This window comes from Myiozetetes cayanensis, unplaced genomic scaffold (assembly GCF_022539395.1).
Source record: "Myiozetetes cayanensis isolate MyiCay16 unplaced genomic scaffold, myiCay2020 scf6-25, whole genome shotgun sequence".
In the NCBI taxonomy this organism is placed as follows: Eukaryota; Metazoa; Chordata; class Aves; order Passeriformes; family Tyrannidae; genus Myiozetetes; species Myiozetetes cayanensis.
Window position 1 is genome coordinate 1,839,854 of NW_026087853.1, and position 142,618 is coordinate 1,982,471.

General features: G+C 46.5%; 1 protein-coding gene across 2 annotated transcripts; it reads left to right on the forward strand.

Moving 5' to 3' along the window:
- Positions 1 to 16,634: 16,634 nt before the first annotated feature.
- PELI2 (pellino E3 ubiquitin protein ligase family member 2) lies at positions 16,635 to 81,547 on the forward strand. Of its 2 annotated transcripts, XM_050336551.1 has the most exons (7): positions 16,635 to 16,785; positions 41,188 to 41,317; positions 50,646 to 50,744; positions 72,293 to 72,394; positions 77,579 to 77,776; positions 78,073 to 78,261; positions 80,877 to 81,547. In XM_050336551.1, the coding sequence occupies exons 1-7, from the start codon at positions 16,709 to 16,711 to the stop codon at positions 81,441 to 81,443; spliced, it is 1,362 nt and encodes a 453-aa protein (XP_050192508.1). In that variant the 5' UTR covers positions 16,635 to 16,708; the 3' UTR covers positions 81,444 to 81,547. The 2 variants fall into 2 exon arrangements, with proteins under 2 accessions (XP_050192508.1, XP_050192509.1); XM_050336552.1 differs by lacking the exon at positions 50,646 to 50,744.
- The last annotated feature ends 61,071 nt before the right edge of the window (positions 81,548 to 142,618 follow it).

The following is a 142,618-nucleotide window of genomic DNA, read 5'->3' on the forward strand; positions in this document are numbered from 1 at the left end:
ATCAAATGGAGAATGACCTTTGCTATCCATTAGGATGAAATAAAAAGCTTTGGGCTTTAACTTTGTTAAAATGCACACGGCTGTCTTTTCAGATCCCGGAACCGGCGCGTTGCCGAGATTAATCAAATTGTGCATTTTGCAAGCGCTTAAACAGTATTGTTATATAATTCGATCTCTGCGTGGTTTCAGGACAGCAGGCAGAATAATTACACTGCAAAATCATCCTGCTGTGGTCAACGGCTGAGGAGGCAGAAGGGGTTTGGAGCCAAGTGCCAACCTAATGTTCTTAAATCACGTCGCTTGGGTTCGGCTTCCTTTCGGTGAGGATTAAATGCACGGGTCTGTAAAGCTTTGTGTGTGCTTGGGAGAGCTCAGCTGAAGGACATGGGTTCACCTCACTCTCTGTCTGCTGTAAATCTCCCCTTGGGAAGGGGGTGTGGGGGTGGGATTTTCTTGTGTTTCACTCTGAAAAATGCCGGTGTGCCAAAGGAATGTGGCCATGCTGAAAAGAGGGAGAAGAGGGGCATTGCTGTGCTGACACTGGCCATCAGAGAGGGGGCCCACAGAGGGAAGCAGGGACATAGGTCCGTTCTCATAGGTCCCTTTGAGTCATCTACCATCACAAATTCAGCTGGGAGAGAAGGGATTGCCCAGCCCACCATATCCAAAGTGTCGCAGTCAGTGGCTCAGTGTGCAAATGGAGATCGTTTGGGGGTGTCCTCAAGGGACAATACTGGGACTGATTGGAACTTCATGGTCTTCAAAGGTCCCTCGCAACTCAAACCATTCTTGATTCTAAGCCCTCACAAATCCTCCTGAGCTCCTTGGGCACCATTGCATGTGGCCTGCACCCCACGGCTGCCTGTGCATGTCTGGGAGCACTTCCCCTCCTTTCTCCCCACGTGCTCTCCCTGCTTTTTTTCTCATCACAGTGAAGCCCATGCCCATCCTGGTGGTCCTGTGGGCTGATAATTTGGGACCATCTGTGTCAAGGGCAGCTCTTGGTGGTCTCACACTAAAGACAAACCTATTTTTCTGCACAACCTCTCCAGTATTTTTATTTTCTCGGCAATTCATAGGGTATGGACACTTCTGCCAAGAAATGAAGGCAAGGCAATCGGATGGTGGCTGATACCTTCTTGTCTTCACTGAGGAACTGCACCTAACTCTGAATCCCTGGATTTTCAGCCATTGTGCTCCCTAGGAAGTTGGATCCTGCCATACAGTCAAGTCCTGTTTCCAGCTGACTTGAGCAAAATTAGTAAATGCTTGGAATAAACAAAACAAACCCCAGAAGTCCACACAGCTTTGTGAAGGAAGTCTGGTAGAATCAGTCTGAGGTCTCACCTTACAGGCTTCTCCATGTGGTGGAAGTAAAAACTACGATTCAGTCTCTGGTTATAAAAACTATCATGTTTATAGGTTGTAACCCAACCTGTATATATTACAGTGTCAATCTGAGTAGATGCTTTATGTAAGCCTATAAATACATTTTTTTTTCCTTGCTTAAATTATCTGCTTATTTACAAACAGAAATGAAATCCAGTTTAGAGGATATGATGTAACAAGGCCCTGTACTGGAATAAGGACAAGCTCTGGGTTCCAGCTGGTGTAGCTCAGCTGGCAGATAAGGCCATAACACTTTTGCATATAGACAAGCCTGGAAGCAAAGACATCCATACTTGTAGCTTCAATGCAAAAGGCAAGAAAAAGCAATGACAAGGAGTGCTGGAGCCCTGTAAATGAACTGAGCACCACTGGCTGCTCTGACAGTAGTTGAACAAAGAGGGGCTGATACCTCAGTGGAAATCAATCTGTTAATGGACAGGTTCCTGTGTCTGTTCCTGGAGTTAATGAGAGTCTCTGAGAGGATCTAAAACGATTAGCTGGAAGTGCATCCTTGTTTGAGCAGCGTCTTTGGGAAGTGTCTCTTTAACCGCAGTTACAGGAACTTCCAGTCTGACGCTGACATCGGAAAAATCACCTCCAAAGTGGACTCCATCCTGGATTTTTGTTATAACATATACGGAGAAATTTCTTCATGGAAAGTGTTGTTAAACATTGGAACTGGCTGCCCGTGGAGATGGTGGAGTCACCACCCCTGGAGATGTTTGGGAACGTGAGCACTCAGTGCTCTGGTCTGGTTGACAAGGTGGTGATGAGTCACAGGTTGGACCCGACGATCTTGGAGGTCTTTTCCAACCTCAGTGGTCCTGTGGGTCTGTGATATAGGATGTGGTGTTTATTTCTGGGTGCTTGTAACTAGCAGGTTTGCGTCACTCAGTGACAAATCCATATGTAAAAGCCATTTCCAGCGTGGACCGTGAATACCTGGAGGAGCTGCGTGGCACCGGATCCACGTCCTGCTCGGACCCTGCCCTCCCCTGGGAATGTCTCTGCTCTGAGAAACTGAGCTAGGAGGCTTGAACCAGGAACAAGTGACTAAATATTAACTCAGAAAAAACAAAGACCCCATTTAGATGTAAATGGAAAAGGAGCTGGGGGAAGGAGAAAGAAGGAAGGAAACAGAAACACATAAAATAAGAGTCTACAAGCAGAATTATTTCGTTGCAGAATCCGTTTTCCAGACTTCCCCGGGTGAGTTATCGGCAACACTCCACATATTTGTGCAGCCCAACAGCTGTGAGGCACAAGTACATTCTCCAGTAGCAAATAATTCCCTTTCCTGATAACATCTTCAACAGGGCTTGGCTGCCAGGGCAAGGATTTCACTCTGAAGGTGGGGGGAATTCAGTGTGCTTCTTGTCAGGCAGTTCAAATTCAAAGCAAAAGCAATAGGTACACCCAGGGGGGGAAGATGTCCGAGGCACTGAAGTTTTCCCATGGGATACAGGCACATGGGTGGCTGGGGGACCTGTCAGCACCAGCCTTTAACCTTTCTACATTGTCTGTGTTCAAACAGCAAAAATGACAACCAACAGGTGATGGGAGTGTTTTGGTGCTTGGCAGGATGGTGACAAGGGACCAGCTCCAGACCCAGATTATTCTCCTGTGAGGGTGGTGGGACAATGGCAAAGTTTGCCCAGAGAAGCTGTGGCTGCCCCACCCCTGGAAGTGTCCAAGGCCAGGTTGGACAGGGCTTGGAGCAACCTGAGATAGTGGAAAGTGTCTCTGCCCATTGCAGAGGGTGGGACTGGATGATCTTTGTGGTCTCTTCCAACCCAAACCAGCCTGTGATTTTGGGTTAGAGCAATGGGAAGGTTTAGCAGGGAAACCCTGTGACTTTACCAGAGCAGTTCCTCCTTTGCCAATAACACGGGATGCACCTTGCTGTGAATTGTCAACACCTCAGCATTTGCAAAACAGGGTCTGTCAGCCCTCTCTGCAAGAGCAGTAATTGCTTATATGTGGTGAGGCTGCATAGCCCAACAGACAGACCTACCTCAGCCCCTCTGTGACCATCCTGTCTTTGAAAGACAGGTTGTCCATCAGTGCCACCCATCTCCCTGACTTTGGATGGGGAGCTGTCAGCCCTGGGCCTGAGTTTGCAGCTCCAAGAAAGGTAGCAGCAAGATGGAGATCAGATCTGGAAAGGCAGAGTTCGTTTGCCTCCCTGACCAGCAGAATGAGCCCCAGGATGTGCAAAATTAGGTTAAAACAATGTAATATCCATTGGTTCAGCTTTTTTTCCCCCTTCTTCTGTTGGTGTCACTGACAGGAACTGTACAAGACCAAGTGGAGAACTCAGAGAGAAGAGTAACTGCGCTCTCAAGGTCAGTGGTTTTTCTGAGCTCCAGCAGGATAACAAGGAGCAAAAGTCAAACTACAAAACCCTGAGCCCACGTGGCAAATTTACAGCACTAACAGGGGTTCCTCCACTGCTGCTCACATCAGTCACAGTGTTGGCATCAAGGCATCAAACCCTGCAGGGACGTGCTTGCCCACATTGGCTTGGTTGCAGATGTGAGGGGTTACCTGTGTCCTACCCTCATCCAGCAGAAACAACTGCTTTCTTTCTCTTTTATTTTTTCTACTTGCTGGGAAAATGGGGGAAAATCCAAGGGACTGTCATCCAGGTATATGGGATTGAGCAACTGCTCCACACTGGAGGCTCCACCACAAGAAAAAATGGTACAAAAACTCTACTGAGGGCTCCCAGCAAGCCTTGTTTATTCCTGCCTTGGATTTTCCTACGGATGTAGAGCACGTTATCCTTGGAGACACAACCCAGAGCTGTGCTTGCAAGCTGAAATCTTGGGCCCCACACGTTTCCTGGGCATCACATCAGCGGTGAACACTCGCAGCACGTTGTCCTTCACAGGGACACAGCTCCAGGGGCTTCACTGCTTGCGAGGGTCTCTCGCTCCACGGCGGGGGAAAAACGTGATTTTCCTCTGTTGCTTTGTTATTTCTTTTTCTTGAAAGGCTTTACAGGCTGGGATTTGGAAGGTTTCCCAGTATTTGCAAATAAAACCGTGAGTCTGTCTGTGGAGCGTTGGAAGAGGAATCTCAGGAACGTGGGAGCGTTCTCCCTGGAGCCGCTCTGGAGTTTCTCCTCTTTGTTGCTTCAAAATATTCCTAAGGAGGTGGTTGTTCTGCACATCTCCAGGTGCTGGAAACAGAGGAAACGTGGGACCTTACAGCAAGTTTGTTTGGCAGAAAACACAGGCAAAAAAAAAAATAAAAGCAGGATTAGGCCCTGCTGTTACAGAACCAAAAGTAATAAATATCGAGCTCAGATTCTGCACGAGTGAGGACAAGGTTGGAACAGGTCACCCAGAGAAGCTGTGTCTGCCCAATCCCTGGAAGTGTTCAAGGGGCTTGGAGCGACCTGGGCTAGTGGAAGGTGTCCCTGCCCATAGCAGGGGGTTGGAATGAGAGGGGCTTTAAGGTCCCTTCCAACCCAAACCGTTTCGTGATTCTACGACAAAATACCAGCAGTGGTCCCCGTGTCAGTGACTGCAGTTTGTAAAAGACCTCAGTGCATCCTTGTGCTCCATTTTTCACGCCCCCAACAGCTTCCAAGCTCTGATGGGACTTGAGTTAGCCAAGAAATATTCAAGGAGCTGAGATAAAAGTTGTCTCCCAGGCTGTCTGTATTAAAACGGAGGATGTTCCTTGCTCCGTTGTTTTCCATCTACATGAAGAATATGATGACTAATCATAGAAATTTATGGAACAGAAGCTTACAGGCATTTTATCCCCTATTTTGTGAGTTAGGAGTTACAGGCAGTTCAGGAATGGGATGAACCCTGAAAAGAAGAACTTTTATCTTCTTAACCAAGGAGTGGAACCACAGAGTACCACTGGTGGGATAATCTGCTTCCTCCAGGCTGCTGCCATAAAAATGTCAAAAACTTGAAGGCATTTGAGTAAAAATAGAAAACAACATCCTGGATGATGGGGGAAGTCTTTGTGTCCAGTGGGAAGCCAGGGAAGGCAGGAAGTTGCCAGTCAAAGCCCAGCACTGTGAGGCAGCCCAGCTTGCATAGGGACATGTGGGCTGGGGTGGGAAGGGAAGGAAGAAGCCCCGTGGGAAGTCAAAAATCCAATCTGGCTCTTATTCTGGGGTGAAAATGGGGTTGTTTCTGCTTGTTCTTGCTGCTTTGGTGTGCACATGGGACCAAAATGGGTGCCAGGGCTTTGACTGGCTCTTGGGGCTGGTGGGGTGGAGGTGGGGGATGAAACATCATCTGCTGCCCACGGCAGTGACAATGTGAGTGGAAAACCCTGGGATTTACTGCACATGGGCCATCCCAGCAAACAGGAGCTCCTGAAAATGCCTTTGGAGCAGCAGTGGACAGGATGGAGATGTGGAGTCATGGAGAGCTGAGCAGTGGCCTCTTTCCAGGGCTTGGTGCTGAAATATCATCTCGGTATAATCGAGTGAAGAAGACGCAGCCTGTCCTCTAACAGCAAATTAAACACAACGTTGTGGGTTTGGTGGTGTGCTGCCAAGGGCCAATGCAGCTCCATATTAATGGCTTATGACAGGATTATTCTCCCTGTTTTTGGCAGGAAGGAGCTCTTTGGCCTTAATCCTGCTTGTGGCTGAGGGAAGAAGCCCAGAGCATCCCATGTATTTACCCACGTTGTAACTTTTCACTCCCAAATATTGCTTAAATCCCAAATTTTCAGAGAGGAGCTGAGCAGAATGACCCTGCATGAACCCAAAAATGCTCTGGGAGATAGGAAGAGGTGAATACACATCCCAGCATGAAGCTCAGTCTTTTCCCATGAACATGAATTACCCTGTGTGACCGTGGGCATCCATCCTCCCAATAAAAAATAATATATAAGCATTACAATAAATATAAAAATACATAATATTTTATATCTATATAAATATAATATGTAAAAAATTATAAGTGTCAGGTTGTTAGATCAAGAGCTCCTTAAAATTTTTTAATACCAGTAGTGAACTCTGTATTTAAATGCCTGAAAGGGGTTAAAACACCCAAACCAATAGGGTTGGAAAAAGAAAAGCAATAGGGATTTGAAGCAGTAGGTTTAGGAGGGCAAAGTGATCAGCACCCAACCAGGTCAAAACCTCTTTGGGGGGGCATCTGGATGAAGGCTCCCACAGCACTAATCCTTTTTAAAAATCACAGACTCCAGCCAGGGATCTCAGTGGTCACAGAGAACACATTTAAATGAAAATCTCTAAATTACACATCCAGCATCCCACCCTTCCCTTCACCTGCAGTGATGAGGGACTGGCCAGAGAGGCTTCAAGGGCTTGATTTTGGGAAAAGCTGAGTTGTCAGTGCTGGCAACGGAGCTTCGTTGAACTGAACTGGCAGCATCCCTGGAAATAAAAGCAAGATTTTCCTCCAAGAAAGAACTTTCAAAATTTGTCCTTAATTGTCAGATTTTTGACTGGGTATGTCCAGAGTTGCTGGTGTGGGCAGCAGGGCTGGGTTGTTGGACTGGTCAGCGCTGGGGTTGAGGGGAGGAGGAACAAAGATACGTGTGTGCAAACCACCAAAACCTCCAGGGAAAACGAGGACAGGCTTGAATTTTTATAAGGAGGTCAGCACAGCCATCGCTTTGTGCTTCCCACGGACCTGAGGACAATGTCCCTTCTCACTGTTACACATTTGCAAAGAGGAGGAGGGGAAAAAAACAAGAGTCAAACTTTGTCTCCTTTGCCTTGACCGTGTCAGCCAAGCCCTGTGGGCACAGAGGGGGTGACAGGGTGGCTGGGGTGGAGGTGACACCCTGCAGCACCAAGCTGCCATTGCTGCATCCATCAGCAAGGCACAGGGACGATGAGAATTTTGGGAGCTAGAAACTGGAAGCTGTGTGGAGTAACCAGGTGTCAGAGCATGAATAAACAACTACAGGGAGGGAAAAAAAAGAAACCTAAAGCCCCCAAGATGCTTGAGCCTGCTTTAAAGTTCTCATGTGGCGTGAAACAGAGACATCTGCACTTTTTCTGTGTCCCCTTATCTCCCCCAAAACAGAGGAGCATTTACACAACATTTCTGAGGGGATCCAGGCAAAGACACGCTGAAATATTTAAATGGAGCACCACGCTCAGCCAATGACCTTTGCATAATTAGCAGCTCTTTCTCTTTCTGATCATGGAAATGGCCCGTGGCTTCTGCCTTTGTGTTGCTTGCTATGGCCTCCATATGCTCCATTTGCATCCTGAAATCATCGATCGGCTGCGGGAGTCTCAAATGTAAAGATTTATAAGCGGCCACGGCAGGGTTAGGGGTCCCAGGTGGGGGTTTGAGGTCACTGGGGCCTTGGCTGCTGCAGATGGGACAAGCAGAGGGTTTAGCTGTGTAGGGCCTCGCTAATGAGTTGCAAGTTGGGCCAGTTCTTGAACGAGGAGGTTTCCCATGGCTCTGCTCCCATCTGCTCCTGAAAATCAGGCGAACAAAACACAGGATAACTTCCCGCTCTCACGCAGGGCTGTCACAGCCTGTTCTTCCTCATAAAGATGTCAGTGTGGTCCTGCCATGGGCTTCGACACGTGCATGGAAACCACTGGGTTTAACAGCCCAGGGAGAAGAACACGGGATGGGTCTCTTTGGGATGTTTGTTGTGCGATCAAGCTTGGCAGGGGGGTGTGAATGTGGTCACTGGACCACCCTTGCTCTGCTTTCACCCTGTGGAGAACTGGAGCTGTAAGAGCTTACACTTCACCTATGGAGTCAACGAGGGTGAGGAGGCACAGGTTGCCCAGAGAATTTGTGGCTGCCCCATCCCTGGGAGTGTCCAAGGCCAGGTTGGACGGGGCTTGGAGCAACCTGGGCTAGTGGAAGGTGTCCCTGCCCATGGCAGGGGGTTGGAACTGGATAGGCTTTAAGGTCCTTTCCAGTCCAAATCATTCGGTGATCCTGTGATTTTGCCACCAGCTCTGCAGCTCCAGATGTGGATTTATAAGGTTGCTTTTGCTTTCCTGGCTGCTTTGATTTGACTAAAACATCTGAACAGAGGAGTCCTTCATTCCAGAAGGCAGATGACAATTTTTATTAGTAAGCGGTTTCCTGTCCTTTCTATTCCTTCCATAATGCATTTTCTGCTGCTGGAGTTGGATGTACACCATATATATGATACCTAACCCTTAGCAATGAATTCATGTTGATTTTCTTTCAGCTCAAAGGCTTTCCTCATTCATCTTCTCCCTCTTAATGGCAACAGCAGGTATGTGCGTGCTCTTTGTGTTCAAAAAAAATGCCTCACAACCTTTTCATGGGTTCTTCTTGTGTTTCCACATAAAATCTCGCCTCCTTTAACATAACTCAGCAGCGTGAGTGCCTTTTCCCTGTCCTAAAAAGCAGAGAGCTCTCAACTTCTTCCAAGATAACTCAGCTCCTTTGTTAAGGAAAGACATTATCTGATGAGGTACAAGGCTTCTCCATCCCCTAACGATTCCAGCAGCAATCAGGGGCCCACCAGAACTGTGTTTCTCAGCCATTACCTTATTGCTGTAACACGCAGTTTGAGCCGTCCATCTGCTGAAGGGCCCATCATAATGACAACGGGACGGGAATCGCAGCCGATCCCGACAATAGAGAGCCTTTCAGCTCGCAGAGATAACGACCAACTAATTACCCAGAGCGAGCGGGCGGAGGAGAAGCGACCATCTAAAACCGTCTGCGAAGCGAAAGCTCCCACGGCCGGCAGGAAGGCAGCACCCGGGATTTCGGGATTTCGGGAGCCGCCGCCGTTGCACGTTCATTCAGCAGGATGTCACAGGATGTCGTGCCTCTTGCTACATCCTGCTGACATCTGTGCACGGATGGTGGTCGCTGTTTTTTTGTTGTGGCTTTTACCCGCCCCCCACCGACCCTCAACCTCTCCTCCCCTTATTTTTTTCCTCTCTCTCAAATTTCAAGGTTTCAGGGGCAGCAACAGCCTTTTTTTTTTTTTTTTTTTTTTCCTGAGTTTATCCATATTCTGGCTGAAGGCAGCCTGGAAAGCTGCCAGGAGCACCTGGCAATGCATTTAGTAAATTATAGCAGTGAAAAGAATGTCAAATGCTAGGAGGTGGTTATAAGGCTTTACTGGTGTGTATACACTTTGGAGGCCAAATGGTGCTTTTAACATATCCAGACATGACCTGGCACCTCCTCACCCTAAGAAGAGGAGCAAACTGATGAATTGCCGGGTCTTGCTGCCCCTGAAGTCTGAACTCACAAGTTGTTATTAACCACAGACCAGAATCACAGAAGAGAACCATAGAGTACTTTGAGTTTGGAGGGACAATTAAAGGTCATCTGTCCAACACCCCTGCAATAAGCACGGACATTTTCAACTAGATCAGGTTGCTCAGAGCCCTGTCCAACCTGGCCTTGAATGTTTTCAGTGATGGGTCATCTACCACCTCTCTGGTCAAACTGTTCCGTGTTCCACCACCTTCATTGTAATAAACCTCTTAAAAGAGAACACAAGGTCACACCGAAATCACACAGTCCTTGGCAAAACAGTGTTTTCCTTCTCTTCCAAAATCATATGTATCAGTGCTTGCAGAGATTGCAAAAGGCAGTGATGAGGAATCTGGGGAGACAAGGTGATGGGCCTCCACTGAGTTTTGGCCATGGAGCTGAATCCTGCTTGGGAGCAGCGCAGGCTGGGTCATGCTGGAGATGTGGAGGAGGTTTCTGTAACCCCCTGATTATCTGCTGCCTGAATGGGAGCCAGGGGACCACCTCTCATTTCTAATACGCAGTAATTTCTGAAATGCATTTCAATCTGTGTAGTGGAAAGATGCGAAAGTGACGTTTGGATTTAAGTGGCTTTGTGGATGTTCACGCTTTGCTGGTGGGGGAAATACTTTGGCGCCTGCAAACTGGGGATGTTTTGGGACTGAGGTTCACGCTGCTCAAGCGGTGGGACTCCCATCATCCTGAAATTCCTCGAGCATTCCCTGACAAGCGGATTCCTTTGTTAATAAATATTGGTTGAGTGATACCAGCAGCTAGAGGAGGCTTTCAGGGATCAGAGCAATACGGTGTTGAGCACTTGCCATGGGAGCCTTTCACACCAGAGCCAGGCTGAGACCATGGACCTGGGCTTTTCCAGGGGCTCCAGAGCTTGAAAATCAGAGCTCCTTTCATATCCTGCAATGGTTTGGGTGTTTTCATTATGTTTGGACTGCGGGAAGTCTGGCTGATTTATGGGATGGCTGGATATCTCTTTGTGGATGGGGACCCAGCCATCTGCTCTCGGAGCTGCTCTCCTGGGGGATGGGGACCATCATTGCCATGGATAGTTCCTGTAGCGGGATAATGTGTTCCAAGCCTGGGGAATCAGTCTCACCAGCTTTGTCTGCTGGAATAAAGGTCACAGCAACAGGACTTCCCCCAAATTAGCTGTAAGTAAATTACTGAAATTGTTCCCATCCTCTGCCTCCCACCACTGTGTTAGAGTTAACTTTCAAATGGAGACAAAATTTATTAGGAAAAAGGGATGAGCCTTGGGGAGAGAAATTCCACTCCTAGATGACCAAGTGGGGCAGGAGAGAGGAATTTGCAAAGAGGAATATGGTGATTTGAGAGGGGACTTGGCTCTGGTCTGCAGGACCCTGGCAGGGGTTGGAACTGTGGATGGACCTGGATCCTCCTGGGAAGAGTGCAGTGAAGGCAACACTGAGATCTGGGATGCCAGCACTTCTGATTTTGGCAGACACATAGAAAAGGTGTTTGTTCCCCCTTAGCTATCACAAGTCCTTCAGGAATCAAGCTGTGAAGTGAGTGCACAGTGCTGGTGTTCCAGGGAAGGTGGGTGAGATATGGGGTACAGAAAAAGGGATACAGACCATGCACCTGGGATAACCCAGGTTGCTGGAAAAGGCACATGGAAACAGCCTTGGCACATTTTACTTGTGTTTTAGACTTAGGTTGTTCTCTGAGCTGATCTTTGAAGAGAAGGACCTGTAGTGCCTCTAAAACCTCAGGATGCCTTTCTGGAAGGATAATGGCTCAATTAGAGCCAGCCATTAGACAGATATGGCTAAGGTCATCTTGTATGTACTTGGACGTTTCCTTGCTGGGCCCTTGCAGTCAGCTTAAAATTTTTGGCTTGTCAGCAAACTTTGCCATTAGAATTCAGCAGCCTGGCCAGGGCTCCACGACACCACAAAACCCTGGCAACAGCCTCTCCCCGCTGTGAAAATGAGAACTTACCTCTAGCCTTTGGTTTCTGTTGCACTCAGCTGCTAATCCATGAAGGCCTTTCTTTATCTCATGCCACTTTTATCTCTTTGACAGCTCTCGCAGTGGCAAAGCTTTCCTGAACCCCAGGAATGTGATACACGTGCAATCACCTTCTCCAACATATTCACTGACTGCTTCAGGGGTGTGAATGTGTTATAAACTTTGACTTCTTTCTGCAAAAGCCTCCTACTGCCCTTTTCCCTGCTGTATCAGATCTTCCCACTGCATCCCAGGTATCCATATTTACCTGAACTCGATTGTATTTTCCTCTCAGACCTAAACTCTTAAAGTTTAAGCTCTTAGCCTTGTTCCTTCAGTGGCAAGTTTGTTATTTCTCATCCTGCAGACAAATACAATCCTTCATAAAATTATACAAATATAGAATACTGTATTTACACAAATACAATGTTTTGTAAAATATAATTATACAGATTCAATTATTCCTAGAATTATATTTGAATCTCTTTCCAAGGCTTGGGCCAGTGACATCTCACCATGGAAATGTGCTCCTCTCTCTATTTACTTGTTTATTCCAAAATCTTTGTTGCTGACACTCGTATTTAAGAAGCTTATCAGACTCATTGCAGAGTCTGATAACCCTAATGAGGCCTTTGCTGTGGGAATCTCCATCTCCAGCTCATGTGAAGCTCATTTACTTGACCCACCAGCATTTTATTTCACCCAAAACTTCCTCCTCACTTTCACTCTTTGCTGGTCCCAGTGAGTCCCTGGTTGACTTTCTGTCTCTTCTATGTTTTTATGTGCTTTTTTTTTAAGCCTCTGGCAAACTGCTCTGCAATATCTTTTCCACTTGCCTTATTGTGGTTTTATATTTGCCAGTGTTTATGCTATATTCTGTTTTCCTCAATTTTGACAGCTATCTTTTTTGTTCCTAATAGCCTTCCTCACTCTGCTACCTAACTTCTTTGCTTTTAAAAGATCCTTTAGGGTCTTTATTAAGGAGTGTTACGTGGTAAGCTGGAGTCTGTACCATATCTTTAAGCTGCTGCTGGGGTATTTGGATGTATTTTATCCTTTTAGCTCTTCCACTTATTTTTTAAATGCAATTCTCCTCTCTAAATTTTAGATGTTACTGGGAATCAAGACAATTATATGCCACAGTGGAGAGTTAGATGATAGGAGGTTCAAATGATGCCCAAATGGTGTAAGAAAAAGCAAACCTCTTTTAGCCTGATCTGTTTTAGGCACTGAAGTTCTGAAACACAGGACTGAGAGGATCCCCCACACATGTCGTTATGAGCAATCCCATTTTATTTTTCCTGCAGTTTATTTATCAAATCTAATTTTAAAACACCTTTTCTTTTTAAAACACAGCTCTTTATTCTGCTGTTTCCACCTGATGGTTGCTGGAGAGCCTCACTCACCTGCCAGCTGGAGACTTTCCAGCCAGAAAGGTTTGCACCCACCCAGGTCATACCTGCTTAATCCTAACCTTGGAGCTGAGACAGTTTTTCTCCTTTCCTGGGGTTTATTCCCCCCCTGGAGTACCAAATCCAGGCTGCTGCAACCTCAGAGATCAACTTTCCAACCATCCACAGCGATGGCTGAACACAAACCTGATCCCACTCCTGGAAACCTTTCTTTGAATGTCAACAGTACAGGGCTGGGAATGGAAACCTTTATCCTTATTTATGTGCTGATCGACATGAGTTTCACGTGCAGTGGAAGCTGCAGGTGTGATTCAGGGGCTATTTAGACTCAAAGAATCCCAGAATGGTTTGGATTGGAAGGGACCTTAAAGACCATCCCATTCCAACCCCCTGCCATGGGCAGGGACACCTTCCACTAGCCCAGGTTGCTCCAAGCCCCGTCCAACCTGGCCTTGGACACTTCCAGGGATGGGGCAGCCACAGCTTCTTTGGGCAACCTGTGCCAGGGCCTCACCACCCTCATAAGGAAGATTTTTTCCCAATATCCAATCTCAACCTGCCCTCTTTTAGTGTAAAAACCTCTTTCAATGAGTTCTCTGCATTTTAAACCCATTCCCTAAGCCCCGATTCATAAAAGCACTGAAGTACACCCGGAGTCCAGCACATCTGGAAGCACTTTGCTGAATTAGAGCCTTATTAATCTTCCTGCATTTAAAATAACTTTTTTATAACATTTTAAAAATAAATGGGCATGTACTGTTTCTTCATGTTTGAGATTTTTTTTTCCCCCCAAACATTGATTTTAATGCTCGTCTGGCTTGGCTGGATACCCCTCCATCCAGCCAGGCAGCTGCTCCTGCTAAACCTGGGAGCAAACTCCCTCTCACAGCACTGATGCTGCTGGGAAGGTGATCCAAGTTATCTGTGATTCTCACTTCCAGTGGAAAACTACCAAACCTCCCTTTGCAGCCCTCAAAAGCCACGCTGAGCCATCCTGAATCCGAAAACACGAGACATTTTGAGCTGAAAAAAACCAGTGGAATGCAGCTGTGGGGATATTTCTCAATTATTTCAATGGGTTTGGGGAAAAATGCCAGCCAAGTGTTGCTCCCAGCAGTTGCAAAAGGAATGTTTGGAGCTGGAGGGAATAGCAGTGCTGGGATTTGGGGCTGTGGTCTGTGTGGGTCAGGGAGCTGTGCAGCGTTCAGCAGAGCTGCTCTCTCCTCCTGGCTCTGCCTCATTAGCCTAAAATTAAAAAAAAAGTTAAAAATTAAACAATTAAAAGTGTGTCTCCAGTGCTGGGAGCAATTGGTCCCATTGGAATTGAAATGAGAAAAGCTACAGTTTGGGAGGAAAAGACCAGCAGTCCTTAAAACACCTTGTAAGGCTCATCTTCCCTCTTCACTTGCCAGCCTAAAACACCCCGTGGGGAGGTGCAGAATGAAGGGATTGGGCATGAACAAATGAAGCACATTTCCAAGGAAAAAAATAATGGATCAGCCCAGGCTCAGGGGTTATTGCACAGTCTCCCACTACAGGTACATGTCAGGTGTGTGACTCCTCATCCCAGCGCAGCTCATCCACCTCCTGTGAATAAATCAGATGTAAATATTCCCCTGTGAATCCTGCTGGGCTCTTTCCCCTGCACATTTATTTTCCAGCAATGCAAAGAAGAGCATCTTCAGTATTTAATTTTTTTTTTCCAGCATTGCAAAGGAGCACATTTTCTGAATTTATTAGTGTTATGTTTCAGCAATGCAAACCAGTGCATTTGCTGTATTTAATAATTTCTGCATTTCTGTGTTCAATGACAGCTGAAAAAAACCAGGTTTGGCCAAAGGGTGCAGAACCTCGTGGTTATGAACTTTGTGTGTAAAATTTTGTGCAACTTTCCCTTGCTCTACAAAAAGCTCAGTGTTAGAGATTGAAAAAGTGGGAGAAAGAAGCAAAATCAGATCTTGCAGGTCCTTCCTCACCCCTCCATCCCCACATGGGGCAGATGTTCCAAGTCCAGCCAGGTTTGACTTATGGAAGCCCAGCTGAGCCGTTTGGGAGCAATTTTTGGAAGTGTTGGAAGTTTGTTTATGCCACGTGAAAGCCAAGCTACTGTGAAGGTCTTGCTTTCAGGGAAGAAATGGAGAAGCTGAAGATACAGCCGGGAGGTTTGTTTTTCACCTTGTTTTTGGGGATGTATTTGTTTTCTCTGACAGTGACTTGCAGCCCGGCTTTGTTTTCTATTTTGTTAGAGCAATAAAGAAGATAAATCTGCAATAATTCAGCTCCCTGTCTTTAATAAAATCTTGTCTTCTTCACACAGCCCCTGGGAAGATCTCCACTGTGTGGCCCTGCGAGATTGGTTGGGTTTTTCCATTTCACCTCTTCACCAGAACGACAGAAAAATAACATTACTGGGGAAAATTAATAGCTAAATACAATTTCCAGTGCAGGGAAAGCTTTCAGCAGAAGGAACAGGACTCGATCCTGGGTCAGACTCTGCCAGCCCAGAGGCTGCTCCCTGGGAAAGGCCAGGAGCAGCGTGGTGGATGCTGAGATTACTTTTGTCTTTGTTAGTGGCTTGGAGACCCCCAATATTTGGCTAATGAGGATTTCCATCCTCGACTTTGATCAATGCCAAGCCAATCTTTGTTGGTTTGGGGCTTTAGTTGGGCACAGAGGATAAAGGAGGAGAGAAGGCAGTGGTGGGGGAGACGCTGGTGGGGGGGAAATCCTTGGAAGTCATGGAATGGTTTGGGTTGGAAAGGACCTTCAAGACCATTAATGAACAAAGGGGGGGGCATTTCTGTACCCTCAGAAGAGGACAATGGGCAGAAGGGATTGGAAGGTGGGCTCCTGCCACCTCCAGGAATGGGAGACGGGGGGGAGGGCATTCCCAGCCACAAGTGCAGAAGCTGATGGTGCCCCATTGCTGGACACCAAGTGGAAGGCGCAGGAGGTGGGTGGTGGTCCGAGCCCCCTCCCGCTGGGGCAGGAGGTGACCCAGGAGCTCCCCGGGGGAACCCAGAGCACCACAGATCTCCAAAGGCGCGGGGAGGCGATGCAGAACCCGCGGCGCAGACAAAAAGCCACCCAGCCCCGCAGGTGACCTAAACCTGGGTCAGGCGGCGGTGCTGGAGACACCGCTGCGACCTGGACACGCCCAGGTGATCTGGAACCTCACAGGTGACCCGGAACACACCGTGAGGTGACCTAGAACCCCCTCCCTCAGAAGCGATCGGAGCCCCCCGGTCCCTCCGGCCCCGCGGGGTGCGCGGCCCCTTTAAGAGCGGCCGGGCCCCCTTTACTCTATGTTTACATAACACGGCCGGGCCGTACCACTGCTCGCCGTGCCCGGGGGAGGGGGGGGTGGTGCTCGGGAAGGGGGCGGTGCTCCGCGTGGTTCGCTCCGCCCCCTCCACCGGCCATTAAAATGCGCGGGGAGGGCGGGGCCACCCGCGGCGCTCCCCCCTCGGCTCCCCCGGCGCGGCGGGTTGGTCCGTGCCCGCGCTGGCCCCGCCCCCGTTCCCCCCCCACCGGCGGTGTAGTGGCCGTTGCCGGCGGCCGCGGGCGCAGAGCGGAGCGGAGCCCGCTCGGGACGCGCCCCGCGGCGGCGGCGGCTGGGACGGGACTGGCGGGGGTTGGGGGGGGAAAGGCGGCCGTCGGTGCGACCGCAGCGGCGGCGGCCCCATGTTTTCGCCCAGCCAGGAGGAGCTGTGCGCGCTGAACAAGGAGCCCGTCAAGTACGGGGAGCTGGTGGTGCTGGGGTGAGCGCCGGGCAGGGGAGCCGGGGTTGCGCGGGGCCGAGGGGGGGGTGGGTGAAGGGCTTCCCCCCGCTCTCTCCTACCGATGTCTCCCCCGCTCTTTCCCCTCGGTGTCTCGGCGCTCGGAGGTGGAAGCGGGGAGGGGGTGGGAGACGAGGGGGCGATTCCCGCCTTCCCACCGCCCGCTGAGCGCGCGGAGCCGCCGTTGGGGGGCGAGGGGGGCCCGGGGTGTGAATGGAGCGATCAAAGCCGGCCGGGGCGGGGGGGGGTCCCGGTGCCTGAGGGAGCAGGGGAGGGATGAAGTGTGTGTATGTGTGGGGGTCCCGGTGCCAGAGGGGAGCGGGGAGGGATAGCGGGGGGCTCCCGATGCCCGAGGGGGTGTCCCGGTGCCCGAGGGGACCGCGCGGCGCGGCCGTTGCCGGTCCCGGCGCCCGAGGGCGGAACGGGCCGAGCGGGGACCGGCGGGGGGGTAGCGGGGGGGAGATGTCGCGGCGGGTCTGGGGAAGAAGAAACTTGGTGCGGGGCTCCGCGTTATGACACGCAGATACACCCACCACCCCGTCCCTCCGGCGGCGCCGCCGCCGTGTGAGCCCGCCCGGCTCCGGGAGACGGCGTCCTCCTTGCAGATGGCAGGGGGAGATGACTCGGGAATGAGGAGGAGAGGCGCGGGGGGACAGGAGGAGGAGGAGGGTGAAGTGCTTCTATTCAGATTCGTAGTGGAAATGTTTATTTTCTCGGCTTGATGTGGATCTTAAAGTAATCCGCTTGGCATTACGCTGCTGCCCTGCTGTTGGAGCTCGCTGAGCGCCGCGGAGGCAGATGAGGGAGAAGCGTCTAAGCCGCGCTTGCTGAGAGCCCTTCTGAACCCTTAGGAGAGATGCTTAATTCTGATACTTTAACGCGTGGAAACGTATGGTTAATGGAATAATTTTTTAGCCGTAAACACGGAGCAGAGAGGTTTCGAGCCAGCCGTGGAAGCAGAACAGCCTCAGCATCCTTCCCCCCCCCCGCTCCCCAGAATCTGGTACATGTTTGCTGCAAGGTCGTGGGAAACCCTGTTCTGGTTTCTTAGGGGTTTTTTGTTTTGTTTTGGTCGAGTCGTTTTCAGAGAGAGCTGCGTTCACCCCTGCGGAAGAACTGTTTGAAAAAAGCAGCCCAGGATGGGTGCTCGTATCCAACAGTGCACCTTTTTTCCTTAAGGGATGCTAAATGTTTCCTGTCACGAGACTGGGTCAAGATGCAGTTACTGGGGAATAAAACACGGCTGCTCCCGTGAACGTGGCGTAGCTGGTACTGGAAATGCTTGAATTTAAGTCCCTTGATTCGTGAGAAATAACCATATCGCCCTAAATTTAATAAGGAAATGTTCTTACTGTTTCAGCTGTGGAAATGGAGTGGTGAGCTCAGCTGTGCAACACTGTCTCTGACGATAAAGTCATAGTATAGTGCTGAATCTTTAATTAAATTAGAGTGCATAAGTTGATGTTGTGCTGCAGAGGCTCTTTGTGCACAGCTGGAAGCATTTTCCTTTCTGTTGCTCTACTATTTTTAGCAGCAGCTGAAAGTACAGAAGTACGAAATGTTTTGGCTCTGATCTTAACCTGGCAAAGTCTGGTGTGCTCTGCCTTTAATATGGGAACCCATTGATCTCTGCTTATCGGTTCTGCTGGGGTCTTGATCTTCGCTGTGTGTGTTGAAACACGCCAGCGAAATTCAAATAAACTTCATATGGCTGAGTTTAGGTCGTGTTTTGAGTTTCAGCTGTTCTGTAGAACTGCTGAGGTCACATCTCCTGAGGTGTAACATGTACTGGAAAAGCAAACAGAGCCTCCTGTCCCTGCAGTGCAGTCGGGAACAAGAAGTCTGGGAGCGGGGAGCTGAGTCTCTCTGGTCACTGCGCTGAAACAATGGGGCATTTGCTGTCACTGCTCACACAATGTGCTTGGGAGCTGGGATGTGGGAATAGGGAGACATGATGGAAGCAGTCCAGGAAATTCCCTGACTTCAGGAACTCTATTTTTTTTTTTTTTTTTCATTTTTGAACCTCAGACTGGGGATTTATGATCCATTTGCCACTTCAGGAGTTGATTAGTGCGTGTCCTATCGGAGATGTCCTGAATGTTGTTTCTACTGCCATAAATAATGCAAACACGACTCCTCTTTCTTTGGTGACTCAACATTTGTGACCAGGAACTCTTGGAACAGCTTAAGCATCTGTTCAGTGTGCTAAAAACCCCTCTTAATACCTGTTTTTGTATTAAAGTCTTGTAATCTGGAGCTTGATTTAAATAAGACAATGTTAAGTCTGCTCTCCTCCCCGTAGTGAAACCGAGACCTGGGGACTGGCAGAGGCGAAGCAGCTCCTGTTACAACTGCCTGATTAAAATTGATAGCGCAGCCTCGCAGCTAGATTTGAAAAGAGGAGGGGGAAAAAAAAAAAAAAGCTGTTTTGAGACACTGTGTGGGTTGTTGTTTTTTTGAAAAAAAAAAAAAAAGGGGGCTTGATTGTGATGTTGATGAATAACTTGTGTCTTGAGCTGCGAGACTTTTGAATTAGGTGGTGAAAAGGGTGATGAACAAAGGAATTGGCACACCTGGCAAGCTGCTGAGAGTCCTGTTTCTAAGATGACAAAACTTTCCCTTTATCTTTTGCTCTTGCTCTGTCTCGGCAGTATTAAAGCGAGGTTGTTGACCTTTAAATCGAGGGGGAAGGCGTGGGGTTTTTTTGGCAGTGGGTGGTTCTCCCACCCCGGGACACGCTGCTGTGTTGTCTCGCAATAGTTGTGATTGCTCGTCTGCACCTTAATGTGAGCCCAAGTGAAGCCCAGGGCGTTTCACATCGGTCGTCGCTGCAAACACGTTCCTAACAACCTTCTCCCAGCAGCCTGTTACGTGTCTGCCCTACCAGTGATGTGGCACTGCGTGTTTGGTCAAGGTTTTGCCGAGTTTTTACATAATCAGTGTTGTAGTGAATAGACACAGTTTATGTAAATCGAGCCAGACAGGTCAAGATGGCTGGTAAAGAAGAGATCATCTGACTTGATTGTGAATCTGCTTGTAGTACAGCTGCTCGTAGCATCATCTGCTCACAAAAGGCTCTGGATTTCTTGGTGAAGCAGAAACATTCATATTTTAATTTTTTTTTTTTTGAGGGGGAAAAAAAAAAAAAAGGCAGCTTTGTTTGGGGTCCTGTCAAAGTAATGTCTCATCATGTATTTCTTGGAACGTGTGGCTGGAGGGAGCTGAGGAGATGCTGAATGCAGTAACAAGTACCCAGTGCATTGTTTGTCAGTAGCTTTTGTTTGACTCGTCTGGTATCTCGTTGATGTCTTGAGGTGTGCCCCTTTGTCCCCAACTCTGATCTGTGCCCTGATGACTTTTTTCCAAGTGTCCTTCAGGCCTGGCTTTGTTCTGTGTGCAGGAGCCGGTGCCTGGTGCGGGGGTGCTGTCACTGAAGGCAGGTGTCAGTGGCTTGGTGCCCTTAAATCCCCCTTCCTTTGGGGCTGGGTGGTGTCCACGGGCAGCTGTGACCTCGCAGAAAACTCACTTGATTAAAAATACGTAAGTTGAAGGAGGAACACCAAAGACACGAGATTGCCAATGGCTGGGTTCTCCAGCAGTGAAAGATTTTGTAGCTGACATTGGATGTTTTGACTTGTTCTATTGCAGCCAGTTCTGAGGGGTTTGATGGGGTTTCTAATAGCTGTGTGCACATGAATGGAATATTCCTTACTAATCAAAAATTTCTGTTTGCTACTCATTAACCTGGTGCATCCTCAGCTGAGGAGCCCTCTGTCTTACAGGCTTAATGGGTTTTGCAATATCTAATACATTTTTTTATCTAACTAGACAAAATTCTAAGGGCTGTCCCTTAGTGTTGTTGTCGCTTTGAAATTGCTGTCAACATTTTCTATGTAAATTTTCCATTGTCAACTATTAAAATAAATGAATTGGCTAAGGCCTTAGACCCTAAGGAGAGCTAGTATGAATTAGGTGAGTTTTGTTTAATGTGGACTTTTGAGAAAGCAGAATTAAAGGATGGGGCTTGGAGCCATCTGGTCTAGTGGAAGGTGTCCCTGCCCACGGCAGGGGAGTTGGAACTGGATGCTCTTTAAGGTCCCTTCCAACCCAAACCATTCCAGGGATTATGTGAACGTTCTCACCTGTGTTTACAATGATAAATTCTGTGGTAATTTTTGGGAAGCTGTTCTGATGGATGGACCACTTTATACATGAAGCAGCTTTAGATTTGAAACAGTCATTCTGTGTTAATCTGAAAGGACCTGCATTATTAAATTCCTCTTTCTCACAGTGGCTTTTTCTGACTGATCGAAGTTGCTCCTTCACCATTGCCTCCCTGACAGTGTAAATAAAGTTTCTGAAGTGTTTTCTGTTCATAAACATGTTTCTATTTTTTTTCAACTTACCTGTTTGGCTCTTCAGGTAACTAATGTTGATCTTTTACTGTACAGTTCAGGAAGAAGCTGATGCAGCTTTCCAGTGCTGTTGACAAATGCAGACATAACGTGGTGTCTCTGCTTGTCCTTGGCAGACCTTTGCTTCTGTTTATGGACTGAAGGCAGAGGGATCCTGGCTATGAAATTAAACTGGGGTCTTAGTTTGCACATGGATGGATTTGTTGCCTGATATCAAGCTGAAGCTTTGTTTAACAATTCTGTAATTTCCTGCACTAAATGGTGAAGCTGCTTGGGTGACTCAGGCTCTGCTTTTAAGCCTTATTTAAAAATGTACTTTAGTTTCATTTGAAGGAGCAACTGTGGAGATAATGAGAGGCACCTGTTAAATACCTTCAAGGTCAGGATTCTTTCGGAGAATCACTGGCTCCAGCAGTTGCTGCTGTTTTGGAGAAATGGATTTTTTTTTTTTTATTGGCAGTGGCTTTTTGGAGACCTTTATGCCTTCGTGCTCAGTTTGTGTTGGGTCTCACAAGCTGCACATTGAGACTGTGTGATCAGGGTCAGTTCAGAACTTGCAAGTAGCTTAATCAAACACCAGAAGTATTGTGTCTGAGTAGAACATTAACTGCAGTGTAGAGAAACATAGTAGAAAGGATTATATTTGAGGGAAGATTTGTGGATTTTTCAGTGAAAGCTCGTGCATGGCTGGATAGAGCAAAGGTTTTACTTCACTTAAGCTGAGAAAGAAAACACACTCGAGTTGGTTTTCTGCAACTCTCCTATTCCTTGGAGTACTTTTGACTTTCTCTGAGTGCAGATTTGTATCCAGCTGTAGGCTTTATTCACAGCATCTCAGTACCCATGTAAAATCAAGAGAGCAGAAACGTCAGACTCCAGAAGCTAAAAATCTATATTTGTTGAAGCATATCAGAGCATCAAACATCTGCATGTTTAATGTTTGTTCTGAAAAGGAAACTGAGTGCCTTCTGGAAGTTAAACTAATCCCCTTGGTGTGTACAGGCAGGAGGTCACATGTGTGGAAAGGGAAGACTAAGAGGATTTTTTTCTTAATATATGGAAAACAGACAGTTTACTCTGAGTAAACACATCTGAGAAATGTCAGACTTTGTTGCCTTTGATGCAGTTCTTGTGTAGAACCAAGTAGCTGCTCCCTTCCCATCGTGGCAGAATCAGGGATTCATCCTTTTCCATTTTCAGCTGAAATTTGTAAATGGGTAAATACTGTGGAAGTCCACTTGGCTCTACTTTAAAATATGCATATAAACCTAGAAACGACTTTCTAGGCTGCTAAGATTTGTTTGGTTTTTTTTTTTTGTTATTGAAAGCAGTATCTTCCTTAAGCTATTTCACTCTCCTTCTTAACAACAAGCTGTTTTACAACTGTGATTACAAGGTTGCTTGGGAACAGATTTTCCCTAAGAAGTCAGGAACTTTTTATTACCCAGTTCAAACCAAATTATGGCTGGTTTATTCCCATTTATTATGGAGCTAATGCTGCTCTCTGACCTGCTCAGTGGTGATAACAGGTGTCAACTCGATACTTGGAGAAGATCAACCTTCTCCTGTACTCTCAGCTAATGGGGAGGTGTGTGAGTGTGGTACAGCCCTGAGCCCTGGGTGCCTGGCTGGAGGTAGGGTTTGTTCACAAGTTCAGAGTGCCAGCTGAGGAGTTTTACAGCTGTTTGCAAGATACTCCAGATGTGCCTGTAGGCACCTGCTGTTCAGGGAGGTTTGTCTTGTGCCATATTTCCTGTTGGTGTTGTCTGCACATGCTTTGGTTCTGAGTTTGTCCTGGCTGGCTGTGGCTCTTATGGCTATGAAACTTCCCAGAGACGACTCCTCTAGGTTTTTAGTTGCAGTCCTGCTTTTTGTTTAGGAGAAATGCCCCTCATGATGTGATCTAGAGTTGTGTCTGGTTATTCTGCACTGTCATACTTGTGGCTTATTTGTCCTGTGCTCAGCAAGGCAAGTGAAGCAGAGGAGGATTTGGTCTGAGCTCCCAGCAGGGATCTCTAGCTGGTTTCCAGTGTACTTTGTGCTGTCAAATCCTTTTTCACTTGTACTGTTTGATACCCTAAATCTCATTTGTGTTGAGGATGCTTTTCCTTTTATCAACAGAAATCCTCGTGTTTATTCTCGCTCTGTCCCAAGGTCACCACTGAAAACCTCACACGTGACTTGTGTTTGAACCTTGAGGGACAGGGATGGCAATGCTGGCATGGAGAGCATGCCTATTTCCAGAGACTTCTGAGGCAAAGCTGCTCATTTGTTTGCTTTATAAAGGCATCACTAAGTGGTGTCCTTGCATTTTTCACCTGTCCCCTGCATATTCTAATACCGTGTTGAAGGGGTCCCCCTTTTTCTTTAGGTGTCTTTTTTTTTTTTTTTTGCTTCTAGACAAGATGCAGTTCAGAGTTTTATGCCTCTTGGCATCATATTTTTTTCTTAGCCATCTCCTGGTGTAGCTTTATGCAGGTCAGTCCTGGGGCTTAAGATCATGGTGACATTCACATACTTTGGGGGACCAGTTTGTGACTTGTGTGACAAACTGTAAGTAACAGCTGGGATTAGACTGTTTTAATCCTATTACTGGGTAGCCTGGAATAGTCTCGGTCCTCGTGTTAAGCAAAGAGTACAGTGAGGAGCAGTGGGGGTTCCAAAGCAGCAGATTAGTGTGCTCTGAGGGCAGGGCAGGAGCTGGGACAGGGCTGCCCCAGCCCTTCAGCTGTGCTGCAGCATCCTGCATCCTCCCTACATGGCCAGACAGTCCTCTCAGGAAACTCTGCACAATGAAGCTACAGCGGTTGTAATATAAACATTCAGGCTTTGAAGACGTTTTCTTGAGGGGCTGCCTGGCAGGAGGACACAGGGTTTTAGTGTGATTGGGTTGTGAGTGACGTGTGAAGGAGGTGACACTGCACTTGCATTGTCTACACTTGAGACAATGCTTCTACAATTACATTTTCTGATTAGTATAACCTCTGCTCCTGAAAATAGCAAGAATCAGCTGTCTTGCAATGAAGTTCTGTGCGGTTCTTCATATCCCAGCGTTGGAAGCCCTGGGAGGTCACTGGGAAGATCGAGTGCAGCTGGGTGGTACAGCAGCTCTTGGCAGAAAGAGCAATTCAGCTAAAAGCTTTCCTCTGTTTCACAACAGAAATGTCATCTGGCTGAAACATATTATGAACAGCAGTTGTGAAAATGGATACAGACAACACCTCCAGTGCTGAAGAGTTCCCTGTATTAGAAGCAAAGTGGTTTGGAGATGAGCTCTGTTTGATGAGGTGTGATAGGAAGGTGCTGATGGCTGAAGGATCTATCAGGCATTGCTGGTCTCTCAATTGCAGTTTGTTCTTCCTGCAGGGAGGGAAGCAGGCAGGCTCTGGTTTGTGCTTCTGGAGGTAATTTGCTTTAGGTGGGTTTTTTCCTGATTTAACAGTATGATTTTTTAATACTGGGCTCAGGCACAGTGACCCCACTGTAGGTACAGCTTGGGTGCTTTAAGGAGGGTGAAGTAGGTGTGGACTGTTCCTAATCGGTGTGTAAGAAGGCTTCCTGTGCTAGGGAATGAGGAATGTGCCCTCACTAAGTGTTTGTCAATAAAGACCTAATGTTTTTGTGTCATATTTATTGCTTACATTAACTGTGATGTAGCTACATTGCTGTGCAGCAACTAATTGTATTTAACAGAGATGCCAGTGAGACACATACTGATGTAAAATGTCAGTTTGCTGTGCTGCAAATTGTCCCAAGGAATGGGGGCAGGCAGGAAAAGTTAGAAACAGCTGGCCCACAGTAGGTTAAAAGGAGAAATCCAAGAAGCTTTATGGTTGTCTTCTTGAGTATTGTAATATTAACTGATCCCTGTTGTTGCAAAATTCTCTTTTTACCCTCTTTACATTCAAGGAATTGAGGACAAAGTGGTGTTGGCAGAGTCTTTCTCTCTGATAAATATTTTTTTTCCCAACTTTTTGAAACACTTATTGAACTGTAGTGATTTGCTTGGTAGGCTTTCGATTACTCTTCACCCACAAATGTTCACTGCCTTTTAGAATCCAGTAAGTTCATAAACTGCCATGAAACGATTTTATTCTTCAAACTGGCTGGCTTTAGTGATGCCTCAACCAATAGGTAGGCTTCAAACTTAGGAGGTGTATTCTCTTAGGACATGGGAATGTCATGGGTGAAGGCAAAGTGGTGCTGACTGTGAAGACAATCAGTCGCTGTATGAAAGTAAACAGATTGAAGCTGTAAAAGCTTAAATCTCTGCTTGGGTACTACAAACAAACTGGAGACCAAATGTGCAAACCCTCCAGCACGTGCCCCGAGGAGGAGTGAAAGCGCTGTTTAGTCTGGACACAGAAGTTAATGGGCTGAAACTTTGATATAAGCACAGCTGTATTTCTTCATGTGCAACAGCATGACTTTAGTTTGATTGTTGGTGTCTGATTTAGGGATGGTGGAGCCACAGCCTTTGAAACAGGAGCAGTGTGTGTGTGTCCTCCTTTCACAGGAAAGGCTGAGCTGTTGACAGATACCAAGAGCTCCGTGGTTCCTGCTTTCAGGCACATCCTGTGGCAGGGTCAGTGCCTCACAGACTGACTGTGGGTTTTTATGGAACGTTGATTAATAAACCAAAGTGTTACTGTACTTCCAACTTGCCTTCCTGGTCCACGTTTGCCCTCTGAGAGCAAATACTGTGCAGTTCAATACTTGGATTAAAAATCATTTTGGTGTTTTAGAGAAATCTCTCAGACTGGATGGGATTCATTACCTTGTGCCTATCCTAACCTTTCTGCTAACAGATGTGTGATACCCACTCGGAGTTGCTTTCTGAATCTTAAAATTTGCTGGAGTAGTTTCCCAGTGCATCAGGAAGTGAGTTTTCATTCGTGATTTTAGATTTTTAGTGTGTAACCTTCTATCCTGGGCTGTGGGCACCAAGTCCCATTCCAGAACCACCAGTGTGTGGTGGAAGAGGTTGCAGTGCTTTGCTGCAGGACTGCAGTGGAGACAGAGGAATTCCTCCCTCCTAAGAGTGTTCCTCCTAAGAGTTTCTTAAATTCTCACAAAATACTCTCTTAACTAACCTTTTTTGGTAGTGAATTCCTGCGCCAGTTTAAAGACTGTGATAGAGCTTTCCCAAAAGCTCTGGGTATGTTCCTTCTTTGGCCCATGAAAGATAAATAAGCTGTGTTTTCAGTATTTTCACGGTCTGCTTGCTGTCAGAGCAGAAGAGCTTTAACTTTTGACTTGTGTTTTGTGCTTTACTTTCAGTGTTTGAGCACAAAATGCTGCAGTTCCATTGCTGGCTCAGCTGGGCCTTATCTCTTGGGTTGCACAATCCCACTTCCAGCTGCAGTACTGGAGTGCCATACATTCAGTTTTATGGCAAGTTTTGAGTTTTCCAGCATGCAGAGACTGGTGTAATACAGCAAAAAAAACCTTTCCATGTAAGGATGCAGGAGGACTACAAAAAAATACAGTTCTCTCTCTAAGCAGAACTGGGGTTTAAGTGATTAGCAGGATCTAAGTCAAGCTCAGTGCACCCTCCTAGTTTATTATGTGCAATGTGACTTTCAAATCAGGAATTGGCCTCTGGTTCAGATATTGCAGGTTTGCACCTTAAACTCCTTGGAGGAGCCTGGTTTATGTTATGGCTTTGCCTACTGGAAGTCTCTCAGCACAGAGAGAGCAGTTGTAAAATAATACTCTGCTAAAGGGTAGGCAGATCTCTGAGGCAAAAGTGATTTGCTCTTTCACCTCTGGGCATGAAGGCAGGAAGGAAGGAACTGGATTTGGGGTTGGCTGTGTTCCAGCTGCAGGCTCCATTCAGACCCAAGCCAGAAGGAGTATGAGCTGATTTGTAAGTTTTGGGCAGAGATGACAGTTGAGAAAAACCAGCTGTCTCAGTTTTGTGAGCTGATGAAATCAGTTATGGATATGTCAGGTCATAAAAGCGGGGTGCTTTGTGCTGTGCAGAGGTTTGAGAAATGCGTTGGAGATCAGTTTGTCATGCATAAGCCAAGAGAGCAAAACACTTAGATGGGTTAAACTAAGAGAGATAAGAATGTATGATGCTCTCTAATATCCAGAAAATAAGTGTATTCATTTGTAAAAACAAGAGCTCCTTCATCAAAACCAGATGTACAAAGGGATTTTCTCCACCCTCCTGCTGCCATTACTTGTGCATGAATTAAGTGGAGCCTCTGTAAGTGACTGTAAACAGCCTTTGGTTTACTTAAATAAAGGTAACTTCCCACTTATAGTCATTATTAAGTCTAAAGACCTGGTTGGGGATAATGCATCTTATTTTCCTTTTCTTCCTCCTTCTACTCCTAGGCTTTATATATACTGTTGCCTGTTTTTGGAGAAAGATGGGGTTTATTTGATGTCCATCCAGGCCTATTCAGAGCATGACAGCTGTTGTCAAAATTTTAAAAAAAGAGTGATATATCGAGCAGAATTTGACAGGACCTTTTAGCTTCCTTTTATTTTTCAGTTTGTTTTATCCTCCTTCGGTTTGGAAGAACAAAAGTCCATTCAAAGATTATTCAGATGGGCAGCTTGTCTTGGCATAAATAAATAAAAAAATAGAGAATTAAAATCTAGAGAAGGTCTAAACAAGTGTTTCAAGCTGGTCATGGCAACTGCTGGTAGCCTCTGGAACTGGTGGGATTAACTGGTGTGGGATAAACCGTTTAAGGATCCGATGCTTCTCTGGGGCTGCAAAGAGCAGAGGCTGGGGCAGAACCAGGTGGCCAGTGTTGGGGTGAGGACCCAAACGGCTGCAGTGGAGGCAGGTGTGAGGTAGTTGCTGCTCCAGGCTGTCTGGCAGTTGTCCTGCAGGAGGACACCACATCCTCACCCCTCTTGGCGCTCTTGGCTCCCTATCCCAAGGCATTTTCCATCTGCCTCTGAGGAACACGCCGTGATTTCCTGGGAGATGCAGTGACAGGTGAGGTTGTTCTCCGTAACTGGGAATGAAGCGTCACTGAGCTGGTTTTGTTGCAGAGCCTCCCAATGCTGTTTGAGCTGTGAGGTGAATGAGCCCCCACCTCCTTAGACGTGGGGGAATCCCCGTGACTGTGATTCTCACCTCGGAGAAAAAGCTTCACTTGGAGCTGTCACCGCAGTAGACAAAGAAGGAATCCAACTGTAAGACATGCACCCAGAGGAAATCATGCTTTGCTGGTTCCCTGGCTTATGAAACTCCTTGTTTTTTGATTGTTCTCCTTGTCACTGCTGTTGCTTCCCCTCCACTGCCTGCAGGAGTAACAACAACGGTGGGATGTCAGCTTTGAGTGATGGGAACGGACACAACCGTTCTGCCGCCCCAGATAACTGAAGGGGTGGGTGTAGCAGAGTGTTGTAATGCCCAGCAGCAGCCTGGGCCCCACCATAGGGTCTGTCACAGGTGTTTGTGAAGCAGAAAACTTCAGTAGAGCAGATGTTCCTGATGTTGTGTGTACAAGTCAGCGCAGTGTCTTGGGATGAGAGCTGCTGTGCTTGGGATTGGGCTCCTGGAGAAGCCCCAACTGCCCTTCCTGCAATGCAGGGCAAGGGTCTGGTGGTGATCAGTGCTTTTGCTTTGGATCAGTTCCTCTCTGCTGTTTTAGTGCAAGAAGATGTCCCTGAAGAATAGCTCCAAGTGTCTGCTTTTCTTGGAAAACTGGCGTTTTGGAGTCATTCTGAACCACAACCTGAAACTTTTTATTGGGAATAGCAAACAATGTCCCGTGTAGTTCAGCAGCCTTGTACTTTTGCCTCGTGAATGAGCTCGCTGAAGAACTAGGAATAGTGTTCTGTGTTACTCAAAATTAAACTTTCTGGATGTGGAAAGTCTCCCTGTCCAAGTGGTTGTAAAATAGCCTGGTGGAGGATTTTTTGTCCTTGGCCAAAAGGAGAAGTTTGGGATTTGTCCAGACATGAATGCCTCTCCCATGGACTTCAGGCTTGTTCCTTTATAAAGGACAGTTCCAGAAGGTTTAGTCTGAGTTTTACAGACAAAGGTACTGAAACAAACTGATGGGGTGTGAGTGTTTCTGAACTTTCATTCTTATCTCCTGCTCCCCCTCAAGGTGGAAGAGCCTGAGAGGTTTCTACACAACAGAAGCAAATGCTGCAGCTCTTTCCTCTGCTTTTGATAGGGCTGTAGGAGGAAGGTAAAACACTTGTGGGGGACTCTTAGAGATATTCCTATGGATATAATGCCAAACTACTGACAGAGTAGCAAGGGAATGTGCTGCTTATATTCTGAAATGCATGTCCAGAACCTTTAGGGAGAGGGAAGACAGGTAAGAATTTGGGTATCTGCAAAACCCTCAGAAAAAGGAGACATTACGTCTGTGCTTGCACATCCTCCTGCACTGCAGTGGGATGCAAAATTCCTTAGCATCCTACTAGTGCTGAAAACAGTGCAGCATGGCCAAGGTGCCCTTATGGAGAGTGATGTCAGATATAAAAACTCGAGGGCAGAAGGGAATCTCTGGAGCCAGGCAGCTGCAATCAATTATTTGATTTCTGTGCCTCTGAACTGGCTCCTCCAGTCATGGTTTGCTGGGCAGTGCACTTCCAATTTCAGTCTCAGGCTCATGAGCTTTATTTCTACAGCTGAATTTCCATTTGGCTTGCAAATGCTACTTCTAAGTCCTGCAGTGCTGTTTGAAATTACAGCCTGTACTTTGGGAAATGTTGCTTTAAACAGATCCTCTGTTTTCTTGGTCTGCTTTGCCCCATAGGGCATCCTTGCCTTTAAAATCAAAGGAATCCAGACAAATAGAGGGAAACATATGGAGTGGCTTGGTTTTTTTTTTCGAAAGTTAGTGAACAAAAATAGTAATAGTATGCTGACAGGCTTTGTGGGTGTTGGCAAAGAAAAAGAGCTGTATTTCCAAAGGAAAAAAAAAATTGAGGGAGAACTAACTGTGGTTTTAAACTTGTTTTCTGTTCTCCAAAGCATTGTCCCACTCGGGCACGTTATTTCACATCTGTCGGAACGAAGCTCCAGTTCTCAGAGCTGTAACCAGAAGCGGGCAGGCTGGAGTAGCCCTGCAAAGAAGCAAAAATTTTGGTCTTCCGAGAAACTCAGCTGCTGGGGAGCCTTCAGTGCGACTTCAGTGGTGGCACCTGTGTGTGGACACGGGCCCTGTGTCGATGTCTTGCACAAAACCACCTCTTGCTGCATCACTGAAGGTGTGCAGACAACAGCAGTGCGAGGTCTCCTGTCCTGGCACTGCTGCAAGAAGCTGTGTAGGGAGATTCTGCTGGAGATCAGCGTCTCTGAGCTTTCAGAAATTAAAAAAACCCCAAACCATTAGGAACTCAGCACTTCTTTGACTTTGATTCATTCTTAGTATGTGCATGCAGATACCTCATAATTCCTAAATATCCGTGGTGGTGTTCTGAGGCCTCTAAAGGATCGATGTTTGATGTAACGTTTTGGGAAGCCCTCTTAAGGGAGGGAAAATCCTCAGAATTCTGTGTGTGGAAGGGTGAAGGCTGAAAGACTTTCTGTCACAGAGCTGTGTAGATCAGAATTCATTTTGCTGATCAGCAGTAAACACTTCACAGCCTTGCAAAAAAATCTTTTCCTGGCTAGAGATGTCTGATTAACTTTGTTATGGATTATGATAAAAGCAAACACCCAAGGTTGCTGTGAATTAGGGAGCTGTCAGAGTGTTTTTAGTCTGAAGAAGATACATTGAAGTCTAGTTCTCTGCACTGCTGCACTGTTAATTTCTGGGTTATTAAAACTTCTTAAAAAAACCCCCACAGCTTCAGCAGTGCTGTGATGACTCTGTCCTTGCGGTACGTGCACTGATCCAGGAGGTTTCAGGTAGTTCTTTAAAACTGGGTATGAAGAATAATTTATCCTGGGTGGGTTTTAGGGCACAGAACACTCTTGTTACCCAAGAGCAGGTGTTGCTTGGCTCCCTTGCAGGCTGCTGTAGGTGTAATTCTGTGTTGTCTTGTGGTGCTGTGCAGTTCTTCCAGGCTGGTTTGTGCTCTTTGTCTCACTGCTTTGATTTCTGCACCTACCTCAGACAGTGCCTGTTCTTTCCTTTTTTTTTTTTCCTTTATATTGTTTGGAGAATAACAACTAAAAGCAGGAACCTCTGACAGTAACTCACCCTCAGTAATTCCTGGTGAATGTAACCACAGAAGGATTCTCAGCCAGGCTGGTCCAGCAGGGTGGTAGTGCAAGAGCCCCCTAAAATAACCTGCACATGGAAACTTTAAGCTCTGGATCTTGCTGAGTGCAGAAGGCAGGAAGGTAATTCTTGGTGTTTTCTCTTTGTTTACCCACTCTGACTGTGTTTGGAGCAGGGAATGCAGGAAATGCTCTTCCCTGTGACTGCTGGTGCCATGGAGCAGTGGATGATAATGCAGCACCAGTGGTATGGAGGAAGCTGCTGTGTTTGTAGCACTTGCAAGAATTGCTGCCTTTCAAAGAAGGAAACCTTTATTTTCTCTTTCTGAGGCAAACATTTGAGATCCTGGTGAACCCTTGGGGTTGAACGGGGAGCTGTGCATTTCTGAGGGTGTCTTTTCCCTGGGAAACTCAAAGGAATGTTTAAATTGTTAGGGCTTGACTCAGATGCTGCAGGTCAGGATGCAGTAGTTGTGCCTCACTCTCTCTCTATGCAGTTACACTGCTGGTGAGATCACCCATATTCACAAAATGGATGCAAATTTTAGGTCTTCCTCTGTGCTAAATGATACAGAAACCAAGCTAAGAAGATTCTTGTCATGCTTGAGTGTTTGAAGAAGCTGTAAGTAACAGACATCCTGGAACTTCTTGTCTGTGGAATCACAAAAATGACATTGCAACTGCTTGTATTTGAAGGAGAACTGAAGTTATAAGAAAGCCATCACCTTTTCTTATGAAAATGTGGACTGTCAAAATAGTCCTTTGATAGTGTTTTAGGGAAAGCATTTGATTTCTTGGGAAATGACTTGTTGGGGATTGTGCTTGTATTTTCAACGGCCCCTTTGAGTGAAATGTAGTTTCTCCCATAATGTTTAATGTAGTGAGGTTTCAGATGTAACATGGTGTTATTGCTATTCATTCCTCAGGCTAAAACTTGGAACAGCTTCCTTCTGCACCTTCCAGCGTGTATGGAGCACAAAATAGGTTGGGAGCACACTTAGTGTATCAGGGAAGGTGGTTTTGAGGTCCCTCGTCCCCTGGTGTGCTATGAAGTGTAATTTATTTTAATTTTGAAACTTGCAGCCTTTTTTTTTTTTTTTTTTGATCTGGCCTTAAGGATCAGGTTGTAAATTGTTTCCAAACAAAGCTGTGTGGTTCCTGAGCCTCTGGTGTTTGGGATCAACACTCTTCCTCCTTCACTTCTTTCTCTTGTGTGTGGAAAGCCAGCTGTGCACAGTACTTGCCTTTGAAAGGGATTTTGTGTTTGTCTGACTTGATTTGAATGCAGTAAAAGCAGGATCTCACTTTCTACTGTCTGTATTTAATTTAACCAAATGCTGTATCAAACAATTCCAGTGGCATTTGGCTGGATTATAGATCCTTCTCAGATGAGTAGCATTTCCTCCCTACTATGAGAGGTTTAGGGTTGGAAAGAGGATTCTCTAAACATGGTGCTTTGCCCACCTCTTGTGCTCTTTCAGCTGGAATAAAAGGCAGGCTTTTGAAATGAACTTGATTAGTTTATACCCTGTATTTTACTGTGCACTAACATTGCTGGTTTTATGCAGTGGTGAATGGTTTTAGCTGACAGCTTTAGAGATGGGCTTAAAGCACTGAATAAAATTGCCTCCTTGTTAAATGAATGCTGGGGGGAGCAGTAAAATGTTGGAAATAAGGATTGTTAAGGAAGTCATTACGTGAAAGAGCAGGTTCCCTTACCCTTTGCTTTCTAAAAGGAAAACCTCTTGCATTCTAGAGCTCTGCTGGCATATTGCTTATATTGGAATTGGTATAATAGTATCTTAAATGTGGTTTTTTTTTTTTTTTTGTTGAAGTTGCTACCTTTCTTTTCCCTTACCAATACCATGGTTTGGGATGACTTCTAAGAAATCTTGTGTTGTGAGGCTGTGGCCACCCCTTCCTCTGGCTGTAGTGTTTAACTGGGCTGCCTGCAGAGGTTTGCAGCTATTAAGTTGTTTGGAAGTGCCATGTAATTTGACTGCTGTAATGCAAACTTATCCTGATGCTCTAGGAGTCTGCATCAGCATGGGTCCTGTAGGTTCTTCTGGAATACCAGCTCTTGTTTAGGTTCTTCTGGAACACCAACCTTTAATCAAACTCTTGTGCTGCTCACGCAGCTGCCTTTGGTTTCAAGAGAGCAGAAGTAACAAACTGTTTTCTGACAAAATAATCCGGGGCAAGTAACAAACCACTTGCTAAGAAAAATCAAAGGGATTTATAAGAAGCTTCTACAGAAAGTCCCTCCCATCCCAGAAGGAATACCAGCTGCTTTATAATCCTGACTGGATCTCTGTCTTGTGTTACAGGTAGTTGGAGTAATGGAGCCCTGGCTCCTGTGCCCCTCACTTGGAGACTGTTCCCTTCTACTTCTCTGTTTTCTTACTCTGTAATTTCCTATCCCTCGCATCAGTGAGGGGGAGAATATCAAGATACCAGAGAGATTTGGGAATTTTGGAGGAAACTGGATGTGTAGCGTAAATAAAGCTGATTAAAAGCGGTTCTCGCACAATCCTTTTGGTATTTACAAGCCAAATAGCATCCTTTCGCTTTTTTGTGTAGGGTGAAGTTAACTTACATCAGGTGCATGTTTTCTTGAAGTGTCTGTATTGCATAAACTGAACATGCATGAGGATCAGTCAGCTGCATTTTCTATAAATATTCTCTCTCAAACAAACTTGATTTTTTTTTTTATTACTCTAATGTTACAGTTGTTTCAACAGCAGTGCAGTGCTGCTGGTGGTGGAGGGAATGTGGGGAGTGGAACAGTTCAAAAGGCAGGCTGGGAATTACCCTGGTCTGTACCAGATCCTTTCATCACTTGACAGGTGGAGGTGGAGGGCACAGCAGCCAGAAATAGGCTTTTTCCCCACAAACCAAAAGGGCAACCACTTCTGTCCCAGAACACCAGGGAGAAATTAAGGTCACCTTAGAGAAGCCCAGCTCCTGCACATGTGACTGCTTGTGGTGTTGTCGGTAGATAAGGTTGTCCTTAATTTATACACCCTGTGTAAAGTAGGTTCCAGCTTATCTGATCTGCTGTAGGTGCCTCTGAAAGATTTGTATGTTGTTTTTTTTTTCGGGGTGTGCATAACCTTTTCGAATCCCACTTGTGATTCTGATCAGGAAGCACCACCTGCATGTGAACACAAACCAGGTTTTGGGCAAAGTGACTGCTGGTTTCCTGGTGGGAGCAGAGCAACTTTGGAAGGGTAGCTGAAAAAAAAAAATTAAAAATAACCCCTAATCATGAGCCAGTGATGCAAATCAGCCTTCTCTGAGAAATCTGGGGTTATGGGGTCAGACTGCATTTCACTGAACCCCTGCAGCCTCTTTGAAGGCTCTAGGACTGCACAGGTAGCAGTAAATTAGGCAGGCAGTGCTAAAATTTGGGAAGAGAAGGCTTGTGGTGAACACACAGCACTGATCGCTATGCCCATGAGTATTCCAAAAGTACTGGAGAAGGGAGTGCTTCCCAAAGTGCTTTATGATAGTGAAATGACTTAAGAGATGCAAATTGTAAGAACAAACACTTACCTCAAAAGCAAAATAAAACAAAACCCCCAAAACTGATCATAGGCACAATTAATGACTCCAACGTACCTTTCTCAGGGATAATCAAGTTCACAGATGCAAAAACATTGCTCTTAACTGGGGGAAAGAGATGAGATTCTTTGGGACTTTGGAACTTGCTGGTTTGGATTTTCTGGCTCTGCAGGAAGACTGGCTTTGTTAAGCCGTACAACTGGTAGCGATTAGGAAGTGTTTGTACCTCTGGAGATGTCTGAGCCAGCAGAGTCTGAGGTGGGACTGTCTTTCATCCAGGACTTCCTCCAAGGTTGCAGAAACCAAAGGTCTTGGCTCAGTGGCTTTTGCTGATGAAAGGATGGAAGCCCTTTTCTTACCCACGAGTTGCTCACTGCTGTAGTAATTGTAGTAACAAAACCTCTGCTTAATGCTACTTTACTTCGCTGCTGTAGCTACTTAAAATGTTTTCCTTCAGAAGGAAAGAGAAATCAGGTGGGAATTAAATCTTGTAGCACACGAGCCTGCTGTGAAAAGGAAGAGGGAGCAGGTTGTTTCAGCTCTTAGGTGGATTTGGCAGGAAGTGCAGGAGATTTGCTTTGACCTGAATCTCCCTTGCTGTGTGCAGGGGAGGAAGTTTTTACTCTAAAGGTGATGGGGAGCCCTGGATCTTCCAGACTAACTGAGACGGAAGTGTCATGGATGGACTGGATCGAGCCTTTTGAGTTGGGGATGGATGAGGTTGTGCCCAACTCTTTGTGTCACTCTGTGGTCAGGAAGCAACTCTCTTTTGCCAGAGGTCTGTGTGATACAGTGGGGAAAGGGCACCTTGGGAAAACAGAAAGGGAACCTTTGGTCAATCCAGGCTCTTTGAGTACCAGGGAATGACAACAAGGATAACAGAATGCTCCTTCCAACCTCCAACAAAATTCAACCTTAAAAGTCTTTGTTGTAACCTGTTGTAGTCATCTGTAGAACTCCCATTTTTCAAGGAGCAGTCTTATGTTCGCTGCCAAAAATTCCTGACAGGAACAGGACTAGCAATACCTCTGGTGGTGGTGGAGGTGCCTCTGAGACAGACACTGATGCCTGTAATCAGCGGGAGACAAGCTTGGACTGAAATTCATACTGAGTTAATGCCTCTGACTCTGATCCACAGGAACAGGGAATAGAGTTCAAAGGAGGCAGTGAACCAGTAGTATCCTGGTGGTACAGAACTACTACTTAGCTTTGCTTTTCCTATTTGGCAGCTCTTCCCCCATGAGATTAAGTTTGAGAATAACTTCACTGTTCTGTTTCACTGGAATTCTCAGATAACTGGCAGGCAGCAACTGCTTGTTTTCTGAAGCTCTGGTGCAGAAAAATGTGTTTGAAATAATTCTCGTTTTTTTCTAAAAGAGTAAGAAAATCCATAACCATTCAAGTTATTTTGCTGAAATAGTCCATCAGTTCTGGATACAAAGTGAATTGTTCAGTGTGATACAAGGGGAGAGGGTGTGTGTGAAGAGCATGAAGTACTGGCAGTGATACTGCACAGGAGGAAACACAAGGTCACTTATTTTGTTGTCAGTGTTGCATATGTTGAAAGCTTTCTGTGTTTTGCTGTAAACTATAAACATGTGGTTTTTCCCTTTTAATGTGTGTCCAAAGAAGGAAGGGCTGGATGCTTCAGCAGAAAAGGGTTTTCCAGTTAGTCAGGACTTGAGTGTACAGCCTTGAAAAGCTGTGGAGCTGGGGATTGCAAAGGTGATTAATGTGTCTTTAGCCTTCTAATGTTGTAGATGCCACGAGGGCTGGAGACTCTCAGTTCTTCCAAGGGAATCTCTCCTGCCCTCTGTGCTGTTTTCCCATGTTGCTGATAAAAGTGGTTCTGTGGCTTTATATGGCTTAAAACTAAATTTAAAGCACAATTCTAGTTTTGCTTGCCCTTCAGGTGAACCAGAGAGAGAAGCAGCAGGGATAAACTTAGAGATGAAAGGTGAGGCTGCTGCTTTGGGCAGTGGGGTTGGACCAGGCTGGGTCAGGGGTGGTAAAAACAAACACACTGTAAGCACAAACTGCATTCTGGTGTGTATGGAGTGTGTACTGCAGCATTATACCAAATATAGGCATCAGAATGTACTTAAAAGGGAAGATTCCCTCAAGTCTGAATTCACTTCTGCAGTTTTATTATTTAGTAAGCAAAGATGTGCTGTTTGACTCATCAGAGCCGTGGTAACAACTGGACTGTGGCCGTCACCTCCTCCCAGTGAAGTCTGAGATGGGATGGTTTGCATCTAAAAAGGTGAAGGTGTGCAGTAGATCTGCTAGTGGTGGACAAGGAAAGCAAAGTAAAATTACTCCTTTTTGTCCAGGGGCTGCCTTACCTGTGAAAATTAGGAGTTGTTCAGCTTGTGGCCTTCTAGGAGGCAGGTTGCATAGTATGGAAGATATTTTAGTTTTATAATAGTTTTATGATATTTTGTGGAAAAGATTAGCTCCATGCAGCACTTTGTCTGTCAGGTAGTAGGTATTCACCTCAATTTTTAGGGTAACTTCCCTAAGTTGAAGTTGAACTTTTCAAGGTGTGGGTCAAGATTTAGAGCTCTTGTCCTGAATAACAGAGGTCTTGTTTACTCTTTATCACTGTCTAGGCCAGATTCCTTTTTGAAAAGAAACCCCAAAATAAACATAAACCAAAAGAGCTTGTGTAACAAGCCATCTGACAAACAGTTCAAAGCTTGATCTCTGAAGTAGTCAAGTAATTCCAGTAGTAGTAGTACAAGACTTGTGGAAAATAGGAACTTGCCACAGTGGACCGTGGGAGAGAACATGTGTGGTCTTGCTCTCCAGACAGCCATGAATCCATGTGGAGGAGAGGCTTTCCTTACATATCCCAGCCATGGGAAAAGCTTAATTGGAGTTTGCAGTTCATTATGTACCGAAGTCCTCAAGTGTTTGATGTAAATCTGTAGGAAACTGGCTTTGGTAATGAGGGTGCCCACGGCCTCTGCCAGCACCACTCCCTTATTTGCAAGGAATAGTGCTGTCAACTGGGATGATTATTCCAGGAGCCTTCATAGTGCAGGTTGTCCTGGAATTGCTGTCACGGAGAGGTATTTGGAAGAAGTACAGGACTGTTCCTTCCACATGTGTGTTGGTCAGATGAACTTCTGGAGAACTTCAGCGTGCCTGTGTGAGAGCGGGATGGCCTCAGGAAATGTTGTTCTGTCTCTGTGAGATTTCATTTCTTTTCCTGGTCTGTTTTATTAGTTGGAGACAACATTTGTTCTGGGCTTTTTGGTGGGCCAGAGGAGAGTTCCACCTGCAGGTTTTCTAGAGCAAGAGGCAGCACTGGCCTTCTTGTGAAGCAAAAAGTTGGTGTGCTCCTGTGCTGGTCCCTAAGCTGCTCCTGGAGTTATGGGAAGGGTGCAGGGAGAAGGGAATGGGCTCATGCTTGCTGACAGGAGTTGTGAGAGGAAGCTCCTGTCGGCTGTGGGGAAGCTTGGAGTGTCTGGGGAATTTGTGGCCTCAATCCTTGTCCCTTCTCTTTCTGAGCAATTCCCTCCTGTTGGTGCTCTGAAGGAGGCAGTTGTTGCTGCTCAGTAGAAGAGCTGAGGGAGGTGAAGGAGAGGAGAGGGCTGGAGGCTGCTTTGCCTGTGGTTCCTTGTGCCTGTGCTTAGGAAAGCTGACTCAGCAAAGGTGTGGGTAGCCATGCTTGTATTGCTGCCGGATCCAGTGGGACAGCTCCTTTTGGAAAAGCAGGGATGGGCCAAGACGATGGGGCTGTGCCTCAGGAGCGGGGCAGGTCCTGCCCTGGCTGGGAAGATCCTGTGGCGTTACTGCTGGATCACTGGGCATGGAGGTCATTTAAGAAGTGGGAAGCAAAGGTGTGGCCCCAGTGCCACATGGGGAAGGTTGGTTTGTGGAGAGCAAGCTGAGAGTCCTGGCCTAGGAAAAATGCAGGAATGTGCCAGCTGTGGAAAGAGGCAAGTCCTCTAACACCCTTTTTTTTTTTCTTCCCCCCTCCTCTAAAACATGTGTGCCTACTAATTGTCCCAGCTCTTTCTGCCACTGTCAGATCAAAATAAAACCTGCAGGTCTATAATTAAAGCATAACAAGTCATAAAACCACCACTCAGTTCCTCTTGCCCTTTTGTGGAAAGGAAATTTAGAAATTGGCAGGAGGAGAGAACCCTCCTGAAAATTTGTCATTGTGCTAATCAGGATGAATGAATTCAGCTTTCGCTTTGCTTGGATTTCTTTCCTATTTAAGGTTTCCAAAAGGTCTTTTAACCTTGAGCAGCTTCTTTCTTTCTCTCTTTTAAAAAGTAACGAAATCCCACAGAGACTGAAATGAAATGGAGTAGCCTTTCCTAGTTGAAATTGTTTTGTGAATGTGAGAATAAAACCCCACTTGCCTGGTTTTAACTGGAACTACTTTAATTCAGTATCACTTAACAGTCACACAAATATTAAAAAAAAACCCCAATAATTACAGAATGTAAAGCTAGCAGTGGTAATACATAGTCATTACACATTATTTCCGAGGGAATTTTTGCTTTCTTAGGTTTTCAGATACTTATAGAAGGAATGTTGTCTTCAGGCAAGTTAAAACTTGCTGGCATATTCCTGGTGATACAGTGCCTTTGAAAGAAAACATGTGTGTATATCCAGGGAGATTGAAGTTGGAGAATCAAATAACTCCTATTTTAAGTGCTGGTATTTAAGCTGCCTGTGGATCATATCGATGTATCTTCGTAGGGGTTGGGCTCTTGTGATGAGGATCTGCTGTGCCACTCTGATCTGGTGGAGGGTTAATGACAAGTTACCAAGGTACAAGTAGGCCTGACATGAAATAATAGTGATTTTACTCCTGTTGTTTTGCTGCTGTGTCAGGGACTCCCCTTTAATATTCCACAAAGATTCCATAGTCTCCCTGTAAAAGTGGGAATGAGAAGTTCAATTTCAGCCCAGCTGAAAGTCTCTAAACTTTCTATGTGGCTTTAGCATCATGAAATAAATGTTTATTTTGAAAAGGTCTGGGTTTTATGTTCTGGACTACTTAGATTTGAGATAATTTTTTGATCTCACCTCTGTTCTTGCCTGTGCTCGAGCATTCAGCAGTCCTGCGTTTGGGATCCCTGCATGTGAAGTTGGGAGTTGTTTCCCGGTGTGCCAGCAGGTGATCCTTGCCTGGGGTGAGCACTGAGCCTTCTCCAGAGCCTCAGCAGTGACACCCCTTGCTTTCATCCACTCCCTGTTTTCCATTTGTTTGCAGAAGGACAGAAACTCTCTGAGTGCCTTCTCTTGTTACACAAACCGCTTAGTTACATATTCAGGATGTTGTGATAAGAAAATAAAAGATTCCCTGTTTCTGCCTTGCTGCCTTTTGCTTCTTCTTTCCATATTCCTCCCTGAGAGCTGTTCCCAGACCGGCTGGGAGTTGGCAGGAATGTCACAGGTGACAGTGCTGTGGGGGGACGAATCAACCTGACCTAAATCTTGGGGTGAGGTGGAGGTGAATTCCGTGCTTATGCATTGCAAAGAAGTTTCCAGTTGATCCCTTCCCTGGGGAAGGAGCTGTGTCCCCTTGAGGCTTAAGACTTCTCTGAATAATTAATCCTCTGGGTCTCTGTCCTCAGGGAGAGATGAAAGAACTGTGGAAGGCTACTGTGTTACACCTGATAAAGGAAGTCATTAGTGAGGCTTCAGATAGTCACATAAATTAAAAACACTTGCATCCTCTTTCCTTAATAATAGATGAAGCCTTTAGGATTAGAGTTAAAAAAAGGGGGGGGGGGAGAACAACTAGAAAAGCTCTTTTTGTGTGTGAGTAAAATTCCTTTTCACACAGTTTTACTTGCCCCTAAATTACTTTATTTTTCCAGATTTGCCCCTATTCCTGTATGAGATGTCTGAAGAGGGTAAAAATGTTGTAAAACTCCCCTTATTCTGAATTGGTGAAGATGTGCAGGGTGTTATCCCAAATTCCTTTGATTTTAGAGGCAAAGAAGTATTTCTGTGGCTGAACAGCTCGGTAGTTCATTTGTAGTTAATTACCTTTTTAATGAGAACAACATTTCAACCACTGGTAGGTAAAGAATGTTCGAAAGCTGATAATTCAGGAAACAAACCTTAGCAGGGCTGTGATTTGTTTTGTTTTGCCTGTGCATTTGATGATACCAGAATTGCCACTCTCTCCTTTTCTGTGGCCAAATGTCCATTCTCTCCTTTTCCGTGTTCCAGGCTGGTGGTGGTTTATGCTCAGCTGTTGTGGTTTATCTGCAGGTACAATGGATCCCTCCCTAATGGTGACAGAGGACGCAGGAAAAGCAGATTTGCCCTTTACAAGCGACCCAAGGCCAATGGAGTTAGACCCAGCACTGTCCATGTCATCTCTACTCCTCAAGCATCCAAGGTATGGCACAGGGGGACAAATCCTGGTTTTCTGATGATCCTGAGTGGAGATCCTCATGTGTTGCCTTGCTGCCAGTTGGTTCTGTGGTAGTAGGATACATCTCTTTTAATGAAGAGGCTGCAGTGGATTTTCTTTCTGAGGGTATATGGCTTTAATTTTAATCCAGTTACCGGTTTAAAATAGTCTGTAAACTCAGGTGTGAGATAATCTGACCTTCCTGCCCCTGTTCAGAAAGCTGTCTCTGCTTTTGTGATCAAAACAGAAAAAGTATTTTAATTTCTTTCTCGCTGGAGTGATATCTCTTTCCTGCTCAGGAGGATCACTGACATGCCATAAAAAATGTCATGATCCCTTTGGGCCTTTCATTTTTGTTGCTGATAATGATACTGTGGAAGTTTTTACTTGAAGTTTAGTGTGGGTGAAAGAAGAAAAGCAGTAAATATATAAACATAGTAATACATTAATGTATAGTGCTGTCCAGGTCAGAGTTCTGGTGGTGGAATATATTTCAAGCTTCAGAAAGTCATGGCTCTTCACACTGCTCAGAAATGGGTTGTCTAACTTGGACCAAGAGAAGCATGTTGTTTAATACATAGTGTGGGATTATGTTTTCTAATGCACAGTACACACCTAAACTTATCAAAATACACCATATCAGAGCTTGTTTTCTTTGCAGAATCCTTTGTCTAGGGCCTGCCTAGTGCAGATAAATGAGGAGTCTTTTGGATTAAAAGTTTCTGTGAATATTTTTCAGTGAAAGCTTGTGTGAGTTAATAAACTCAACCTTCAAAATAGACCTGTAGTATAATGTTTATTTATGTGTTGGCAATTGCAGTCTGCTGCTTAAAATGTAACAAATGGGGGAAAAAAAAAGTGTTTTACAGAGTGGCTGGAAATATACCCATGTTCTCACCGGATAATGTGAAGCATTTAGACTCCAGATAGTGTTTCAGCATTTGAGTTGCAAAATATTTAAACACCTGGCAGACAGCACAAGGAATCTGGTTAATGTTCATCTGTGGTGTTGTTGCAGTGCAGATAAAATATGTGTGCTGTGCAAATTAGTGCCCTTATAAAGATAGCGCAGGGGCTGGGACATGAAAGGCCATCCTCCCAGGGTTTGGATTCAGGTAGATATGTCAAGCTGAATGGATTCTTCTGCACTTTCTCTGAACCCTTATAAAAGAGCTTTTGTGTGTTTATCCTGCTGTCTGGGGCAAGGCTGGTGGGTGTGTGCCAGAACAGGGATGCAGAGGATCTCAGGAGAGCTCTTTCCATGCACAGAGAGGATTTTTTTTTTTTAAGATGCTGTCAAAGGCTTTTCTCACATCTTAGGCACCAGAGCCTAAATCATTTTACTGGGAATGGTTTCTGCACCCAACTTTTGTCAGTGATTGCAGAAACACAGGCTGATAAAGAGGGAGCTGCTTGGTTCTTATAAAATAGCAACTTGATCTCAAAAGTTTAGTCCTGCTTTCTGTCTTTCAGTCTAACTGGTATTTAAGGAAGGTAAAACAGTGGGAACTCGTGCTGCACAGGATATTAATGAGTTTTCTCCCTTAATATCCTTCCTCCCAACTCTTCATATACCAGTTTCCTGTTTTGCTCTGCTTGTCTGTCACGGCAAACTGAATCTGGAGTGAAAAGGCACGTGTTATGTTTAGAGCACTGGTGCTTCTGAAGTGGTGGATTTAGCAGAGGTGGGGGAGGCACTGGCTCTCTCCATTGGTTCTGCCTCTGATGTGGATACTGGAATAAGGTGCAGGGCTGGTTTTGTGCTAATTGTGTAAATGCAGCAGCTCAGGAGCTGTATTTGTCACCAGTTCTAAGCCTGAAAACTGCAGTAGATGGCAGGAGGCTGCTTGTCATGTCCCATTGTCCCCGCTGTGCAGGTGTCAAGGACAGCTGGGGTAGCAATGGCTTGGGTAGTAAATTTAGCTGAGCTAATTGCATGTGAATCAGGGCCTTTTGTTTCTTCCACTGAGAGCTTGTTGTTTGGTTTTTTTTTTTTTTGCCACTCTGACTTCTGAGGTGCTGGAGAAAACTTAGGATTGTTTGGATTTGTGTCTGTGTTTGGGGGGAAAGCACTGCATGGGGTAATAAGTCTCAAGTTTTTTCAGAGGGTTGTTAAAATACAGATACACCTCTTCAACTTTATTCACTTTGCTTTAAAACCTATTTTATTAACTCTATGCTTAGGCAGCAGTCAGGAAATTTTCTGGCATCCTCTGACTGTTTAAGACAGACTTTTTCCAGCATTGTCAAAGTTAGGTTTGCTGTAAGAAAGGAAGCTTAAAACTCTTATGCTGTCTTGAGTTTCTTTGTGTACTTGTCAGGGGTGGGGAGTGAGGGACTGTGAGTCTTCATTAACTGGGTATGAATCCAAGATTTTAATAATCTCCTTTGCTGAACTAGAGCGTTTGTTTCAAAATCATCATGTCACAGGGTCAGTGGCACTAACACTGAGGTTACTGGTTTTCCTGGACACTCTAATCATGTAATCCCCTATGACTTCAGGTCTGTGTGCATTTAGATTTCCCTGTTGGTTTCTAATGCTTTGGAATTACTTCCATGGATGTAGAGTTTACAGAAATGAAGGAGCTTTATGTGCATTTGAATTACTTGAAGTATGGCATTAGGAAGCATGAATTGTTGAATGCAGAATTCCCTAGGATTACTCTGGAAGCATGACTGCAACAGTGTGTGTGGGATTTGAGACCTTCCAAAGTATTAAGTCAGTGGGCAGGGGAATGTAACTATCAAGCACTGGAAGTACTCCTGTCTAACAAGGAAATATTGTGCTTTGGTACCTGAGTGATTCCATTCTTAATAATGACCCCATAGAAGGTTGCAAATGCCTTTTGAATTGCTGCAGACTACAAAAAAACCCCCACCTTTAATACCTTTTTATGGTGGTGTGTCTTGGTATTTATTATGTCTGTCTGTCTCAGGATCAAAGTATTCCTTTGGTAACCTGTGGTGGATAAAGTCAACCTATTTTCCCCCCTATGAAATTACTATTTCAGGCTGCCTGGGGAAGATCTTTCCAACTCCAAGTCCAGTTACCTGCCGAGTTGGCTTCTGCTTTGTGCTATCACAACAGCAGCTTGTGCAGTCACTGCCTGGGTTCCTGCAGCTCGAATCAAGTTTCCTGCTGCTGCTGGAAGAGAACAAAATGCAGCCATACCAAATAATTGTTAGGTCGGGGACAGAGCTGCAATTTGTGCTTTGAGTGACGAGAGAAAATGAAAGTATAGGATTCTTGTGATCAGATACTGCATCTGCTTTGACATCCTTTGAATGGGTTGTAAAAGGACCAGAGATCCTTTTGGCACTGACAGCTTTTCAGTGTTGGTTGTGAGTGAGAGCTGCAGAGCTCAGCTGTCAGTGCCTTCCCTCCTTCCTGCTGGGCTTATTTATGGTCTAATCAGTTCGTGGAGCACTAATTTGTTCTGAAGTAACTCTAATGGCACAGGTATCTCCAGAGTCCTGGGCTGTGCAGCAGCAGCTTTTTCTTGGCTCATCACACAGAGCCTGCTTGAGTCATAGTTTCCTGGGTGTATTGTCCTTTTCTTTGTTAAATGAGCATCACCTTAACTTGCTCACTCCCTGTTCCTGTGCCCTTCAGTAGCAGGGAATGGTCAGACAGAAGGATTGGACCAATTTCACCAGGAAGGCTTCTTATAAATAACAGCCCTTACTTGGTTTGAAGCTCTCCTTCCTGAGCTTTTGGGACCTATTGAGCAGAATGCATGTCAAAGGTTTTGGAAAATCATTTCATAGTGTTTTCTAACAAAACCCAGATGTTTAGTGAAGGAAGGGGAATTAAAAAGTTGCTGAGGACTACAACAATTATTTTTTTATGACTCGATGTTGCTTTTTGTTTTCACATTCTCCCTGCAGAGGGTAAAAAAAAAAAAAAGGATCAAAAAAAATGCTTTCCTTGTAAACTCTCTTTAAACTACATCTGCTCTAAATCAATATTTTAGAGCTGGTTCTGCTTGAACGTGGGTGCCCTTTGAAAGCAGAGGAAAGTGCAGTGATCACCAGAACTGATGTTAAACTTGGGAATGTTGCATTTCCCCAAACGCTTCCGCTTGGGTTTCCACAGGGATTCCAGGCTGTGCAGTGTCTCAGTTTGCAGCTTCCCTGACTGTGTCAGGAATAACCCTGGGAGGGGGGGAAGTTGGGCTTGTGATAATGGAGAGCTGTGGAAAGGAGGGGCTGGATCTCAGCTGAGCTTTTTAAGTGCTGCAGTGTGAGGTCAGACACTGCAAACCTTGCTGCCCATTGTGGAATGTCTTCAGTTGTTTGTGCCGCTGGAAGAGCAACAAGTAGGATTTGTACTGGAGATGGTTTCACTGGAATATAAAATTTTCACAGCTTGAGCTTACTGTGGCATGACTTGGTTAAAATTCTCTAGCTCCAGTTTGACTGGTTCCTGCATCTTCCTCACTGTTTGCCAAGAATTTGGGGTGGAAACTTTGGACCACCACAGAAGTGGTGAAGCTCTGTCCTGTCTCACATTTATTCTAATTGGGCTGTTAATTGGCTGGGATGGATCTGGTCTTAGAAGTGCATTTCTCCTGAGAGCTGGGCTGCTCTTGGCTTCCTAAAAGTGGTGAAAACACCCAAAGCTGGTTTTGGATCAAATGAAGCCACATGGGCTGAACATCTGCCTGCGTGGTGGAACTTGCTGTTGGGGATAACTCATCCCTGCACGTTGGGATTTTACCAAGGGAGGTTCTCTCCAGAACATTAAAAAGTGATCTCCTGTGGTGTTCCAGGTGTTTGTGCTGGAGCAGAGTTAGGAGCAGCCTGAGGAATACAGGGATTTGTATACAACTATTGGAATCTGGGGCTGTCAGCATCTATAATACAGGAATTCCTCTTCTGTGTATGGGTTGTTCCGTGCTCAGAAGAAAACTTAGCAAGAGGAACATGCAGCTGATGATGGATATACTTTTCCTGCTCTCTCAAACTAATGTCCAAATGAAATGGTCTTAAATGGATGGAATGTTGTGTTTTGGAAAAATCAAGCAGCATGTACTCAGTCACAGCAGCTCTGCTGGAACAGAGGAGCTGGAACTGAATCAAAGAGGAGATGAGACTCCTCTGCTCCAAGGCTTTGTTGAGAGGGGCAATTATTTTGAAAGCACAGAAAGCAATTCGAGTTTCAGGGGCCAACAGTAACTTTTCGAAGAAACAAACAGCTGCTGCTCCTGTTTTACAGATTGGAAAATACTTGTTTTCCAGAGTGCCTTGAGATTTTGTTGATGGAAAGAAGAAGATCTAAATATATTTCTCTTTCTGGGAGTTTCTTATGACTGCATCTGTAAAATGAGTAATGTTAATCTGTTCTCCAAGTGAAGGACTCGAGGGGTGACTCTTGGGACACCAGGAGATTCCTTTTCCCACTGTCTGTGGGTCTCTTGTCTGAAACATGTTTATGCTTTCTCTGAGATGCAGGATTACTTTGTTTTGGGATCCTGCTCAACACCAAACACTCCACAAATATTTTGGGAGAAAACAGGGAGCACTTTATCCTGATAATCCCTTCTGAAGGGATCTATCTCCAGCAAACTGCTTATGGTGAGGCTTCATTTGCTGAATGCTCCAACCTCTTCTTCTGGCAGTCATAAAGCAGTTCAGAGTTCTTTAGCACTATGGGTTTGCTCCTACAAGATGATATTTTTTTTTTTTAATCATCTCCTGAGCTGTCCTTCCATGAGAACAAAGGAGTCTGACCACTGGGCTTTCATCAGGTGACCTCCCACGTGAGGTTGTGTGTGTTGTGTGTACAGACTTGCCTTTAAATTCTGCCTGCCACTTGTCCACAGTGATTCTGCCAGTCCTTCAGGAAGTTCTGGACTCTGCAGATACCTGGTGTGAGATGATGTGTGTGGTAATGTATGCTTTGGCCTTCTCGTTTCAGCAGCAGCAGATGCCTATCACTGGGACTTCAGGAAGCTCATTAAAGGCCCAGCACTGCCAAGTTGCTCTGTTGTTCAGTTCTCTGCCCTCTTCCAGCTCAGTGTGAGCTCTGAGATCTTCCTACACTGGGTTTACCAAAGCCAGGGAATGATGGATCTCCTCTGCTTTGTGGTACCAGGGGGAGCACTCCCTGTCAAGACAAAAAACTGTGGGACTTGGTGCACTGAGGTCAGGTTTGCACATTCCCTGGAACTCTCACTCTGGGGACTGCTGGCCTGGCATTGCACTGAGACAAGACCAGCATCTTACAGTGATGTCTCACACTGGGATCATCCAGAAGTGGTGTGGATGTTGACAGCTACCACTTTTGTGGCTCTAGAGATTTTTCCTGAGGACCTGTCCTGTTTATGAAGTTTAAGACACTGAGAGATGCTTTTCTTTCTCTTTTGCCCTAACCCAGGGTAAGAAAAGAGGGGGGAGCAAGTACAGGTTTGATTTCTGTGTATTTGGTTTTTGCTCATGGGTCTCATGTGACCAAAGAAACTTTGGTTTCAGTCCCTGTAGCTGCACAAGGTTTTCGCCTCCCAGACTTTGCACTGATCGAAGGCTTAGATGACAAAGCACCCCCTGTTTGCTGCTTGAGCAGCTCTTGTGTCTAAAACAGCACTGCTCAGCTTGCTGAGGGGTGTTCTTGAGCAGAGGAACCTGAAAAGAACTTAGAACTTTCCTGGTGAGATAAAGGACATTTTATACTTGCCCTGCAGCAAGACAGATTTCTGGGGTTTGTTACTAATCTCAAATCTCAGTTAAGTTTAACTGCAGAGGTGCTTTCTTCTGGAGGATCAGACTTCTGAGAGCCAGGACTTTCTGGGATCAGAGCATCCACATTTACACCCTGGATGATCAGGGAATTTCTGAACCTGTCGCAGCTTGTTTATTCTCCAGCTCTTTGGGAAATGATCTGTGGAAGGTTTTCTTTGGGTAGGGGTTAGAGCTTCTGAGGATTAGAGCTTGTTCCTTTCCCCAGGCAGTGCTTTCCTCAGCAGCTGCTGCTGTGAAGCTTCATTTCAGCTGAATGAGGTTATTCCACCTTTTCTCTCCCTGTCTTTATAAGGTGTGTTCATTCTTGAATGAGTTGTTGTCTTCTCATATTGACACAACTGAATTTGTAGGACCAGTAAATCTCCATCTCTACCAAAAAGTGGCCAAAGGTTTGGTGAACTTCTGAAGATGTGCCTTTGTTTGGGTGGACCTGTGCTGGTCACACAGATAACAACCAACCTCTCTCTCTTTGAAGCTCTTGCCTTCACAATATTTGGCTGTTCATCTGTTTAACATAAACCAGAATTCTAGAAGAGGTAATTAAAGAAATCATGGGGTTGAGAGAAGGTGAGGGAGAGATACTTGTTTATGCTTAAGATTTTAGAGTGTTTTGAGTGTTATTAAAGCAAAACTTATTATCTGTGCTGCATGAATGCAAAAAAAAAAACTGTGTGATTGATCAAATAAAGCTTCGATTGTGGGCTGATTTCTCTGGTTTGCACTTTTGAGATACTGTACTTTATATAGAGAAACCTCACAAGTTTTGAATTTTCTACAAAAGTTTTGAGGAAATCCTGAATAGGACAGTGACAGCAAACCCCCCAAAACTGGAAGGAGGCCTGAAAGGAACTTTGGGGAGGCTTTGGATTCATTTTGACTTCTGACCTTCGTGTAATGACATTTACCATCACAAACTTCAGACAACGGGCTACTGTGTAAAGCAGAAATTTTTCCTCCTCCCTGTTTTCTTAGAGAAAGAAATTTTTTTCTTCTCCTCTGTTAGCATTTGGTTTTCCACAGTGCTGTGTCTCTCCTTCAGCCCACCAAAGAATCTGCCACCGCTGAAGGTCAGGGATGAGGCAGTGCCTTGGTGGTCCAGGTGGGAGGCAGGAGGAACAAAGCTGACCTCGCCTCAGCTGCTCCTCCTCTGTTCCCAAGGAAAAGCTGGCCTTGGAAAGCTGGATTGTGAAACTTGTAATAGCACAGAAAGTGTTCTTCCCTCAGCTCAGCCCTCCCCCTCAAAGCTCTCTCAAATCTTCCTGTTGGGTGTTTTGTCACAGGGATTGACTCTGTTGCTGCCTGAGTGTAATAAATAAACTGTGCAAGTCAAAACAAAGTGTTTGCAATTCTGTGCAGGAGACAGCCCTTGCTAAATATCTTAAAATATAGCTCTGTTATGCTCTTGACTGTTACTGGGAAGGTTTAACTCTCTTTTGCTTGGTTAAAAATACCTCAGTTATTTAATGTTGCCTCGTAGTATCTTTGTCCTATACCCAGACACTGCTGGGGTTGAGTGACTGTGTCACTGTGATGGGTACAAAAACAAGGCTCTTTCTGAAGAACTTTATTTTTATTTTCCTGGAAATAATAGAAAAATATTTTATAAAGGCAAGAAGCTGCATATCTATTAAACTCCTTTAGATTGTGTGTGAATTTACTCAGGGTCTCACACAGACTGAAACAGTCAGGACGTTGAGTTCAGGTAGCCCCATTCATTGCTTTAAATCAAAACTTTGCCAGATGGTGTTTTTGTCAGATGTCTATGTAATATACATATTTAGATGATGCAGTGTAGGTTTTCCAGATATTTTTATTAAATGGTTTTATGGGTTTTGCCATGGAAGTACTTCAGGAGTTGGGGGGGGAAGCAAGCATTCCAGTCATTATTTAAGAATATTGGAATTTTTTGAGAGAATTTGTAGCTTTAGATGTGAAATTTGTTACAATAAACTTTGGGTACAGAGTTAATTCAGTAAGTTTAAACAGGGATATATGTTATATGCCTTTGTTCCAATATTGGGTGTTGGACAAGCACTAATTCTCTACAGTCCATTGTTTAAACCCTTTGGCAGAGTCAGTGCTGTAGGATTATTCCCGCTTACACCCATACCTGCAGAATTCCTGCTGTCCCGTCTGTTGTTCCTGTTTTCTCATTTTATAAATTCTTTGTATGGAACACAGTCTAATGCTTTGGAAAGTCAGCATTTGTGTGGTGGGGAAGCACTGGCATTGCAGTGCTTGATTCCATCACCTTCAGGAGGGATTCCCTTTCCTGCAATCTCTTCCTCTCTCCAGATGGAAGTGTACTTGCTCAGATGTGAAGGGAAGGCCCTGATTTTTCTCTTGACTGCTCAGGAATTCTGTGCAGAAACCCCTCTGATTAAAATTTAGCCAGAATGATAAATAAAAATCTGTATATGCATAGCAAAGACAGGTGACAAGAGGGAACACCATCATACAGTGTGACTGTGTGAAAGCACTGAGGCTTTTCCAGGATGAAGCAATAATTGATTTTTTCACTTAGTGCCATTACCACATTTAGTCTTAAAAACACTAAACCACTTTGAAACAGGAGTGTGGAGGCACCCTCTCAGGTCAAAAGCTTGGATGGCTGGAGACACAGCTCTGGGAAGAAGATTTTGGAATGCAAGAAGAAGCATTTCTGACTCAGGTAGGATTGAGGGCTGGGCAAGTGCTGGGAGGGGGTGGCTCTGCCTCTGCTGCTCCATGGAAACTGTTGTCATTTCTGTTGGAGTGTTTGCCATGTGGATGGTGGAACAGTAACGGGAATAGGATGATCTCTGATTCCCAAGTAGTCTTGCTCCCAGCTGTGACAGTCCTGCCTAGAATTGCTCTGGATAAGGCACTTGGTGTAGGATAAAACCCCCTAACAGTGCTCAGAAGTAGATACTGTAGAGACAGCTCATCCCTTGGGCAGCCCAGCTCTTCCAGCAGCTCCTCGTGGAGAAAGGAGCGTCAGGGCCATGAAGGCTGGGCTTGAGACTGAAAAGTGGTAGCTGTGTGGACACATTTGCTCCATGTGAGAAGATGCTGAAGCCTTGGCTGTGCAGGCTTGGGCTCTGCAGAGTCAGTGGAGTCTCAACTCCAGCTGAGCAGCACGTGCTGGTTTAGAGCAAGGGCTGTGTCCAGTAGGTCATTCCCATTTTGGTATCTTAATTGCTGGTTTAGCCCTGGCTGAAGGTCTCTCCAGAAGGACCTTTAGCAAGTTTGTGTACAGAGGATATTTGACATCTTGGGAGACTCATGGAATCTGTTGTCCTTCAGTAATTTTTCTGCCAAACCCTCGAGTGTCTGCAGAGTCTTTTTTTTTTTTTTTTTCTGTACTCCTGCCAGGATTGGGACATTTCTTGTTTTGAAGTCAAGGAAGTTGTGTTCAAGGAAATGTCATGCCCAGAATCATTTGTTAATTGTGCACAGGCTGTCTTTAAAGCAGTGCTTTCTTGGCTTTCACTTGCCAGCTGGTGAATTGTGTTGTTAGCACCAGCAAAGGTCCATAAATCACGGATACCTCAATTGTATCTAATCAGCCTGTTCAGTGTTCCAGGATTGTTTCAGCCTCCCATTTCTCAGGCTTGATTAACAGGAAGGAGAGAGCACTTAGGACACTTTTTACAGGTACATAATGTCTCTTCTTTATCACTTGTGTGATTTTTTTGTTTTCCTGTTGAGTATCAATGTGTATTTGAAGGACAGTGAAGATAAAAAGTAGGTTTCCTTTAAAATGGAAATCTTTCTTATTCGAATATTATGTTCTCAGTCTTATCAGTCTGGGCAAAGTCTGCACATTAATTTGCCAGGATGGTTTGCTGCTTCTGGGCTTTCTTTTTGTCCTTTTTTTTTTCCTTTTTTTTTTTTTTTTCCATTCATTGATCCAGATACCACGTTCCTCTCGTTACAGTTGCAACCCTTCCTCATAAAGCATCTCATTACTTTTAACTCTGTTTATTTAGTGCCTGCTGACTACAGCTGGTATGATGATGGAATGCCTTTTTCATAGAGACCACTGGAAGTCTTGGAGTGGGATAACATTCACCTTTGATGGAATTGGCTAAGATAACTTTATCAACAACCAGAAACTGTGTTCAAAGTGGCAAGGCCAAAAATGTGCCAAATCTTTTGGCATTGTTTTAATCTAATTTATGATTGACTTGCTGTACTATTAATAGTTTCTATTAATAGTTTCTTTTAATGACTGTGTGTTTTGCTTCACATCAGGGGGAAAACACTTTGCCTTTAAAATAGGGGTTGTGGTTGTATTAAAGTGCTTTTGGCAGAAACTGAGATCGATACCTGTGTGGGGCAGGTTGGCTCCTTGTCAGGTGCAGGTTGGTCAGCTGTGTGTGCAAACAGAGAGGAGGTTTGCTCTCCGATGTGGTGGTTGGGTGAATTGCTGCAAAACTGGCTTGGGACTTAGCTCTGGTTTCCTCAAAACTTTAAAGCATCAAAGATTTGAGCTGAAGGGATTGCACTGAACTCTTAAATGATTGTCATACAGGAGGAGGATGTGATACACTTGTGGAAGGACATGTTGTATGAACCTTTTACAAGAAGACAACACAAAATGTGGAAATAAACTGATACAGAAGCTTGTGCTTTGTCTTCCTCTCCTTATGCATCATCTCTTGTGGATCTTACGAGTGCAGACATAATACAGAGCATAAAGAAGGGGGAATTTGATGTAATAAGTTGGTTTGAAATGATAAAGTCTTTTTGCTGTTATTTTCCTACCCATCACACCTCCCCCCTCCCATCCAGTGCCCACCTTGTGCTGCTCCTCAACCCACTGTTTTTGTCACTGGGAAAAGTGAGGGACACCAGGATTCTTGAGTTGATTTTTCTTCTTCCAGTTGGCCTATCAGTGAGATGCCTTTGAGCTTTTTAGGAAAACACTGCTGAACATGTTCTTTTTGGAAAGAAAAAAATGTTAAAACTGTACTCATGGGGTTTTAAAAGAGAATTTTCCTTCTCGTTTTGCATTTAATATATAAAACATGTATGCACTGTGCTCAGCACTCAGTGCTGGTGTGTAGAGCCCTGCTCCTGCTGGAATACACAAAGTAAAAATAGTCCAGGATGCACAGGAATTGTGAGGGGTTTTGTGTCCCAGTTTTCACTTGTGACAATAACACTTGCACTGGTGTTGATCCATCACTCCATGTTGGTAGCATTTGATTTTTTTTTCCCCTTCCTTCTCTCCTGAGCTGGCCAAATGAGAAACTTGGTTTTGCCACAGCAAGTTTCTTTGGTGCCTGAACACCAGTTGTGACGGTGCAGCAGCAGAAGGGGAGGGGGTTGTGTTGATGGAATATTCCATATAACATTAGACCTGGAGAAGATTTTTAATCACCTAAAATGTGGGACTACAGATTGTTCTCTTAATCGTTTGTTTTGAATGCCTGTGTTCATGGAAGTAGTTCAGAGCCCTGATGGTTCTGGCTTAAATCCTGAAGTCTTCACTGACTCCTAGTTGTGGATCTTCATGAATAAGTAGTTCTCAACTCTGTAAAGAAGGAAATTGTAGTGTTTTGTTGCGTTGCTGTTTCTGTGAAGGGGAATCCTGGAGTAATAAACATGATTCTGTAATTAGAATATTAGTTACAGTAGATTAGCCCTTCGTTTTAGTGAAAATCAGTGCTTTATCTGCTTTGCCAAGTGAGATGAACAGAGACAAGCACTAAAAATTACATGTTACAGTTCACTTCAAGCTCTTCTGCTGTCTATTTTCCTTGGTACTGAGGCCTTTTGGTACTGAAAGGAAAAATGCAGGATACATGCTGTTCTTTCAGAGCTGTTCTTTCAGGGCTGTGGTTTCCTCGAAACTGTTATTACTTTCCTTGGAAGCTTGTCTGGGCTGAAGGTGTCAGTCATGTATCTGAACACTGGTTTGTGTGATGAAATGAGCTTTTCCAGAATTTCACCTCGTCTTTCCCTGTAGTGTTTTTGCACTGGAGAAGCTTCATAGTAACAGCTCAGCTTTTTTTTTTTTAATTTTTTTTTTTCCCTGCAGGAGGAATGTCTGCCTTTTGTTCTTACAACTCTGTCTCCTTGTTCTTCCCTCAATGCCTTCCCCGTAAAGAAAGCGCCGCGTGGTGGTTTTTGTTGTTTTTCCTTTTGTTTGTTTGTTTTGAACCGAAAACAGAAATCTCGAATTAATTTGCGAAGCGGTGTTTGAACTCCCTCACAGAAGTTGCTGGGGTTGATGTGCGGGGAGACAAAGCTGCAATTATCTCCATCTTTGTCCTCCCGAGGGGCTTCATTACGGCGGCTCCTCTCTCCCCGCTGCCGTGTCCCGGCAAGGTGAAGTTCAGGATTCAGCAGACACAACAAATTATTATTTTCTCTGTGTGCGCTGTTTCATCCCTGCTGATGGAACATTTAACTGCCTTTTTTTTTTTTTAATTCTTTTTTTTTGGCTGTTGTTGTAGCAACAGGAGAGAGAGTCCGTGCAGCTCTGACAGACCTTGTGGTGTTCAAACCGACTTGTTTGATAGTGATGTGGCAAAAGTATCACTTTCCCCCCACTATCAGCCAAAGACAGGGACACTTCCAGCTCCCAAAACAGCTTTATTTCTGATACTGCTTAATGTCATTTGACAGGCACTTAATAATACTTTAACTCTTAAAGCCTCCTGCTCTAACAATTCCATGATGGATTTTAAGCAGGCTCTCCTCAAGTTTTAGGTTTGCTGATCCAACCCTGAGGGCACGTAAGTAATGCTTCAGACCCTGCAGACTCTTAAACTTTGTGGTAACATTTTCCTCCTCGAGGTAGTGCTTTGTCTTTTCCTAACACTTAAACCTCATTTTATTTGACAGTTCTAGCTCTCAAATCTGAAGTTTGAGCTGAAGATACATTTGGTTGTAGACACAAAAACTTATGTTCATACTTTCCCTTTATAAGATTATCACAGTTGAGCACCTCATATTTTGAGACTTTAATTTTTTTTTAAAAACAAATACATGTTCTTTTTTCTGCTTATGTATTTCAGTAGGACATAGTTCTTTTTCCACAGTGAATATATTGATATCTTTGCCAGCACTTAAGTGTTGAGTTCAAGTCAGGGGAGCTGAATGCACTTGGAGCTCCTTCTGAAGGGAATATCTGTAATATTTTGAAAAGAATGTACTCAAGTAGCTACCTGCAATTCACAGTGCTCTGTGCCTGGAAGGTGAGCCTTGACCATTGTTCAATATTTATTTTTAGAAATGAGGTGATATGGAGAGGTCCATTCAAAATGTTTCACTTTAAAGAGGGTACTCCAAGTATAGATTTGGCACCTTGTAAATCCTGACTTTTTCATGCCGTCCCATAAGGGAGGAAGGGCTAAAAAATGTGTGCCAGTGAGAATTAAATGTTCTGGTGTTGTGCATTGCTTGGTTCCATTTCAGTGGAAGATGGGATTATATATGAAGGATGACCCCACCATTTTGCATGTGGGATTATCATCTGGGTTGAGAGGAACAGTCTGTGGTGGGTGTGTTGAGAGAAACTCATTTAGCAGGTTCTTGTCCTGAAGCAATTCCTTGTTTGGCTGGGTAATAACGTAAGGAATCTCCAAGTCACCACTTGAGAAGAAATGTTCTCTGACACTTCTCTGTGACTTGCTGAGTGTAAATGAGATGTTGGTTTATAAAAGACACTTTCAGCAAGCACATGGGGAAGCAGTGAGGAGGAACATGAAATTCTGCCCCTCCTGTTCCTGAGGAAGGGGTCGGGAGCCAGAAGTGCCAGGAGTTCCTGCTTCCCTTTGGGTTGGATTAGGCCCCTTTTCTGCTATTAAAGTAACGAGGCCATCCTTGTGTTTGCTGGAACATGAGGGAGCCAGGCTGTTTTCCCTTCCCAAAGGGAGGTGGGCACAGGAAAGCCTGCACAGCACCTCTCCAGTGGCTTTTCCTCCCTCTCCACAGGGATCTGGGAGAAAAGCAGAGCAATGTGTGTGTCTGTTCACTGCAGGGTTAGAAGGTGAGTCCTGCTTTGTTGAGTATTTACTAAGAGGAACGTTTTCTAAATGAGTATTTCCAAGAATCCTGAGTGGCTGAAGAGAGAGGGAGAGAGAGCACACGCTGGCTTGGGAATTGATGGCTGGAGAGAGAGCGGTGGGAGAATTCCTGAAGAGCTCCAAGAGCCTGGAAAGGCAAACTGGATGATGAGGGACCGGGGCTGAGTTTCTGTGACTCCTGTGCAGGGTGGGAATACGGTGCTGGTGAACACAATTCTGTGGATAATGTCCTTCTGTCAGTAATCTACTGATTTATACAGGGTCTCAGCATGGAATTTGTCTGATTGTGTGCAGTGGGTGTGGATACAGTTAATCCTAAACACCTTATCCTGGTTCATCTGCCCGGTGATAAGTCTGGCTGGGCTGTTACTATGGTGAATGTGAGGAATCTTCCTGGTTTTAGCTGAGAGGGATCAAATAGCTGCTGGTGTCCCACAGTATTGTGGGATGCTGGGAAGTGGATGAGGGTGGCAAGAACAGCTGATGGATAATAACTCGTGCTCTGTATTTTCCTTACTATTTATTTTTTAGTTAATTATATCCTGGTATGAGAAGTCAAAAAGAGAGAAATGGAAAGGAGCTTTATGTGATGTTATCTTAACTGTTATCAGCTGGCTATTAATTAATTTAAGTCCCAGTAAATTATTTGTGAAATCTGAATTCCTGAGCTGATTACTAATGGGATTCTATAGTGGTAAGCAATTTTCCAGCATTAAATGCATCATGTGGAAGCAAATTTGAAAAAAACAAACAAACAAAACCCAAAGAAAACCCCAAATAACAAACCCCACAAACTTCATTTGAGAAAACTGGAAGCAGTTCAACTGTCAGAAGGGCAAATAAAATGCAACAGCTGCATGGGGTTGTCTTGGTGATAAGGGGTTTTTAAAAGAGGCACGTTAGTTATAATTAACTACAACCAAAATACCAGCAAAGCTGAATAGTTGGAGAGTTTCAGCAGGGTCTGTAGCTATTGCAGCAGGGATTGTGTCTCAGAAATCAAAGTTTTCTTCAATCAGTAAGAGAGTTACAGATTTCCTGCCTTGGATGAGGAGGGAATGGTGGAATTGCACAGTCTGTGTTGATGAGCTGCATTATACAGCACTCTGCAGCTCTGCTGTCGAGTGTCCAGGAGGATTTTGAAAAGCTGGAGAGGATTCAAACAGGAGTCACAAAACTGATTTGAAGGAGGGAATGGAGAGAACTCTGCCTTGTAGAGCAGCAAATGAAAACTGGCAGCTGAAATGAGCTATTCCATGAGTTATTCACCACAGATAGTCAAAAACTGCCACTTCTGCGGCAGAAAACGGCTCAGGAATTTGCTTCTGAACTGCAGCAACTGCCCAGAAATTTTCATTTCTTGCTGTATGAAAGATGAAGCTCTTTGAACAAGCCTGGTTTGCTTTTAGTTTAATATATTTACACTTAATATATTGATGGTGTCAAATTAGCATGAAGCAGACTGAAGTACCTTAGCCAAGGGTGATGGACTTAAATCCGTGTGGGAGACAATGGGATGACTTTGAGAGATCCCTGGTATGGGGGAGATTTGACCTGATGAAGTAACTCAGAGTTCGAAGTATCTTCATTATTTCTCTAAGTGCTCCTTTGGAGAAAATATTATAATAAAGTGTACAAAAGTAGGTGGTTATTGTGAAACAGGTGCCGACTGTTGTGTTTCAGATCAGTGTTTGGAGAAGGATGGAACGTTTTTGTGTGGTGCAGTAACCAGTGAATGCAGTGAAAGGGGATGTGTAGGGTAGTGGATGCTTTATAAAATCAAATTAGGGCTGTTTGGGAGTAAATGCCAAAATGGAGTCTTTTTTTTTTTTTTTTTTTTTTTTTCTGGGTGTAGAAAATGACAGTGCTTACAGTGAGAGGATAATATCTGTGTTTGTATGTGGGTAGAAAGCCTGGGGAGTGTCAGTCTGGGAAGATTAAAGGAAGATAACATCTTTTATAGCCCGTGTGTGATTTGTAGCTCCAGCTCCGCCTGCAGAGCCCTCAGATTGCAGGGAAGGAGGTGGAAGCCTTTTTCCTTCCTGGATCCAGGGAAAAACCCTCTCAGCTGTCAGGGCTTTGTGTTCCTGGTGCCTCGTTAGACAAAGCAGGTGCTGTGGATCCACCTGCAACAGAGCAGAGATTTAAGGGATTATTTGCTGTTCTTACAGAGGCTCAGCAACAAAATCCAACACCAAAAAAAAAAAACCACCCTCAAACTGAAGTTTGTGTTCTCTCTGGGGAATTGTAAATTTGGATTGATGCCGTGTGAAGTGTAAAAACGTAGTTTGTAATCAGCCACAGATTCTGGGGTTTGTAGCTTCTGCCATAATTTTAAATCCTTGTTATCCACGTTCCCTGACCCAGCTTAACAGTCCGAGGGCAAATCTCTTGAGTGGAAATAATTTTCCATCAGTTGCCACCTACAGAAATGGAAAGGTCAAGATGAGATGGCTGTGATAAAAGGTGTTCTAAATTACATATTATGTGCCAGAGCCATATTAGCAATAATGGTAGAGGTGGATAGAGCAGGATAGGTTAATGTAGCTGAAAAAACCCCTTTTAGTTGTGAGGTATTTTCTACCTGTTACTTCACTTGTTAATGAATAAATGCCATTATCCCAGAGGTTTAATAAGGCATTGGAGGGTCAGGGCAAAAATTAATGTTTTGATAGGACAAGACATACTAAGTGGTTGGAAGTGATGCTGTAGGTGGGGAGTGCACTGAGTTATTGAGACACTCAAACCCTTCCTCACACGTTTACAGAACTAAATAGAGGTTCCTCTGCAGTTTTTCTGACAGCAATTCTCTAAGTAGAGCCAACTATTGGTGTACAGTCTGTAAGTAAAAAAAGTTATGTTGGCTCTGTGCTCTGCATTTCTTCTGCATTGCTCTGTTATTTAGTTCTTGGTTTTAATCAGTGTATTTGAACCAGCTTGTTGGGTGGTTGTTGCAAGAACTGGTAAGTTTTGGGTTTTTTTTCAGTTATAATTATTTTAAATGTGAATTTGAATACACTCTTCAGTTATATTGACTTTGAGGAGATTATCTTTTTGGATTTCCATTTATTATATTTGCTCTGAAAATATGTAGGCTCTTTGTTTGGTTTTTTTTTTTTTAATCTGCCATTTGATCTGGATTGCCATTTTCATCTGTTGTCATTAATTAGGCTTCCTGCTGCGTTTTTTGTAGCTTTACTCTTCATACCTTGTGAAAGAATCAATTGGTGTCAGTGCAGGTTCCCACTATAACTATTCTTAAATTACTTTCTTGGCTCAGCAGAGTGGTGGCAGAGTTGCTGCAATTTCATCTTCGCAGTCACTGCTGTTTGTTTATTTTTTTAAAAATAAGAAAGCCTATTCATGATTTTTCTCCTGCCTGCATGAGATGATCTGATAACTTATTTGTAGACAGTGTTTGCTCCAAGGAGCCACTGGAGCTGCTTCTTAATTCACTCACCTGTGGTTGACTTCACTTGCCATTTGCACATCCAGTGTCTTGGGGATTCCTTTGGATACCATCCAGATATTCCAAAAGTGTGCAGGAATTCGACTAACATTTGACCCAGAGCCATGTGATTTCAATATTTTTAATTATATATATATATATTTATGCGTGTGTGTGTATATATATTTTGAAAGTTGAAATGGGAATTTTTGGTGGAGGGGTTGCAGAAGGGACACTTTTGTTCTCTGACTCTGAAACGTGTCAAATGTTGCTTTTAAAGCTCTCAGGAACATATATGTAAATTCATGATTTTTTTCTTAAATACAAGCAATAATATTGAACACACTCATCATCTTTATTTATCATCTCCATTATGTGCAGCCTGACAGTGCTGTGTGTTAAACACTCTTCAGTGTCATGAAACTGAGTTTCAGAGCTCTGCCAGGAGAAAAATCAACTCTGCAAAGATTTTCCTCCTTGTTAAAACCCCATTTAAACAGCTGGTTTAAGAAGTCAAGTAGTTTTAAGGCACCAAATTAAAAACATGATTTAAATCAGTTAATACCGGGAAACACAAGTAATTTTGATGTAAAGAACTTCCACCCAGGCCTGCTGAGGGGGGAAAAAAAGGCCCTTGAAGTGCTTTTTGCTGTGTGTAATTTCACAAGCTGCCTGTGTTCCCCACATAAGTGTGGGCTGCTTTATCCTGGGAAGCACTAGGGTATTCCATAACCCTAATTAAAACTGTGCCTTATTTACACCCTGTGGGCCTGCTCAGTGCATTGTGTCCCTGTTTAGTGCTGCTTCTCAGTTTGTTTCATTCAATGTAAAACCCCAAATCCCATCCATCACTGGGAACTAGTCTGCGTTTTTCATAGAAATGGTGACATCATATCCCATAATTTCGCTGTTACAACTCCAGTCTTGGGCTATGTGTTTTTATTTTTCAAAGTGTCTTTTTGACTGTGCGTTCAGACAATTCGAGTTTTGTTTCTAAAGGGCCACATGGAAAAAAATGCGTTAATATGGGGTGGAGTTGTGCTTTCTTTCTGTCTGAGAGAGGCTCTTTGGGGGAGGGAGGGCAGCAGGTCCTGTCAGTGGTAAAATCATGTGTGAAGTGCAGAGCTCCTGATGAGCCCCGTTCTCTTATCTATCATTACATATGAAGGGAAAGCAAGTTGCCTGTAAAGCTTGCCTTTAAATTTTAATAAACTGCAGAAAAGATAAAGTGGCGACTCCTGGGTATGGATGCACCAGCACAGCCTGGCAGGACCAAACTCCGGGATTATACCTTTTTTTTTTTTTTTTTTTTAAACGAGTTCTTTGTGGCTTGAATTTAAATTTTAGGGAAATAAATTGTCCTTCCTCTCCTCTGTCCGTCCGAATCAATCTGACTGAAAGACGACAGAAGATTTGAATTTGAGAACACAATGAAAATAACAGGAACGGGGACCAATAGAGGCGACTAATCCTCTAATTACTTTCTCTGAACACTGGGAATTGGGCTGCAGAATATCCCTCAGCACAATCTGGAGTAAGCTAAATTTATTCCATTCCAAAGCTATAAAGGGGAGGGAATTTGCTACCAGCTCGGAATAGTAATGGGCTCTGGTGGGCTTTATCTGATGGGAGGGAAGCAGATGTGGCTCCTCTGTCGAATGCCCGTCCCCGGGCTCGGATTTTCCCGGGTGTTAATTGCCCCGAGCTCACCCTTTTCACACGCTGGGCTTTGAAATGTAACTCTAAAGGGTTTCCCTGGTTCTGGGAATGAGGAGGTGCAGCACTCCGGGCACGGGGGCTGAGGATGTGGCACATTTACAACAGCGACTGTTTGGGTTGGGCTGAGCTATAAAAGTGTTGTTTGGCTCCGCTCTGATCCCTGTTCAGTGGCAGACATGACCTGTGTTTTGGCTCAAGTGCACTCAGACAGTTCTTTTGTACTTGCTTTGTGCTGTCGATACTGAAATTTCCCCCAGGCCTTTATTCCACGCCGAAATTTGGTAAATACACAAAGATGCAGAAGTCAAATAGGTGGCTCTCAGCTGAACCTCCCTGTTCTAGTGTCGAATGTGTTTTGTGAGCCTGGATGGCAGAAGTTTTGGAGTGACACCCAGGGACAAACCGTTGTGATAAATAAGACCTAAATGTGATTGTAAACACTTTGTTTATCAGGTGACTGTGAAGTGGCATTTAAACTTGTTGCTTTCTCACTGTCCTTCTTAATTTCCAAGGTGGAATTGCAGTACTGGTTACTACGTGTTCCCAAAGCCATGCCCTCTCCTGAGGGAAGAGATGGTCTTTTTTTATTATTTTTTCCTTGGATAATTGGGATTAAAAAATTGGGAATTGGGACCAGCCTTGTTTTCAGTTCTGCACAGATGCTGAGTTTACAGTCACTTATGTTTTGAAATGAGCTTGGCAACTGCACTTGTAGAGAAGCTCCCACTTGTTAGCAAGTTGATTTTTCAGCTCCTGGGCAGCAGTGTAAATCAGGATTGCATTCTGACTGCTGTTTAGGGTATTATCTTGTTGACTTAAATCACTTAAGTACCTCAGTTAAACACAGTTCAAACAGAGTGCGTGTGTATTTTTAAATGTACTAAATTGTGTGTAAGGAACGTGAGAAAGCCCTGAGCTGTAAACGGGAAGATTCTTGGTGATCTGTATCGAAAAGAAGTGGGAAGTTAGAAATACTTTGTTTATTGCATACTCAGAGGGCTGTAAAGAAACCCAAAGTGATCATTTTCCACAGCAAAATGTGTGGTATTAACTTCTGCCATTTCTGTCACTGGAGTATTAAGGGTACTGAGAGGTCAGATCTATCCCTTTCTTCCTTGTAGGAGGCAGATCCTACACACATCTCCCTCTGTACCTTCTGCCCCCAAATCCTTTGTAGTGAGGATGCTGAAAGGTGGATTTAACTTGCTTTTCCTGAGAGCTGCTGTCAGTCATGTTTGTCCAGCTTGGTTCAAGTACCAGTTGAACTATTCTGCAATTTATTCTGCATTTATTTTTGTTGGAAGTCCCCACTAAGGAGATTTGCTCCAAAGTCCAGTTTTCAGTGACTCGGTGCAGTTCCTTTAGGAATCCCACACCAGTAGAAAAGAACCTGATTGCTTTTTTCTGTCTAAGAGTACCTTCTACCAGGACAGTATTCTGTGTTGTGATGTGTAGAAAGGAGCTTCTGCTCCTTGCTGGGTTTTATAAAAAACAACTGCTTTCCAGAAGCAGTGAATGGCTTTTTGGCAAGAGGAAGTTCCCTTTTTTTTTTTTCCTCCTGAGAGAGTTTTGTGCAGCTGCTTTAACAGGTCTGTTAAGGTAACTGTCTGGAGAGCCTTTGGCTGCCTTAATGTAAAATTGACTTGTGTCAGATGCAGTTTATGGCTTCTGGGAGCTGTGGGATGATCTGCAGCCTCTCCTGGTGTTATTATGTGCTCTCCTTTGGCAGGCAGGCCCAGATTGGTGCTCAGGGGTGCTTTGATTCACAGGAGCATTCACTGCTGATGAGCAGAGTGTACAAATCTTTCAGGCTGTGGATTGATAGAAGCCCTTGAGGGGACTTTATCACTATATTTTTTTTTGGTCTGGTTTTCAGTTAAGGATTCTAATTTGTGGGTATTTTGTGTGCTTGGCATATCTAAACACATAAGCGTAGCCAGGCATCTGCTGCTTTTGTTCCTGATGTGTATAAATGAATTGTAGACTGTTGGCACCAGAATGCTCAGTTACAAACACTGTTGCATCCTCCTCTAATTACTGATATTTTTGTGGGTGTGTCAAGAGTTTTGGGGGATGTGATCCAGCTGCAGTGACAAAATCATGTTTATGCCTTCGTGTTTAAATCTATAGGCTTGTAGTCTTCCAGGAGGAATCCTTACCCTTAGTGAATAATGCTAGGAGTTTTGGGGTCAGAAGTTTTTGTTTTCCAGAAGGTCACACGTCAGGGAAGGTCTCACTGGCCTCCAAAGAAGTATCTTGGTCATTTAGTTGCAATTTGTGTGGACAGGTACCTGGAAATGTAACCTGTAACACAATGGGGGGATCCAGAGCAGTTGTGATCAAGTGTAGGAGCAAAGTGCAGGCACTGTTTTGTCCAGAGGAGCATTCTGGATTTTTTGGGACAGATGGTTTTATGCTTTGGGTAGTTGGTGTACCTGACACTCCGCTGGTGCCTCTGAGCTGTCTGTAGCTCTGGTCTGCTCAGGGGAGAAGATTTAGCAAGCTGAGTAAAGGAGATAAAACACAGATGATTTCAAAGATGGGTGAAAGATCACTTGTAGTATAATGTTACTGAACATGGACAGGAGAAAATGGAAGGAGGGAAGAAAGAGTTTAAGGGTTAGAAAAGCAAGAAGATGATACTGGGAGGAAAATGATTCACAGGTTGGTGAGGCAGAGTGTTGGTTCACAACCACACCAAAAGTTTGTGATTTACAAAGCGGCTCCTGAGCTGCTGCATCATGGAAAGATGCATCTTATATGAACTGGTGTCTACTTTGAGCTGCTTTTACTTATTAATGGGAACAATTTGGGTTTTTTAGCAGAGCTGGCCAGCAGTCCTAGGTATGAGATAGGACTCTGGACTGTGGCTGCAACGAGGATTTTGGCCCCCTAAACTTCAACCTGTGCAATTTAACCAACACCCTCTATGTGTTCTGAAGGTGTTTTGAATCCTCATTTTTGTCTGAGGAGTAGCCTGCTCCACATTTTTCTCTGGAAAGTGTCTGTCAGCCCTGACCTGGCTTTACAGGATCTTACCTAGAAAAACTTTTAGAATTTTGCCTCTTTACTTGTTGCAGTCCCCAAACCTGAGAACAGCCTGTTCTGATGCTGCTTCTGAAGAACACACCTGTGGTGTTGGCTGGATGTCTAAAACTGCACACCCAGGCAGGTTCAGCAAATGGAGACAATGGTTTAACATCTGCCCGTTGAGCTGACAAATGGTGAATTGCTCCAGTGGTGGCACAGCCCCACATGTGCACTCAGAGCAGAGCAGATGGCTCTGATGTGCTCCAGACAAATGTGCTGTCCCTTCTGCCCCTTCCAGCCTCCCAGCTCAGCAGCAAAGGGTGCATGGAGCAAACTTGGGAGTGCTCTGACAACCATTAAAACTTGGGAGTGTGAATAAACCAGACTATGCTGAATTTGTTTCTGTATGGGCACTGAGCCTTGAATTTTGGGGGTGATGTATCTGCATTCATTAAGTTGGAGAGGGGTGGGTGACCTGCAGATTCCATGTATCAACTCTATTGTGATAGGGATCGCAGACAGTGCATAGTTTTAAAGTGACAAAATTTAATTTCTTTGTGGTGGCACATTTCTCTCCTCACCTGCAGTCACCTTGCTCTTTTTTGACCATTTTCTAGCACTCAGTTGTCAAGAGAATATTGACTGACAGTGATTGATGAGAATAAGAAAAATACCTGAAATATTAGAGACGGGCAAGGTGTTAAAAATGATATTCCAAAATGATATTCCAGTTGTAATGTAGACAGTGTTTGTAAGGGAAGGAAGGAAGAACGGGCTTGTATGGAGCTGTGCAGGAGAAAAATGCAGAATTAAAGAGCTGAGCCAGTGATTCTGGTTGGTACAGATATTTCAGCCTCTCCTGGAGAAACACAAAACCCATAAGGTTTCCATAATAATAATCTATTATTTTCATTGCAAAAGGCTAGAGAAAGACAACATGTAACAGCTGTATTATCAATGTAAATTGAGTGAAATGCAGTGTTAGAGAAGCAGTGATTCTGGACAATCACTGTTGGGTTCAAGTTGAGACAGAGCAAAACTGCAAATGTCTTTCAGTGAATGTTCTGTGAATTGACATTTGTCTTGATTTGCTGGGAAGCTTCCCAAGTGGACACACTTTTCTGATGTGGGTGAAATATCAGTGTCTCCTGATCATGAGCTTCTGTTGTGTTTTCTTTATGGTAACTCGACTGTCTGCTGGCTCTGGCAGCCAGTCTGTCCAAAAATCCAGTGGGAATGTGATGTGTTCTTTGCTTTTAAAGGCTTCCTTCCTTGCTGGCTAAAGCTCCCTTTTAAGTTGCAAGATCTTTTGTCTGACATCCCTGAGTGTTTCTTGTGTTCTGTCTTTGTAAAAGAAATCGAAGGCCGGCAGCCAAGTCCGAGAGCATTTAACTCATGAAGGCTCTGCTGTCATTAATTTTGGACACGTCAGCGTGGTGTGGGTCAGCCCGACTGCCAACAAAGAGAACTAAAGTGTTCCCATAAATCACTTGATTGTCCTAATCCAACCTAATTAACTAAACTAAAACTCCCATTCTGACGGAGCAGCCCTTCCTGTGAGACATCTGCCTCTTTCTTAATGGGTTTTAGCCTTTATTTCTGCACAAGAGTTGGGAGCCATAATAACATTAAGTCCCTCTCCTGATCTTTGGGGAGTTTGCCTGGCACAAGGGAATGGTTTAATTTTAAATTTCCAAATGCAGAGATTTCTTTTTTTTCCCCCTCCCTCTTCTTTCCTTGGAAACACGTGTTGCAAGCCAGAAGGAAGCCATAAAATCTCTATTTCTAGAAGTGGATTAGACTTGTTCCCTGCAAGCCTTGTAAGCAGCAGCCTGGAGGCTGTGAGAATTTTGGGATGTGCTTCCCCGGTTCATTGACACGCTCCTTCCACGGGAGGTTTGACTTAATAGTGTTAAGTTGATGTAATCGTGCCGTGAGCTCCTGACCTGCTCTTGAACTCTGGGGCTGGGGATGACTCAGGGAAATGAGCCACGTTGTTGGCATGCAGGAGTTTGCTGGATACACCAGGAGATGCTCCTGGATAGGGAACATCTGGCTGAGGGCAGAGGTGAAGTCTGTGTAGGAGGTAAAGTGGACATTCTCATTAAACAGCCACCTCTGCTGTCAGGGTTAGGAGAGAGGGGACTCTGGTGCCACTCAATCACACATCCAGTCTGCTGAAGATTTATTGTTTTATTTATTTTTATTCCCTCCTTTTTCTATACTTATGCTAAAAAAAAAACACCCCAACCAACCACTAGGAAATACTGTTTTAAAATATAACCATTGTAAATTCTTACTCCCTTTATCTACAGGGTGTTTTTATATGTGGGGTGAGGTTATTCTGTTTTCTCCCTTCTTGGAATGATGATAAAACCGACGGCACCCACCTTCCCTCCAGCACAGAGCACAGATTTGGGGTGGGCTGTGATATTCCAGGGTTTTGCAAGTGTTGCTGCTGGGGAAGCAGCCTGTGTTTGATCTCTTGTTTGATCTTGGCTCCTCGGAGACCGGACAGATTTGTAAGTTGTAGCCTTTGGCTGCTGCTTTGATTGCGAGGGCAAAGGGCTGCAACGAGGTTTTGTTCTCAAAAACGCGGAGAAAGGAGCAAGAATGAAAAAGTGTGTGTGTGTGAGGAGGCAGGGGAAAACCAGGGCCAAGTGTGATTCCAGCCAGCAAGGAAGGATAGAACTGCAAACTTGAAAACTAGCAAACTGTCTCTGGTAACATGTGGCAGTTTGGATGCAAAATCACCAGGACTCAGATCTGGAGGCAGTGGGGGAGCTGCGTGGGGTTTGCTTTGGACAAGGGTGAGTGGAGGAATCTCCCTGCTGGGCTTAACTGTCCTTCAACTGGAAAACCTCATGGAGATGGATGGACTGCTGTGCAAACATCATCTCTGTCTTGGAAAGGTGCTGGGGAGATCTGTCCCTTGAAAATATGGCACCTCAGGATTCCCTGTTCCTCTTCTTTGGCTTCTTTAAATCCCTCAGTGCTGGTGTGGACATGGAGTCGCTACTGGTGGAATTATTCTGGACAAATCTCTTTATTTGTTCCTTCTCTTCCTGCACAGGGTTTTTGTCAGTTCATCTCCACTTTCCTATCCGTTTCCTCCAAAGGGAGTTGCTTGAATTCAACAGCTTGAGACAGTTCACCACATAGAACAATCTGTTGTTTTATAGCTGAATTAATCCAGCAACTGAATTAATCCAGCCTGTATCTCCCCACCAGCATTCCTAAAAGACAAGAGGTGACATGTGCTTTGGATTTGCTTGCCAGGCTCAGGCTATATACGTATATTAGTGAGGTTTTTCCAGAATTTGGGAACTAATTTAGGGTAGTTTTGATTTTATTTTTTTCCCGCCTGTGTTTTATGTATAATTTTCATAAAACTTTTAAGAACCTAAAAGACAGGAGCAAACTGATCTCAAATTCAGCTCCAAAGGGCCATGGCAGAACTTGATGATGAAAACGGTGTCTACATTCGATATCGTACGGATGGGAGCCTGTTCAACCTAAGGCGACTGAAGGCCCACACTAAGACCTTAAATTATCTTATCCGTGAGCTGCTTTACGCTGATGATGCCGCCCTTGTTGCTCACACAGAAGTAGCTCTGCAGCGTCTAACATCCTGCTTTGCAGAGGCTGCTGAGCTCTTTGGACTGGAAGTCAGCTTGAAGAAGACAGAAGTTTTATATCAGCCTGCACCTCAGGAAGTCTCCCATCATCCCCATATCACCATTGGTGAAACAGAACTCAAATCAGTCCAGCAGTTTAGTTACCTGGGTAGCATCATCTCAGATGGTAACATTGATGCAGAAATAGACAGCAGGTTAGCCAAGGAATACAGAGCTTTCGGTAAACTCCATAAAAGAGTGTGGCAAAACAAACACCTGAAGAAAAGTACAAAGATCAGCGTTTACAGAGCTGTTGTACTGTCTACTCTTCTATATGGGTCCGAATCATGGGTCATTTACCGGCACCACTTGCGTCTCTTAGAACGCTTCCATCAGCGCTGCCTCCATACAATCCTAAACATCCACTGGACTGACTATGTGACCAACACGTCTGTCCTTGAACAGGCAGCAATCACGAGCATTGAGGCCATGCTGCTGAGAACACAGCTGTGCTGGGCAGGGCACGTCTCCATGATGCAGGATTGCTGCCTCCCTAAGATTGTGCTCTATGGGGAACTTGCCACTGGTGCCGCAAGAGAGGAGCCCCAAAGAGGAGATACAAGGACTCCCTGAAACAATCCCTCATCCTTGGCCATATTGATCATCACCATTGGTCTACCCTGGCCTCCAATCGGGAGGCCTGGAGACACACCATCTATAACGCTGCTGCTGCTTTTGAGAACACACGCAGGATCACTCTCGAGGAGAAAAGACAACGCAGAAAGAATCGCGTCTCGTCGATATCACCTGGGGAGTCTTTCTGCTGTGCCTTCTGCAACCGGACTTGTCTGTCTCGCATTGGCCTTTTTAGCCATCAGCGCTCTTGTAGCAAGCGTGGGTAGAGCCCTTCTCAAATCTTCGTTCGCGAAGCCTAGCCATGATGATGATGATGATGATGTCGTCCAGCCTGGAACTCTGAAGTTTTCTCCTAAAACTTGTGATGCTGCTCTAGGTCCTGAAGGGTCAGGACTTCTCACGACTTCAGTGACCACAGCAGGGCAATCACATGACAAGATCAGAGGGTGTTTTGGGAGGGAAATCCTGCTGCCAGATTAAAAAAAATAAAAGGTCTGAAAATTTGACTGCTAAAAGCAGTTAAAAAGGCAAACCCACTATTTTGGTTGCTACAAACCAATTTTCAGGGGGTTGGTGCAATCAGTCTCCAGACTCTTTTGGGACTTGCAGTAGTGTGGCTCTGTTGTAGTTCAAGCTGTCAAAAATCCTTCAGGATTTTCCTGTGTCTGCATTTCACTCAGTACTGTTTTATTAGGATATTAAACTTTCACTTGTGCTTTGTGTAGTTCCTGATATACTGTTATTTTTTTTAATTTTTTTTTACTGATAAGTGGCCAATTGCTTTGAGACCAGCACTTAAACTGCCTGTCAAGTGTCTTTGAATTGGGGCTGAGCAGACTGTGAGAGCACACAAATTGAAACATTTCTCATCATGTTCTTGGGGTGGTTTTGTTTTTTCCCTCCTAAAAATGATTACACAATTCCAGGAAACTAAATGTAGCATTTCTCCCTGAAACTAACTGGGTTTAAATAGTGGAAAACAAAGAGGAGAGGAAGTAGATGAGAGAAAAAAAAGTCAAGAGGGGAAAGGAGCACACAGAGAAAAGATTGTCCTACCCTGGAATTTCAGAGGACATGCTGACCCTGGTCACTATTATTAACATATCTAAGTTTCAAGCTCTGCAGGCTTAGGACGTGACCTTACTAAGGAATTCTGGAAGCTTTAATATTTCCCTCTGTGTTTATTTCCATCAGGCCTTAAAACTTTGAGTTTTGGGTCTCACCAAAGCTTCCATTTGATCCAGGAGCTTGTCTGACAAGCTTAGGGCACACATCCCTGCCTGGGAATTTTGTCCTTCATTGTATCCCAGCTGCAACAGAGTTCTGTGGGAATGAAGGAAATCTTGTGTGTGAAAGCCCTTCCTTCCTGACACTTGAAATGGTGATAGCTGGTAATACAAATATAAATTGATTATTGCTACGTGAAGCCGAAAACTCGAGGTATAAGGGTCTCCTGTTTATCACTTTATTTCTTTTATATTCTAAGAACACCTGAGGGCTTGAGATCCCCTTGTCAGTTGTCAAACATGCATAGAGAATAAAAACTTTCCATACCCATTCCAGACCTACAGTTTGAGTGTCCCAGCGGGTCACAGCAACTGTGACTCCATCCAAATTGCATCTTGATGCTGTTTGTTCTCGCAGCATGCTGTGTGTGCCAGCATAATGGTCATTGCAAAACACTATAAATAGGCTGGGAAATTCAGGAATCTGCATATCACTGATTGCCAAATACGTTTGCATCACTTTTCAGCTGTTACAAGACTTGGAAGAAAACCAGGGAAACCATGTCTTGAACGTTTTAAGAGATTTACTGCAGAAAAGAAATACTGGGAAGGGACTGGGAAAGGTTGTCTTGCCTAATCACAGAATGGTTTGGGTGGGAAGGAACCTTAAATATTGTGCAGCTCCAACAGGGACACCTTCCACTAGACCAGGTTGCTCCAAGCTCTGTCCAAGCTGGCCTTGAACACTCATGCTGTCTCCATAGCAGAGCTGCTCCAGCCCTCTCATCATCTTTGTGGCCTCCTCTGGACTCGCTCCAGCAGTTCCATGTCCTCCTGATGTCAGGGCTCCAGAGCTGGAGGTGGCACTGCAGGAGGGGTCTGACCAGGGTGGAGTAGAGGGACACAGTCCCCTCCTCTCCTGCTGCCCACGCTGTGGAATGAGCCCAGGACACACTTGGCTTTCTGGGCTGCCAGTTCACATTTCTGGGTCACACTGATCTTGTTGTTCAACAGACACCCCCAGTCCTTCTCCTCGGGGCTGCTCCCAATCTGTTCTCCCCCTAAGCCTGTGTTTGTGCCTGGGATTGCCCTGATCCAGGTTCAGGTGACCTTGGCCTTGCTGAACTTCACGAGGCTTGTGTGGTTCCACCTCTACCATCCCTTCCCTCACCACGCAGCTTGGAGTCACCAGCAAACTGGCTGTGACTCCATCAATCCCACACTCCCTGTCTCCCACAAAGATGTTAAATCCTTTCGCTCCAGGTGTTATCACCTAAGCCCAAATCTTTAGCAAGTGTTGGAGCTACTGAGAGCTTTCAGCGGGAGGTGTCTTGTAAAAGCATCTCTGGTGGTGTAAATGCAGGAGGTTTGCAAGAAAACAATCCTCCCCATTATGTGTTTTCAATAATTCTGTCTCAAATTACCCTTGCTAACCCTTGGTAGGCTTTTAGTATGCACATAGATGTTTTTAATACCTCCAGCATTCAGAAGGATTTTTAATGATTTGTTCAATAATTGATGTGGCTTTGGCATAATTTAGGCTTTTGTGAGAGATGGCAGACAGATGAGTGGAATATATTCAGTTGTTTAGTTTAATCATCCCTGCCTGTGAATTCTTTAGGTGAAAAGCAGTATGAAGGAATGGAGCAAGTGAGAACCTCTTGGAGAAAATTATCCCCTCAGCTGAAAACTGGAGAAAGCCTTAATTAACCTATTAATTCACTGCTTAAGTGTCTGGAAAGTGTTTTCTGAGCAGTAACACTCATTACCTTTCAGAGTTATATGCAGTTATATGGACCTTGTATTTACATCTATATCCCTGTTAGCCAATGGATTTAGTTTCTCAGCTCTTTTCCCTTAATCTTGGTAAGATACAGCAGAAAACAGGAGTTGTTCTGTTCTGGTCTTGTTTTAAATATTGAAATACTATTTAGTCTTCGATGCTAAATCCATATCTATAACCAGTTTACTTTGACAGGTAGTAAGGAGTAATGTTCCTTTAATGAGGAAAAAACCCATTGCAAGTGCTTGTTCTTTTTGTCACCATTTATATAAAATTGTTAGGCTGTTTCTGATATAACTAGAAATTTATTTAATGGTAATGATATCCCTGAAATCCTGGCACTTTTAACTGGGTATCAGTTGCGTTGCTCACTTGCTTTAAAAACAAACCAACCAAAACTCCCTAAACCCTGAGTCTGTCCTAGGGTACAAATGGATATAAAGGTTAGGAACTGAACATAATTTCAGAGGGAGAAGCTGTTTGGAGTCTAAACTCTAAAAATGGTAAGTATTGGGTGCTTCTGAACTAGAAACAAACAAGTGCAGCTTGGGCTTTTCCATTAAAAAACAAACCCAAAAGATCCCATTGTGTTTGTTTACCCAGCCTTGTAATAACATGTCACGATACACTGCTCTTCCTGATCACAGCAAAGGTGTTTATACAGCAAAATGAATTTGATTACACTATTTTGGTGTGTAATAGACATCTTTTTTGTTGTTGTTGTTGTTTTATTCACCAGGCAATCAGCTCGAAAGGTCAGCACAGCATCTCTTTCACCTTGTCCAGGAATCAGACGGTTATAGTGGAATATACTCACGATAAGGACACAGACATGTTCCAGGTAAGACTCTGCAAGACACGGATTGTGGTTTTAAAAACACAGTTCTGGATATTCTCTGTGATCTGGGGGATTTCCATGGTCTAACCCACTTGCTTTAATGTGGGAGCACTTGGAAATGTTGCTTTGTTCTGCTCTTCTCAAACCCACACCAGCATCTCTTAATATCCTTACGGACTTACTGCTCTCACTGAACTCTGCCTAGAAATGTGGACCTGTTTGGATTCGTGAATAAGCACAAAAATACACCCACCACCCTCCAGTTAGTCAAGTAGCTGGAGTGAAAAGGAGGTGGACAGGAGTAGGACATGGAGTGAGAAGGAGGAAGGTAAAATAATGTGGGAGCTGTGCCCTAAAGGAGACAAAGCAGTGATGGAGTGATAAACTGTTCCTGAGGGGTGTGCAAATGTCTCAGGTGGTATAGAGGGCTGTGCTGAGTTTCCCTGAGCTACCATCTCTTACCCAGCACGTGTTCACTCTCCCCTGTTTGCATTTGGGGTTTTCTGAAACATTTAACATCTGGTAACCTGAGTTATTTCCTTGTGCAGTGATTATTTTTATATATAATAAGAGAGCAGAAATCCTGTACAAATTTAGACTTTCAAACTTGGGGAAACGCAAGAACACGCACAACCTTTTCCATTCTGGACTGATCAGATCTGTCTTGTCTGTGACCTCTAATTAGGGCATCTCCCCAGGAATCATTATCCCTTCTCCTCCAGCTTTTCATATTTAGGAGGGTCAGCCCTTGAGTGCTGTTGACAGAAGAGGAAATAGCTCTGTCGAGTTGTCTTTGCCTCTCGTGGCTTCTGTGTTTTGCTCTATATTAAATTTTCCTGGTGTGACTGGAACTGTTAGGTCCAAATAGGAATTGTTTAAAACCCAGTCTCGTTCATTTGCTGCAGGATGAAGGATCACACACTCAGGGTGAACTGAAATAGCTTTTTGCTGTGTTTCCTAGTAAAAGAAAAATGTTCCCCATCCTTCTGGGTTACTGTGTGATACTTGTTTGTTTCTTGAGTAGCTCCAATGAAGTTTTTTCCTGTGTGTGAATTTTAAAAAGCCATTTTTGAAAGCTGGAATTTTTACACTAAAATAATTAATAAAGAGTTGCACAATAGCTGCTTTTCTGGGTGTGTTGTGTGTAGACAGCTCTCTTCTTGTTTGCGTAATGCCCTGGTGGTGGTTACAGCTTTTATTGAGGGGGATAAGTCACAGATATTGATAAAGGGTTAAGGCTTCTATATTGTTAAGATTCCTCTTTTCAGTGCAGCCTGTTTCTTCTGTCTTGAGATGTGTAGATGGTCAGGTTGTAACTTCCATGTGCTGTGTCCTGGCTCATGTTTCCGCTCCCTGTTTCCCGAGGATTACACTCCATGCATTGGCCTGGAGAAGCTGGTGAGACTGGGAACAGGAATTCTCTGGTAGGCCGTGGCAATGACTGGTTGCTGAAGTGATGCCAGACAGCAGCTTGGAGAGGTTTCCATTATAAAAACAAGCCATTAGATTTTAATTATTCCCAGTAATCTGATTGTGGGCAGTTGGAGAGAAGTTACTCGAGGAGTGTTTTGTGCAGCCCTGTGGGATGTGATGACAAGTTACTTGTCTGTTGATCCACAGAACGAAGTTTTATTGTTGATCAAGCATCACTTGGACAGGCAATCCTTGGAATTCCCTGTTTTCTTTCCAAATGTGTGTTTTCCTGGATAGAGTAGCACACTAAGGATGCGGAGGTTGAAGAAGAAGGATAATGCCTGGACCACAGGATTATCCTGAGCATGGAGGCCCCACTTTGATGCTGTTAATATGTATTATCTTGGGCAAATCACTTGGCTTTTTTCAAATCTCCACTTCTTCCCCCTGTGGAATGGGATGGTTGCACTGCAGGAGTTCCCCAGAGTAACCACAGGAAGGAACATGAGAAGCTTTGCATGGAGGTTTTAACATTTTAGTCAGGGAGATCCAAAATAGGGAAGAGGGATGCCAAAAGGTCAGGTCCCATTTCTAACCTGTGTGGACTGAATCCAGAGGGTTAAAGCTGCTTTCCTGTGAAAATAAGGGAGGTTCAGTTCACAAAAAAGCTGTCACTTTTTCCTTCATCCACTTTAATTAAGGAGTCTGTTGTCAGTCCTTTTCTTTGAAGGGAAATGGGAGAAGTGGTGTGTTGGTGACTTGTAGTCTGCAGTTTTACCAGAAACAAACAAGAATATTTTGAAGATTATAAACTCAGAACAGCTTGTTTTATGCTTTCCAATCTTCAAACCAGGAAGAAGCACGAGTAGGTGCTTATCTAAAGTGGATACATGGATTTTTCCATACATGGAAAATATGGGACACTATGCAAGGGACAGGAAGGAAATTCAGAAGACCCTGAAGAGCAGTGTTCAGGCTGTCTAAATACCATTTTTCTTGACGTTTTTCCCTAATGAAAGGAAAATGACCATATTTTTGATGGGATGAGAATGGGTTGATTATAGCAGGAACCAAAATGTGTAGCTTCTACCCTAAGTAACTCACCCAAGGAGCGGATGCATTCAATATGAAACGTGGATTTCTTGCTGAAGAACAGCCCTTGAGAAGATGCATGGTCCAGTTCTCCCTCTCCTCACAGTGGAATTCTGTTGGACACCAAGAATGTGCAGCTGTTAAATTATCTGCTGGCAGGTTTTCTGCTTCTGCCTTGTCTCAGGAGGGAGTGTTTTTAATAGAACTGCTGTGATTGGCAGTAGACACGAGCAAACTGATTGACTGCCTGGCTCCTACACAGCCTTCAACCATCACCTGCAGTGGGGACAACAGGCTCTGTCTTAGGCATCACTTGGAAGGTTTATGGGTTGTTGTTGGAAGCAGCTTTGTGAAATAATGTGTGATATGACACAGTTAAGAAGAAGGAGTCCCAAAATACAGCCTGAAATGGGTAGAAAGGAGAAAAAGTCTTCTGTGCTGCAGAAGGAAAATGAGTAATGAAGTGTGTAAAAAGTAGCTCTGAATAATGGAGTTAAGTGTGTAGTGACTGTGGTCTGACTGCAACAACAGATGAGCTCAAGTTTTTGGTGGATAATTTTAAAAACATCAAGTTCTTCATTTATTCCCATGGGAGTTTCTTGTCAGATCATCTCAAAACCAAATTCTTGATTGGATACAGAGCATGAAGAAATTGCCAGGTTTTGAAGGCCACTTCTTAAAATGTGAAGTTCTGATGTTGAAAAGTAGCACAATACATGACTGATCCTCTAGAAGGCTTTCTCCACAGGAAAAGAAAAAGGGAAGGAAACCAAATATTTGAAATATTCGATGTCTCATAGACATGCTTGTGAAACGGATGAGATCAGTAAAGTACTTACTGTATTTATATAACATATCACTTGTCATTTCAGAGATTTTAAAAACCACATAAAAGCTTTCTTTTATAGATTTTAATGGTTACATCCAAACATATTTGTATTTCATGCTACCAATTAGTGTGATGTGAGGAAGACTGGAAGCAAGCACTTGTGTGTTTTGTCATCCTTTAAGGAAGAGTGAGGCAGGTTTTTCTCTAATTGCATCTAAAAGCTTTGAGAGAATGATCTATTTCAGAGCCTGCAACAGGCAGGAACTTGTTATGAACAAATTAATTTCATGTTTGTCGTTGATTATCCTTCAAGAAACTCCACACAGAGAATAGTCAAAAGTTATTCATAAGGTTTCTGGTGCTGACTCTTAACAGGAATTGCACTGGATGAGAAATAGAAGCCTGTTAGAAATAGTACTTTAAAAAGAAGAAGAATATTGCTTTGTGAATTTTAGCTTCAAGTTGTCAAGTTCGATATATCAAAAAAGTCCCATATTAAACAGTTTCTAAACTCTGTCTCTGGGGTGTTCTGGGAGTGAAAAATTGAAATGTACACTTTTGATTAGGCCTTTTTGAGTGTTTCCTCTGCAGCAAACTCTTCACAATTTCTGCTTGGGCTGAGACCTGGGAGGTGGAGAAAATAACTGGATGTGTCACATCAGATGGGAATTTTGACATGTGTTGGAGTGTAACCCTGCAAAGTAGAGCTTGAAGCAGAAGAGGAGTACAGGAGAGATCCCTGTACTATTTCTGTCAGTTCAGTTGGGCCAAGAGTTAGGTATTAATAATATTACTTTCCTCAACTCCTGAATAATGTTCCTTGGCAGCAGATTTAGTTTGCAGAGATGTTTGTTAATGATGGAACCACACATACCTCCCCATATTGCTTTGAAGAGCAGGAACTAAGCAAATGTAACTTCTTGGGGGACAGTGAGATCCTGTGCAGTGAGGAGGCCATTTTATATGAAAGTAGGTGCCTGATATTGAAGGTAGTTTCATGTGAAGAATATTCCTAATTCTGTTTGATCCCAAGGTGTCTACAAAATTAATATTCTGTTCCTCTCCTTGTTCCTCAGCTCCTCTTCCCAGTTATGCTCAAAATTGGTGTAACACTAATTTGCCTGTAGAAACATTGATAAAGCCTCACTGTATGTTTGGTTGGCAGTCAAGATTCCCTCTGTCCATGTGTCATGAAGTGTTCCAGATGCCTGGATGGTCCCAGTTTTAGAATTAAATCTCCTAGATGGCAAAATAGAAAAATATTCTTGTCCGCTGATCAAGTGTGTTTCCTTTCTGCTGGAGGAAGTTTATTAATTCTGTTAATCATGTGGTGGGTTTTTGCCTGAAAACTCTTCTTTCTGGGACTGCCAGTTCTGAAAACGTGAAGGTGGGTATCTTTTTGTTATGATGTGGCTAAAAAAAGTCCTTTATTTTCATGGCAAATTTAACTTGGAACTGGAAACGTAAATAAAACTTGTCAATCCGAGCCAGGGTTTCCTCAACTGACAGAATATAAGTCATTTGCTGTGGTTGGATGAGGAAGTACAAGGTGATAATACTTTTTTTGTTGACAATACTTTTATCAAAGCAATCAGCTCTGTTGATTTGTTTCAAGCAAACATGAACATCAGTTGTGGTAGGTGAAAATTTGCCATTCCGTGTCAGTGAGGTATTTCTGCCTGTGACAAATACAGGTTAGTCTCTGATTGCATCTTGCCATCCAAAAAATTGAGTAGACAGTAGTTTACTGATGCCATCAGTATTAACTTGGCAGAACTGTGTCCTCAGTGCTTCACATTTCCATGGGTGTTTCTATTTATATTTTTATCTTAATTTTTTTTTTCTTTTTGCAGGTTGGGAGGTCCACAGAGAGCCCCATAGACTTTGTAGTAACAGATACTATTTCTGGAAGTCAAAATAACGATGAAACCCAGATCACCCAGAGCACCATATCCCGCTTTGCCTGCAGGATAGTTTGTGACAGGAGCCCACCTTACACAGCGAGGATCTTTGCAGCTGGCTTTGACTCGTCTAAAAACATATTTCTTGGTGTAAGTACTACTAATAATTGGTATGAGCAAGCTCTGGGTTTTATTCTCTGCTATTTTCAAACCCCAAAACCTCCTTGTACTGGTTGATAACTTACACTGTCATTAGGCTTTTATTACCCCAAAGTACCAGCTGCAGTGTTAAGTAAGAACTGCAGTTTTATGTGCCTGAGTTATGAGCAGCAGAGACTCGTGGTCATGATTGTCTTGAGCAGTGGAGCTCCACTTCAGTAACTGCTGGTGGGTTTTCTTCAGGTGTGTTTTGATTTCTTTTGATGTGTTTTGATTGCCACACGCAGGAAAAAGCAGCAAAGTGGAAAAATCCCGATGGCCACATGGACGGACTGACAACCAACGGGGTGCTGGTGATGCATCCCAAAGGAGGCTTCACGGAGGAGTCCAAGCCCGGAGTGTGGCGGGAGATCTCGGTCTGTGGGGATGTGTACACGCTCCGGGAGACCAGGTCTGCCCAGCAGAGGGGGAAACTGGTGAGTTGGAAGTGGCTGGTGATTGGAACAAAACAAGGGATGCTTGTTTTCCTGGCACTCCGTGGAGGCAGTTGTAGGGTGACTGCAGAGTAATGATGTTGTCCCTGGGTGGTGTGCACCGGGAGCATTTAAATGTCCATGTGTCACAGCAGGTTCTGCACTGCTCTCCTGTTCCTGATGTACAGGAGAACACTCTAAATTCTGTGCTGAAGCCACTTTCCCAAGTGAAACAGCACAGAGAGTAAAGGCTAAATAAACTCTGCTCTTGGATCTCCATCTCTGCAACGTTCTCCTGGGATCTGGGGCTGTCTGGAAGTTACTGCACGGGGAGCTGTCTTTTGCAGTGCTGTCTGAAGGGTCCACTTGCATGCAGAAGCAGTTTGGGTAACACACCTTCTGTTTGATTTACCTGCCACTAGGAAGATAAGAGAAGGCCTGAAAGTATACTCCTGTTTTATCCTGTGAAGCAGGATGGGCTTTACCTTTGCCAGAAGTGAGAGATTTCAGCTGCCAGAAACCTGTGACATTCATAACCAGGAGAGAGGTTCCATAAAAGCATGAGTGCACTTTTCAGTACAAGATGGGAGGGAATTCCCATAGCTTTTGTTCTTTCCTCTTCCCAAGATCTGTAGAGCCTACAAAGGCAAACGCATTTTATTTTTTCCTTCGGGGGCAGAAGGAAAAAGGCATAAGAAATGACAGCAATCAAACACCACCATATAGACAGGGGGAATATCCTCCTCTTCTTCATGCCAAAGTTACATCTGTGTTACTACCCCAAGTTCCCGTCGGCCCGATGGTGTTGGAGGGATCCCACACGCTCCCACTGAACTTCCTTTCCAGCTCTGCCCTTGGCTTTGCAGAAAACTGACTGCTCAGGGAGTTATGGAAATGGAGTTGGACTGTTCTGCTTTCAGCAGACACCCTGCAGGACATAAATTGCTTTGTCACTTTTAACAGTGGCAGGCGAACGTTGCCCGGGGACGGGGACAGATGATGTGGCAATTGCACCCTTTGTACGTGGTTAGCAGAACACCTTTTTTAGAGCTGCTGAAGAAAGGCACAGCGAAACAAATGAATTCCCTTCCCTGCATCCAGAATGACTCGAATTCTCATTTAAATAAAATTACATGGCACGCTGGTATTGATGTGATCAGTACTCGTTGATTGGGTTCATAAAACCAAACACAGGCTTGTATAATGAATTGAACACGTTGCGTATGAGGGAGCTTTTCTTGCTTTGCTGTTTGTGAAGGAATTATCTGAAAAGAGCATCAAATCAAGGCTTCTCTCTCATCTCCACTTGGGCCCACTGAATTTTTCTGCTGGAAGTATTTTGCACTGGTGACCTCTTATCTGTGGCCTGCACTGTGCCACGGAGGTGTTTTGTGCAAGGATGATCCACAGTTAATCTGTGAATTTAAACTGGATTAAAATGTAAATGCCAAATTGGTTGTCATTCATAGTATTCTGAGGCAGACACGATGGTTTCATGTGACCTACTTAATGTATTTGTTTGCATTTGGGTGTTTGTTTTGCATTAGTGGTATTTTCTGCATACTTTGTTTGTATAAAGCCAGGCAGTAGGTCTGTTTTCCCCTTTAATTTCATAAAGAACTTTTTTAATGTATATTCATCATTACTGAACTGATAACAGAAGCACAACCTACTTATATGTTGGTGACATTAAAATCAGGAATATTTCAGTGAAGTACAATAACAAAATGTGTTTTTGTCATAATCCCTTGAAAATGTTTCAAATACCTGCTTTTAATCAGACAAGAGAAGCCTTTGGGCAGTGCACACTGGGGCTGTATTTGCATGGAATACCTGAACTGTCCTGGATAGCAGTTTTTAGTCCAAAAAGGATTTTTTACTGAGTGAGCAGCCTCTGTGTCATTCTCTGTGGGCAAAGAATTCCAGGAGAGAACCTGCTAATGCAGCCCTTAGGGAATGGCAAGTCTCCTCCTCAGTCTATCATGACTTACTGAACTGTGACAAAGGCACACAGAGAATCAATATTAGAGAGGAAAAGTGCATGCTCAGGGATGGTGGGGGGATATCCTTTCCCAAGGAATTGCAGGCAGGAAGACTCTGTATGATAATTAGTGTTGCAGTTGGAGATGCTGAACCTCCTGTACAAGCACAGAATAAGAAACCAATGCTTATTAGGGCAAGAGGGCACAGCCTTAAGCTGTGCCAGGGAAAGTTTAGGTTAGACATCAGGACAACATTTCTTAGAGAGAGGGAGTTGTCAGACATTGGAATGGGCTGCCCAGGGAGGTGGTGGATTCACCGTCCCTGGAGGTGTTTAAGAAGAGACTGGCTGTGGCATCAGTGCCATGGTCTGGGTGAGAAGGTGGTGTTGGATCATGGTTGGACTTGATGATCTCAGAGGTCTTTTCCAACCTAGTTGATTTTGTGGTTCTGTTCTTATAGTCTTAAATACAGATTAAGATTTGAGGTGGATTCAGGCAGAGGAGGGGCCACGAGGCAACAATAAGACAAAATGAAGTAACTTGGTGACGCTTTGGCGAGCAAGACGCGTTTGCAGAACTAAGTTGGTTGTCTGTACCTCAGGCTGAACTTCACCTCCCTTTGTGTCCCACCGCCAGGTAGAAAACGAGACCAACATCCTCCAGGACGGCTCCCTGATCGACCTGTGCGGGGCCACCCTGCTGTGGCGAACAGCGGACGGACTGCTGCACACCCCGACGCAGAAGCACATCGAGGCCCTGCGGCAGGAGATCAACGCCGCCAGGCCGCAGTGCCCCGTGGGCTTGAACACTCTGGCCTTTCCCAGCATCAACAGGAAGGATGTGGTGGAGGAGAAGCAGCCCTGGGCCTACCTCAGCTGCGGCCACGTGCACGGCTACCACAACTGGGGCCACCGCAGCGACACGGAAGCCAACGAGCGGGAGTGCCCCATGTGCAGAACCGTTGGCCCCTACGTGCCGCTCTGGCTGGGCTGCGAGGCCGGTTTTTACGTGGATGCAGGGCCCCCCACCCACGCCTTCACCCCCTGCGGACACGTGTGCTCGGAGAAATCCGCCAAGTACTGGTCCCAGATCCCGCTGCCTCACGGGACTCACGCGTTCCACGCCGCCTGCCCGTTCTGCGCCACGCAGCTCTCCGGGGAGCACAACTGCGTCAAGCTCATCTTTCAGGGCCCCATCGACTGATGCCGCCGGGCAGTGACCCCCAATAAAAGTTTTCTTTAACGATTTACTGTGAAGATTTTTGCCACTAACTTCTAGATTTTACCCCTTTTTTTTATAATGTTATTGATTGATAGGGGGGGTGGGCGGGGCAGGGCTGGAGGGGCTGGGGTGGAATTGGGATACATTGATACCTGGAACTCGACAGATATCAGTGGTTGTTGCATGCTCAAAAGCAGCATATTCATGAAGTCTTCTCGGTCAAATTGTAGTATATTTGTAATCTTTTTATTAGTACCCTGGATCAGAAAAAAAAAAGGTGTCTTAAATGATTTTTTTAAGCGAAGATTTTTTAATGGAAAGGTTTTCTCTTCTAAACTTTGACAAGCCTTTAAAACCTATTTTTCAAATCTAGAAGGAACGTACAGAATGTAACTTGTCTTTAATTTGCAATATAATTTAACTTGAATAGTTTCTCAAGGAGCTAATACAGAATGTGTGGACAACCAGAGGTGAATGTTCACTAGAGATAATTGGGTATGTAAGAGAAAAATTAGTTGCCTAAAGTGTAGAGCATAAAAGCTATTAAAATATCTATTATGGTATAACACAGCTGGCCAAAAAGGCATCAAAGATTACTTGAAACTGAGGAAATCCTGTTTGTATTGATTTCCTTTCAGTGTAATAGATCTCCACTGGCCATTAGGTGTGGGAGATGGCTGATTTTTTTCTGTCCTTTTTTTTTTTTTTTCCTGCATCTGGTAAAACCACTTTACTCTTTTGAATACTTAAGTTTTAAACCAATGTTTTCTGTGTCTGTGTAGTCTGGCCTTTTTATTTCTGCTTAACTTAGCTTGGCACATCCAGCACCCTGGGGGTGTGTGGAGGTCGTGAAACCACAGAAGGGTTGGAGTTGGAAGGGACCTCCAAAATCATCCAGTTCCACCCCCTGCCATGGGCACGGACACCTTCCACTAGACCAGCTTGCTCCAAGCCTCATCCAACTGGGAACACTTCCAGGGATGCAGCCAGGCTTTACTGCAGGGATGAAGGGGGTGGTGCCACACGAGCTTTAGGTACAGCTTACACAGAACTGATTGACATAAACTTGAATTCAGGAGAGCACTTAGAGTTTAAATGTAAACCCACTGACTGGGACTGTTTTCAAGTTTCTCAAGTGCTTCAGTGCATCGTGGCTACGTGGTGTTACGTTTAAAATAAAAAAAGCAATTTCAAATAAGTGATTTTTTTTTTTTAAGCTCACTGTAAAGCATTTTGGCTGGAAGGGGAGCATCATTTCCAGTTCAGCTGAGAATTTTTGTTCACTTCTCAACTTGCTGCCATCTGTCACCTTTTTTTTTTTTTTTTTTTCTTCAGATTGAGTTGTGTTTGTATCTTTCCCCCCCCCTCCAAATGTTTGCAAATCAAACAACATTCAAATGTAATCAAATATATTCACTGGGGTGGTACATCTGAAGTGGATCACTTGAAATTCCTGACTTTTTAAGAGAGCTGATAAATGTTTACTATGGAAGTAATTAAATCAGAATTTCATATGAGATGTACCCTGCCCACTGTTAGGCTCATTTCATGCAGAGTAACAATTCTTTGATTTGTGTTTGGTTGTTTTTTTTTTTTCCTTATGCTTTCTGTATTCTTGGTATCTGAGGTATCAATCTATCCAGGTTAAACAAAAAAAAAAAGAGAATTTGGGAAAAATTTATAACATCTCTAGGTGAAAATTGATCATTCAAGCTCAGTTCTGTTTAATCAAGTATAGCTTTTTGCTATGTTTGTGCCCTTTGTATAAATATATAATTTATATGATTTTAATATATTCTGTATATATATACTTGAATTGGCCTGTTCATATTTTGGTTGTAAAATTGTTTTATAGTTAACCTTATAAACATTTTACATGTCCCTTGCCAGTGGTGATGGGATGGACTTTGTCTGCTGCTGTTTTTAATATGATTTTGCTGTATACCTGGTCAGCATTTTAATAATTTGAAAAGAGCTTTACTTTTCTTTTTACGCTTCTACTGTTTAAAAAACAAACAAACAATTCTGCAGCATTTTTTTTCCTAGAAATCCCAAACTGTACGATTTTGGGGTTTTTTTTGTCCCACTCAGTCACTGGAAATAGGATGAATCCTGTTAACCTAAAACTATGTGCTTCTTCCTAGTGCCTTTTCAATGAGATCCTCTTGTGGTTCCCTGTATTCCGAGTCCTTGCTCCCACAGGATGACCTTGTGGCTGAACTTCACCAGGAGCAGCCGCCCAACCACGTTGGGAAGGAAACAAACGCCTCTGGCCTCCAATTCCTGGTCCCAGACGTGAAGGTGCCTCTTCCTTGTTCTCTCCAGCCCAGCTTCCTCAGGTCCCACCTTCCCCCTGTTTAGCAGATACCTCATCTGGGAGAGGCAGCCTCGTCTCCACCTCCTCCTGCTGGACTCGGGAATGCTTCACCTCGTTCCTCACAGGAGACCCTCTGGAAAACACGCTTTCAGGAATGGCTCCTGGGTGGATTAAGGCTGGGAGCTGCGTGCTCCAGAGGTCTGGAGCTGCAACGCTTCCCAGGTCTGCCTGGCATGCTGAGCTGAGCGGGACTTGCTCGTGTTTTGCCTCCCTCTGAGCCTGAATGGATTGTAAACACTCTGGCTCCCAGGATCCCACCTCTGCTATCCAGCTGCTTTCCTCCTTTCCTTGGCTGTTGAAGTTTGGCTGCTGCTTCAGGGCTCCACGGAGCTGTGCCCTGTGGGAAGTGAATGCCCAGTGTTGGAGGGATCCTCCCTGGGAGCACTGGCACGCCATCAGTGTGTTTGGCTTGTGTGGAGCAGAGCACTGGATGGATAATGGTTTGTATCCATGGGAAGGGGCTGTTGGGAACGACTTAAACAGGAGTTTTTGCTTTTGGCTGTCGGCAGTTCTGTGTAACACAAGGCATGCTGCAGGGAGGAGATCTTTCAGAATTCCATAGTGGAACAGGTTGGAAGGGACCACAGTGGGTCATCTGGTCCCGCCGATCTGCTCAAGCAGGGTCATCCCAGAGCACATGGCACAGGATTGTGTCCAGATGGTTCTGGAATTTCTCCAGTGAGGGAGACTCCAAACCCTCTCTGGGCAGCCTGTTCCAGTGCTTGGGAAATGAGTTCTTCCTCGTGTTCAGGTGGAACTTCCCGTGCATCAGTTTGTACCTGTTCCTTCTTGTCCCACTGCTGTGCACCCCCCAGCAGAGCCTGGTCCATCCTCTTGCACCCCCCAGTCAGATATTTATACACATGGATGGTGTCCCCTCTCAGTGTCTCTTCTCGAGGCTGAACGAGCCCAGCTCCCTCAGCTTTTCCTTGGAAGGGAGGCTCCAGTCCCTTGATCCTCCTTGTTCCCTGCACTGGGCACACTCCAGGAGCTCCGTGTCACTCTGGCTCTGAGGAGCCCAGAACTGGACACATCACTCTGGATGTGGCCTGAGCAGGGCTGAGTGGAGGGGCAGGATTCTTGTCTGGGGAGCAGTTTTCCATGGCTTATGTAGAATCCAGGGGTTTCACCATTAGCCAGTGTTCAAATCCAGGATGAGCCCTGCAGAGCTGGATTTACTGGGGAGGCGGAAGAGTTCGCAGCGTTATCTTTCTCAACCCCTGCTGCCACATGTCCTGCTCCAGGGAAATGATGGACTGTTGGCCCTTCCCTCGTTTCCATAAACAACACCTCTATTTTGGTAATTACAGGAAAAAGGACTTGTGGATAAATAAGACTAGAGTGAGTGAACTTGAGAACCACCCTCCAACTTTGCCTTAGAAGTTTATTTCGTGATTTCAGTGTTCCTTGCATCCCATTTCCAATGCTGGCAACGTATTCCATAAGGATTTTTTTTTTTTTCACCTGTTACTGTTGATTTGATTTGAACGCTTCAAAACCAGCTTTGACTGCATAACTTAGAGCTCAAAAGTATTTTTCTAGTCTGATCTTTTTTTTCTTAAAAAAAAAAAAAAAGCATCTGTCATATCCATGCACACTGGAGCTGGAACAGCTTTCCTTTTTCCTGGCAGCTTTTTGGTAAAGGACTGAAGTCTAAAGAGACAAAATGGGTGGTGAGCCTGGTTCCTGCTGGGAATTGTGGTCCAGTTGTACAGAAATGTTCCTAGAGGTCATAGTAATCAAGGCAGGATTTTATTTTTTTTCCACTGTGAGGGTGGGAATGGGAATGGGAAGAAATTAAAGCCACTGTTGGGCTGCTTCCAGTAGGGACAGACCCACCTTGAAGCAAAGGCGTGCCAGGAACCAGTCAGGAATGTGATGGAAGCTATTCCTGCTCTCAGACCTCATCCATGCCCTGAAAAGGGTTCTCCTCAGTTTGTTAGGAAGCTCTGGGATACCATGGAAAAGGCTGTGATCTTCCCAACCAAACATTCTTCTCTGTTTTAATGGCAAATGCAAATGCACCTCTGAAATGAGCTGGGCTTGTCTGTTCCTACAGGAGCTCTCTGTTTTCCCTGTGACTGTTGCTAACATGCCATGTTGGATGCAAAGTGAATCCAGAGGTAGAGCTGTTGATTGAGGAGGTGGGAAGTGAAGCCTGTCAGGTGCTTGAGCCCAGTGCCAATGATTCCTCCTCCTCGTTTCCTCATTTTTCAGCCTCTTGTGAGTTCTTGGCTCCTCATTTCCTATTTATCCATGTAGTTGCAGGTAAACAAGTAAGTACAGCTTGGAAGGAGAACAAGCAAGGAAGAGAATCACACAGATCCCTTCAGGCTTGCTTAGCTATCGGAGGAAAACACAAACTGGAGTTGCCAGTGTCCTTTTTTTTATCCCCTTATTGTTCTGGTGTTTCTGAGCACTCATCACAAGTCTGCACACTTGGTGGTTGTGAGTTTTAAAGGAGAAACTTAGAAGGTAAGGCTGGTTTTTGGGGGTGGGGGGTGGAGAGGGGATAGTTTCTAGGATGTGGTGGTTCATCCCACTGACTGCAGCAGGCACTTGGATCTTGGAAGGGCAGTGGAGTCACCCTGGACAGGCAGCAGAGGTGGAGCTTTGCTTTCCTGTGCTGATGGGAGTTTATTGGCAGCAGAACCAAAATAGGAATTGTTCAGATACCCAAACTCCAGGTGAAACCTGTGTCTGTCAAGATTCCCTTTGCTTGGGGCATATTTCCACTTTCCTGGTGGGCAAACCCACCTTGGAGTCACCTGGAATTCCCTTGTGCTAGTGTCAGGGTGGTTAGGGGTGGGTATCACTCTCCTCTTGGGTTGGATAGATGACAGAGAGCTCCTGGTTGGAAAAAATCCCTCCCACAGCGAGCCCTGTGCGATGGAGGGGGGGGGATGTTTTACCTGCAAACAGTGTTAGCAGCTATTAAACTTCTGGGTATATTTGTAAAATTGGTCTTTTTATACACCATGTTTAATGGACTGAAATAATTTCTTTGCTGTTGTACCTGTGGAAGTACAAGCCATTTTGCAGGAAAAAAAAAATTATAACAAAAAAAATTAAAATATTATCTCAGTATTGTCACCGACTCCTTCGGTTTATTTTCCCTGCTGGTTGGTTGTCAGGGTTATATAAATAACTTCAAAAATAAACAGTTTCTTCTACTCTTCTATCCACTTTCTACTCAGCAAACAAAACCAGAAGCCTTTGATTGAGGATTCTTAAATATTTGAGGCAGTGGAGTGTATTCAGGTGTGAGTGCCCTGAAATTCCAGTTAATTCAAGTCCCTGATTTTTTTTCAATTGAACTGTTTGTTTTCAATGCCAAACTGCCTTCTTGGGGTGTTAACTGCTAAAGAAAAGCAATTTCCAGGAACAATATGCTTTGTGACTCTTAGAAATTAATTTCCATAGCGGGAATTCAGTGTTTTGTTTCCATCTGTGTGTTCTGTATCCCTCTTTGTGGGCGGCCCCTGTGAGCACAAGAGCTTCACTTTTTTTTTAAAGGAACTGAAGTGAATTGTCAGCCTTTTTTTTGGTACTTAGGAAAAAAAAAAACACGTTGGCTTGAGCACAGAGAAGGGAAATAAGGATATCTGCAATGTTTTCAAGGTGTGGTCATCTGCCAGCTGGCTACAAGAGCTAAATTCTTTCCAGGAGAAGATGCTCCCAGGCAAATGGGTTGTTTGTGTGTAACTGTGTCCACCTCCCAGCAGAAGGGTGAACCCTCTGTCCTCTGGGATTGCTGCCTGTGCAGGGAACAGCTTCCTTTAGGACACCCAGGGTGGTGTGGATGTGTGGTCAGAGCAGGCTCTGCCTGGTGGATTCCTGAACAGGAATTCTGGGCTTGGAGAAATGCAGGGCACAGGTTTGTACCTGAGCAGAGACAGGCAGGGAGCTGGCTGGTTTAAAGCAGCTGAAAGTTGTTGGTTGGGGTTGGAGTTGGAATGGGATGAGCTTTGAGGTCCTTTCCATCCCAAACCATTCTAGGATTCCAAGGCAAACTTGGAGTAGTAGTAGTACTGCTGGGAGCATTGATGGGGGAGAGGTTGCTGCTAATCCTTAGGGGAGATGAGCCTCGAGGCAGGAAAAAGGAATGAGAGGGAGGAAAAAGGAGAGTCCAGAGCTCAGGTGGTGGGTGCTGTACCCCAACAGCCTGGGGAGAGCAGTCATGGAATCACAGACTGGTTTGGGTTGGAAGGCACTTTAAAGACCATCTCATTTCAACCCCTGTGCCATGGGCAGGGACACCTTCCACTAGCCCAGGTTGCTTCTCTGGGCAAGCTGTGCCAGGGCCTCACCACCCTCACAGGGAAGAATTTCTTCCAAAATCTAATTTTTAATTGAGCCCTCCTTCAGCTTAAAGCAATTCCTCCTTGTGCTACCACTCCATGTCTGTGTCCACAGTCCCTCTCCAGCTCTCCTGGAGCCCCTTTAGGCACTGGAAGGGGCTCTGAGGTCTCCCTGGAGCCTTCCCTTCTCCAGGTGAGCATCCCCAGCAATCCCAACCTGGCTGTGAGGCAGAGGGCAGCAGCAGTGTCACAGCTCCTCTCCTAAAGGAACCCTCAGCACCCCTCAGGATTGACCTTCTGTGAGCTTGTTATGCAAATTGTGTGGCTTTTGTATCAATTCTGTTACAAATTTGTTTTTTAATTTGAACCTCCAGCTTTCAGCCTATTTTTCATTCATTTTATGCAAGGCAGCAGGACCACACATCATCCTAATGATCACATTCCCTTGCTGCTTTTCTCCTCATCCTTCCAGCTCCCTGATTAAAGATGCTGTGGCCTTTTTTTCACTCCTGCCTCTCTGTTACCTGGCTGTAAAGTTTCACTCCTTAGTTACTACAGCTTGTGCTGCTGGGAAATCATCTTTGTGAGAGGTTTCCAGAGCATTTGTGACTCCTGCTTTTCTTTCCCTTTCAAGGCATGGCTGTGTGGATGCATATTTTTAGGAGGAACTTAAGAAATCTCTTTCATGTAAAACCAAGGCAGACAGAGAAGTTTGACAGAGGAGTCTGAGCCTAATAGTTCTGTTCTTTTCAACTCACTGAAAACTCATGTCTGAAGACAGGCTGGAGATGAGAAAATACTTTACAGCAGAAAGGAATTCAGTAGAACCCCAATTACATCAGCACTCAAAATTACAGATGTGCCTGTAAATAATTACATACGTAAAGAAATGCGTTTTGGGGAGAAGTTGCCTTAAATTAAAGCTGCCTTCTTAAAGCTCCAGCTAAATCAGACTGCAGGGGCCTGGCCTTTGAACTGAGCTAATCCTGGTAGGAATTGTCCTCTGCGAGGGCAGAAAGGGGAGCAGGAGTGGGATGCTGTGGGGTCTCCTCAGGGATGGTTTCTCTGTGTCCCTTCCAGGAGGGAGCTGTGCCAGGGGCAGCTCCCAGGCTGCTGGAATCCAGCTGTGGCTCCACGGAGCAGCTGCACAGCCAGGTGTGTGTTAGGAAGGAGAGGAGCCAGGGCTTGGCCTCAGCCTCAGGGGTGATTTAGGATTTGGGCCAAGGTGCTTGTTGAGCAAAGGCCACAAATCCAGCTCAGCTCTGGGGAGGGCAGGGAGGAACATCTGGCAAATCTCAGGGCTGTGGAGCCTCCCCTCCTTTATTGCTCTCTGATTAAATGGAGGTGAGGAGCCAGGGAAGGGGTGGAGGAAGGGAGAATGGGCCAGAGTAATTCCCCTCATGAGAGGGTCCAGATGAGGATTAGGCTGATCTTGGTCCAAGCAGTGTCTGTACAAAGTGGAGTCTCTTCTGGCATTAGATGTGGTTCAGCAAACCTTCCCTGCGTGTGGGCCAGGAGGAATCATGGAATGGTTTGGGTTGGAAGGGACATTAAAGATCACCTCATTCCACCCCCTGCCATGGGCAGGGACACCTTCCACTAGCCCAGGTTTCTCCAAGCTCCATCCAACCTGGCCTTGGACACTTGCAGGGATGGGGCAGCCACAGCTTCTCTGGGCAACCTGTGCCAGGGCCTCACCACCCTCCCAGCCAGGAATTCCTTCCCAATATCCCATCTAACCCTGTCCTCTGCCAGTGGGAAGCCATTCCCCTTGTCCTGTCCCTCCAGGCCCTTGTCCCAAGTCCCTCTCCAGCTCTCAGTGGCAGGAAGGCACAAAGTGCTGCCACAGCCACCCCATGCCATGGGGACTGCATGGGCACCTAAAGCCAATAAAAACAGTTCCCAGGGGAAGGCACAACCCAACAGGGAGGGCAAGTTTGGCTTCTGGCTTTTCCCTGATCTGCCCTTGGGTTGTCTTGTTTTTCCTTTCCCTGTTCCTTTCTAAAGAGTAGGAACTCCAGGGTTACCCAGCCCTGCTTGGAGGGCTGAAACAGCAATTTGAGATTTTCCTGAAAGAAATCTTGCCTTTGACGAAAGGGTTTTATCCCCTCCCTGCAAGCTGATAATAAACATTTCCCTTTTTTAAAAAATGAGAACATTCCTTCAGAAACCAGTGTCTTCCCTGAGGTGTTTCTTCTTCCTTCACCCTCTGTGGGTTCCCCGGAGTGGGAGTTTGTCCCTCTGGTGAGGTCTGTTTTCTCCCTCTCCTCCCTTCCCATCAGGATACACCACCCCAGCCCTGGAGTCCTCCGGCTGGGCCCTCCATATCAAGATCCTCCTGCCTTTCCCTTGGCTGGGAGAGCTGTGCTGGAGGGGAGAGTCGGCCCCTCCTTGGGAGCAGAGCCAGAGGGTCACTCCAAGCCGGATCAGGAGTGACTGGGGATTTGATTCCGTGTTACCGAGCGTGTCTAGACAGCCAGGAGCCTCCAGTGGAGAGAGCAGCGAGTTTTCCAGGCATTCCCTGGTGTGCAAGGAGAAATCTTCCCCTGCCCAGCACACGTGTGGGCCAGATGTTCGTCCTCACCATCGCTGGGGTGATCCACAGGCCCCAGGGCTGCATGGGCAGCGAGCAGGGAACGTGGGCTCCTGCTCTCCTTCCCACACTGACATCCCTCGGGCAGGGATGTGAGTGTGCCCAGCAAATGCAGGAAGCACTTGGATACGTGTGGAGCAGCAAGGACCAGAACCTGGGGAACTCCAGGTTTGCTCCTTCCATGCAGACTCAGCTCTGCAGATCCAGTCTGGTGTTGTCCCACCTCAGGGTGGACTCACAGCAAGCCTGGGATTTCCAGCATGTGGAAGCACACCAATATCCAAACCTCTTTTTTTTTTTTTTTTCTCTTCACTTGGATGGAGTTTTCAGGCAAAGGAAGAGGAGGTTTCTATTTAAATTTAAATAATTCGTGGCCCTCCAGTCAAGAGGCAGGTTCTGTAGCCTCAGTGCCAGGGTGTTGTATTTCAGGCAGGGGAGCAAGTTGCTCATCTTCATCCTGAGAATTATCCCATCCAGCTTCCAGGGAAGGTGATTTTTGTTGGTCTTGGCTCACAAACGCAAAGCTCCACTGCTGCAGATTGCTGTAAACAGGAAAACTTCTGATCTGGATAGAGTTTTCCCCACTCTGAAAACTTCCACCAGTTTGGTGTTAGTAAACTCCATAACGAGCATCATCCCTCCTCCATCAGCTTCCAAACGTCAGGTGTTGGGAGGGGTTTGTTCCGCAGCACCTTGTGGCATTTTCAACTTTATTTCGTGCAATGAAATCAATTAAAATACTCAAAACACCCTTAAGGTGACATTTCCAGAGAGATTCAGGGGTTCCAGCCAATGACTCCACCGTGCTCCTGATTACTGGAGACATCCTTTGTTGTGCCAGCAAACGCACCAGGAATTTCCTCGAAAGTCTTTTCAAGTGACTCACCGTGCCAGACTGGCTGGGAGGAGAATCCAGACACTCTGCAGATTTGGAGGATCTGGCACATTTTGCATTCGAGGTCTGCAATTAATAAACACAGAACCTGGGAGGAGACAGAGCCCTGGCCCTTCACCTCAGCACAGCGAGCCCATGCCCTGCTGCAGGAGAGGATGGAGCTGCTGCTCTAGGTTGCCCTGGCTCTGCCTGTTTATAAGGCAAGGTTTTGGGAACAGATCTGGGGCTGGGTTTGGCAGCTCTGTGAAGCAGGGCTGTGTTTATTCTGGGAGGATAAAGCACCATCAGTGTCACTACGGGGAGCTCCTGTGTGCTCTGCAAGGAACGATCAAAGCAGCAGGCGCTGCCCTTCCGACCTGACAACACACTCACCCCGGTGGATTTCTTTGAAGAGAACAAACATCTTGAGTTTGAAGCGATTAAATTCACAACGGGAAAGGCAAAGCATCTGATGGTGCTGTAGCCCGGGGTTCACTTTAAGCCCTGCCCTAAGCACAGGTTTCCTTTTGGACGCTGAGCTGCGGAGCATCCAGCAGCACTAACTAACAGCTTCCAGCCCCGGGGCTCGTTTAAACTCCTCTTTCAAGAGGGATGTGATGAGGGTTGAGCTCTCACATCTTCACCTGCTTGTGAAGCTGTATCAGGCTGTAACAGGGGCAGCTTGTGCCTCTCCATTTTATTTATTTATTTCTCGCTAGAATCAGCAGTTTCTGCTGTGTTTTTGCTCCTGTTGGCACTTGAAGTACCACTGTAGGATTACACACTGATGCTGAGTTGCCTCCTGCTTCCTCCTGAGCTGTCCTGAGCCTCCCCGTGGTAAAAACCCCAAACACCCCTAAACAATTGCTCTACATATTTCTGGTGATCTACTGGTTCCACCCCCCCCCCCAAAAAAAAACTAAAAACAACCCAGCCTGTGGGCTGTGTTGAAGAGCTGCATGGAAAGGAATAGGGAGGAGCTGTCCCAGTGAGGGTGGCCAGGCACAGTGGGATGCTGCAGGCACAGGGGATGAGGGGAGATGGACACATGGATGGGAACCCAGATGGGATAAGCCACTGTCATCAGGCTTTTGCTGGGAGTTTTTAGAGGCTTGGGAGGCTGAGGACACAGAGTTTTGCTAGTGTGCCTTATTAAGCTACTCTGGGTAACTGAGTGCATTGATTAGTGCTGGAAGGTGAAGGAAAATGAGGCATCAGAAGTTCATGGAATGGTTTGGGTTGGAAGGGGCCTTAAAGATCATCGAGTTCCAACACCCTGCCATGGGCAGGGACACCTTCCACTATCCCAGGTTGCTCCAAGCCCCATCCAGCCTGACCTGGAACACTTCCAGGGAGCCACAGCTTCTCTGGGCAACCTGTGCCAGTGTCTCACCATCCTCACAACCAACAATTTCTTCCCAATATTCCATCAAACCCTGCCGAGATCATGTCTCATCTTTGTTTTTGAGCCATTTGGAGAGGAATATCCCTGACCTCCCTAGGAGACTGTTCTGCTGTTTCTCATTCTCCCTGTGAATGGTTAAGTCTGGCCTGGCTTTTCAACCATCTTCTTCCAAAACAGGCCAGGAGCCCTTCAGTTCCCAGCTTTTCCTTCCCATTCAGGTGCATGGACATAGCTGAGCCACTCTCAGTCTCTTTTTCCTTAAGCAGGATGAGATCCTTATGGTCCTTTCTACCTTCAAGACCATTTTCGTGCTTTTCCAGGGCCTTTCAGGTTCCCTTACTAGACCTGTGCGTGTGGCTTTCCTGCCGAGCTCCTCAGTGGGATACTGGGATGTGAGATCACATCCTATCCTTACAACTGCCCTGTTCATACCCACAGGGCTCAGGGCAGCTGGTAAGTAATGGGAATTGCTGGTTTTCCTGAGCTGAATTGGGTGGAATTGGGGCTCCTCTGGCTGCAGACCCCCCACCCCATGGGGCTGGAAGCTCATCCCACATCCCAAAGCCCCCCTGCTGCCATCAGCCCCATTCCCTCATAGGATCATTAAGGCTGGAAAAGACCTCTAAGGTCATGGAGCTCAAGCAGTTTTCCGGTCCTGCTTTATAAAGTCAGGGTTTTCCTGCTCAAAATCCTCCTGGAATTCTCTCTGCATTCCCTGCAGCGTGCTGGTCTGTTGGTAAACCTGAGCATCAGCTCCTTAGGAACGAGAACCCCCGTGTTTGATGCTCGTTTCCTGCACGAACACCCAGTGGAACCAGTTGTTTTTGCATTCCTTTATTCTTTGAGTTGAATCCTGCACGAATACGTGGGGTTTTCCACCTGGGACAGACATCTGGTGGGAAGCAGCCTGGGTTACCTCCCTTTGCCTTGCTCGATCCTGCTTCCACACTAAACAATCTTTCCAATTTTTCCGGCGTTGCCTTGCTATCCACGGTTAATTAGACACCAGCAGTGTCAAGGGGCTGTCCCTTGGCTCTGGGAGGTTTCTCACCCTGCACCCAGGCATTTGCTTTTCCCTTCCCCCTCGTTGTTTTCCCCCCCAGTGATAACATCAAACCGCGCTCCACGATTTACAAGGTAAAAGCTGCTCCTCGGAGGATTCCGCGGCAGCGATCAAAGTCCCGGTGGCTTTTATTTCCCACCGGCCCCGCTCCGTGCCGGGGAACACATCCATTTGATTTAATCGGATTATGCAAAGCATAATTTTGTGCCGTGCAGTGGCGGGAGGATGCAGACACCTGGCACAGCGGCTGGGATTAGCTCCGGCGGCGGCGGCGCTTGGATTTGGGGATGGAGAAGCCCGTGGGTAGGGTTGGATGCTGGGGAAGGGGGAGGGTGAGCATTGGGATCCCTGGGGATGCTCCTCAGGGGTTTTCCTTCTAATTCCCTCAGCGGGAGCAGGAATTGGAGTGGTTTTCCCTCTGCCTCGTCCTGGGTGCGGGATGCAGCTGTGGGAATTCTCTCCCTGTCCCCTTATCCCGCTCCTGGGATACTGGGCACTGACTCGTTCCACAGACCTCAAAGGGCGTTTTTATAGGATTATCCCCGCAGGTTTGTGGCCGTCTCCCGCTTTTCCAGAAGATCCAAATCCAGCAGAACAATAAGGTACCTCACACAGCCCGCCCTCAGTCCCTGTCACTGCTCTTGAGCACAGCACAAGGACCTCCAAAGCACCACCCCGGGCCCCAGGCAGGATTTGGGATGCGTAGACAGATTCCTGGAGCTTCCCATCAGCTATTGTGGCATCATCCTGATTTTTTCCTCCCCTTCACTCTCTGCTTTGTTTTAAGGATTAATATCTGGAGCTGTGTGAATGTACCAGAATTGCAGCTATCTTTTATTTTTCGTTTCTTAAAGCCCACATGGTTGCAGGGGGAAACACAAACCCGAGGAGAAGACACATCAAAAGAAAGCCAAATATAGAACATTAAAAAAAAGGAAAAAAAAAAGAAAAAAAAAAAAAAAAAGAAAACAATTTTGAATGATAACAAAGTATGAGTGAGATTTTTTACAAAATCTGCCAACTTTGAAACCAGTCTCATGACTTATGAATATTTAGGGCTGACAGTCCTGGATACAGGCTTTTCCTTGAGCTGATTTGGGAAAGTGGTGCTAAACTCCAGTGTGTGATCAGCATGTCAGAGTTATGTGAGTGAAGTTTCTTTAGTTTTGGGGGTTTAGCAGGAGGGTGATGTTAGAATTACAGAATCATGGAATGATTTGGGTTGGAGGGATCCTTGAAGATCATCTCATTTCAACCCCCTGCCGTGGGCAGGGACACCTTCCACTAGACCAGGTTGAATGTGAAGGGTTTTTCCTGGTGACTTCGGCAGGAGGAAAAGTGGAGCCCAAAAAATAATGGGCTGAAGGTTCAGCTCAAGGTCTTGCTGGAGGTTTTGTGATGAAGGTCCCAGGGTGCTGTGTGAGGGGTTTGATTCTCAAGGAAATACTTGCTGTAAATAGATAAAGAGATCATACGTTTTTCCAGATGCATTTAGGGCTAGGAGGCTAAGAGGAAATTCCTAGCTGGATTCCTGTCTGTGGGATAACGCTGTTTCCATGATCTTCCCTGCCAAGAATCACTTAATTATGAGTAATTAAAAAAAAATAACCCAACCTAAACCAGGGCTTTGATTTGGCTTAAAAAACGCCGAGGGATTTGGGGACAGGAAAATGGAATAAGGGAATAAAGAACAAAAAATATGAACTCAGTGACCCTCTGTGCAGATGGGACTTGGCAAAGAGGGGGATGCTGGGAGGGGGGAAAGGGATGTGGGGGAGCAAGGGGATGCTCTTTATCAGGGCAGGGATTTTGGCCACAGGCGAGCAGTGTCCCACGCCCAAGCTGGAGCCAGGGATGCTGTTTGGTTCCTGAAATAAGCACAGCTCCTCCTCACCAGAAGAGTTGTTAATTGTGTCATTTCCCTCTTTATTCTGCCTGGCAGACAGAAATCTCTGTTTTCTGCAGGGATTTGGGATTGCTGTGAGGGGCCAGGGGTGCCGTGTGCTCCCTGGTGTGTGAAAAGATGCAGCTTTCCCAGGAAAACCTGATGTGCTTGGACAGGGCCTGGCTCTCAGATGAGGTGAAAAATCTGAGCCCTGGAGCATTTGAGGCCAAAATTTCAGAGGATTCATTTAATTTTCCCTTCCCTGCCAGGGATTTGAGTATGGACCCTCCAAAAGGCAACACTTGAAGCAGCGAAACGATTCCAACCCGTAACTTGATCCCTGAGAAATTAAAAGTTGTGCTCGACCCTCATCTTACAGAAAACGGAGGGGGGAACAGTTTTGAGATTTACATCCCTCAGCTGCAACCCACTGAGGAGAAAGCCTGGATAGTTTGCAAAGCTGGGATGAAAAGCATCCTCTGCTCATTGTTTGCCCTGGAAGTGGGCAGAAAATGGTTTTTGTTTTGGAAGTGCTCCGAACCACACCCAGATTTGGGGCTGCTGCACACACCTGTGCTGGGTTTTGGGGAGTGATTCCCTTGTTCAGTGGTGTATTCAGAGATGCTTTAGTGAAGCAGAAACCCAAGTGGGTTTTTTTGTGTGGTCCATCCATGTTATCCTGTAACTCAGAGACCCCCCCCCCAGCACCAACAGGACAGGGAGGGTTGGCACAGGTACATTTAACCCTGCCAGGGCTGTGGCGTTTGGGTCCTGGCAATAACTGGGGTGGGTGCCCTGAGCCCTGGACACGGGTGGATTTGCACCTGCAGGAGATGGGTGTGTTGAAATGAGATACATCAACCCCACTGAGGGCAAATTCCAGGGCTGATCACTTTGGAAACTCTCCCGGGTTTGTGGCAGAAAGGGAGAGAGCTGGAAGGGATGGAGGGAAAATATGATGTTGAGGGAAATGGGCGGGGGAGGATGGAAAAGGAGGGCCAGGCTGACCCTTTAGCATGTTTAGGTTATGATAGCCATGAGGGCAGTAAAACAAGTGTGAGGCTGGGATGGAGCCTGGGGCTGTAATCTCTTTCCCCGGGTGTTGATCCATCCGTTTGCCTGTGGGGCCTGGATTCCAGCCAACCAGGGGGAAAGGTGGGAGGGGGTAATAAAAAGTGCTTGTACTTGATTGCACCTCTCCAAACTCAGAGTCACAGAATCACAGAGTGTTTTGGGTTGGAAGGAACCTTAAAGATCACCTCATTCCAACCCCCTGCCACGGGCAGGGACACCTTCCACTAGCCCAGGTTGCTCCAAGCCCCATCCAACCTGACCTTGGACACTTCCAGGGATCCAGGGGCAGCCACAGCTTCTCTGGGCAACCTGTGCCAGGGTCTCACCACCCTCACAGGGGAGAATTTCTTCCCAATATCCCATCTAACCCTGCCCTCTGGCAGCAGAAAGCCAATATATCACTCTTCCATGAATGACTCCCAGCTCCCAGAATAATGTCACTGTTTGGCTTCCACTGTCAGGGCCAAAAAAAAAGAGAAAAAAGAAGGCTCAGGGCACAGAGGGACCCAGGATGCTGAGCAGAGCTGTCCCTGTGCCTCCACATCTCTCATTGTCCAGAGGCAGCAAATGAAAGGTGGGGGGTGTCACCCACTGCCCAGGTGGGTGTTTAGAGAGGGATGTGATATTGTAACACTTATCAAAGGAGAAGATGCAGCACGAGGCTCCCCTGGGTTCCTTGGAAGCTGCCCAGATGCAGCCACTGGGCTGGACTGGAGCCAGCAATATCAGGGAGTCACGAGGCAAAGCCTGGCTGCTGCTGGAGAACAGAGCTTTACAGCTAATACTGAGCTTTGCCTTCTCTGCCTGGGCTAAAGCTGTGACCTTTCTTAGCAGAGACCCAAACCCAACATAATCAGGATTTTTGTGGTCAATGCAAGGTGCTCAGTGCAGGGTGCCCAAATCCCAGGGACCGGGGCAGGACACGGCCAAACGCCTCCTCTTCGTTCAGAGCAGTTGTCAAGGCAGGGAAAATTGGGGAAATCCAGGAGTTTGGTGGCCTGATGGGAGCCACAAACTGGTTGCAGTTTGTGCTCTGCTGCTCTTCTAACAGCCACGAGCATCATCTCGCAGGCTGATTGGGGATCTGCCCATCCAGGACGAGCAGGAAAAGCAATTCATACCTTCACTCCAGGGCTGGAAAAATCCCTTTAAACCTTCTGCAAAGAACCTGTAGGTTTTGACAACACCCTCCCTATAAAAAAAAAAAAAAGGCACAGTGACCATCTCAGGAAGCCCTGGCTGTGATCTTTGGCTGCCTGGGAGAGAGCCACTGGGCGTGGACACCGGATGAATGCTAAGGACTCCCGTGGCTGAAGAACAGGACAATATATTTGTGCAGGGCAGTAAAACCTGCTCAATGCCAGGCTCTGGTGGGGTTCTGATCTGCTCCTTCCTCCTTCAGGTGTGGTTTTTCCAGGGCTGCATCCCTGTGATATCCCCTGATATCCCACCCTGACTGATGCTGAGCAGGGGCTCGCCTGGACCCGGCAGTTTTTGGGCAGCTGTTGAGAAAAATTCCATCACAGGGCACTCAGTTTGTGTTTAATCCCCACCCCCACCCCCCAATATCCATCTAATTCACGGGTTTACATGGAGCTCTGACAGCACTGAACAGCTCTGCAGGGAATGCCATGAGGGATGGCTGGACAGCCCATCCTGTCCTGGGAACCAGGGAGGGAACATCCAGGGGAAAGCACAATTTTCTGATGCCAGGCAGCTTCACTGGGAAGGAGGTGAGAGATGAAGTGGGTTTTGGGGGTGGGATTCGATGCACAGCACCCCAAGAGCTGCATCCCAGCCCTGAGTAAGGCTGGAAGGAGGTGCAGGACAGGAGCAGAAGGCACCTGCATTTCCCTCTTGCCATCTCGGGCTCCTCCACAGCATCAGCAGTGCTCTGGGGGCTGTGGCCCATCACCTTAAACCAAAGTAGCAACCCATTTTTGAGCCCAGCTGGGCTTTTGCAGGTGGGAAGAAAGGGTGATCTTATCCTGAGCTCGACAGAGGCTGTTCTCTCCCAGGATTAACCTTTTCCCACTGACCACAGTGAAATCCTGGAGTGCTGCTGTAGTTGGTGCTGGTGGGGATTTTCTGCAGCAATCCTGGCTCTGCACCTCATCCTCAAAGTCCCCATGAGTCCTGCACCCAGATCCTGCCTTCCTGACTGCTTTTCCATTTCAATCTCTTGTAGTCTCAGTATCTTCACTGGCTTGGAAATGTCTTCTTTTTTATTCTCTCTCTCTTTTACCCTTCACGCTACCATCAGCTTCCTGACATGGGAGTTCTATTGGAATAAAAGTAGATTTTTATCTCCCAGGCCTGTTTATTAAACTCTCTCCCTTCTTTCCCAGCGAGCTCCCACCCACCCTCCCGGACGTTTGTCGATTCAAATCAGGTTTAATCAGCTCACAATATTGGACGCAGTAAAATTGGATTTCTGAAAGCCCAATAAAGTTGTGCCACTGCTCTGCACCGTGGCTCGAGGAGCTCAGATTTCATCACATCGTGTCGGCGGCTGCGAGAAGCAGCCCATGAGAAACTCATCTGCTGTGAGCAGCAAGCTGCTAAAAATGGATGGAGCCTCTCCCGAAGAAATATTGACTATTAGTATTCTTATTAACATTCTGCTGTCAGAAATGACCAGTGGTAATAAATATGGCTGTATCTTTTCATTGTCCTGCCCATTCATCACTGTCTGCCTGAGCTTCCCTCAGTGCAGGGCGTGCTCCCCCTGCCTTTGCCCCCTCTCCTTGCCCAAAAGGAGCTGTTTGCCATCATGCTGTGGCCTTGGTATTGCTATTATTATTATTGTTATTAGTATTATTGTTATTATTATTATCGTTATTGTTATTATTGCTATCGTTATAATAATAATTATTATTATTATTAAATGGTTTGGGTTGGAAGGGACCTTAAAGGTCATCTCATTCCACCACCTGCCATGGGTAGGGACACCTTCCACTAGACTAGTGGAACACTTTCAGGAATATGGGTTATTATTTTCTCTTTCCTTTTTGATGGAACAAACAGCAGAGCAAGAAGGAAGCCCTTAGGACACCTCACTCCATCCTCCCGTGGCAGGAGGTCCCACAGAGATGGCAAAGGGCAGGATGTGGTCCAGTCTCCTGTGATGTTCCTGCTCAACTGCAATTAGGTTTCCATACTTATAAATAGAAGTATTTGTGGACTTGGATTATCCTCATATGTTATTTCTTCCCTCACCCTGTGTGAGTTTTTCAGTGCTACAATAAATCAGGCTGCGTTTCTGCAGTTGCTCTGCCTCCCTCTAATGGGGCTTCAAGAGAGCTGGAGAGGGACTTTGGACAAGGGCCTGGAGTGACAGGACAAGGGGGAATGGCTTCCCACTGCCAGAGGGCAGGGTTAGATGGCATATTGGGAAGGAATTCTTGGCTGGGAGGGTGGTGAGGCCCTGGGACAGGTTGCCCAGAGGAACTGTGGCTGCCCCATCCTGGGAGCGTTCCAGGTCAGGAATTGGGGCTAGGAGCAACCTGGGATAATGGAAGGTGTCCCTGCCCATGGCAGGGGGTTGAAATGACATAATCTTTAAAGGTTCCTTCCAATCCAAACCACTCCAGGATTTTGTGATTCCATGAACTAAACCTGGCTGTGTCCTGTGCCTCTGCCCAGCACCAACCTCCTCATTCCACTGCAAACCTTCCCAGGGCCACACTGTAAACCTGATTGGGGAACTGATCCGAGTTAAACCAACCCTTTTCTCTCTTCCTGGCAGACTGGTTTTAATCCTGACAAGCTCCCTGTTCTGGCACTGGTGGTGTACAGGAGGGGAATAATCAATCCTGGGAGCAGAGGGAGGAAAACTGCTCTTTTGGGGAGTTAAAGGGACAGTGACAGTGGTGTGAGACAGCAGGTCTGGGCTTGACTCTTTGCCCAGAAGCATTACCTGGATGAGGGCAAATGTCAGCAAAATGCCTGTTTACAAACTCATTTCATGGAGGGGAGGACCCCACATCTCATTTCATTCTGGCAAGGATATGGTTCCCTCGTTTACTACAAAACCAGTCACTGAAGAGGAGTGGTGGATAATGATGGAACTGAAACCAAGGGGGACAAACTTCACATGTTAATAAACCTTGTTTCACAGGGGGCAAAGGGAGGGTGAGTTTACTGCTGCAGACCTGGCAATTTCTTTCCTCCCAGATTTTCCCCAGTGCTTGGTTTTGCTGCTCTCTTTCACAGGGATCACAGAATCACAGAATGGTTTGGGTTGGAAGGGACCTTTACAGATCATCTCATTCCAAGCCCCTGCCACGGGCAGGAACAACTTCCACTAGATGAGGTGGCTGCAAACCCCATCCAATCAGGCCTTGGACACTTCCAGGGATGGGGCAGCTTCTCTGGGCAACCTATGCCAGTGCCCCAGCAACCTCACAGCCAAGAGTTTCTTCCCAATATCCCATCTAACCCTGCCCTCTGCCAGTGGGAAGCCATTCCCCCTTGTCCTGTCCCTCCAGGCCCTCGTCCCAAGTCCCTCTCCAGCTCTCTTGGAGCCCCTTCAGGCACTGGAAGGAGCTCTGAAGTCTCCCTGGAGCCTTCCCTTCTCTAGGCTGAACACCCCCAGCTCTCCCAGCCCGTCTCCAGAGCAAAGGTGTGAGAAAGCCCCCACGTCCCCTCCTCAAGGACCTGCTGTGCTTCCCTAGGTGATCTTTGAAGTCCCTTCCAACCCAAACCATTCCATGATTATATGTGTAGTTCCAGAGGAGGCAGCATCCCCCAGTGCCATGCCCTCCACCTTCTGCTGGGCTGGGAATGGAGGCTGATATTCATTCACCTGTGGATTCAAAGATGAGCTTTCTGTGGGTCTGTGCCTGTGGAACCAAACCTCAGGAAGGTTTGGGCTGGGGATTTGGTATCAATTGTGTATTGTGTGGGGTTATGGCATCCTTATCCCAATATCTCAGTGTAGCTGTGGCCAACAGGATCAGCTGGGAAGGGACTTTGCTGCTCTGGAGGAATTAAATGTTCACCGAGCAGTGAGTGAGCTGCCTCTGCTGCTGGAAAGCTGCATGTTGATGGCAGGGAAACCATTGCTGACAGGGCACTTTGGGGTAAAAAATGCCATAAAGGCAAAGCAAGTTGTTCTAGTGGGCAACTTAAATCCAAACAGGGGGTTTAGAGCAGGTTTTGCCCCAAGGCATCGGTGATCATTAATTATCCATCAGCAAAAGCACGGGAACAGGGCTGAGGTCCCGATTTCCCCCTCATGGCCTGTCTCAGTGTGGCTTATGGAGTGATTCCTGCTGGACAACTCCAGCAACCCTCCCCCCCATCCCCTTTGCTCCCCTCACAGGTCTGGAAATTAAATCTGAGCCAATTTCTGGGTGTCCCAGCCCAGCAGAAACCGGCTGCTCTGAAATCAATCAGCCGTGGAGCGGAGGCAAGGTGAGAGGAGAGGGGAGATTGGATTGAGGAGTGAGGGTGGACAAGACAGATGGTGGGGTGGGAAGGGATGAAATGGGCCCGTGGAAATGGAAGGGGAAAAGATGACAAGGACACCAGGCTCACTAAAAATGACAAAGTGCTGGGATTTTCCTGCAGGGAGAAAAACAAAACGCCAAGGAAAGTGTTGCACTGCCGCTGATGTTGGACACTTTTGGGATGAGGTGGGCTTTGCTGGGCACAGCACAGCAGGGCTTGGCCCTCCCGTGGTCCCAGCCCAGCAGGAATAGTTTTAGTTTTTAATTAAGGAGTGCTATAGCCCATTTCTTAAATATGTTTTTAAGGGCTCCGTCATAAATTAAGGTCAAAATACGATTTCTAAATTCTCAGGCTGTGACGTAGGATCGGCTTTATTGATCTTCTGCATGATTTGTAGGAGCTCCCATCATTATTTTGACAGCTTTATCATAGAGTAATAGACTTCCTTTCAGATAATTGCAGTTCCTACATTAAATTTCAATCCTCTGTCAGACCTGGATAATCACACTTGGATCATGTTTCTTTCTTTAGTCGTATATATGCAATAAACTTCGGATAACAGCACTAATTGTTTCAACGCTGCAATTTCATGGCTTACAGAGGCAAGTTCAGGGGTTAATTATGCGAGGAAAATTCCGTCTCCAACACCGCTTGCAACACTCTTCTTGCCAGTAATGAACATCTATTTTAGGGAAAACAAAAAGCCTGGTGGGTGATGCTGATGCACAACAGAAGTTATTTGAAGCTGGTTAAGTTTTACGTGTCTTGTTTCCCTGCGTCTCATCCTTGTGCGTCCCTGCTGGGGCACGCGGGGTCCCCAAGGGCTGCCGGGGAAGTGTTACCACTTCCTTGCCCTGGGCCAGCACTGTGGGTGTTTGAGACTGTTAATTAGCCTTAGCCATGAGTAACAAAGGCAGATTCCCCCTCCAGAGCAAGCAGGGGCAGGTGCTTACAGCCGGTGCTCCAACCACCTCCGTGTCAGAGATATCTCAGCATCTCCCAGACCGGAGCGATCTCTCCCTCCGGCCCCCCTGGTCATTAAAAGGAAATTAATTTCTCCAGGCACTGACGTAAGTAAACTCTCTGATTTCTGCCCTGTTATGACTGTTAACCAGCTAGATCTCACTTTAATAGCTTATTTAAAGCACTGGGCTCCTGACAGCCAGCGTGATGGATGAAGCTGTCAGCGTCCGCTTCGTTTGGAGAGGAGAGGAACATCTTTTAAAGCAGGAGCTCTATAAATCAAAAGGATGAAAACCAGAGAGTGCATTTTTCTGGACAGGAGCGTCCTTCTCCCTGCAGAGCAGAACAGGCACTAAATTGATGTTGGATTTATCGGGTCTGAAACCCCTTTCGACAGGTGCGTTCGCAGCTGGAATGGAAGGGAGCGGGCACAGAGCTCTGTCTCCTCCACAAACCTTGGGGGACCCCAACCACGCTCACCAGCAGCCCTCCCATGGACACTTCAGAGCAGCTGCTTGTGGGAACAGGGAACCGCTGCTTTTCCCCGTGGCTGACGCTCCCAAAATCCCGTGTGCTCCCTGGAGATGCCGAGTTTCATCCTGCCCGGAGGTTTGGCGGTGCCAGCCCCACCACTCCCGTGTCAGTGGGAAAAGAGCAGCGTGGTTTTACACAGGGAAGTGGTTCTGCATCCTCCCTCTCCCGGGGGGGGAGGGGGGGGAACACACACCCCTGGTCCAGCCCAGAGGGCTCCAGCAGAAAACAAACTCTTGGGATTTTCCAACCTCATCGTAGGGCATGAGGTGGAGACAAACCGAGTCACCTCCCCCCGCTGGAGGGATTTAAAAGACCTGTAGATGTGGCACTTGGGGACAAGGCTTAGGGGCGGGCTTGTCAGTGCTGGGCTAATGGCTGAACACGGTCTTAGAGGCATTTTCCAACCTTAACGATTCTGTAATTCTAATATATCAAATATTAGCAGGGCGGATTGTTACCGCTTCGGGCTCTGCCAGGTTTGAGACCCTGGCAGCACTACAGCCTTTCACCCATATTTTTTTCGAGGCTGCCTTTCCCACAGAGCTGATGGATGGGAGCAGAACCCACCCCCACCCCCCTGCAGATGAGTTATTGCAGCGCCTCAGTTTTGTTTAATATTGAAAGACGTACAAAGCACAGCTCTGACCTACATTGGGAGCTCTTTGGGGGGAGGCTGCCGGCGGGGTGGGGAGCAGCCAGCGGAGGCAGAGCCCTTGGAATGCTGCTGCCGTGATAAAATAATCATTTAGGGATGGGAATTAACCCACTTAATCAGCGGTGCTCTCGGTTTGCTCCTCCGTGAGTGCTCAGAGGTGACTGGAGGTGCACAGACCCTGCTGGGCCCCAGCGGTTCCTGGGGCTGCTCCCATCCTCTCCTTTCTTCCAGGACTGCTCTTCCTTCTATGCTTTTTTTCCTTTTCCTTTTCTTTTCCTTTTTTTTTTTCCTTTCCCAATTTTCCTTCTCCTTTTTCATTTCTCCTTCTTCTTCCTCTTCTACTCTCCTTCCTCCCCACCTTCCTCTTCCCCTTCTTCTTTTCTCCTTCTCCTTCTCCTTCTCCTTCTCCTTCTCCTTCTCCTTCTTCTCCTTCTCCTTCTCCTTCTCCTTCTCCTTCTCCTTCTTCTCCTTCTCCTTCTCCTTCTCCTTCTCCTTCTCCTTCTCCTTCTTCTCCTTCTCCTTCTCCTTCTCCTTCTCCTTCTCCTTCTCCTTCTCCCCCTTCCTCTTTCCTTTTCCCTCCCTCTCTCCTCTCCCTCTCCCTCTCCCTCTCCCTCTCCCTCTTCTTCTCCTTTTTCTTTTCTCCTTTTCCTTTTCTCATTTTCCTTCCCTTTTCCCATTTTTCCCTGGTTGTTGCTTTGCTGGGGCTCCACTTTAGCAGCCCCCAGCTCCTTTGGGAGCACCTGTCCCGCCATGCCAGGGAAGCAGAGGGGCCTTTGAACTCAAAGGATGGACGTTTCTTGAAAGCACACCCAAGGAACCCTTTTTAGGTCAAAATATGCATTTTTAAACACTTCCCAACAACCCAGTCATTCACAGAGAGGTTTGAGTTTGACATAAAAACCTCGGAATGCTCCCACAGCTCCTCCAGGCTTATCCTAAATCCGCTGGTCCTTCCCTTTTTTGGAAGGGGAAGGCATTTTGTGCCGTGGCAACGGCAGAACTCGTCAAGTCCAGGGGATTCACGGCGGAGCTGTCGAAGGAAAAGGGAAAACTAGTGAACCACATAATTAGTTTTTGCTCCAGTGATTAATATCACTTGCAAACAGGTAATTGCAGCCCGAGCAGGCTCTTCCACGATGCTCTTCCTAATGAACAAATGTCTCTGGCTGCTCCTTTGCCTTTTAGTAGGAACACAAACAGAGGGAGCTGCCACTGGAATAAACAGAGGATCTTACAACGACAGCAGAGCCCTTCACTCGGGATCAGAGACTCCCAGAGACTCCCCAGCAGCTCTTTGCTGCTGCCTGATCTCACACCATCCCCTTGCAAGCCCCCAACCCAGCACCCTCCCACCACCATCTGGCAGCGACGTTGGCCCTTCCAGCCTTCCCTGCCGGTTGATAATTCCGGTTTGCTCTCCACAGGCAGCAATCAGCCTGCGGAATCGTGTCTGCTGGTAGGACCAGGGGCTGCAATCCAGCGGGTGGGAGAGGCATTTGTGCTTAAGTAATTGGATCGTGGCAGTGTATGGAGCCGGGATGGCTCTGTAATCTTGTCCTACAATAATCCAGAGAGCGGCTGCCCCCCCCGACCCCCCGAGCTGAGAGCTGCCCTCGTTTGAAATGGGATTTAACGGGGCTGGGAGAGCAAGCTCTGATTGCTCCGGGTTTTACAGGCAGGCATTGTGGAATAACAATAATAATTTGGGGGAACGTTGCTTCTGGGGAGTGAGTGGAGGAGCTCGGTGTCAGGATGAGCCCCAGGGCAGCTCCGGTGTATCCCCAGGTGGGATGCAGGGGTTGCAGCTCTGTAGTCCCCATACCAGGAACCTGGGACTTCTTTTTATCTCTTTTCCCCCTCTTTCTTCTTGCAGGCCAGTTCTCCCTGGAGGGGAGGCAGGGGGATGAAGAACTGCCTTTTCCCATCGATATTTTAGGTGCCAAATTTCCATAGGTTGGCTTTGCCTCTCCTTACGCACCCTGATCGTGGATAATGGGGGTCACGGCTCAGTGAACCCAGGGATGCAGATGACCCTATTGCAGCAATATCCAGGCACTTCCCGGGTATTTAAAAATAGCAACACCAATAACTATCTGCCTCTCTATCAAGCCTGGAGGGGAAGTAGCTCGATTAGCTTATGGATCTCCTCGTTTACGTGTGGGTGTCCAGGGAAGGGGATGGAAGAGGTGGGGATGTGCAGGGAGAAACTGGGGAGGAGAGACTCCCTGGCCAGATCCATGGGTCATGGTGTGAGTGTCTGGACGGTGCTGGTGTCTCTAGGTTTGTGCCCCCAAAATGCCCTCAGGGGCTGGTTTTTGGCACGGAGCTGATGGACAAGTGGGAGCCTTTGGGTTGCTGGGCTGAGTCGCCGTGGTTGGTAGTGGGAAGACAGGCACATGGGGACAGGGAGAAGGATAAAAGATGCAGGATTTTGTGAGCTGTGGCTGCTCAGTGCCTGTTTGTGATGCATGGTACGTGGTGTGGACCCATTTGAGATGCTCCCACCCCCGTGTTCCTGCATCCAAACCCAAATCCCCAGGGAAACCCTGTGGGGTAAGGCAGGGTCTGCTCCCAGCTCTCGCCTTTTTTTATGTGCCAGGGGAAAGCTGCCTTGCCTTCCTTCCCAAAATCCAAGCTGGTGACATGGAGCAGATGATTTTGCAGCCAGCAAAGTCCAAATAAACCGCCAAATGGCTGGAAGTGGGAAAGGAAGAAGGGAAGGTGTCGGGGCCCGTCCAGCCGGCGAGTGGGAGGTCGTGTTGGGGCACGTCCTGCTCGGCGTGGAGGTCTCAGGCATTTGCTGGCGTGGATTGAGTGCGTGGATTAACTGCTGCTCCGTGCATTCTGCTGGTGGGAGTCAACCCTAGGGGAAGCAGGAGCAGAGCAGGGCAGCAGCACCGCCCCCCATCCCATCCGGCAGCTGCCGGGAAGCGCGTGGGATCCAGCAAATGTGCCTCCCGATGGCCGGGGAGGGCCTGGCTACGTTCTAAAAAAGTGATTTATGCTCTAATCGCTCTTGAAGCTTCATTATTCCGAGCATTAGCGTGTTTGAGCCACTGGCCTTATTTGTTAATGTACTGAAAGCGGCAGCAGATGCGCTATTTTTCATCTGTGACCCCATCAGCTCGCTGATTCATACACTTCCATTTTCATTTGCCTGTCATTGATTTATTAATGATGTCTTACTTATCTGGGGCTCCTCTGGAGGGCTCCTACAGCCCAGCCCCCAGAGAGGTGCTGGAGCAGCCCTGTCCCCTCCCCAAATATCCCATTTTTCAAACCATATTCATCCTCGTGGCTCCAGAGATTAGATGCTTTAATCATTTAGTAACTGAAACAACCTCTGTGGCTTGTATAATTTGTGGATAATTTGTCTGATGAGAGAATAACATCCCTCTTTTCTGGGTACCCCATCCTCCTGGGATGCTTTTGGGCATGGGAGGACAGAGGGTTTCCATACAGGAACTTCATGGGATGCAGAGGGGGGATGTCCAGCCTGAAAAATCTGGCTGTTTTTCTTGCTTTTCTCTCCTCTCTGCCTTGGTCCAGCCTGGAATAATCCCAGAGGCAGAATTTGTGCAAGAAGCTCAATTTCCTCCCTACTTTGAAAAGCTGGTGAGGTGTTTGTTCAAGCTGTGGGGAGCTTATACGGATTTCCTTGGACAAGCAAGTCCTCTCTACACTGCCTATTTAACCTGAGCTGTGCTGGATTAATGGGAAATTATTTATTTTATGCATCCTATTAAAAAAAACAACAAAACAAATCTTTGGTCCCACATCTCTCCTAACAGTGAGGCCAGTGCAGATTATTGGTTTACCTTTTCCTTGTAAGGGGATTTTCCTCCTGCCTCTGTCCAACTGATGAATCTCTTCTGGACGAGCACCCAAGAAGAGGGATCTGCAGTGATATAGGAAAAGTTATGACCAGCTCTATCCCATGGGATATCTATCCATGACTACTGCCAGGCTCTTGGCATCCAGCATCTCTTGACCTTTTTTCCTCCTGATCCTTTTTTTACTGAAAAGCATCTTTTTACTGAGCAACTCTGACCTAACACCTTCTGGGCTTTCTCAGAAACCAAACTCTGCCCTTAAACACGTGCATAAAACCACTGGATTTGGGGCAGGCCATTCCAAGTTTGTTCACAGATCCTATGTGTTTTTATTCATGAGCCCCAAAGCATCCTCCCTCACCCCTGTAAATTGCTCCTTGCTCCCACCTTTCCTGCTGGGAAATACTATCCATTTCCAGCTGCTCAGCTGGATCCCTGGGGGAGCTGTCTTTGCTTCAGGGGATATTTGAGGGATTTATGGTGTTGTTCGAGTAACTGATGCCTGAGCCTCAGATGTGCCAGAGATCTCGCTGCTCCATCCAATTGCCTCTTTGATTCCCAGCCTAGTTAACTCCTTGGCTCTTTGCAGGACAGTTGGCTCATGATACAGTATCTCAGCCCTTGCTGGAAGGTTTGACATCCTTATTTTTTTTTCGCAGGAATAATACAATTTCCCTTTTTTTTTCTTTTCCCTTTGCACCTTTCTCTCCTGATGAATTTTACACGCTGATAAGGGACTTGCCAGACTGGAGCCATCAGGTCTGTGTTACATTATTGGCACTATAGACAAGCCCTTGCTGTTTTATAAATGTAAGTACCTCTCCAAATCAATAAATCAACATTAACATTGCTTTAAATTGCCACGGCACGGCGAGGGAATTTGCTGGGTAATTCTTTTCCTTCCTGGTTAATTTGCTTTGTCCGTGTAAAATTCAGACACGTGGAGGGGGGGCAGATCCTCACCTCAGGAGCTTGAATTTTCACCAGTTTAATCTCCAAACACTTGCTTGGATGTTGAGTCACAGAATGGTTTGGGTTGGGAGGGACCTGAAAGATCATCTTGTTCCTCTTTCAGCAAGGAAGGGGCTTGTTACGGGCTTGGGAGAGACCAAAATCTCAGTGACCCACACCACTAACCCCTGCCCTTGCTTCGAGGAAGCCAAGACCTGCTCCTGCCAGCTCACAAATCAGATTTATGCCCTGGGTACAAAATTTCATCATCTTCTTGTTTTCCTATAACATCTTGAAGACAAAGCATCCGAGTCCCCCTGGGAGCACCTCAAGCTCACTTTCCCTCTCATGGGGTGAAAAGCAGCTGCTGCATCCCCGGGCACCTCCCTGCACCTCACAGTCCTTCAAGACTGGGGTATGGATTAACCTCACACCTTCTAGAGTTTTCTTGCCCACAGGCAGTTCCTCCCTCCCTCCAAAACTGGGGTCTCCTTTTGACTTCCCCTCCGTGTTTTCTCTCCCTACATTTTGACAGCTGCGATTTGGACTGGAAACGCCTTTTAATTTTTTCCTCCCTTTCCTCCCCTCCCCCCGTCTTCTTTTTTCTTCCCACCTTTTTTTTTTTTTTTCCCCTTTTTTTTTCTTCTTGTTTGCTCACAGCATCCTAACATCTTGGTGTACAAGTCTGGGAAAAGCCGGCGATGTGGCGGCTTGGGCTGCCCTCTCTTGGCATTGCTGGATGTCGCACAGAGCAAAATCCTCAGCCGGAAAAAGAAAAAAAAACAACCCACGTTTCTTGACAGCACCTTCCCTGCTCCAGCTCCCTCCCTGCTGGATGAGAAGGGCTTCTTTAAAGCTCTCCCACCTCCACTTCCATTATCCCGTGGCCAGGTTCCCTGCTCTGGGGTCAGGGACCGTGTTGCGGGCTCCGTCATTCGGGCACATCTGTCCGCACAACTTCCCTAATGAACCTTTTCAATCTGGCTTTTGGCCCCGACAGCAGCTCCGGGACGGCCCTTGGGGGAGTAATTAAGGATTTTTTTTTTTTTTCTCCGCCAGCATCTGTGAATGTGACCTCCCGCTCCCCCCGCTGACGGCGGGGATCGCTGCACTGCGCGTTTGATAAGGCACCAAATCCCCTCCCTCCTCGAGCCGTGAGGGTTCGATGGCGCTTGGCACGTCCTGCGACTCCTTCTTGGCAGGCTGGGGCTGCCGGATCTCATCAGCCAGACGGAGCAAGGGCACAGCAGAAGGTTATAAGCAAGCTTTTTTTTTTTTAATATAAATTTGGTTTATATTGATCTGGTTAACTCCTCTGCAGCCCGCTGGTTTTTCGCTCTGTGAGGTGTGGCGTTGAGTGGGGGCTCGTGATGTCGAGGTCCCAGCCTGGGCTGGTAAAGGGCTGTCTCCCAGGTTTGGAGGCTTTCTCTGCCACATCTCCAGTCTCTTCTAATTTTTGGTTTTTTTTTTTTGCTTTTGCTATGAAAGTTTTGCATTTGCAGAGAGGAGGTTTGGGGGATGCTGCTCTCAGGGAGCATCTTGGTCACCCCACGTGCTGCCACGCTTGGAGCAACCTGGTCTGGTGGAAGGTGTCCCTGCCCACGGCAGGGGGCTTGGAACTGGATGATCTTTAAGATCCCTTTCCACCCAAACAATTCTCTGCAGGTAAAATGGTGGTAATTGAGGATCAGCATCTTTCCTTGGGCTCTGGAGCAAACGGAGCTCCATAAAAACTGGGTATTTTTTGCTGCAGCAAAGACTTTCTCTTTGCTTTCTCACTCCATGACCAGGCACCTCCCAGGATCTGGAACTTGAACCTGCTGCTCCCAAGGGGTGTGGGTTTGGGTGCATCAGGTGTTTGCAGAAGTGGTACCAGGAAAAATAAAACCAAAAGCCACGTCATCTTTCTGACTTGTTTTGGAAAACAGGCATGAGGTTTCCAGGCACCCCTATCTCCAAGGGGCCAAAGGACACGCTGCTCCCTGTCCCTGTGTTTGTCACACAGACCTGATAAAATAGCCCTTGACTGCTAATTTCTCTGCTGGGTTTTTCTCTGGGGCCCTTATCAGGATGGCAGATTAAGATAATGTGAGGCTGAAAGAGTGAGTATGTCAGATAAAAAAAAAAATAAATACTGCTCCTTACAAGTCTCCTCCTGCATCCATGAATTCGCTGCAGCAACTGCCAAGGCACCTTTTCCTCTTCTCTGGATTTTTTTTCCCCAAAGTAATGATCTGTTCCTGATGGGAACAAAACCAGAAAGCTGGGGCTGAAAACACTGTTGTTTATGAAAATACCCATCAAACAGCTGCTCTCTGGCTCCTACCCAGTAGGGTCAGGCATGGGGGCTGAAGGCACTCCTTGGCTCAGGACTGCATTGCAGTCTCCCAGCCGGCTCCCAGCACCGGGAACACGCTCCAGTGATTCCGACGGAGCACATCGACCCGCTGCCACCCCGAGCCGGTGGTCACGTCCCCTCTGCCGTGGACTGTGTGCATGGACCCGTGGGAAAGGACACCCAGAGTCTCCTGAACATCACCCACGAAGCTGGAGCATCTTGAGGCCGTTCCCTCTCGTCCTGTCCCTTGTTCCCTGGGAGCAGAGCCCGACCCTCACCTGGCTCCCCCCTCCTGTCAGGGAGTTGTAGAGAGCGAGAAGGTCCCCCCTGAGCCTCCTTTTCTCCAGGATGAGCCCCCCAGCTCCCTCAGCTTCTTCTGGTGCCCCAGACCCTTCCCCAGCTCCGTTCCCTTCCCTGGACACGCTCCAGCCCCTCGATGTCTTGTCGTGAGGGGCCCAAAACTGCCCCCAGGATTCGAGGTGCGGCTTCAGCAGTGCCAGCACAGGGTGATGATTCCCGTCCCGGTCCCTCTGCCCACCCTGTTGCTGATACAGATGACCTGAAGCCGTAGCAGAGACCTCGGCTGGTGCAGGGGAAGGGGCGGTGGGGGCTGCGCTGCGGCTGCCCGGGCTCCTCCATCCCTGAGCGCTGCTGCCATCTAATGCCCACGGCCGGAGTCTCGGGCACCGAGGATCACCGGGGAGAAAATAAAATAAAACCACTTTTTTTTTTAGGGGAGCTAGGAGAGAAAAAGGATAACCCCTTTCCTCTAAGGAGCGTTGTTTCTGCAGGTAAATGGTGCTCCTTTCCCAAGCAGCAGCCTGGGGAGCCTTACAGAACATCACAGAGGAAGCATCCGAGCAGGGATGAAGGATAGCCTGGAATGTTTTTAGTTACAGGTTGGTCCTGTTGAGCTGAACACACCTAAATTTGCAGGAAACCTTCCCCCCTCCTCCCCCAGTTCACCACGGCCAGGACTTCAGTCCTGCAAATGCTGCTCCCCCCCCCCAGCCTTTTTCTGCTGTGGAGGTAGAGTGGTTTTCTTGGATGGAATCATATCATGGAATCCCAGAATGGTTTGGGTTGGAAGGGACCTTAAAGAGCATCTCATTTCAACCCCCTGCTATGAACAGGGACATCTTCCACTAGGTGGTGGCTGGGATGATGGGCTGGGTGGAGATGGAGGTCTGCAAGTGGAGAGGGGAGTTTTTTTCAAGTCAGATCTTCATTAATCTCTGTTTTGAAGTTTCTTTGTTTCTGCCTGTAATAACTTTTTGTTTATTTACTACTCACTGAAGTGCTTGGGGCAAATTCCTTCCTTCCTCTGTGTCACTTCCTCAGAGGGTTATTTTTTCCATATTTTTTTATATTCACAGTTATCACTCACCAAAATGAGTGTGAGTGTGTGTGAAATGGATTAAAAAGCAGGTGTTGTCCTGTCCCAAAAGACCCTCAGAATGGGGTCTATTTAATCTCCTGAGGATCTCCCAAGGGATTTTGGTGATTTCACCAGAAGTGACTTTACATTTCCATGGAGGATGCAGAGGGCATGGGATCTGGACACAAGGAAATGCAGGGTTTGGAGGGCACAGCTTTTGGGGTGGCCTCTGTCTTTTGGAAAGGTGCTGCTCAGTGCTGGGGCAGAGGTGCTGGGGGTGAGGAGGGCAGGGATGAAGCTGCTGATGCCACCTGAGGCTGGTGGGACCCAACCAAGGAGCTTCCTAATGACTGTGCCAAAAAAACCAAGGCCTGATTTGCTTTATTTACCACAAAGATTTTCACCTCTGTGCAGGCCATGCTGCTCGTGGTGGGAGCTCCTGGGCCTCCTGCCAGACAGTGTGACCCCAGTTTAATGGTGAAGGTCATGCAATTGGGCATCAAAGCAGTTTGTGGTCTCCAGGCTTTGTCCCACAGAGGAGAAACCCTTTTTCCCTTTATTTTTCCTTCACTATTCTAAAAACCTAATCTGCACACACTTCTTTGGTGGTCACGGGGCACCCATCCTGTCTCTGGCTCTTCTTTTGCACCCCCTGCCAGGAAACCCTATTTTTATCTTCGCCCATCACTTTGGATCACCACAATATAAGTGATTGTCTCCAAAATTTGACGAGCTGGTGCTTATAATTTGGGATGAAGGCTCATTTCAAAGGGACAGGGAACTGGAGATCCCTGTCCACTGCAAGGACATGTCACACCGTGCAAAGGGGACCTTTGAGAGGGGACAACTGTGTTTGCACAGAGCTGTAGGGGTCAAATTGGGGAACTCTCTGCCCTGGTGCTCAACACCAGGGCCTGGCCGAGGCTCCCTCATGCCTTGTCCTCTCCCAGGAGGCTCCTGGCCACGGCCACTGCTCTGTGCAGAGAGATTAGGTAACACCAGCTCTGTGTTTGGGGTCTGAGTGCTCCTTTCAATTTAGCTTAACTCGCTGAGGAATTGACTTAAACTAGATTGATATAAGCCACTCTTAAAAGATTTAAGCCCCATCGTAAGAGGATGTGCTCATGGGTTTACACTGTATTAACCCAGGCTTTTAAATAACAGCTCCAGGCTAGGTCTATACTTGGTTTCTACACCAAATTGTTGCAGCTCAGACCTGCCTGGTTTTTTAATTGAATCAGTGAAAATTGCTCCTGTGGATTCACTTGCACTGCTGGTGGATTGTCTTACAGTGGGATAACTCTGGGAGTCGTGCAGCTCTCCCAGGTGTAGGGATGAGAAGGCTTGCACACTCAAAGGGAAGAGGGTTTGTAAACCCACGTAGTGCTTGATGTATTTTAATCAGTGTGAGGAAGAAAGGGACCAAAATTTCAATTAAAAAAAAAATAATAACCCCCTTCACTTCTTGTAGCCTTCTGGAAAGGAGGGAGGGCAGAGGTGTCCCTGTTCAAGGGGCAGAGACAGGACACTTGGCTGGGCTGGAGCAGCAAACTCCAGGGGGTTTGGTTTCCCCACAGTTTCCCATTCCAAACCCAGTGATTCTGGCTAACACTTGTTATTTAACAACATTCCCATCACTGTGCCAGCACCTTGCCCTGCTCACAGCTCTGGCTGAGGGAGAAGTTGGTCCTACATGGAGAAAAAGCAGCTCTCAGCTGCAAAACAGCAAGTTTTGGCTAATCCCTCTCCGAGCACAGAATATCCCTCGCACGAAAACGCTGCTGCTTTCTAATAGTATTAATAATTCTCCCTTTATTTCTCACTCAAACACTCTTGAAAGGATCATCCAATTTAAATCACAGCTTCTCTAGTTAGCGTGTGTCACCACGAGAGGGCAATAAATCATCTAATTACAGTGATGGAGCCGGTGTCCTTTCACAAAGCCACCCATGATGAACTTAAATGGATTTTAAACATTAATATAATAGGCATTTAGTAAAGAATGGGAAGGGAAAAGAACATTTTAAACAAGCCAGCAGGTTCCCCTGAATGTATTTGGGATGCGGGGCTTGGATTGGCCACCAAAACCATCCTGATGTGCAGCACGACGCTGGAATTAAAACCGGGGAGGGGAGTCCTGCCTCTTTGAGATGCTAATTCAGGTAAAAGCTCATTCCGAGGAGTGCAGAAGTAGTGACCCTAATGATTCGCAGCTATTTGGAGAGCTAATGGAGGGTTACTAATTTCAAAGCATATCAACCTCACCAAAAGTGAGAGGAGATGGTTCCTAACTCGACCGTCCTGAGGGGTGTTCTGGGGGCTCCCCGGGCCCTTCCTGAGCCGTCCGCTGGCTCCACGTGCCAAAATGTTCTGCTACATCCGTGGCTAAGGCTTGGCCCTAGGAAAGCCAAGGAAAAGCCACTTTACCCCCCCAGGCTGATGCTGTCAGGAACAAGGATGGAAAGTCTGGCACTCTGACCCACAGCCACTCTAACCCAGGGGGGTAATTTTGCTGTGAAACTGTCCCACTCTTTGATTTATCCCCCAGGATGAGGCAGCAGGGTCCTGGGGAGAGTTTTGTGGCTCCTGCTGTCAAGTCCCCAAATGGGGCCACTGGTGGTGGCATGAGAGGTGGTTCCCACCTCCTGTGGGATGAGTGCTCGGGGTGACCTTGGCTGGTTGCTGGTTGGGATCTGCTTGAGGGACAAAGACAGAAGGTGTCCCTGAGTCACCCAACTCCGGTGAAATCTTGTCTTGGCATTCACTGGTCTCTGATGGGAGTCCCACATCCTCAAGGTCCTCACTTTCCCAGCTTTCCCAGCTTCCAGATGCCAACAGGACACCTACCCACGGGGAAGGATTGGCTCTTAGAGAGGGTTTGGGTTTTTCAAGGGCTGCAGAACAATCCCTGGTGTATTTGAGTCATTTAATTTCTTCCATTTGCCTTCCCATGCCTGGTCAGTTGAGATACCGAGCTGGGGCACCTGCCCCCTGTGACACCTGGAGATGGGGGGAGACCAGAGTTCTGTACAGGAATCCAAAATGACCCTGATGAACCAGGGTCAAGTTACAAGTTCTCAAAGCCCAGGGCTTCTGGGTACAGCTAGAAGGGAAAAATTAGGAACACAAGCGTGACATGGAGAAGAGATGGGGAAGCAGCAGCACTGGGGGCTGGGCTGTGAAGGCACAGCAAATCTCAACCCAAGGCTGATGTGACAGGTAAGAAAAACTTATTTTGGGGATTTAATATAAAGAAAGTCATATGTGAGTCTTGTGAGGGAGTGGTCCTGCCTTGTGTGCTCCTACCCAGAATGAAGGGAAGCACCTTGTCCAGACTTGGCTTCAAAACTTTGAAAGCAGCTTGGAGATAGTCCAGAGAGGAGGAACAGACATGATCCTGGGACATGGACATCTAGGGGAGATGGGCTACAAGCCTTCTGCAGTAGGATTTGGCCCTCCTGTTCCTTGGGGAAAGGTCAAAGCTGCACTCAAGGCAAAATTTATTTGAGTAGGAAGAGCAGTGACGTGACAAAGGGACCATGGGCAGCCTCTGTCTTGGAGCTTTCCGGGACAGAAAGCTCCTGAGGAGGGACTGGGTCATTCAGAGAGAGCTTCCCCACTTCATGGCCACCACTGGCAAAGCAAGACTGATGGGAATGTTATTATCTCCATCCTGGTGCCAGAGGTGGGGAGGACTGGGAGACGCTGCTTGCAGTCACCTCTGGAGGTCTCCTGCAGCTCTGCAAGTGCCTGAGCCCCACAGCTTTGCACAGGGCTGGTGATTAGCCTTTAAACCACAAGAAAAAGAGATGAAGCCAAAGTTAATCTTCCAACAAGACCTACAATACAGCCAGTGCCTCAGAGCTGGGGAAGAAGAGAGAAGCTATGAACAGGAGAAGGCTCTGGGACAGGACACACCTGCTGTAGGTAGTTATTAGAGAGAGAAGGAAGCCCATTTTGCAAGGTTCTCTTGCAAAATAAGGAGGTGACAAGAGCTGAGGGTCACCACTTTCCACTGCAAGTCCTAATGTAAAGATTTAATGGGGTGGAGGTTACGGGTTCGCATATGGATTTTTCCTCTGTGCAGATACCCATCCACCACTGATGTCTGGGTCACCAAGGAGGTCACCTGGGTCCTCCTGGCAGCAGTTTTCAGCCTCTTTCACCCGTGTGAGCAACGGGATGGAGGAGGACAGTGCAGTTCAGGCGTGGTGTGGGTGATGAACACCCTGATAAATGGTTTGCAGCAGTCCTGGGTGAATATTTCCTGGGCTTCCCCCTAGACCAGAGCTGAGAAGGCTGCAAGAGCCAGCAAGTTCAGCCCTGAGTGCAGCGTGAAACAGGGGAGGAGAACATGGAGACACAGAGCCCAGCTGAGTTCTGTGCTGATTTTTATAACTAATAAAGATCCAGCATAAATATGAGTTTGAAAGACCTCAAAGCTGATTAAATCTGCTTGATATTTGAGGGTTTCCTCCCCCCTCCCTCCCCTTTGTTAAAGGACAGTCTCCTCCTTCAAAGTGAGTGATGGTCTAAAGTCGTAATGCCGATTATTGCCGAGATTCTCACACGAATGCGGTGGGGAGGGGAGGTGGTGGCGGTGGGGAGAATAAAAATCCCTGTAGGGTAGTTTAAAGTCGGCGTGAGCAGTGTGTAATCTACCCAACAGGATTGATCCAGGTCAGGCATTAAAGGCTAAAATGGATTAAACAAAAGACATTCCCCCCCTTGTAACAAGAAGGAAAAACTTCAAAGGTGGGGATTTGTTCTTGTTGTGACAAAGGAAGTGGATTTACCAAGTGCCTGGGGGCACACACCCCTCCGCGGCTTTCAATTTGCTCGAGTTGCTCTGAAGGAGCAGGACAAAATGTGTGGGGTTTTTTGTGGTGGTTTTTTTCTTTCTTTTTTTTTTTTTTCGCAGCGCGGTCCCCGACGCTGCCGGGGCCCTCCCCGGGGTAAGAACGTCGTCGGGATAAGAGGATCGGCTCGGAATCGCTTTTTCTTGTTAAAAAAAAAGAGAAAGGGCGGAGGAGGGGTGGGTGGGAGGAAGCAACAAAAGGAGGGAGGGAGGGAGGGTTGGTGGCACGTCAGAGGGAAATGTGATGGTTGAGGGTGGTTGGTGGGGACAGGTGGGACAAGTGCAGGTAGAGATGGGGAATGGGATGGGGAATGGGACCCGCAAAGCAGACAAGACCAGGTTGTCCCAGACAGGAGTGAAGCTCTCGAAAAGGGCCTGCTATGGTCTTAAATACCAGCCCCTCTCTGCATGGAGACGCCTTTGCCCTCCTGCTCCTCCCTGCTCACACCCTGGGGTTGGTGCAGATTGTCCCTGGCCAGTGGAATTGCAGCTTTGGGTACATCCACATCCATTCTGTGCCCACTGGGAGGGAAGGGGACCTCCAGGCTGACAAACCTCACCAGCTCTCCAGGTGAGCGTTACAGCTGCTCAGTTTTGTGAGATTTGCAGCCCGCCAGGGGTTGTTGTTGGTGGGGATTATTCTTTTCTTCCTTGTTCTTGAACCCACTCCAGAGTGGAGCTAATTCCCCTCCCTGGCTGAGAAAAGGCACAGTGGCAGTAGGCATGGTGACAGCAGGGCATGGTGGCAACCAGGCACGGTTGCAGTGAGTCCTGACACCTGGAATGCCGTCCCCTCCATCTTCTCCAGGTCCTGCCACCACCACAGGGCACACGCTGTGGCTCTGATAACCAAACACCTGCATGGCTCAGCAAGGAAGCCTGTAACACCCAAAACCTTTGCCAGCATTAAAGCCTGAAATGCACCTTCGTGTCTGGTGCATCCAAATCTGGAGCATCTCAAAGTGGGCTGGACTGGGCTGTTGGGAGATCCTGCAGAGGTGCTGGGTGGTGGGACCGTGGTGGCTTCCATGTGTCTGGTACCTCTGATTGCTGGGATCCAAACTACAGGCCCTTTGGATCCAAACCTGTGTCATTTTGAAGTACTTCTTCAAGGGAACAAGCCCTGTGGGCTAATCTCTGCGATCACAGCCGGGTTAAGTTGTGTCTCTCTGTGTGCCCGTGTGTGTGTACAAGTTTTCCACATTAAAGCCAGGTTAATTCCCTTAGGAAGTGGATCCTCACCATTGTGCAGCACAGGGCTGCTGTATTTCTATCTAATTAGCCAGGTAATGCAATTAGGCAATCGGGTCTAAGCTGATACCAAGAGGAGAGGTCCCCAGGTTTGCACAGCAACAGGCCTACGGTGATTAAATGTGCCACACTCAATTATTGGAATGTGAAAGCGTCTTTGGGAGACTCCATCTCCATCCAGGCACATTCTCTATAACAACCAACAGATCTGAGCTACAACTCATTCCTTTGTGGGCAGAGGAGGACTTAACAAGGGCCTGGAGTGACAGGACAAGGGGGAATGGCCTCACACTGGCAGAGGGCAGGGTGAGATTGGATTTTAGGAAGAAATTCTTGGCTGTGAGGGTGGTGAGACCCTGGTACAGGTTGCCCAGAGATGCTGGGAATGGTCCAGGCCAGGCTGGATGGGGCTTGGAGCAACCTGGTCTAGTGGAAGGTGTCCCTGCCCATGGCAGGAGGGTTGGAACTGAATGATCTTTAAGGTCCCTTCCAACCCAAACCATCCTGGGATTCCGTGAACCTGAGCTGCTTCTCACCAAGTGTCAACAGCAGCTGGAAAGAAGTGGCTGGTCCTGTCATTCACTGACACTGCTGCCTGGACAGCTTTGCCTCACTCTATTTGGAGTTAATCATGTCTGTGCCAAGCCTTAATGACAGTCCTGTTTAATGGTAAATAATTTATTTCTATTTGAAGGAGTTGCTGAGTGGATTCCTGCTGCAGTTCATCCAGCTCTGTTGCTCTCTTCCCTTTTTATCACTTCCTGAGAGCACTTGTCCATGTCCTTACCTCCCTGAGCAGTCAGGAGGCTTTGCTGGGGGGGTGAGCACCCTTCAGTGGCTGGATGGATAGAGAGGGACATGCAGTGCTCTCTCTGCCAGGTCTGTGACTGCAAGATGCCCAACACAATGGCCCAGCCTCATGTCCAGAGATGGGCTGGTCCAGGCCACTCCATGCCTCAGTTTCCCCTCTCTAAAATGGGAATGCTGTCCTTCTTCCCATCTTCTCCAAGCAGAGGGGCAAGGAGTGACACCCTACAGCCCATTAACATCCTCCCACACTGTCTCTTTGCAACATTTTATGTTTTGGGGTCTTCTTTAGGTTCTCAATTTTATATTAAAGTCCTGGAAGGGTTTTCACTCAAAGTCTCAGAATTATTTAGGTTGGAAAAGACCTCCAAGACCACTGAGGCCAACCTTTGACTGGTCCCCACCTTGTCACCCAGCCCAGAGCACTGAGTGCCACGTCCAGTGGCTCCTTGAACACCTCCAGGGATGGGGACTCCACCACCTCCCTGGGCAGCCCATTCCAATGCTAAACAACCCTTTTCATGAAGAAATTCTTCCTGATGTCCAACCTGAATGTCCCCTGGTACAGCTTGAGTCCAAGTCTGTTTTTCCTATTGCCGGTTGCCTGGGAGAAGAGCTCAACCTCCCCCTGGCTGCAACCCCCTTTCAGGTGGTTGTAGAGAGTGATGAGGTCTCTCCTGAGCCTCCTTTCCTCCAGGCTAAACAACCCCAGCTCCCTCAGATGTTTCTCACAGGACTCACTCTCTAGTTTTGCATCTCATGGCAGGGCAGCGCTCGACCACATCAGCCCCAAACACATCCCAGGTGGTCTCTCCTCATTCCCAGCTCATTTGGTGCTTTGAAAATCTCCTCTACCTAAACCACTCATTGCACAACCTCTTTCTTTGCATTATCTCAGCACCCACCAACACAGTGGGCCCACCACACAACACCCCAGTGGGGGTTCCCGAGGGCAACTCCTCCATCCTCTGTGGCTCTCCCACCTCCTGCCTCTCCTTGGGTCGCTTCAAAATCCCACTGGGTTTTGTTTGGGTTTTAGCAAACACCCTCTTGCCTTGCTTTTCCTTTTCATCCTCCCGTTCTCCACTCCCTCAGAACGGGCTCGCCCGCCCCACGAACTTGGCAGGCTTTGAAAAAGGCAAACACGAGTTTTCCATCTCCACAGGTGAGCTTTCTGCTCTGGGTTCAGCAAGGAGCCCTTGCACACAGGGAAAACATGCACCTGATTATGCTCCACCACAGCCAAAGCTCCTGTTGGCACCAGGCATTCAGCGCAGTCAACCTGAAAAGGGGGGGATAAAACATAAAAATCGAGCAAAGCGAAGGAGGCACCGAGTTCGTGTGACACGGGGCAGTGGGGGAAGCCTGGTGTTGGTGCTGAAGGAGCAGCCAAAAGACAGGGATGCTGGGCACCACGGGGCACAGGATGAGGAGATAATTCCCTGTGGCAGGAATATGCCATCTGTGAAAACCCATTTGGGCTGGTTTTTTTTTTTTTTTTTAAGAGGAACCGAGGTGGCAAAACTACATTCGCTAGCAAATAATTTAAATATTGCCAGTCACGTCACATTGTGGTTGTTTGGAAATAATTATATCCATATCACAGACAGTAAATAATAGATGTGCTTTCACTAACATTTTATTCATGTTCTGTTTTAATATGGCAAACTTAGAAGTAATTTAATCTCCCAGTAAATTGAACTGGTAGGGGGTTCTTCACACAGAAGATTGCAAGTTATTAATTCCAGGCAGTCTTCATCTTGTACAATTAGTCACTGTTTGCAGCTGGAAATGTTTTATTAATTTTCCATAGCAGTTGATTTTCCACAGTTTTCTCAGTTTAAATTAAGCAGTAAGAGCCGCTGTTTCTTCTTAAATAAATTTCCTTTCCACAAAAATACATGCCTCTGGCTATGTCAATTTTCCCGTTTGATTAAAGTGCCAGCAGGCAATTAATAACTTAATGCATTTTAAAGTACTTTTGGAAAAGTAATTTGAATAGCCAAACTTGTATATTTGAATTGATTGTTGCAGAAGATTTAACACACATTCTTAAATCACAGAACCTTGTAAAGGACAAACGAAGAGTTGCAGGAGAACCAGGCACCGCCCGACGGTGTCTCCTGAATAAAGAGGGATCTTCTAAGGCTCGTTCTCTTGCTGGGATTGTCACCCTGGTCCCAGGAGAGGGGTTCAGCCTCGGCTCATCTGGAGGTTTGCAAGAGGAGAAGGGATTTGCTGTGTTGGCTGAACTCCAGAGATGAGGTCCTTGGGAAGCCCAGTGGAAGGGAACTGTCCTGGTAAACAGTTGCCACTTCCTCACTGCCTGGGCTGGGACATTCCCAGTCCCAATGGAGGTTCCCATTGCCATCAGGTATCTGCTGTCAGGTGGGTCCCTGAAGGTTCCTGTGTTGATTCAGACCTAACTTTGTTGTACATGCCCACCAAAGAATTACAGAATGGTTTGGGTTGGAAGAGACCTTAAACATCATCCCATTCCAACCCCCTGCCATGGGCAAGGACACCTTCCTCTATCCCACGCTGCTCCAAGCCCCGTCCAACCTGGCCTGGAACACTTCCAGGGATGGGGCAGCCACAGCTTTTCTGGGCAATCCGTGCCAGGGCCTCACCACCCTCACAGGCAAGAATTTCTTCCCAATATCCCATCAAACTCTGCCCTCTGACAGTTTTAAACCATTCCCTCTTGTCCTGTCACTATCAGCCTGTGTAAAGTCGCTTCCCATGCTGATGTCCATGTCCATTCTCTTATCCATTCTCCTGTCCCATTAATCCGTGCCCATTCTCCTGTCTATCCATGTTCAGTGCAGCATACAGGGAGGGCTCAGCAGGAACCAGCTCAGCAGGACAACCTCCTGTGCATCCAACCCTTCCCTCACCCAGAAACCAAAACCGAGGCGAGCAGGGACCTCAAACAGACACTCAACCCATGCCTGGCCCTCAGGTGGGATCAGTGATCTCCAAACCAGGGAGATGTTTGTCTGACTGACTCGTGTGCCGAGGTCATCACAGGCGGGTGTTTCCCCTCTCACACCTGACACCCTGATCCAGCAAAGCACTTAAGAGCCCTCATAAATATAAACCAGATAAACACCCCCCTTGAGTCCCTGGCATTATTCCTCTGCTTGCCTTAAAGCATGTGCTTAAGGACTTTGTTGGATTGGATTTGAAATGCTTTAGCCCTCATCTTTATCTGCCTTAAAATCAATCTTGGAGCAGGGCTGTCCTGTGTTTGTTGTTTCTTTTAAGGCATCAGCAGTTCCATGGCATTTCTTCCTTTCTTTGCAGAAGTTAAGGGGTGTTGTGGCATCATCTAGCTGTGAGGAGCTGAGGGTACCACAAAGCACAACCCTGAATTTCATCCAATGCATCCACAAACTGGAAAGGGATTGTTTTTCTTGATGCTGAGCTGACTTTTCTGACCACCTGAATGCAGACTGGGAGTCAAGTGTGAGATCCCAGGAGGGAGAAGGAGGGGTGATCCATGCTGTGGCTATCAGTGTTTCACACTTCTGAGGGCGTGGCACTGCCCCAGCAGAAAACTTCAATTCACTCAGTGCAAAATTGAAGTCAAAGATGCAAAAAGTCAGATTAAATGGCAGCTGTGTTGGGTTGATTAAAAAAAATAATAATCATGATGAAATAATAGGATTAATGCCAGCTAGTACTGTTTAACCAAAAGGTCACTTTGACAGATGTAACTTCTCTCAGGAAGCATCAAAACATCAGATTAGTTTTTGATTTGTTGAGGAGAGGGCACTAAGAAGACAAAGCAGGGATGTTGAACATGCCAGGACTTTTCTGGGCTCTGGCATTCGGCTGGAAGCAGCTCCCAGTCTGCAAACAGCAGGTTCTCAGCTCCAGGAATGTTGTGGCCACAGCTCTGCCATGAACAGCAGCAGGTTCTGTGCCCTGGCTGAGAAATCACAAACCACATTCCTTTGGGTGAACTCTCGGGGGTTTTATTTTTCCCTCATCTCCTGAAACTGTGGGCAGATTCCTGATTTCCGCATGAGAAAACACCTTCCTGCTTGTCCTGAAAACCTGATACACCATCACTTCAGTTCCCACCTGCCCTTGGTGGCCTGTCTGGTCCCTGTGAACAGCCTCAGCTCTCCAGGGACTGCTCAAGTTATGCCAACACTGATTGCTCTGCCTTCCCTCCCTGGACTGGCTTAGTGCCCACCCTAAGGATGATGGGGCTAAATATATACATGTAAATGGAAAAAAAATGGTCCTATAGCTCTGCTCTTTGCCTGGAGCTGTGGCAGAAGGAGAAAAGTTGATTGGGAAGAATAAATCTTTAACTGTGTGTCTTCCTTCTTCCAGTGGCTTTGCTGGGTCCCCACCTCTCTGCTTCCCCACCAAGCCTGCCCTTTCCCCCCACTACAACCCTGGATTTGCCCAGTGGATCTCCTGCTGTCTGGGCTTCCTCAAATCATGACTGTGGGCAACCTGATGTAGCTGAAGGTGTCCCTGCTCATGGCAGGGGGGTCGGACTAGGTGATCTTTGAAGGTCCCTTCCAACCCAAGCCATTGGGTTGTTCTATGATTCCATGACAGCTTGCACCTGGATATGCTCCATCAGCCTCTGGCTCCATGTTTTTGGAAGTCTCTTGGCATCCCAGGACGAGAGTTGGGCGGGTTCTCACTCAACCTGCCACCTCCCTGCCGCTGTGGGTGATTTCCAGCTTGCTGGGTGTGCCCCTGCAAGCAGAGTCCAGTTAAAACCAGTGCAGCCCAGTCCGGCAACGGAGCAGCAGAACTGCTTTGTTTTTTGCTTTGGAAGCAAGAAATGCTTTCCAGCAGAAGCCAAAAGCAGGTTTTCTCCTGGGTTTGGTGTCTGAAGTGCAGGACTGTGCTGTTTCCATCCCAGAAGCTGCTCTCCCACCGCTCCTGGATCAAATGCAAACAGGAGCCGTGGGAGGCCAGCCGGGCTGTGATGGCGTGAATCAATCCGAGGGAAAGGGACAAAATCCCCAAATCTCAAAATAATGAAAACAAAGATATCCAAGTAATAAAATCTGCCAGAAGCACAAAGACAACATAACTCAGATCTCAGCTGGCTCAAAGAAAGTGTCCATTAACAGGGGATTAGCAGGAGGGAAGTACACAACCAGTCAATAGGAAGTGAAAGCACATCTCATAGTCGCCTGAAATCACAGGCCAGTGCAGGGTTAGGATGGAGGCTGTGCTGGGCAGGTCAGAATAACAACTACTCCAGAAATCTATCAAATAAAAAAATAAGTGCTGCCAAACCTGCCTTTGCTGTTTTTAAGAAATCTTGAAGTCTCGTATCTCTCTGTCAAAGAAAAACCATCGTGTTCTTTAGCTGTGGGAGCACTCATGGGCATCCCTCACGTGCTGCACTTCACCCTTACCTCTCAGAAACAGAGATTTTCCTTGTCTTGGAGGGTGTGTATCTCCTCACACGGCCTGGCCCGGTCGAGATTTGGACCCTTGGGGTGCCCTGGTAACAAAAACAGGAATGAAAAACGAGCCAGGTTGATTATGTTCTCCCCACTGCTGTTTTCCAGCTAGCCTGAAAGGGTCCAAAACTCTTCTTTCCCTAAAATTTCATTGTAATTAGTTCTTTGTAAGGCACCGATGGATTGTGGAGTATTTCTTAAAAAGCAAGGCAGGAGCAAACGCTGTGTAATTAGATATGCAGAGAGCGTAGCGTGTGTGGGTGATACATTCATTTGGAGTAATTCACACACTTGCACTTCCATCGTTATTTAGAGATTAAACCAGTGCAGCTCCTCAGTGCTCACGTCTGCCCAAAGCCCCCGTGGACTGCAGCGGGCATTGGGGTCCCTCCTGAAGCCACAGAACATTAAACCCCGTCCCAAAATGCACGTGTGGCTCCACTCTTACAAAGCAAAGCCTTGTTTTAGTAACTCGGTGTTTTAACTGGTCTGTGTTGGGAGGATGGGGGAGAGGCTGCGTGGCACCCAACACCCATCCGTGATGCTGTGGTGGTGGAGGAGGTGAGGGTGGGGAGGGTCAGCCCAGCTGCATAGGAAACAGGGCCAGGTTCTAAATAGGGGCTTAATCTGAGTTAAAATTAAATGGGCTTAATCTGGTCTTAATCTGAAATAATACCTCCGGTGTTCTGGATGTATCGGCGCTGCCTCGGAGGGTCGGTGGTACCAGTCGCTGTCCTTCACGAGCCCTGGGTAGTGCTGCCAGGGAAGCTGGCCAGGAAAACAGCATCCTGCTGCCTCCTGAAAGGATCCCTGCCTCTCTGTGGCCACTAGTAGGTGATCTTGCCCTCAGCTATCCGTGATCTGTGGACCGCAGACCTCTGAGTGCAATACATAGAAATTTGTGAATTCGCAGGGTTGTGAACGCCCTCACAGGCCTATCCATGTCTCTTTTATTTCCAAGTGGAGTCAGTGAGACTCCTAAACCAGTGCAGATGTTGCTGTAGGTGGCACACAGCTGTGGGTCCAGCACCTAGAGGGCTGCTGGTGCTGTCAGGGTCCTCCTCCTGGCAGCAGTCACAGGAAAACACAGCCCTGGGGCAAAGACTGTGGTGTAGGAACCCATCCTGCTGGATGCAAGTGAAAACGCTCTGCCTGAGTCTGGAAGAAAGGAAAAATGAGATGGGTACAACAGGGAGAACTGAGAGGATGTGTGACAGACCTCAGGGTCACACGGGTGCTCCAACCTAAATAGAACCCTGGTGATGCTCAGACAGGCACCAGGATCAGATACAATCTCCTCAAATGAGAGTAAAAGTAGCAGCAGGATGTTTCAGGAGCAGATGAGAGGCTGTCCCATTGCCAAAGTCCATAGAATCATAAAAAATCCTGACCTGAAAAGGATCCACAAGGATCATCAAGTCCAACTCCTGGCCCTGCACAGGACAGCCCCGAAAATCCATGCGCCTGAGAGCATTGCCTAAATACTCCTTGAGCTCTGTCAGGTTTGGTGCTGTGCCCTCTGCCCTGGGGAGCCTGTTCAGTGCCCAGCCACCCTCTGGGGGAAGAACCTTTTCCTGATACCCAACCTAAACCTCCCCTGACACAGTTTCCTGCCATTCCCATGGTGCAAACACACTGAAAGCAAAAGGAAAGCTTTTAAGTGCCTGTGGATGCAGTCCTGAGGAGGAAGCAATGCACAGTGGAGCCCTTATCCACCCTTAAACCTTCTCAGCACCCAGCAGAGGCATCAGCAAGTCCTGTTAAAGACCTTTCCCAGCTCTCCAAACACCCATCAGCAGTAGGATGGTGTACCCAGGGTCATGTACCCATTACCAGAAGATCAGCCTCTCTGCCTCCCACCCCAGCTCTGAGTTAGACTTTATTTCTTCTGGCTGGGCTTGCACATTGGAGACAAAAGTGGTTCCCAGGACGTGTGCCCTCAATCCTGCTCTGGCCTGACAGATTTAGGTAAGCATGGGTCCGAGGGGCATCATCTGACATCAGCTGGCATCTCTGACAACAACTCCTGTGTTGGGAGAGAAGTTTTATGGCTTTGCTTCCTTTTTGCCTGGTGATTGCCATGCAGACTCCCTCTCCCCAGAAAATAATGTATATTGTCTCGAGGATTTATGTGTTGCCAGCTGCAATTTATGAGATTCTGCAAGCTCTGCTGGTAGCTTTGTATACTGGAGGTTTCATTTTAGTGTCATCAGCCACAGATTATGACTGCAAGGGGTGCCTGTCTTTAATCTCATTTTTGAAGGAATTAATGTTATTAGTTTTGATGAATTAATGGTATTTAGGTGTGCAAGGTTAGCATGAATTAATGTCCACCTATTTCTGTTGTGTGGCTGACTGTTGTAAAAGGGCTCTGGTAAGCAATCTTTACACAGGCTCTTTTTTCTTCCTCTTCGTTCTTTTGTAATGCTCTTTTAGGAGCTTAAAAATAATGTTTGAGTTTTGTGTGTGTTTTTTTTTGGTTTTTTTTTCCACCTCTTTCTTTTTAAGCAAAAAGAAATATTGGAGATTTTCCCCTGGGTAGAGCTGACATTAACTTAGCCACTGCTGAGTCACGGAAGGCTAACAAGCATTCGGGAGCCTGGCCGAAAGGCTTTGCTTTGAGGATGCTGCAGGTGTGGGGATAATTCGTGGCACAGCTCAGCTTTCTGAGGAGGTCTCGCGCTGCTGAGAATTGCAGATTTAATGGCTGATGGAAGAGCACCAAGGGAGGGCTTGCAGGGAACTTGCCACCTCCCAGGGTGGGTCACAGGACGGCGGGGCCACACGGGATCTGCTGCCACACGGAGCCAGGGAACACAGTCCCATTTAGTAGCTGCTCACCTTCTGCTCAAACCACTTTGTTTTCATCTCACCTTAGAATTCTAGAGTGGTTTGGGTTGAAAGGGGCCTTAAAGGTCATCTTGTTCTGATCCCCCTGACATGGGCAGGGACGCCTTCCACTAGACCAGGTTGCTCCAAGCCCTGTCCAACCTGGCCTTGGATGCTTCCAGGGCTGGGGCAGCCACAGCTTCTCTGGGCAACCTGTGCCAGGGCCTCTCCACCCTCATAAGGAAGAATTTCTTCTATCTCACCTAAATTTCCCCTCTTTCAGTGTAAACCCGTTAACCTTTTGCTTAAACCACGTTGTTTGATCAGAATCATCAAGCCCTGACAGCTACAAAACCTCATTTCTCCCAGCAGTTTGATGACCAGTGGAGCCTGGCATGTTTGGGGTCCGTGCTGTCCATCAGATCAAGGACACCCAATGTTTATATGGGTTTAGATGCAATCACAGACCCCTGATGTGGCTTTTTCCCTACTCTGTGTAAGTCCAGCTCCTTTCACTGCTTCCCACAAGAAAGTTCTCCAAACCTGACGCTGCTCCCTGTGCTCTTGGAGTGGGTTATGCACACATTTGAGGTCCTGTGCAAGGGAAGGGGATGCTCCAACCTGCAAGGGAAAAACACATCTCATAGTGCCACAGCCACTGGTCACCTCAACACCCAGTTCCAGGCCAGGCTGGACAGGACTTGGAACAACCTGGTCTAGTGGAAGATGTCCCTGCCCATGGCAGGGCGTGGAACTGGATGGTCTCTAAGGTCCCTTCCAACCCAAACCGTTCTGTGATTCTCTTCTATGATTCTTTGGAGAGCACCCATGAGATGTACACATGAGAAACTGAGCATGCTGTGTTTGTTTGAAGCAGGGTGAGGCTGAGCATGGACAGATGGTCCTGTTGAGGTATAGGGTGGATTCAGCTTGGTCATTTGAAGCTGGCATGGCTTCCCTGAGATACTGGTGAGGAAAAAATGGGGTCTTTGAGGAGGGGACACAGCTACCTTAAACCCCACTCAGAATGGCAGGTGATGCTCTCCAGAGGCCTTTCTCTTCCCAGGAGAGGAAGTCTGTGCCTTTAATAATAACTGGACCCCTAATTCTCATACTGACCTGTATGTCTGCCTGGATGGAGACAGTAGAGAAGCTTGGTAAAGGCTGATACCAGCAACTGATTTGAAACTCATGCCTAGGTCCCTGGATAGCAAGTGTGTGTGCTGCTTCCACTTGTTTGAGATGATTCTCCAGATTAACATCACTTTTCTGGTGGGGAAAAAGAAGTGGGCACAAATGGTGCATACTTCATGTCCAAATGGCTGTGACAGATCATGTTTTGAATTTCTGTGCATGGGCTGAGAAGGCTTAACTTTGAAACGGGTGGACAATCTGTTGAAGGTCTTCACTGCCACCCCAGCCCCAGCATCCTTCAAAAGTGAGGACAGATGGATACGTCTGCCTCTTCCTCTGCCCGCCCTGCAGAGAGCTTGGCATGGGCATTTCACAAGATTAGTGGGCAAAGATTAGACTGGTCTAATAAGTTTGACCTCCTAGAAGGGGGCTCAGCACAGACGCTTCTGGTACCACCTTTGTATCTGTGAGCACAAATGGCCTTTTTCTGAAAACAGGCAGCAATATTCACTTCCAATTGTTCTTGAGGAACAATTCCACCAGCAAAATTGTTTTCTAGAATAAAATAAACACAAAATGGAGTTCCAGACAGGTGAACACCAAGACCAGATATTTACCTATAGATCCCTGGAAGTGTTCAAGGCCAGGTTGGATGGGGCTTGGAACAAACTGAAATAGTGGAAGGTGTCCCTACCCACAGCAAGAAATTGGAATGGGATGGTCTTTAGGGTCCCTTCCAACCCAAATAATTCTGTGATTGTCAACAAACCTGGGGGTTAAGAACACTGATTATTAAAAGCCTTGAGATTCTTCTGCCTTCCCTTGGTCCCATTGACTGTGGACTTGATACTTGGTAAGATCTAAGATACTTGATAAGATCTTAAATACTTGATAAGATCTAAGATCCTTGGTAAGATCTAAGAGCTGGAAGAGTTATCTGGGTGAAGGGACCTTTTTACTGAGAATTTGGTTTCTTTCCTAATGAGGAATCTCCAGGAAACAGGCAGGGAATGTCTGTACTGCTGGAAGGATCCAGGTTTTGTTGTGCTTGCCTGTACAAAACTCTGTGTTATCTGGTGACAACTACAGAGCCTTCCCCCCAAATTGTGTTTGTCACAGTACCTTGGCTGAGAAAAATTGAACACAAAAACATCTGAACCTCTTTACTAGGGAAGCACCTGTAGTACACGATAGGCTTCTTTTTCCCCATATAGGTACATTTAGGAATAACAAAAAGTCTGTGTAAAACTGCCTTGAGCTGTTCTTTAAGTTAATTATCACTTCTTTTGGTACTATGAATGGCTGTTCAATGACACTGTCAGCGAGTGGAATGAACCAAATTACTTTAATTATGGAGTAATTGCACAGAGTGATGGTAATTAAATCTTGATCAGTTTAAGTGAGTGAATTAATTGCTCCAACTTGGAATGCACACCGCAGCAAGAGGAGTTGTTTTGTAGTTTAATTAACACCAACCACTACATTCTTATCATATCTAAAATGCAGACAATTAATGAGTTTGATTCTGCTCTCACCTTAATAGGAACTAGGACAGAATGCATGCTGAGAAAGGTAGCTGTGGTAGCAAAATGACAGAAAACTTAATATTCCTGTCAGTGGTGGAGATATATTAGCTATACTCTGCTTTGCCTTCCAGTCAAATGTGCAAATAGAAATATTTCCATATCATTAGCTCCTGGCCCCATTTTGTTTCAATACTCACTGATCTGCTAAACAGGAGACACTGCCAAATTTGTTAATGTTTTAAACTTCAGCTACCTGTGTTCCCAGGTGATTTTCAGCCCTTTCTCCTTGTACTGTCCAGCGTGATCCTCCCATCCTTTGATAAATCAGCTGCCACTTTCCCTGTGCCATGTGCAAAGGTGTTGCCATAATATTAGGTGTGTAATGGCCACACAGACCACTCCTTAATGCAATGCCCACCTTCTGCCTCACCTGACAGCCTCCCAGAATGGATTTCTTTCATAGGTAGGTCTTTTTTCCCCTTCTTTTCACTCCTAACATGTTAGGGTTGGACGGAGAAGACTTTCCAAGCAGGAAAGAGGAGTCAGGGAGGTCATTCATCTATCAGTCATGGTTTCTATCAGCCAACTATGATTAAGGTCTTGGCCAAGTCTTTACAAGGTTATACATTAATTGATGTAACAGCCAGGAAGCTCAGCAGAGCCAGAGGCCAGCAAAGAAAGGTTATACATGAACAAAAGGTGGAATTCAAGAGCTGGTCCTTCAGTAAGAGGGTAATATTTCAATACACCTACATAGAAAGCATTTTAATCAGTTCCTCTATATGACCTGTAAATTAAAATAATATGGATTAAAGGGCTTGGTCTTTCCAAGTGCTTAATTTTCTCTTCTGCACATCCACTCCTATGGCCTTGGCTGCCCAGGAGCCAGGAATGAGTTTATCCATCATTATTTAACCCCTCACTTTCCTTTCAGATGGGTAGTATATCCCCTCAGGACATCTCACCACAAACTTAGCCCCACTCTGCCCATCTAGGGGTGGGCAGAGGGTGACAAGTCCCACCATGCCCCTGCTTCATGCCTTTGTTGTGAAGCACTTCCTGAAATAAATATGACACATAAATCTGTTATCTGCCTTTATCCTGCTCTCCTAAGGGAAATCTTCATTCCCTTTGGACTGTGTGGGAATAACGGAGATCTTGCTGAAGGATCAGGGAGACACAGAGGTTGTGACATTGATTCTGGTGCCAAGAATCTCAAGTGAGAGGTAGGAAACCCACAGTTAATTAAAGGACACTTGTGTGTAAGGAAGGAGGGAGTTTCCAGCAGATGATGTGACTTCAGGTTCAGAGCAGTGAATTTTAACTTATGTCATAGAGGAGATAAGAGGAGGGGGGAAACTCCCTGGAATGATACCAAATGAGGCACCTGGCTTAAAGGTGCTCTTAGATAGCAAAATATCTGCCATGAGCACCTGCCTGAGCCACATACACACAAACACAGGCGCAGCTACACCTTTCACTACCAGCATGGGAGGTGCTAATTTGCTCTGCAGAGAAGCTGGTGGAGGTGTGACCCTGAGGTGGAGCTGCCATCTGCGAGTTCACACCCACCACCACCTCACCAGGGCACTGGTGGCTCCTGACCAACATCTCAGAGGGCAGTGGCCACAGTGGGGATGCCATCACTTCAGCGGCTCCAAGGTTCGAGGGGGTTTCAAGTATTTAATTGGAAACTGCGCCCATGAAGTCTCTGCTTTGGACCTACCATGGTGAATTCCCAAATAGAGAAGATCACACAGCAGCATGAACAGGGAAGCTGCCCAGCTGGCAATGCCAGACCAGCTGTCCCTTCGTTAGCCCTGATTTCTGCTTTCTCTTTAATTGGTGCCGAGAGCCGGCACCGTCACGGATCTGCCACTGCCGAAACATCGCTCTGCCCAGGGCCAGCTCTTGATCAGATTTTCCACATCTCATTCTGACCTTGGTCATGTTCCCTCACTCCATCCACACCCTGACTGGGCTCCACATCTTGGGCACAGGCTCATCTGCAGGAGCTAATTCCCTGCTGAGTGATCCCTCCTTGGATCTGAGCTGCCGTGGGCGCGTGGCGCAACACCATCTTTTGGAAGAGAAAGAAAGACCCTGCTGAATTAGAGGTATTTCTCCACCCATTTGCGAGATTTCATGGAGTCAGTTCAAATGCATGGCTCCTGTGGCTGCCATGACAAAATCCTAGCCTTCTGGACGGCCAAGGAATTCCCATTTGTAGGGATTTTTGATCCCCCGAGGCGTGCTCAGCTTCTGCTAAGGACACAGGCCATGTAAAGGGTTTGGACAGCAGCTCCCTCCTGCTCTGTGACACCATCAGGCTCACAAAATAATTTTCGTTTGTTTTAAAGTGTTATCTTATATTTTCCCAAAGTAACATGGCCCCACCACGGCTGGGGGTCACCACCCAGCATCCCAGATTTTTCTTTTACATTTTTTCTCTTCCCTTTTTAGTGCTTCTGCTCATGGACTGGTGCACAATGTTTGTCAGGGTTAACAGCCATGTCCTAAAGATATTTGAAGACAAAAGGGTGTTTTTTTTCCTGAAAACTGAACCTCTGGAGTCCTGCTGTTTGACTTTAGTGGTACTGGACTAATTGGCCAAAGGACTTGCAGCAGCTCAAAGATTTTGGGCTGGAAGCAGCATCAGCAATTTATGTCCAAATGGCAAGTGCTGCCTAAACTGCATGACAAGGTGGGAAATGCCAAATCATAGAATCACAGAATATCAGAACGGTTTGGATTGGAATGGACTTAAAAAACCTTTTTTTTCCAGCCCCCTGCCATGGGCAGGGACACCTTCCCCTAGACCAGGTTGCTCAGAGCCCCATCCAACCTGGCCTTGAACACTGCCAGGGATGGGGCAGTCACTCTGCTCCACATTTTCCTGGAAATGAACAAACCCCAAACTTTTGACACTTATTCTGATGTATCCACCCCTTCCTCCAATCCTTTCTTCTCTAGGCTTTACAGAGCGTGTTTAAGCCCTGAATGAAGCTGGCTGTGCCACACTGGGTAGTCCTTCATCCCCTTTAGGACCTTCATCCCACTTTGCCTTTCCTCACAAGGCACCACCTTCATTTTGGTGATAGAGAAGAGGCCACACCTGTAGCCCCACAGACACGGGCAGGCACTTGTGCCACACACCAGTTACTTTTGGGCACCTGCCTGAAAGACCACTTGCAACATGTGCCTATGGAAAGACAGAGCAGGAGAGGAATTGCTTGTTTCCATTACAGAAAGGGTCTGGAGCCACTTGGACCTGAATCCCCCCAGGTTCTCATCCCTGTTGCTTTTCTGTGGGTAGTTCCAGCCCTCCCTACACCACCTGCCCGGCTCTTGGAGGGTGTCACCCCTCTCCAAAGCCATTGAGAAAAGTAGGATTCGTAGTGGTGGTGCAAAGGTTTGACCACACACCCTCCCTGGCATCTCAGCCACGCAGCCCTTGTCCAGCACCTCTGCTATAAGGAACTGCACCGAAATTCCGCTAATCCCATGAAGCCGTAGAGAGCTTTTCCTTCATTTGCTGAATGTATGAAATCCATATGTCACCAATCTCTTTCTGGTGGCTGGAGCCTGCTCATGAAGCTTAAATCTCTGGCATGTGGCTGGGAGCACGAGGGCCAAGTCCTGGTGCCTGCCAGCACAAGCTTCCACCTCCTTCTTCTCCCCGCTGCCCTCTCCTCTCCCTCCCTTGGCAGCCTGTACCCGCTTCAGCGGCTCTTAGATCCATCCTAAGGGAACCAAATGGTTCCTGTTTCAGACAGGGTGATGGTGGAGCAGCCCAGATGTGCTGTTGGAGCCAGGAGGAGGCAGAGCTGGGCATCTGGTCCCGTGCCTTCCCCCGGGCAAACAGTCACCCTGGCTCTGCGCTCCAAAGTCTGCTTTCTGAATCTCCTGCCAGCCCCACAAGCCCCCAGATAAGCAATTAAATGAGCTGCAGCAGGGTCAGCTGCCTGCCCTCCACCAACCTGGGAGAGCAGAGGCTGCTTAAAAATTATGGGTTTGCCAAATTTGTGGGTCCTGTGAAAAAAAATCAGCCTTTTGTCGATGCTGTCGTTGCTTCAGCACCTGGTTTGGGTTTTTCAAACTGCTCTCCAGAGGCTGGGCAAAGGAAATGGGCAAAAGGGGGCTGGTTTGGGAAACAACCCAGCTCAGCACAGTGGGAATGTGCAGCTGAGAAGGCCCTGTGGTTGGCAAAGGGGAGGCTGGCAGAGGCTGAGCACGATGGAGAGGTGACAGACCCACTGGGGGGAAGCCAGGGTGCCAAGAACGCTGCCCCACCACTGCCAAACTGTCCCCAGCACTGCCCGGGCACGGAGCAGATGTGGGGGGAATCCTGGAGGGAGATGGGGAATGCCGCCACAGAGAGGTGCACCAGAACAGGGAATGAAGCCCAGGAACAGCACATGGATGGGATGAGGGGAGAATTCACATGGGGTCAGAGCCCTTCTCCCTTTATCTTTGGGAGATTTGGGTAGCTTACTTTATTTTAGTCCCTTACAACACATTTATATAAAGCTGCTTTGGGCTGAGTGCTTCTTAGTGCTGGTCTCTGCTCTATTTAAACATAAATGTTTTAAAGTGCACAGATAGGTTTTTAACAGGGGAAAAAAATTGCATGTGAATTACATTTATTTCTTGTTTACCCACACAGCTCCAGCCGACACTTATCAACAGATTAACTTTCACTAAACTTTCTGTGTAATATGTTTTAAAAACCCACTTCAAGTACAGATTCTATTAGTTCCTGACCTTATGTTTTAAGAGGAAGAAAGTGGCTTTACACTCCATGAAATGTGTTAATGCATGGATAGAAGCCCTCTTATCCTCCTGCTTACATTAGGTCCAATCAGGAGAATGGATTACGTTTTTAATAATCTGACATTAGTATTAAAAGTAATATTTAAGGCATTAGGCTCCATAACTAGTGCAGTGTGTTCAGAGCTTTCCCTCTGTGTGTGCCTGCACACGGCTGCCTTAAAACATATGTTTATGAAACAATGCATTAGCCCAAAACTGCCCAAAGATAGGGGGATAAATTGGGGCAGCAGATTACCGCTGCTGACATCACTTTTTCAATTAGAGGCAGAGGGAAGATTTGATGGCCATTTTAAAACTGATTATGGAGGCAGGGATTAGAGGCTGTTAGGAACAGGAGGTCTCACTCTCCTCCCGGCCTTGGCCTCCTGGAGCTCCATGGACTTCAGGAGCGGGGTGGAATAAGGCCAGTGGCACTGGTGGCACTGGTTGTATGTGCAGATATATGGGGCTGGATCACTCTGCCTTGTCTTAGTCCCACAAAAGCATTGCACGGGACAAGAGAAGAAATTCGGAGTCTTCATCCCTAAAGTAAATGCTTCAGGCGAAAGCCAAGTCTTCCCAGCTGGGAATTTGGGAATTGGGGTATCCTGGCAGGTAAACGCTGAACCCCATTAGCCTGGATCTTCTGCTGGGCTCTCTGTCGTTGTGTCTGTGTGACAGAACCCGTGTGACAGAACAGCCTGAAGTTGTGCCAGGGGAGGTTTAGGTTGGATATTAGAAAAAGTTCTTCACCCAGAGGATGGTTGGGTGCTGGAGCAGGCTCCCTAGAGAAATGATCACAGCACTGAGCTTGGCAGAGTTCAGGAAGTGTTTGAATGACAGTCTCGGGCACATGGTGTGACTCTTGGGGATGGTCCTATGCAGGGCCAGGAGCTGGACTTGATGATTCTTGTGGGTCCCTTCCAGCCTGGCAGATTCTGTGATTTTGTGATTTAAGTCATCTCAAGCCCTGAAGTCACCTGAATCCCCAGAAAAAGACAAAAGGGAGGTAGAAAAGGAACAGGGAACACCAAGAGGAGAAAGTGGTGTGTGTGGCCATCACCAAGCAGAGGAGTAAACCAGGATCTGCCATCCCAGTCAAATATCTCCAGCATTTAATTCCCTTCAGAACCTTACACCTAGGTGTAGTTTATCTAATTGCAGCTTTTAGCACTTCAGGCTCCCTTTGGCTGCGTCTGCTCAATTAATCAGCCTTCCAGTGTCAGAAATCTCCTCCTCATGGGGTACTTACAGTCACGTTACCGCCCACCCTCCTCTCTGCTAAGCTGTAGATTGCTAAATGGAAGCACAAAGGGGTTTTTTTGCACCCCTACTGGTGCTTACATCAATTTTTAGACCTCTCCTACGTTTTAAGAAGCCTCCTTGGGAAGCCTGACCTGAGCCTAACACTCCAGGAGCGCTCCCATCAGTGCTGGACACAGACGTAACTCCACGCCCGCTGTCTCGGTGGAAGTTGTGCTTCCCGTTTCGCAAGAAGTCAAGATCAAAATGCTTCATCTTTCGTTCCCCAGCTGCTGACAGAGCACCCTCACTTATTTTCACACACGCCTTCCCCTCTCTTTGACAGCGAGGCTCCCAAATTTCAGCCATCCTCCGGCTTTCCCTCCGCCGAGGGCAAACAACGCTTATCCTTCGCAACATATGTGCAGTAACTGTTGTTTCGTGGCAGAAGGGAAATCCACAAGCTATCCAGCCACTGCACCTGCCTGCTTGGACAGAATTCCCCTACTCGTGTTTGCTCACCGGAGTTAAGCAGGTCCTGGGCTGGGAGACCAGCTGGGAAATCCAGTGATTACAGGCGCAAACAAACGAGCGAGGGGCGGGGATGGGCAGCAGCTCCTGCTTGACCACAGCCCAGGGAATTTGGCAGCACACGGCCCTGACTATTTTAATTCCAGCCAGCCCACGATGGGAGAAATTCCAGCGAGCCAAAGGAGGTGGGAGACAGGATATCCCCCACCCTCCAATCTGGACTTCTGACACATCTTGTCTGGAGTGCAGGAGTAACGTGGCGGGTTCGAGGAGGCCACCCTGGAGTTCGCAGACTGTCCTGCCTTCCTCCCGCTCTGCTACAGCCTTTTCTAACACCGAGGGGCTGTCTTTGTCTCCACCTCCGAGACAGAGCAGCTGTTTCAAGGGGGGAGCCTCTCAGGGGTGTGATTTTGGCCAGGGTAGGGGAAGGAAGTGCCAGGTGAAAGCTTATGACATTTAGCAGAAAACTTCCCTCCTCAGAAAAGGGGTAGAGCTGAGTCCTTTCTGGGCAGATAAAGGATGAGACCACTCAGGTGCCTCCATCCTGTCCTTGGTGTGTCCCAGGAAATAACAGGATTGACCCCTTGAACTCAGAGCCTGATGGATTTTACCCATGTGTACAAAAATTAAGTGAATTTTAAAGGGTTTTCTTAGTTTTGCTGGTGTTCTTTCCAGTGCAGTGGACAAAAAAAACCCAGCCTAGATAAGCTGATAGCAATATTCATGAACTCCAGTAGATATTACACTGCTTCCTGCAAAAGCTTTGTTTGGGAAGGTCAGGTTGTAAGGCATTATCTCATATTTACGAGTGAAAAAATCCACAAGGTTCCTAAAAATCAGGGAAAAAAAAGGCTGTAATTATCTCCTGTATTGCAGGAGAATTATCTTTGCTGATTAGGCTGTCTCTTGTTAGCTCACCGTGCTTATCGAGTCACCAACCCACAGAGGCCTCTGACCTCAGCAGAAATGATAGCACAGAACATTTGGACCGCTTTGGGTCACCAGGCACCCAATTTTACCTTTTTTCCTGCTAATATCATGTGCAAATATATGCACAGCTGACCCTGTGCTGGAGAGCCCACAGCTGGAGAGCCCCCCCACCCCCTGCAAGAGCCTCCAGTTCCTCTGCGTTTCCTTCTCGCAACGTAAGTTCAGAGAGATTTGTGGAAAGCGGGAGATTTTGTTTGCGCCTAAACCTTTTTGTAGGATTTTCTTGAAAGGCCTTAATGCCATGGAAAAACAGCAAGAGGCGAATTCTGCTTTCTGTTACACCAAACGGGGAGTAAATCAGCTGGAGGCAGCGAGGGATGCTGGATTTATCCCAGTGAAGGCAGAAGCAGAGCTCAGTCCCTTGCACTTGGCTATTTTCTGCACCAGCAGTTCTGCCCTTTGAAAAATTAGATGCATTTTTCTCAGTCTGACTTGTGAGTAGCCTGAAAATATCAGGTGACAGAAAGTAAAGGAGGGGAAGTCTGAGGCTTCTAAATTATAAGCAGTGGCAACATGAGGGGCTGTCCTCATTTGAGCAGGAGGCTGTAGAAGCTGCTCCCCCTCAGTTAATGAAACATGAGGGTTCTGAAGGTCTCAAAAACTGCCCTGCCTACACATTGTTCCAGCCCTGAAATAATTCTAGGTAACATTCTCAGACTGCAAAGCCCTTGGCCTCTTGCTTTATGTTAAATGTTGTTTTCATGCGCTTATCAACATTTGGTGTTCAAAAGATGCTCAGGGGAAGTTCATTCCACCTCAAATCCATGATCAGGCAGTGCCAGATTGGAAGTTTTCTGGTTTAATGGGATGGGGCTTGGGGCAACTTGGTCTAGTGGAAGGTGTCCCTGCCGGTCCCTTCCAAACCAAACCATTCCATGAGGATGAATTTGAGGTCCTTCCTACAACATCTTCCACAAGGCAGCTGGCTCGGCTGTGGGCTGCTCATGCAATGCTCTGGACACATGAATGATGTGAATGGGCAAGTCAGGCCTGGGAATACGCCAGATTTTAATCTGGATTTAATAGAATCCATTTAATCGGTTCCAAAGCCCGGCCTTCTACAGAAAACAGAGATGGAGCCAAAGTAACTTGATTCTATTTTTGTGCTCCCTGACCTCTAAGGAGAACAACTGCAGGACCTGTACAGACCTTGAAACAAGTGGATGGAGCACGTTCAGGAGATTTGCTTGGAAGACCAAAATCCTTCTGAGCTCTGGGAGTGCTGCTGAGCTCGGACACACTCCTTTCAACCACCAACATGCTGAAGGAAATGTGGGTGAGCTTTGTCAAAGGTTTGGGTTTTTTTGCAGCTATGGAGAATCCTCTAACAGATCTCACATCAGCAGGGCTGCTTGGATATGGGGAAAACAGGAGTCACAGAATCATAAAACAGTTTGGGTTGGAAGGGACCTTAAAGACCACCTCATTGCAAACCTTCCACTAGACCAGGTTGCTCCAAGCTCTGACCAGTCTGTCCTTGAATACCTCCAGGGATGGGGCAAGTATCTTTTGAGTCCCTTCTCTGGAAGGTTTAGCAGCCTTGTGTCCCCAGAGTTCAAAGCTGCAGCAGATCTCACAAAAACCTCATGGGAGAACACAGATGTTTGGACTGACTCTGGAGCTCCATCAGTTTCCAACCAGAATAAAAGAAAAACTGTGGTAGCTTAGACACCAACAGCAGCACCAGGGATTTTTTCAGTGGATGAACACAATGAAGATACAGCAGGGCCAGGTAGGAAAACACAGCTTAAGCCAGGTAAAGAGAGCAATTTTGGAGGGTGCAGCTCTTGTCCTTGTTGACATACTTTCTACAAATTCCCTGGGCATGAGCCTCAGCTGATACAGCTTAATAAATCTGATCACAGCTTAATAAATGGGAATGAAACAGAGAGGGCTGATGGAATGTGAAAAACATTCTTGCCTAAATGAGTTTTGGACCCGTGAACATAGGTGAAGAAATGAGAGTTTGAAACCCTGGAGACCCCTAAACTGCTGTTGCAGATCTTCAACCACATCCTGTGCGTGGGCATTTCTTGGGCCAGGCTGTGAGTTTGGCCACCGAGGTGTGAGATGGCAGTTGATGTCCTACACCTGTAATTAGAAGAAGGATGAAAAGCATTTTTAAGTTTATAAATTTGGGGAAAAGTGTTCCCTTTTTGCAAAAACCAATCACAGAGTAATTGAGCAGTCCAGGCATGAAGGGAAGAGGGCCCTCATGTGGTGCAGCAGCTGCACTGGGAGAAGATGGTCTTTGAGGTGATGTTGGAGTCACTGTGCAAATCAGACACCAGACCCGAGTCTGCCAATAAGGCACGTGGGCAAACAAATAATATTAGTTTAAGGAAATCAGGTGTGAAAACATAGAGATGATTGTCAGAGTTCTGGGAAAACCAGCTGAGACAAATGGGATCTGTGACTGCTCAGTGTGTCAGAAAATCAGCTGGGAGGCCACTGAGACCAGTGGAGGCAGAGACTGGGGGTCTGCAAAAAGACAATAAAGCCTCTCTGACAAAGATGCAAAATCGTGGGAAACAAGATCTGCGTGGGGAAATGAGTCCAATCTATTTTCCTGTTTGGGAAATAAAATGAAACTGATTTTTGAATCAATGAACCAGCTGTGCTGAGAGCACTGGAACCAAGTCTCTTTTCCCATGGAACTGAGCCCTCACGTTCTCCCAGAACTCTGACTACAACCACTGCTGGGTCCTCTTCCCATCTGGGAGACCTTTACCTTCCTTTTGAATTTTGAGGGGCTCACAAGGCACTGGGGGTATCGCAGTTGCATGAATCCAAGTCCCTTAAGTGGCCAGGGAGAACCCAAGGAGCGTGTGTGTATCCAGGCACAGAGGTCCCCACATGCTTTGGGTGACCAGCCACATTCCAGCACGTCCTTGGTGGCCCATCCTGGACCAATCTTGAACACGTGCTTTTGCAGGATGGGGCAGGGAGACCCTCACGGTCAAGGACAGTGGGATGATCACTGGACCAGGTGTGCTTTTATTCCACTTTATCCCACTTGGAAGCTCCCTCTGCACCATGCCCACTGCAGCCGTGTTGCTGAAAACGTGGGATAGCAGCCTGGCCTTGTCCCCCCCACTCGACAAAACCCCTAAGAAGTCATAAAAAGCAGCTTATTCAAGCCACTTAAGAACAAATAAAAGCAGCGTAACCTTCCTTTTGGTGCCTTGCGGGCGGCCAGATATCGTGAGTGGAAACACTGCCAAACTCCTTGTTTAAATATAGAAGCGGTGCTTATTTGTATTGTTAGTGGTCCCCACCAGGACCTGCTTTCCTTACACAGGGATATTGTTTAGAATGAAGACCAGGCTGGCTACTTTGCCATTAAAATTCCCTGCCAGCCCAGCGCTGACAATATTGAAGCTTTGCTAAACGTGTGTACGTGTAAGTTCATTAAATGGGTGCTGACTGTTGTTACACAAGTACAGCAGTTGAGTGCTTTCTGTATTAACCTTATCACCTGATGGGCAAAAGAAAAGGTTTAACTAAAGCTTAGGACTAATTGAACAGTATTTCAGTATTTTCTTATGTAAAACTGGTTCTGGTCTATTGTTTTTATTTATTTGCAATAACTGTGCTCATTCAAGTTTGTAATGACACTGCCATGGGTGAATAGAATTTGCTTTAAGTATTATTCTCCCTTTGCCTATCTCCTGCCTCCTCTAAACTGCGTCTCTCAGGAGAAAATCTGCAACAGAGCCTGGTAAAAAGACAACTCTCTAAGTACACAGTCATTTTGGGGAGATATGTTCCCAAGCTGTGTTTTTAAAATTACTTTAGCAGTTCCTGTTTATTTTCTCTGCCTGCCTTGGGTATTTCCTGTCGGGATGAGCACGGAGCGTGGAGCTGGAGGAGATAGGAGAGGAAAAACCTCCCGAGGAAAGGTGGGAGGGAGGTGGATCATCATCAAGACACCGCACAAACCAGAAGCACTTTCTTTGCTCAGTTGCCACTAGAGTATGCTCTCGTGCTACAAGTTCCAGGGATTTTTTAAAAAATAAATCACTATGTGTAGCACAAGGCCATCTTTCACA

Bases quoted from the DNA above. Each gene is read 5' to 3' on its own strand.
- PELI2 (XM_050336551.1), top strand. From the start codon at position 16,709: ATGTTTTCGCCCAGCCAGGAGGAGCTGTGCGCGCTGAACAAGGAGCCC. The intron at 16,786-41,187 runs GTGAGCGCCGGG...GTTTATCTGCAG, and splicing joins GGGGAGCTGGTGGTGCTGGG to GTACAATGGATCCCTCCCTA. The intron at 50,745-72,292 runs GTAGGATTGAGG...TTTATTCACCAG, and splicing joins AAGAAGCATTTCTGACTCAG to GCAATCAGCTCGAAAGGTCA.